Below are 137,294 nucleotides of genomic sequence, written 5' to 3'. Positions count from 1 at the left end.
ACACTAGACGCATGGTGCCTCAGAGCAGCTGTGTCTGAGCTGATCCCTATAGGGAGGAAATGACCAGAGATCTATATAAGCACCACACAGCTGTTCCTGCTCTCCAGACCAAGAGACAGACCTTTAACCTTTCAGAAGGCCTAGAGAAATCAGATCTCTTTCAGCATCTTTGTCTGAATTGATATTATTTGGAGCCTTACATTTTTTATACATTTTGAATACATTATGTAAGCAATGAGGTACAAGAGGATAATCACGGCTGAAGGGCATTGTTAGCTAACCTGGCTCCGCCCTCCAATGTACTTCCGCTCAATTTTCATTTTCCTTCAGTAGGGCCCTGTCCAAAATGGCACCCTAAACACTCGTGGTCTTCCTCTGAGTCCGCACTTTCGTGTCGTAACATCGCTTTGACTGTCGGGAAAAAGTCTGCTGCGGAGCTGGCATCAGTGCGGGCTCGGCAAAAGTGTGCATCGAGGGGGCAAATCGACCGCTCGCGAGCACCCTTCTGAGACCTAAAATGACAAATGGGACACCCTACGGTGATGCGCACGCGGTAGCCATTGTAAGTCCACAAGACCGAAAGTGCATATGAAGTGTGCCTTTTGGGACAGGACCTACGTCGTCTGGGTTTGCGGTATATTTGCAGGTTTTCTCCGGACAATTTTTAACCGGTCCAATCAGCGAACAGAGGGAGTGGCTGAGAACGATGACTTACGTTCTTCACGACCAAACGTTAGCGATTGGTTATAGCAGATCCAGAGTGGCTCTGGGCAGCTCCAGTAGTTTTAAACTTCAACAGAGTATCCGCCTTCAAGGAAGTTAATGCTTGTCAATACTCACAACCGGCGCAACGTCATAGAATGTCTCTGAACAGATTCACGCCCACTTTTAGGAGAAAAGAAACCGCCATACAGTATCAGATCGAGGAAGTGGACTAACCTTACAACAACATGCCAAAAAGTTGTTGTGTGGTTGGGTGCACCAATAATGTTTGTAAAAACCCAAATTTGAAATTCATTCCTTTGCCGTGTAAAAAGAAATATCCGAACAGAAAGCAATTATGGCTGCAGGCGATCCATCGAGAAGACAGCAACAGGAGGCTGTGGGATCCTGTATCTCCACACACATATATTTGCGGACAACATTTCATATAAAAAATTTGCACGATTCTAATGATTTGTAGTTTTTCATTTTACTTGCCGTGAAACTTCCTATAAATGAAACAACACCATCATTAAAATAAAGTATGATCTACTTTTCACAGCACAGACAGGCTAAACATTTTTGAACAATCTTATCTAAGAAATAATGTATTGCATGACATCTCAAGCTTGATTAGAAAGCAGGACACTAGCAACCTTAAACACAGTTTAAGTTATGTAAGCTTCCCACAACTCCAATATTCTACAACCTATCATGATCATCGCGTTATTTTAGATAGATAACAGCGGACTGTCTTAGTGTATGTCCGTTATCAACTAGCCCAGGCTACCTGCCATCAATTACAGATGATGCTATTTGAAAGCTAAGTCAGTCTAGTTATATGGCTGGACAGAAAAGTGCACTCAGTACTCTAAATATAAAGACAATCTATACATTTAAAGATGTTTACTTTCAAAAACAAAGTAAAATCATTCACTGGCTTACCTGGTGACTCGATGAGGTACGAGTACATGTCCGGGTAAGACACCTCTGGCCACTGGGTGGGGTTGTTACACCAATTTGACGCTGGGAGAATGAAGGGACATGTTTTTAAATTGACCAATTAAGTTTGTGGATGTATCTTTCATGCTCTATGGCAGGCAGGGTGGACATATAATTACTTGACATGGTTAAAAAAAGGGGTGGGGACGAAATTGACAGTTAAGTTCCCGGATGTGCCAGTAGTATGTATGGGGAGTGGCCAGACTCTCTGTACAAATGAAATGTACGAGAGTCTGGTAGGACCAGGCTAGCTGTTAGCCATGACGCGAAGAGGAGTGCCTGCAACCCCTTCAGCCGTGACTTATTCACGTTAAGCACTAGCCTCGAGTACCTTATTGCTTTCATAAAACAGTTACTATACAATAAAAAAAATGTAATCCAAAAATATGTATCAATGCAACTTTTATAAAGTAAATTTAAACCACTAAAAGCCTTCCTTCCGCTGGAAAAAATAGTCCCTAGCTGTAAACAGCAACAGAAGTTACATTATTATGAGTATACATGGGGGATGATTAGGAGGCCATGATGGATAGAGGCCATTGGGCTAATTTGGCCAGGATGCTGGGGTTACACCCCTACTCTTTCGAAAGACATCCTGGAATTTTTAATGACCACAGAGAGTCAGCAGGACCTCAGTTTAACGTCTCATCTGAAGGACGGTGCTTGTTAGAGTATAGTGTCCCCATGCGTTAGAACCCACAAAGACCACAGGGATAACACCCCCTGCTGGCCTCACTAACACCTCTTCCAGCAGCAACCTGGTTTTCCAACCAGTCTTGGGCTACAGGGTGATATGGCAGCTGACACTGAGAGAGAGAGACACACACATGTATTTTTCCATTCTCACCACCAGATGGATCCAGAGAAACAGAAATGTAAGGTTCTCTGTGCTCACCTACGCATAATCACCACAGCACATTTTCCTGAAATAATGCATTAGAACATGTGGGAAGGATTTAAGATAAAGTGTTTTTCATTGAAAGTTGAATCTTCGTAAATATCATTGCCCTTTACGATTCATAGCTCACACACTCTTTCAACGTCTGATATTAAAAGACTCAATCTGAGAAAACTGTAGTTGAGCTATTGTGTGTGTGTGTGTGTGTGTGTGTGTTGGGCAGTATCATTTGTTTGTTGTTACACAGCATGTGCATCATCTATACTGAGATTCGCTTCACTATCCCAATATCATGGGTATAATTTACAGTTTATGAAATAGAACCAATTAGTTCAACATGCCTTTGGTTGAAATGACAGGTGTGGGTGAAGCCCTTGGGAAAACAGCCAGCCAGTAGAGGGAGATGAGGTGGCCAAATCATTAAGGTGATGGTCTTAATCTATTGTGCACTGCATATAATTGTTTGGCATTGCTCACTGCTCTTAAACTTGCACATTCAAAATGACCCAAATCACTCCAAGTTTATAATCCTGGAACAACGGAACATGCTTTTCATGTTCAAGCAAAAATCCTCACAATATAATCTGCTTTGTGGACAGCTGGTCCAATGGCAAATTACTGAATATAGCGACCCGACTGACTTTTAGTCACAATTAAAGAGTTGAATGGAGAGAGAGTTTATTCATAACCTTTGAATAACCCCATAAAAGCCCTGGGGCTGCATTAAGAGATTTGTCCTCACATTTGCAGAAAAATCGGCCCCTTTCCTCCTTGCTGCCGCTCGACGTGCCGCAGCTGTGCTCAACAGAGCATTGCAATGTTCACCCTTTTTAAAGTCCACTTCCCACATGAACCCTGCCTCCACCCCTGCACCTCTTCATCCATACAACATCAACCATCGTCATTGAGAGTGTCGTCCGTAGTGCATCTTAAAAAGTGATTTATAAACTCCAAGAGCAACAACTTGATACGTCCATGAATCATCTTTTTTAAAACTGTCAATGGCAGACTATAAAAGGAGGGATGTGAAAAAATGCTTAATAAAACTAACACAGAAACCACCTGCACACACTAAATGCAGATAGAAGCACCAGACCTGAAATCAGATGTTTTATCCATTGGTTGATCCATTCATCCATTGGTTTGTAAATGAGATTACATTTTCAAGGCCCAATTCAGTAGCCTATAGATGGAAACAAAAATGCAAGATCTTAAGTGCATTATGGGAGTCTAAAGTGCTGGTCTTCATCACAGAGTAATAAAAGGAGCCATAGGAATGTATAAAAAATTAAAGTTGGGATGAACAAGCCGGCCTTATGCAGCTGGCATCAATAAAGAGTGCTGGATAGAAACAAACGTTCACAAACAAAGCAGTGAAGCAAATCACCTATTAACCGCCAGCTCTCTGCCACAAATATTTCAATTGCTTATTTCAGCTAAACCTATTAAAAAAACATGAATAGGTTTCAACGCTGGAAGGATTGTGTTCTGGCACAATTACTCTGAAACAATTTAATCTCAGTGAGCTTTTCATGGACATCAAAATAACCCTGTTTATTTGTGCAACTGTTGCGTTAGAGAATATAGAAGTTAAAGTTCACCAAAAAAATTTAATCTGTCATCAGTTACTCTCCCTCATGTCGTTTCAAACCTGTATGACTTTCTTTCTTCTGTGGAAGCTAAAAGATTAGCCTATCTTAAAAAATGTTGGAACCATTTTGGTTACCATTGACTTTGGACATTTAACGTTTAACATTTAACATTTAACGTCCATTTGGTTACCATATGGACATTTCTCAAAATATCTTCTTTTGTGTTCTGCAGAAGAAAGTCAGAAATACAGGATTGTGGCACTTGTGACAAAATGTTGATTACCACAAAAATGTATTTCAACTTGACCCTCAAAAAGCAAAAATCTGGGTTACAGAGGCAGGCCTACTTACAATGGAAACGATTGGGGCCAATCTGTAAATGGTTAAATATTCACTGTTTCAAAAGTATTGCTACAAGAAGTAAACAATATGCATGTTGCATGATTTTAGTGTGTAAAGTTAAACTTCTTTTCATTGCCAACATAATGTGTAAAAAACAGAAACAACTAAAAACTTTTTAAAAAGAAAACGAAGACCAAGTCAGAAGTATTTTTGTGGTAATCAACATATACCACAAACGCCTTAACTAGTACCTAATCTGTTCCATGAACTCCTGTTAATTTGTACCTCAGTTAGCATTAAAAACTCTCCTGACCTTGTACTACTGAAATGGCTCAAACAGATTTAAAACAGCTAACAGGTGTGAATCACAAAGCGTTCTGCTGCTTAAACTAATCTAGGGCAGCACTGACGTGCGAGTCAGTCTGCGCCAAAAAGCTTCGTTTAAATCTCAAAAGAGCCAATAGAACATCCATCCTTGGAAACTGTGGAGAGCTTTCATAAGAGCCAGTTGTCATGGCAACTGTGTACTAATGGAACTCATGACAAAGGGATTGCACACGCCGTCCAGGTCTGACGGAGTCACATGCAAGCGGCTGTGAAGGACAAAAGCAGAGTGGAAATGGTGAAGAGGCTGGTTTTGTGCAAGAATGTGTCAAAGGCTGGACGTGTTTGTAACAGTATTGAATGGTCAGCTGTGTTCAGAAGGATTTTTTTTGTGGCTGAAAGGAGACAAGCAGTCTGAGCGCATGAGAGATCAGAGTCTGAGTCTGAAGGTGCGTTCTCTCGCGCACTGTTACGTAAACAAGCTGTGGATGTGAAGGAGGTTTACATAAGTGCTGTAGTGCAAGGCTCCGTTACAATGCTGCATTGTGCCTGACAAATCACACCATGTTCCCCCTGCTTATGAGACGCATCCTGTCTTTCTTCATCTCCTGTCGATTGGAGTAACGGGGGTGATTTGCCTGCAGTAACTCCTGCAGTTCCCAACTATGCCTGAAGAGTAAGGCACTTGTTGGGAAACGACTCGTGACTGGCTCACGGGAGAGAAGCAGTCACCTGCAAATTTCTCCAGGGGTTCAATATGGCATCCCGGTCACCAGACCTTTCTTTCTCCCTTAAGACAACGTTTTCAATCAGAACATGGGTTTATAGACACATACCTTGGCTAAATAAAAGTTAAAATCTCTAGCTGGTAAAATCCTACTCTGAAATATGAATCTAAATATGAAACACAAGAAAGCATGTTAACACTTTATTTTACAGTGTCCTTGTTACATAGGTTACATGTACTTACCATAGTAATAAGAGTAAATTACACATAATTACATGCTATTAACCCTCAACCAAATCCTAATCCTACCCTAACCCTATAGTAAGTACATGTTGTTAATTATTATTACTCAGTACCTAAATATATAATTACACTGTAACAATGACACCTTAAAATAAAGTGTAACTGAAAGTGCTTTACGATCTCCATGTAGTGCAGTGGTGTAAAGCAGGGATTTACAGAGAGTTCCTCAGGGGCAGGGGCTCAAATGAAAAAAAGAGGCATATATATATATATATATATATATATATATATATATATATATATATATATATATATATATATATATATATGCTTTGCATAAAATATATAAATGATATTAAAAAGTATATTAAAATAGAAAAACAATAATTGTTTAAAAACAATAATAAATGCATGCTTGATGCGCATAAGGGACTTCTTTAAAAAAAAAAAAAAAAAAAAATGAATGTGTGGGCAAATTTTTGACCAGTAGTACTGTACTATTATACTATTGCTGCAAAATTATCAAAAATGTTAAAATAATAAAATCCCCATTTCGCGTGTTGTTGTCAGCCTACACTTCACATAATAGGCCTGTAGGCCCAGGGCTTCATTTAACAAACTATGATAGTTTCATCAACTGGTAAACGATGTATCAATATAGATTAAATAAGTGACTATAGGCTACTTACTGCTACTTTTGGTGCTGGTTTTGTGCAGTGCTTTGTAGTCAATTAACATCCATTAGTAGGCTACAACGACGCAGATTCATATCGCTTCATAAATGTAAATTCGTCTGTCCATGTAATTTTCAAATGATCAAATGATAAATGACCGGAAAATTACCGCTCCACTTCACATTGTCCAATGAAATTTGAACTTGTTGTGCCAGATGACGATTAGTCGGTGTATTATACATGACAAACAGGCTTCAATGAATTATGTAATATTTTAAAACATGTGATATGTGGATTTTTAATTGAATCGACACAAAACCTTTTATTATATATAAAAAATAAAAAAAAAGTTTAAAAATTGTTTGGTTTATTTATTTTTCCTGCCGTCGAGCCATATACTCACTGAAAGAACCATATTTGGCTCGAGTGCATCGGTTCCCGAGCAGACTGTGGGATACTTACGTTTACACTAGTGCATTTTCATTTTAAAACGAAATGGCTTTTGACATGACTTTTGATTAATTTTAAAATAGGGCAGGGGCTCGAGCACCCATATGTAACTCATATATTGCCTTTATGTGAAACAGGCTATGGAATACAGGTGTGTATGTATTCATATACCTTTTGTGTACATATGATTCATCAATGTGATGTCAGGTAATGTGCAGATTATTTTATTTTTGTATGTAACTCAAGAAATGCTTACAGTTACTTAAAAGTTTTATGATCTCAGAAGTAAACTGACGTGCCAAGGGAATGACACTGATTTTGTCTGTCTCTTTTATTGTTTCAGTGTTTTCATAGGTACACAGTGCTTCACTGCCTGTGTGTCCTTTGCTGCCAGCCCAGATATCCCCTAGGTATGAGGCCGGTAACATTTACTCCAATACATTTGTGATGAGTAATGCAATTACTTGTAACATATTGCATGGCACCTGACCTAACTTTTTCTGCTGCAGTTTATTTCTGCTACAAAAGAAGTGATATTGCCATCTACAGGACACTGAAGGTACTCCTTTGTGTTTTGCTCAAACTCGACGGCTACTTTAATGTATTTAAGTTTTTTTTTTTTTTACTTCAATGCAAGGGCATTAGCAGGCTGTTGTGTCGACCTTGATTTATTGCAATATTGAGGTGTTTCATTTTATTTTGATTTTAGAAAAAAACATTTGCTCTCCGCACAAGTCAACTGTTTCTTGTTTTTACTGTCTCTTAGGTGTTGAGCCGTATACATTCAGTACTAGTCAAATATTTAAATACTGTTAAAATCAGATACTTTAACCTCCGGTTTCACAGACAAGGCTTAAGCCTAGTCCCAGACTAAAATGCATGTTTGAGCTGTTTTAACTGAAAGTAACTTGCACTGGCATATCTTAAAGGTCCCATGACATGGATTATTTAATTATTTTATAATGTTTCCTGGGGTAACTTTATAATGTTAGTATGTTTTTAAGATCAATTTTTTTAGTATTTTAGAAATAAAAGGCATTTTCCTAGCCTGATTTTAGCCTCTGATTTGAACACTCTGTTTGAAGGGGCGTGTCTGCTGTGAGACTTCAGTGTAAACGCCCACTGCTGTGATTGGCTGACATGCTTGCATATTAAATAGCTAGCATTACATGTGGAACTCTCTCGAATACTTTTACTATTACAGCTATTATACGTTTTTACTATTACAGCTATTAACGAATTACAGATTAACGAATCGTGAGAAGTTTTTTAAGTATTTAGATCTATTCCCATCACATAAAAGGTTGCAGTGATGAGCACTGAGCAGATGACAGTCTGTTGATCGCGTGAATGAAGATCTTATCATTGCAATGCAGTTTCTGCACTCTCACTAATGATTTCACCAATGCAAACATGAGGTAAGTACAGTAAGAGCTTTGTTGTGCAGCGTAACGGCGTCATTGATTTCATAACAAGTTTTGGCAAGTGTCCAGATAAACTCGCGCTGTGTGATTGACAGCTTGGGCGATTGGAAAGGGATTGTTCTTTGATTGCTTTCTGTATATATTTTAATCACAGTTTAAATAAGATTATTTTTATCCTACCAAGAGAAACGATGTGAAGTTGATATTTTAGTCACTGGCTTGATTTACTGATGCATAAACAGTATTGAACGATTTTGAGAGAAAGATTATCTGTCTGAACTTGAACAATTACACATCAGAAATCCACATAACCCACTGGTTCTTCAGAGGCTCGGATGAAGGAACTAAAAAAAATACTTTTGTGTTCATTTGTACATCCAAACACTGAGCAACTGCCATGCTTCGCTCGTTTGCAAGCCATGATGTCTCTCGAGGAAAAAACAATATCACGCTCACGTAGCTCATTTTCTCATGGGCGGGCCAAATTCTCTTTGTTTGCGGGGAAAGAAGAGAAAGGGGAGGTAACCTTTCCCCTTATGACGACATAAGGGGGAGATTCCAGATTCGCCCATCTGAGCTTTCATTTTCTCAAAAATACCCAGGGCTTGGTTTACACCTATCAAAATGTCTAGCCACTGGGGGACCATAGGCAGGCTAGGGGAACTCATATTAATGTTAATAAACCTCATAAAGTTTCATGTCATGGGACCTTTAAAATATGTCACTGCCATTGTTTTGTCTCAAGATGCACACCAGGGCACATTTATAAAATCTAAGGCCTGGTTTCACAGATTAGGCCCTATAGTTCAATTAGGACATTTAAGTAGCTTTTATGAATGTGCCTTAGAAAAAAACATTACTGTAATTGGTAAAGTCATTACATGATTGCAGCTGCCATTAGAAGCTCTCGGACTTGTAACCTGAAGGTCGCGAGTTCTATTCTCAATACCGGCAGGAAACGAATGAGGTGCCCTTGGGCAAGGCACCTAACCCCCAATCATTCCACCAGGCGCTGCTGCAAATGGCTGCCCACTGCTGGGTAGTTTGTACTTGCTGTTTAATAATCATTTTGAAACTTAGCAAACTGGAAGCCCCAGTAGTAATGAAAAGATTGATCTTGAGCTCTGTCATAAAAACTTGCATGTATAAACCTTAATTCAACAATTTCATGAGTTCACACTTACAAATAATTAGATAGAGTAAAAGAGTATGTGTATGGCGTGCTGTTCTGGGGGAGGGCTCCAAACTTGGAATGTGGCCAGAACCCAGAGTACTCCCCCATATCCCTGGCTGGGATAGTAACTAGCTGATAGTGAGTCGTCAGGGTGGCGGAGTGATGTAGAAAAGACTGTCGAGGAACGAAGGTGAGTCGGCTATACATACAGTATAAGCCTACAATCGTATTGATTGAGTAGATCATTTGAACGTGGTCCTCCTGAACTTTGTTAATAAAACATCCTTTAATAATCAATTAAAAAGGAATTTATATCTGTATGATATTATGTATCCACATTGGACCAGCGGTTTGGAAAATGGATGGATGGAAGATTCAGCTGCTGTCGCCATCTTCTGGTCAGATGCGGGAATTCATTCGGTGTGACCGTTACAGTGTATTATGGCTGTTCTCTAGCTGTTGAATATACATCGGTTGTACACTCGTTATTGCAGTGCATCATGGAATTGAATGAGTGCACTCGTTAACGTACACTATGGTATCGGACACCACTACAAATGGCTGTCCCCTCAAATAGTGCCCAATTTAAAGGTAATGATTTCGGACACAGTCTCAGTGTTGCATAGGACTCCACATGTACATTGGCTGGTTCAGCCTGAAAAATTCTGTTTTGAGTGTTTAGAAACAAAGTTTATTGGACAGTTGTTGTCAGATTTCACTGGTGAGTATATGAAATTTAATCACAAGCTTGGAGAACAGCTTTGGATAATTTGATGTTTTCCCATTTAAAGAGATATAGCGACACTTGCATGTCTGAAATAGCGCCCTGGGAGGTGTTTCAAAGATGGCCGCTGAGTGAAATGACTTGCCTGAAAGGAACTTTGTTTACGGTCAGCTTTAAGGTCCTTTGGTTGCTCAAACTGCCTTTAGCTGATGCACTAACACAGAAACATCTGTTCTTAGAAAATACCCACAGGGATGGTGTGTGGCAACATCAGAAACACAAGGTCCCAGGAGTTTTACCTTTGTTTCCCCAGGAGAGCCTTATGGTCTGTTGGCAAATATGTTCAGGGACTGAGAAAAAGAGAAGGAGAGACACCATGATATCCTATTCAAATCTCCCTGGAGTTTACATTATTTCACATTTTCCACAGAATAATAACACAAACATTGCCATTATATAAATCCTAGTAGGGTTTGATTAGATTGGCTTAGATGAACTTGCATGAATGTTCTAATGAGGGCATAAATTAGTGTCACACGGGGATCTTTTGTTTCAGGAAGCTGCCTTCTGTGCCTTTCAATCCTATTCATAAGCACTGACTTGAAAGATGGCAGGAAAAGGCCACCCTTCTTAAAGAACGATAAAACAAAAGCATTCAAAAGCACAAATGTGTGACTCAAAATTAAGACGCCCACTTCGTAAAGAATCTATGGCTGTTATTATCAAATCAAAATGACTCAGCGTCACAGCTCACTAGGAGGCCCTACAGGGACAGTGATGAAGAAACATAACAGCCCATTGCTCAATACCTTTCAGCTGCATTTTTGTGCAATATGCATAACCACTGGTTATAACATCAGGTTCCGTCGAGAGAAGACAAAGGGAAAGAGCGGAAAGTGTGACTGCTAAAACAGATTTTTAACCCCCCGCTCAAAAATCTATCATCCCCAAGTGTCAGAGAACTTCCTGCCACCTACTGCACCACATTTTTCATCTGACTTCCACAATGAACTATAATATCACAAAGAAGGCAATTCTTTTGAAAAATGACAGGAAGAAGTGTGGGTGTGTGAAATATAGACCTCATATTATATTGTGAAACATGTTGACAGGTGTATGATAAAGCAGCTGTACATCAGTCAACTCAGAGGCTGCGTGTGGTTGCAGGTGCCTTTTCACAGGCATATATGCATCCAAATATGCATACTTCCCTGCTATAGCCTATAAATAGTAGTATGTTTGAATTTACAGCATTCATAAAACAATAGGCAAAAAGTAACAGGATAACCTACTACTTCAGGTGAGATACTAAATTGTGCATCCAATGACACTGTACTATCCCATAAGGCCACGGGTGAGGATAACATGATAATGTCACATAATAATGACAAATGTACAAGTATGTCTGGATTACAGACCTTAGTCAGGTTAGACACCAAATTGAATTTAACGTAGATGAGAACAAGACTGTGCAGGATAGACAGTCTTTACAGTGGCATGCACTCTAAGGTAGATCACGTAATTTTTGTAGTTTTTGTCTATTGAACGTTTTTTTAGAAGTTTTTTTTTTGGCAGTATGTTGACAAAATGAATGGTGCAAAAGTCAAAAGCAATTCAGATGGAGCACAACTAAAAAATGCGTTGTGAGTAAACCAACTCTTTGACACTTATTTCTGCTGTCAGCGATTAAACTAGAAATGAGAAATAAATGGTCACAAAATTGGTAGGTCTTCTATTTCAAACCTATGTTTTTTATCTTGCATAATCTAATTTCAATCCAGGTAAATTGCGTTTGAATGCTGAGGTTTTCTGGTACTGTCCTGGTAGACCAACATGAATATAAGCGGATGAATTGGGGTTCTGAATTGCTTAGACTCACTCTGCCCTAAATCGCATGTACCCAATTACCACAGCCACCGGAGCCTGACCTCCAGATTACGAGCAATTGGAAGGACATTTGTTGTAATTTGGAGGCCACTTTAGTGATATTTTTCAGAAATCCATCAGGCTCACTGGTGCCACGGTCCGTCTCCCTCTTCGATGCTGACCATATATGGTTTGCTTTTCTTTAATATAGATGCAACTGTTTGTGTTACACATGTTTACATGCAATGGGGTCCAAAAAAAGACCAGTAGTCAAAATGCTTCTATTTAGCATTTTTTCTCCTTTAATACAAAAGTGTATTAGCCTACAAATTATATTATCAACTTAAAAGTGCATGAATTTTAGAATGTCTATTTGTATTTTGTTTTAATGACAGGAGCATTTAAACTGTATAAACTGTATGATCTCCAACATTATAAACATTTGACTTCCTTTAGACGTATGAAAAGGTAATGCTAGACAAAAACTACTAGTGTTTTGACTTCAAGTCACTTATGCATAACGCCATTGATATATTCCCTTTAAGAAAATGACTGCCGGAGAACTTACATACGATTTGTTCTTTTGGTTTTGGACTGTGAAACTGACTTGATGGAGAAACGTTGACTAGTCTGCCAGGGGGAGGTGCTCAGTAATCCTGATGTGGTGAGTGACAGGGGAATTAACTTGGTACCAAACTGTCTGGAACATAGTAATATATGGAGTTCACATAATCTGTTTATATAGTGACTAAATTACAGGGGTTTATTAAGTTTTATGTTAAAGAAATTACTCTCTTCCTTCTACCTCTCTCTCTCTCTCTCTCTCTCTCTCTCTCTCTCTCTCTCTCTCTCTCTCTCTCTCTCTCTCTCTCTCTCTCTCTCTCTCTCTCTCTCTCTCTCTCTCTCTCTCTCTCTCTCTCTCTCTCTCTCTCTCTCTCTCTATATATATATATATATATATATATATAATTTTGTACAGCGTTTATGTGCAACTTTCTGATGAAGCCAGTCCTTGCTGAGCATTTGTTGGGGTACGTTTGGTAGCCAATTTTTTATTTTATTTTTTGCCCTGCAGCTATGGTTACAGATAGAGCACACACTGAATAAAGATGTTCCCTCATGCCTGCAGATGGGCTAAGATGCACTTCTGAGGAGAGCATATGCTTTGCCTTTGCAGAAGTCTGTAGCTCCAGGACTGCAGCAACTGAAATGTAGTAATATTTTCTTAAAGGGAATATGTCAATGCTATAGGCTATGCATAAATTGTTATTAGTAGTTTTTTTTTCTAAACAGTAATAATGTCTTTCACATGTTTTGTACAGTTCCCTTTTTGTCAGTCACGTTCAACGTTATTTCGACTGACAAATGAGGTCTCACTTGTGAGCCCACTCCTGAGTTTTAGAAAAATGGCCAATGAAATTGTCAAGTGGAATTTGCATGCCAAGCCACTCCCCCGTACATATGAGTATATAAGATGGCGGAACGCATCCACTTTCTTGCTGGAAGATCTCTCTTGCGTGTCATTCAGGACTCCGGCCGGGGACCAGATGTCGATAGCTACATCAGAGAGTGGGCTATTGCCCTCTGGGGATGAAGATGAGGCTGAGCTTCCCTGCTCTGGGGTGGTCGCTCACGCTGAGTCAGATTCAGAGTTGACGACTACGCTTTCCCGTAGTGCACCTGTGTCACAACCTTCCGTGGCTCCCGTCCAAGGCCTGTAAGCTGACGTCAGCCCTGGCTGCTAAGGCTTACAGTGCCGGTGGAGAAGCCACCTCCGCCCTGCATGCGATGGCCATCCTGCAAGTACATCAGGCCAAAGCACATTTAAAGAAATGCACGAGGGTAGTTCTGAGCCGGGGTTGGTCCATGAATGCCATCTCTGGCTGAACCTTGCAGAGAAGTGGGATGCCAAGGTTCAGCCCCTTCTCACTTTCTCAATGCCCTTTTTGACGTCGAGGACTTTTCACAGCAGTTCTTGGCAGTCCAAAAGCAGACGGAGACCATCATTTTATTTTATTTGGTGCTTTTTGTGCATTCACGTGTTTGACGCAAATTCGCGTCTGAGTTGAAAAATCGGAACTTCGGCGTCTGTTCGCACCGCGTTAACCAATCAGGAGCCTGCTTGCTACTGTCACGTGGTGAAGTGACGGGATAAACTCCCGCCTGGAGTCACTCATGCAAAATTGAGTATAGCAAGCAATATAGCAGAATATAATATTCAATATAGCAGTTAACTGAGTATCACTAGAAAGTGAGTATATACTAGTGAGTATCACTAGAAAGAGCACCAACAGTGGTATCCGTACCACAGTTTGAAAAACATGGATAGTTTTTCAACATTTAATATACTGTATTTAAAATTTCATATACATTTTCTAAGCGAAGACAGATGGACAGGCTCTCTGCAGCTGGGATAGAGCGCCTGTAGTTGGTGTCCTGAAGGGTGATCCTCGCTCCGATGCAGTAACTCTCTCTATGAATGCTCGATCAACATCAGCCATCTTGCAAACAGACAAGCGAATTTCGCTTTGGACGCACGAATGTTCAAGCGTCCAACTAGACGCGGTAGATGCGAATTTGACGTGCTATTTGCGTTTGGTGTGAACGCACAGTCAGACACATCTGTGTCATCTGTGTTCGCCAAGGGTGGCCCCCAATCTGCTCGAGGGCATCCCCCTGTGGCCCTGAGACGACCCAGAGATGGAGGAGCTGGTCTGAACCAGGAGGTGTTGATCGCACCACTCCTTCCCCCAGAGGTTTATTTCTATTCCGCCCATGGCCCAAATTTTCAATAAAAGAGCAGCTTCCCCAGTTTTTGGGTCATACTGGGTGTGGTCTAGCAGTGAGCGATGCTACGCTTCCTCACTCCCAGCCTCGACACCCCTTTCACCACAAGCCAAGAAATCAGGTTTCATCTCTAGCCACCTCCTGGCGGGATCCTTGGAGCCAGGTAAGTGTCACACCATACTCACTGCCTCTACTTCGGGACATTACACTTCCCGGGTTGGGCCCCAGTGCTCCTCCCCTCTGCCCCCTCCTGTGTTGGTTGTCTCTCTGGTGCCGCTCGCGCTGAGTCTTGAAGCCTGGCTAGCGCTTCCCAGCTCATCTCGCTGGCTCATTCGGAAAATTTGACTCAGCTATGCGATTCAGTTCACAAGGTGCCCCCTGCATCAGCAGCATCCTATTTACCTCGGTGGCAGGCAAAGACACCTCTGTCCTGCAAGAAGAGAATTTTTTTTGTTTAGTTCCGGTTTCAATGAAGCCCCTCCTTTCGAAATACGAAATGTGCTGTGATTGGTTAGCTGGCCCAGTGTGTTGTGATTGGCACCTCTTAATACATGTTCGGGAAATGTCAAGCCCCTTACCAGTGAGCTCTACTCAGATGTAAATATTAACGAGGGCATCAATTTCAAATCAATTAAAGCCTGATTCAAACTTCAGACAGAATGTTAACAAAAAAGAGGATCGTCCAGGGGTGCATTTCCCGAAAGCACCGTTAGTTGCAAGTTCCGTCATTATCAGCATAGTTCAACAAGTCTGTGGCTGCGTCCGAAACCGCATACTTCCCTACTATATAGTAGGGAAAAAGCAGTAGGCGAGCGAATAAGTATGTCCGAATCCTTAGTATCCATAAAAGAGTAGGCGAGAATTACCTGGGTGACGTACTAATTCTCGCGAGATTTGGATGTGCGAATATGTGGTTGAACGACCACTATACGACAGTTTGGTTTCGGGAAAGAGTCGTCACTAGCTACTTGATTCATTTTCCTAAGGGGCTTACCAAAGCTACAGTAAACACTATATCAAAACAAATGTTGGCTATAGCAGGCAAGTGGAGGCAAAGCTTTGCCCTTTGTTTACATCGTAGCAACAACATAAAAACTTATAACTGTTAATAGAAAACTGTCAGGAACCACTGGAAAAAACAGGACCCAAGCGCAGAGATGAGCGGCGGATGGTGATTTATTAACAATAGGATGTAACAGTTGCAGTCCAGAGACTGTCCACAGAGGTCTAGACAGGAGACTCAGGCACAGGATTGAGCAGCCCAGTAACCAGCAGTCAGTCCAGGACTCAAACACACACAGACGCACAACACAACAGGGGAGAAACAAGACAAGAACAAAACCACTAAAACATTAGATAAGTACAAGGAAGGGCAAACACTGTAGTTAAGTAACTGAAAAACTAAACCTTTACATATAAGAGAAGAAAACTAACAAAACACTAAAGTAAATAACTAAAGTAAAACAAGTCCACAAAAGGAGAAAGCTAGGTATGGGCGTGGTAAGGGGAAACTAGGAGGCAAGACAAGGGGAGAACATGGCCAACATAAACAAAGACAAAGCCATGTGCTCAAGCACAAAACAAACATGGAAAAATTAAACAAAGATACAAGAGACAATGCTGCCAGGGCAGAACCCTGACAGAAAACGCAACTACAAATAATGAGACATACTTACAAGTTGTGATCCACAAACAACAGATTGTCCCGACATTGGGAACTGCTCCATTTCAGGAGAAGCTTTTGTGCGTAGCCTGCGTTGTACTCTCTTAGGTTCTAGAAGCTGTTCTCTATTCTCAAAATGTGCTGCACACAGATAAACAGGAACAGTTTAGGAACAGTGTTTAAAATAAATTTTAATCAAAGTTTGTCAGCCTTTGGAAGGTCAAACAAATGAGTTTTGGTAAAGGGGTGGAAAAAACAGCATCTCTGACTTAGCAGCTGCTCATCCAGGCCTCGCCCCTTTTTTGCTTATTTCGTGGGCGGGGATTATTTAAATTAGTGACATTGTGACTTCACAAAGCCCGGAAAAAACACGTTGTTGTACAAACTAGTGGTTTGTTGTAGTTCTTGGAAAGTGAATTCTGTTAAATAAAATATCTCCGTTTGGAGTGAACTTTGAGCTTTGTAACCTTGCAGATCTTTTTTATGCTCAAACAGCAACATTACACACTAACTAAAGTTGAAAAAGTGATAAAGCATAAAAGACCCCTTAAATCTCTTGATCAAGAACAAAAAACAAAGGTTTGGTTTTACTTTTATGTATATGATATTAAGCTAAAATTTAAACTTTTATTTGAGAATAGTTACATACATGACGTAACACACAAGGATGAATGACATAACCTAAGGTTTCCTGCCAATAAATCATTATTGTATATTACCGAATTGAGAAGGAACACATTTTAATTTACTTGTTCAATAATAGAATAATTCAATAATTTTTGTGTTCATTTTTACCCAAACAAAAATCCACAGTTCACTTTTAAGATCCATTCTCTTTACTCTAAATAAGGTGTCCCTTTATTTTGGAACACCCTTAATTCAGTTCATTTTCATCTGGGGATTAGACCATATCCTCCAGTAATAACATTTTCATGATTATTTTAGGCACTAGCCTGTCTCCTTTTTAGCCTATAAGCTCGGTACTGTTATTAATATACGAACAGGAAACCATTTGAAAAGAGTGATGCCTCTCCACAGTTCTGTCAACAAAGAAACAAAATGTTTGTTTAGCCCCTGCCTCCTTGTACACCTATTTCAAATCATTTCCCATTCTGTGCTGTTAATCTGGTTGTGCCTTGTGCAATGCTCTGTATTTGCATGTAAGACCATATATATTATTTTCTGCTGAGATGAATGTGGGCCATTTGGCACTCTATTGATTCGGTGATTAAGGTAATGAAAATAAATGGCTCTGTTGGTGCACAGAAGACTATTTCTCACAGATTTACTGAGAGTCTGCGAAGAAGAAGCCATTTTGTTTAGACAATATTTGATGAGTCATTAAAGTTGAAGGCACCAATTTCAGTACAGAGTACATGCTGCTATTCCTCTTTTTTATTGAATTTTCGTGGCTGGGTTAACTATAATAATCTGAAATCATAAGGTTTACAAAGGGGAGTCTAGACATTTTTCATCAACATTCTCACAGATCAATGATGAGGGGGTTAGCAGCAATTACATATTGTACTCCGAAAAGACAGACGTTGAATTTGCCAATAACTCTGCATGTGAGCAGTTTCAGTGGGATGAAAATGCTATGTTGCTTTCTTTACTTAGCTTGAACAACAACCAAAAATGGTACATAAAGTCCTTTTTGGTCTTGATGCAGAGCTACACACGTGCGAGCACCTTACAGGCAGTATTCCTGCCACAAATCTGCACGCTGACTTTTTCTTTCCAACCGTGCTTTGAGAGGATCAACTTTGATGGTATAAATGGACTGCGGTGAAATAACTGAGTCATGCTGAAAGCTTCGGCAAAGGTTTCTCGGAAATATTTTCAGAGGCATAGATTAAGTGGAGCCATTTTGATCTCGCTTCCCGAACAGTATGCTTCCAGTGAGATATGAATAAAGGAGGAGGAACAATCAGAGTGTTGCATTTAATTTGTCATCTGCATGCTTGTGGGTGAGACTGAACTCATAAAATGATGCACAAGTAGGTCTATATCGGAGCTCTCTAATTTCTTTTCAAAAATATTTATTCATGCTTCTGGTGTATAGATTATTTCCTGTTTTGTTTGCGTTTGATAAGGATGAAATATCATCCAGCTGACTGGAGATAACCAGATGGCTTGAGAACTTTTGAATGGATAATATTTCAAGAAATCATAAAAATGTTTGGATTGGTTTGCAAAAAAAAAAACACCATCATGCTATTGTCAATACTATGGGGATTAGTGCTCCTTTTGGCATTAAACTTTATACTACAAATACACAGTAATTGAAGTATATATAAGGTAAATATTTAGGCCTACTGTGACGTAATTGAGTCATACAGTAGTCATTTTTAATTGTAATAAACTGACAACTTTTAGCCACAAATACATAAATCCGCACCCACAGTGATCTTCTTCAGAGCCATATATATATACTCGATACATACACTAAAAAAACATTCAGAGTATTAGGGAGAATATGAAAACAACAATCTTTAGCCTACGGGATATGCCATCTTATATTTATAAATGGAGGGCAATATTGAGTCTGAAAGAATAAGACTGACTGCAACAAAAAAGAGTAAATCTAAACCAAAACAAGGCTAGCATAAAACTTTATATTAAAACTATTTTGCCAAAGTGATGAGATTTGCGTGCTTGAACATCTTGCTTCATCTAGCTAGCCACTTGCTGGCTAATGATGTATAAATATGTCACTTAATGCAATATCAGCAAAATTAGTGAAATTGTTGCCTAAAATGTTCCTAGACTCTCAAGTTGTAGAAATTCTGCTCTCACTATTTCTCATTATACATTCAGTATATTAAGCAACTCTGAAGTTTTCATACTCTGTTCTTTTTACACCCAATGACAGCTGCAAAAGTGTGAAATGTCACACGGTCAGGTTTGTGTTGTGCCTAAGAGGCTGTTCATTTCACTTTCTGTTATCTCTCTCAAGGGAAAGATGCTCGAAACATTGCCGTACTGCTTAAATCATCAAAACATTCACCACAGCTCCCCGTCACCATTTCTGCTTTGGTTGCATGGCGCTTGCAAACACAACAAAATAGTGGCGAGTTCAGAATTTGAAATTTGACAACAGACACAAAACCTGAATAGTAATTGCAAAATCTCCCAAAACGTTTCACTCTAGATGAATACCTGCCTTGTCATAAAAGTTGTCAGATAATCTGAAGTGTGAGAAACCGCCATTGAAGCTTTAAGAGGCCCTGTCTCGCCTTTCCATCAGGTTCTTCCTGTCAGAAGAGGAACTGTATTGACTGAGTTCCTCATAATTTGCAACTTTCACACATTTTTTGTTGTGGTCTCCAGAATCTATTTAGTCATTATCTGTTTAGGTATAATATGAATTGAATATATAACATTTATATGGATTTGCTCTTAAAAATAATTGATTCTTCATTCAGCATTAATCTCATATTTGATAGAAGCTTGTGGGAAAGATGCTGGGTTATGAACTCAAAAAGAAAAGCCATGTGAAACAGAACAAAACTGTTTGATAACTGTTTCTGCATATTTTGCACAGGAAAGTAGATGTGGCATGCTGATACTCTTGAAAATAAATGGTCTTTATTAGCATCTGTGGTTCCATTATGAAATCTTTCCATTCTACAAAATATAGTTTTACATTTTTTTAAAAAGGTTTTCTTTTTTTTTTTTTTTTTTTTTTTTTTTTAACTGATCACTGAAAGCTCCTTTGGGGAACCAAAAATTTTTCTTCTATGGCATCACTGCGAAAACCCCCTTGTGTAGATAAGCAAGGCCGTAACCAGGGTTTGAAAATTAGTGAGGTCCGGGGTGAGGTGCAGGGCCGGATTAAGAATTCAGAGGCCCCTGGCCACAATCAATGTCTTATGCCCCCCCTTAGGTAGGCCAAATGTATAGTTTGTCCAAGGACATTTTAATTTTGCATTAAGAGTTTTAGTTTACTGACTTAAAAGGAACTTTGTTGTACTATGCTGGAGTAAAGTTCATAATTGATCGATCTTTCCCATAGGATTTTGTAAAACTATGTTGGGTAAACCTCTGTCCCTCTAGGGGGGTTCGGGGGCATGCTCCCCCGTAAGAAAATTTTGAACATTTTAAGGTTAAATGCATCAATCTGGTGGTCTTTGAGAGCTCAAAATTAAGAGCTTCAACGGGCTTCAACCCATGAACTGTGCACAAAGAAAAAACATTGACTTGTACCTGGACATTAAAGGGGGCTCAAACATATTTTTTAGTTATGATATGGAGTTTCAGTCTACATTACATTATAACTGGTGTTTTAGTATGCCAAACAATTAGTATAATAATAATATAATAATGATTTAGATAATTATTCCTATTAAAATCCATATAGCCTATAATGAAAATGAATATTTCAAAAGTATACTTTACATTACACTATAGGAAAATTACAATACTTTTGTCCTAATGTCTTCACTTGCAAGAAATAAACTCTTTGATCGCGTGAGCAAAGTGCGCACTTTTCTTTAAATCACGCAGCACAAACATAATGCCCATATAGGATACTTAAATTCTTGTGCTGTTTTATAAAAGCACAAAACCATATCACGGTTTCGATATTAGTTCGTTGGCAAAATATAACGCTAGAGACCTTTATGTTAGGCTATACGTTTTACATCTCATGTGTATTGGGAAAAGGGAGAAGAGCGAGTTCGGCAAAAGGCGGATTCGACCTCGAGTCGAACGCTTCAAAAGCTACTGAGTTTCAAGCACCTCACGCACGCCCAACGACCCATGCCACTGTAGCTATTTAGTAGAAGGTGTCTTTTTTTTGCTAAAAAGACAGGCACTTAGTGCAAATTACGCTCCATTATCGGAAATGTAAAAGAAAAAAAAAGTTCATTGGCACTTTTTGGTCATTTCATGAATTACAAATTGACATCAAATGTTGTTGCATCATGCTTGTAGTTTCTTTTGCGCTTTATTTACAAATTATAATAAAGTGACATAAAGCGCTCTGCCGCATTTTTTATAGTCTATGCTTACAACACGCTCTCAAGCCCCGTTCACTGATCTACCTTCTCGCAGCGACATAAATTGCAAACACACATGACGCGGTTTAAACGGCTAATTAATCATTCAGAGAGCTTGACATTTTATTTTTGAATATAAAAAAATGACCGAGGTCCAGACCTCGGTGACCTCATAGCTGGCTACGGCCATGTAGATAAGCGTTATGATTGTACAAATATAAAGGTTTTTAAAATGTCAACTGACAATGTACACTGTAAAAAGTAAAGGTGCCTGGAGGAACCTTTTGGGGTTCTTCACTTTGCCACACCGGCGGAACCGTCTGTAGATCCTCTAGGCACCCTTTAAAAAGGGGTGGTTCTCTGAGGAACCACACAGGCTTCCTGAGGAACTCTTATATGAAGCACTGTGTGGAACCACTGTGGGTGCCTCCAGGAACCAAATTTCTATTATTTTTTTATTTATTAGTATTAAATTAATTTCATGTTGTTACTACAGTTACCATAAACTTCTATTATAATAAACAAACTGAACCAAATACAAAATAAGAATTGTTTATTACATATTTTAGATCCATTTTAATACATACACTTCAATGCACTTGGGGAAAAAGCTAGTAATAGATTCATATCAATGAATACACACAAAAAAAATTGTATAATACATAAGTAACATGAATAATCAACCACGTGTATACAATAGGCTACACAAGAAAAGACATCTCAACAAAATGCATAGAAAACACATGTTCCATGTAATAAATCAATGTAAAAAATTAAAATGGACTAATTAAAAATGTCCATCTTCACTTAATTTTAAAACGTGTTTCAGTTCGCTTAAGTCTGACGCTACTGTTTCCAAGTCCAAAAGCTCTCTCAGATGCCAAAAACAAATAACAGTGCTAATATGCACTCATTGTTCTGTAATATTCCTGAAAATTATGATCCTAACCTTTATCTCTATTCCGAAATCTCAGATGGTTTAGTTGTTCAGCTATTTTGAATTATAAAATGTTGACGTCTGGGATGCCGTGAGACTGGAGACTGTAATGTACACTATGGCTTTTGAAAAGCTTAAATGTGTGACTTGAATCAACAGTTCCCATAAATGGTTGTTGAGTATTCTCAATATCTAGAAACAAGATAAAGGAAGTAGAAGTAGAGGCTTCGACCCGGAAACAGTATTCCTTATGTCACAACAAGCAGAAAACATTTTCCATTTGAACAGAGTTAAGGTGCAGTAAAATTATCTGTTGTTCTGTGAATGTTCACTGGTGAATTCAGTCATTTCAATAAGAATCCACACGATCAGCAATTTTGTGTGGTGCTTCATACATTACATTGCTACACTGCTGACAATGGTCAATGGACCTTTTTGCCTGTGTAATTTCATGAAATTCACAAATGTGACGCACCTTTACTCACTGCAACCTAAAATGCAATCAATTATAAAATCTTCACAAGGGACATGTGAGGTGCTTAACGAGTTAGAAAAGTGAAAAGGTGCATCAGCTTCATTTTCTGTTTGTTTTTCCTCTTTTCTGGTGGATGGTCCAGGCACTTCAATGATTTTCAGGTCTACAGGAGGATTTTTATTCTTGTTCAAACTTCAAACTTGTATTTCAGTTTACCGAGATCCCTGCAAAGTACAACATTTACTGTTAGGTTAAAGTGATAGTTGTGAAATTTAAATAATTTCCTCAGCGTTCCAAACCTGTTTGACTTTCTGTCTGTGGAACCCAAAAGCAGATCTCAGGTATAATGCAAACCCCGTCACCATTCAATTTCACTGCATGAAACACAAGCAGAAAACAAATGTGTAAATCATTCATGAAACCATTCTTATGTACACTTGTCTAGTTCAATTCAATGCAACAATTTATGTAAAAATGGTTAAGGTCCAAAAATGTCCCAGAAAAGATCCTAAAAATAATCAATGAATTCACAACTCATGTGTTATGGTTTGTGTTGTAAGTCTTATGAAGCCATTTAATAGCTTTTTCCTTTTTTGTCGAAAAAGATCAAACTTGAAGTTATAATTCAGGGTTCAAATGTCTTATATTCAAATGCATATGATTAAGGTATAGCCTATAAAAAATGCATAGCATTATTGGCTCCAAAGATATTACATGAATGTAACATGAATGAGATTTGAGAGCATGAGGGAAGAAGATTTTCAGAGAATAACTGATTTAAAAACAAGTACACAGTCAAACAATACAATTGCACACAGAGTTCATAGTAATAATGTACTTGCATGTGGTGCAGGTACTTACTGTAATTCAATGTTGCCACTGAAACTTTGTACTGGTTGTTCTGGGGAAACAAAATAACAAAGCTGATTATTCACAACATAATATTTATTGACCAGTAAATGGCTTTAAAATGGTATTTGAGAGAATGAGGGCAACTGTAGTAAGTAAAGTTAGGCTAAACAAAAACAGACCAAATATTAACCTGCTTTTGTTATTCATAACAAACGCCAATGACGACAGCAGGAATCAGCTAAATTAGTTAGGCTGTATATCAGCAATTTGAAGACACAGTTTACAGAATATGTTGAATTGAATGACTAACTTTAAATCAATCTAAGACAATAAGTCAATAATTTCCATTTGTTCATTAGATCAACGTAGTTAGCATCGCGGCTAAAACCTTCCTACCAGATACTGTACAATAAACGAGTGGTAAACACTGTAAAAACGTAGTAATGCATAATAAATTTAGTTTATATATATATGTGTGTTTGAATATAGTGAGTATTTATATTTCTTTGGCGAGTTTACAAACCTTGTAACGGAGAGCAGAACAAACGGCGGAAGATGCGGCAGGCTTTGATGAGGAGGAGTATGGAGCCGTTACTTTCAAACTCGATGACGTCAATCAGCTGAGCTTTGTTGCGCGCGAGCAGCGCGAGCATCAGTGAAGCGACGACAGCAGAGGAATAGCAGCAGTTTCGGGACAGAATAAAACCTTTATCCTCCTGGTTCTTCTTCTTCAAATAATAATTTATGAAGATGTAAAAAATATTATTTTTTACTATTATTTATTCAATAATAATTAATGATTTTTTATTATTAATATTATTATTATTTAGTGTTGTTGTTTAAGGTTTAAATTAATCAATAAAATAGGCCTATACTACATAAATGTAAGCTACCCAGGTGAAAAAGACGTACTGTTAAATGTATTAATATGCATTAAAGTAGGTTATATTTGTATTGAAGGCCTACTAAAAACACACTCAAGTACATTTTTAATAGTAGCCTACGTATTTTTCATCTGGGTATGTATACTGAATCAAACTTAAGTAATAATAGGATAATAATAATATCATTCTGGCCTTACTGAACCATTGGGTTCCTCCAGATGCTGGCTTTAACATAAGAGATCCTCCAGGAACCACTTAAATGTTAAAAGATCTTCCAATAACCCTTTTATCACATTCAAGTTCCTCTATTTTCCCCCAAAGCACTTCAAGGTCTCATAGTAATGAAAAGGTGACTCCAGAACCTCTGAACTAAATACAAAGTGCTTAAAGGATCCCATAAGTTCCAGCAAGAACCTCAAATATTGTCAATGCTCCTCCAGTAACCCTACTATAGGAGAAAGAGCTTTGAGGCACTTAAATTACATTTTTAAGTTCCTTGAGTATCCGACAGGATATTTGAGGCTCCTTTAGTTTTTACAGTGTAGATTAAACACTTGTACATGTCATGCTTTTGGGACATGCTTTTGACATGTTTGATATGACATGCTTTTCTTCAACAGGGCGTTTTGTGGCTGCATTTCTGTTATAACAGCACTGTGATGTAGAGCGTTTCAGCATATAGCTAATGTTTGCATTAAACCATTGTTGTCTTTTTTATTCCTCCATTGTTCTAAGGTCACATGTAGGGCATCATCCCCTGTAGAGTAGCAATAATCCATGACGGCGAATGTCCTTATGTCCTTCATCTTCGTTCAGCCGCGCGTATCTTGCGTGTGCAGTAACCGCATGCCGCCTTCATAAGCACAATTCAAGACCGAGAAATAGATCCCAGTGGGACTTTCTAATCATAGATGTGGACTGTGGTCCCATCATGCCTGTCTATTTTATGCTCTGTTGTATCAACTAGATATAGGCTAATTTCTCTATGGTGTCATTGACATTGTATTACTTGGTTTTATTACAGAGTGGGCTTTTAGAGCTGATGGTATAGGAAAGATGATAAAGACTGGCAGTGAGGGCTGTGTATCCCAGCAATGAGAGGTTGGTGTTTGTTTCTTTTTCATTATAGTGATGCAGTGTTTGCTGGTGTATGAATAGATCAAATCATATTAATATATTTGTATATGAATAAATGTAAATACAATAATTTACCTATGGTGAAAAATCATGTTTTTTAATGTTGTTTTTTTAATGTTGGGGTGGTGATGGCGCAGTGGATAAGACACAAGCCTTTGGTGTGAGAGACCCGGGTTCGAATCCACTGTGAGACACCAATGTGTCCCTGAGCAAGACACTTAACCCCTAGTTGCTCCAGAGGCGTGCGACCTCTGACATGTATAGCAATTGTAAGTCGCTTTGGATAAAAGCGTCAGCTAAATGAATAAATGTAAATGTTTATATGTCTATGTTGTGTTTTTAAAATGCTTAGACAAACCATGTGCAAAATCATAAGTCAACACCATTGCTGAATATTTACTCTTTAAAACTGCAGTGAACCAAAGACAGACTACCTTCTAACCAATCACATCAACGTGTGGTCGGGCTTTAGCATATCATTAAATTGTAAATTGCAGGTTGCATTTTTTACGAAGATAATGCAATGTGCTTATTAAACATAAAGATAAGAACCGCCCACCATTGTTTTGTATGTTTTTTATACCAAAATGCTGAATATAATATGAAAAGTTGGTACTTTTTACAGTGGTTTTAAGCACTCCGCCTGCCTTCCACTAGGCTGGGTGTGACGTCATAAGAGGGACTCCAAGTTACCGAATACATAAAAATTCACCTCTACGGCGTTCAGAGTTCGGTTGCTCGGCACTCGGTGGTTTTTGTTCATCTTTCGCTAACTGGACCCAGCCGCAGGAACACACTTGCCCTCCCGCGGGCTGCGCTCATCCGCCTTGAGCTCGGTCCGTCCAAAACGGCTTTTCTCGGCTTAATCCAGTTAAAGGCGTGTATCTCGCGACAGCTCCGTGTCGTTGCGGAGTTGCGTTTTAGCACTGACAATATCGAGTTCTGTCAGCAGATGCCGGCAAAGCGCCATTGTGCCTGTGCAGTGTGTGCATCTCTACAGCTCTGATTAGGACTACTGACACCATGTAAGTAAATAATGTCTTCAGTCGTTGTCCCTCCTTGCTATTCTACATGACGGCAAGATTTTGAAAAGACTTTGGCTTGTTCCCTAATGTTATCAGTCTCCCAGTCGTTCTCCATAGTCAAGCCACAAACAGTAGGAATCTAGCAGAGTATGGTTGCTAGTGCGACTCCCTCTTATGATGTCATCACCCAGTTACTGTAAAAACATGCTACCTTTGAAGAAACCCCAATAAATGTTATTTTAACACATTTTAAGACAGAAGTTTTTAAATATATACATATTGAGCACTTTAATTTAGACATTAATTGGTCGTGGTGGTTAACCTGCAATTTACACTTTAACTACATCATTCTGATACATTGACTTTGTTGAGCCATAGACGAGCCTGTATAATTCACTCTTCCACTTCCTCTGAATCAGTTTAGTTCAAACATATATGGCTGAATTAAACCAGTATTTCCATTTACAGCAAAGTTAACTGAGTGGATCTCTGAGCTTGTGTGAGTGGAGGAGGGGCTAATTTGCATAATTATGGAGCAACATAGGAGCCAAGACGGAGACCTGGAAACGAATTTCTGTGCTTTCATTTTGGACAGGAATTTTTTGCTGCAGGTTTCATCTGTGCTATTTTTCCTTATGCACCCCAGAGAAGTTGTTTTAAATGTTCTGACACCTGAGTTCTCCAGTGCTGAAGCTGTTACAGATGTTGCGGGGCTCAAGTCCTCTGAGAAAGCAGCCTAGGCTACTATCACATTCCAGGCAGGCGGCTGGTGAACAGAAGCTCTGTGAGGGCAGCATGTGGCCCTGAGGTAGAGCAGAGGATCACAGAGCTACCGCTGTTCATACTGCTCAGTAAATAGAGCATGACTGGCTTTCTGGACAGAAGTCAACGTAGAAACACAATAAGTGGCTTATAAACATAAAAAATTTAAATGTCTGCAGCTGGGAAAGTCAGAGAGGGATGTCATGAGATTAAGTTAGTCTCGTGTTTACTGCCTCGCTATAAACAGCCCGTATCATCCTCATGACTGAGCAGAATGCGCTATTTCCTTTGTTGTGCTGATCAAAGAAGTGCCAACTTACCCATTCTATACATTGCTTCTGGTTTCCAGTGACTTCTGCGGCTATAATATCTCTGCAGAGCAGGACTTTGTGCAAATCAACACATTAGAATTGTAAATTGAACTCTTGCCAACATATTAATGACAGCACCTAGTGTGGATTAACTTTCACATTTCTCTTTCTCCACGTAAAATGACAAGTGCAGCAAAATGCAGGGAAAGAGAGAGAGATAAACAGAGACAGGCCTGAATGCTCCTCTTGAAATATATATGCGAGTCACGTCCCTGTGCATAAATATTAAGCACCATGTATCATAACGTGTGTCCCACTTGTACATCACTGTTTTTCACATGTCCTCCAGCAGAATAGCACCATAAGTATTAAATAAATGAAGTTTTAAATATATTAAGTAGGCTATGGTTTATTTTTTAAACTATTATATTTGGTCCACATCAGCCTTGAATACTTGGATATTTTGCATTCCAACTTCAGTAGAATATTATTATGCCATTGGAATAGATTTCATTTTCTGTGAAGAACTTGAAATGTCTCAGAGACCAATGAAATGCACTGTGCCTCTATTTGTATTCATAGTCTCACAGCTAGACAAAGATTTCATTTTTTGGAGGGAAATCAGCCATGTTCAAATCTTCGGGCCTCTGTTGTCTTTGATTGATCTTTGCAATCCCTGAATGAACCTGCTGTCTGTTTCCTCATTCCTTTTGTTCCTTCACAAACTATTTACTTAGCAGCAGTTCTCTGACTCATCTGAAACCCCATCTTATAGCTTATTCTCGTCTTCTTAACGTATTGTCCAATAGTAATACAGATCACTCCATTCTCAGTGTTGGGAGATGAGAATTATTCAGATGAGACGACTGATTCTTTTTACTCACAATTAGTTTAATTGTTTATTTTTATTATACTCATATTAGATAATGCAGTAACTAACAATGAGCAATGCATTTGTTACAGTATTTATTCATCTTTATTAATATTACTCATTAAATTAAAACTGCTTATTGTTAGTTTATGTTTGCTCAGAACCATTACATATTTTTATTTTAGTTGTAAATGCTGAGATTAACACCATATTAATAAATGCTTTAAAAGTATTTTTCATTGTTAGTTCAAAGTTAACAAATGTATTGCAGATAAAGGGTAATAAATGATAATTATTATTTTTATTAATACATATTCATTTATTTATAGAGATATATTATTTAGATCAAATGGTATTGTTCTAGATAACATCAAAAATAAAGTGTTTTGATGTCTATTTAAAAAAGAATCTACATAAATAATTTGGTGTGATTAATCAAAAGTAATGATTTAATTATATGTTTTATACTTTTACTTTGGACTAAATTCTGACAAATCTGTTGTGTGGAATTTCTTTTAATTCTGCTTCCTATCATTCCAATTCAAGTTCTAATTCAATGTCCTGTGGAATTGGAAATTTCAACATGAATGAATGGGAGCTGCTTCCTCAAATTCTCAATTTTGCTCAATCCTACACTCTCAGAAAAAAAGGTACGAAAGCTGTCACTGGGGCTGTACCTTTTTAAAAGGTACATTTTTGTACCTAAAGGGTGCATATGGGTACCTTAATGGTACATATTAGTACCTAAAAGGGACAAATTAGTGTACAATAGTGTACATTTTGAAAAGGTACAGTCCCAGTGACAGCTTTCGTACCTTTTTTTCTGAGAGTGTATTGCTGAAATTAAAGATGGAGAAGCTAGAGGAAATATGAAAGCAGTTAAACAACTTTGAATACATTTACAGAATCCTCCCAAACTTTCCAAGTAAAACTATTTTAGAAAAACCTATGCAAACGTTGATCTGTGTGATAATGAATAAAGTAAGTAAGAAAAATGAAATAACCAGGACCTTATAATGCAGTTCTTCTCGTTGAAGGTCATGTTCTCTGAAGTAGGCGTGGAGAGCTGCACCAGTCACTGCACTTTCCATATAGAAATGAGTGACATATCTCTACATCTGATTGTATGCTGCACCTGGGAATGAGCGCTTCAAATTACCACCTGCACTTCTGTCACCCAGCGAAATAATTGAACGAAACTGCCCCTTCCACCCACTGTTTGGCTGTTTTAGCTGCATAACAAAAGCCGAGACCATTGATCTGAGTTTTAATGCATGGTTTCATAGACATTGAGTGAGTAAAATCAGCCACCGCTGCCCTCCCATGTCCTGAGACCACAGCTGTAATGCAATTTATGTCGGTACTTACAGCCTGAATCCAAAACTTTGCAAGTGCACCCTGCAGTTAAACTCATGTTGACCATAATTAGCCCCTTGTGTGTTGTCATGGTGACGGTCAGCTGTGATTAGCATGAACAGATTTAATTACAGGAGGGCTTGAAAAGATGACGGTGGAGTGTGAGATTGTCTCATGTCATGTTTCTCTGAGCCAGAGGGCTGGGGTTTTACCTAATGAGCCAATGAGTTAAGGACACATTGAGCCTCTGGGGAGACAACGCTCGGATTGCTGTGGCCTGTGACAAATGCCTCGGCTTGGAAATGGAGTTAAAAGTCACAGAAAAGATGAGAAAGTGATAAAAAAAAGTCCAGTTCATTTGTATGTAAAGCCACTGTATATATGCCAGGGGTATAAACAGTGCAGCAGAATCGACCGCTTATACGTTTCTGCTGTTTCACTACATTAAAAAAGTCCCGTGAAACATGGTAGATTTCAAGCAATTCATAATCTAATGTAGTTAAAGTGCACTTTTTAAGTAGTTAGCTACTGAAGGCCACTGACAAAATCAACTAAACCCATTGAATCTAATTAAAGGTATAGCGGAGGATTTTTTACTTCCGGGTGGATCACCTATACTATTGGTCCTCCTAATTGTCAATCATTCTGGTGAATCAATCAAACTTTTCAAAAAGTGGAGAGGGCGGGTCTTATCTAAAATTCGGAAAGATCCTCCGCTATACCTTTAAGGGAGCAATATCTTTTTAGATACCCTTTAGTAATTAAAAAAGTGTTATTTTAGTATTATTTATATACTATTATATTATATGCTTTTATTTTATATATTCAGTTTTCAGTTTAGTTTTAGTACTTCATAATAAACTTATTTATTTCAGTTAGTTCCCATGGCAACATTTATGTTTTTTTTTTTTTTTTAGTTTAACATTTTTCATTTAATATTTATTCAGCTTTATTTCAGTTACCAAAAAAAGCAGGATTTTTTATAGTTTTAGTTAACAACAATGCTGATCCAAGTAGTATTTAATATGAATACTCCTCGAAAACAATGAGAATCTTATTTATGACAACATTCAACTTTTTTAACACTAAATAAAACACATAAAACTATTTAAAAAAAAAAAAAAAGACAGGACTCTAAACTGATTTTTTTTGCCGGGACATGCAATGAATCCGTAAGTCTATTTTTGACATTTATTTGAATTATCTGAACAAATCAATTGACAAAAACGAATAATAATAATAAATAATAACAATACTAATGAACAAAAACAATACATTTAAGTTAAATATTAATATTTGAATATAAATTAACATTAATAATGAATCTTGCCAAAAGTATCCTGTTACTGGAAAATCTGTAATATTTTTAAAGCAGTAGAGGTACTGTTGCGCTACTGAAAAACAAAGTCAAGTTTGTAGTGTTCACTGCTTCAGATGCAGCTCCTGTGTTGCAATTTCAGTGTAAACTGTTCAGTTTAGAGGAAAAAAAAGCTGTGTTTATACAGTAATATCTACTTCAGTCATGAATCTCTAGAGGGCACAGTCTGGACCTTTGCATGCAATCTGCAAGGCATCACAGCATTACCATATGGCTCAAGCTTATTGGCCTCTGCTGATCCTGCAGCCAATGAGATTGCTTGCCCAACATTAGCCGCGTTTCCACTCTCGGGCCAGGGCTTTAAACGGGCCGTGCCGGGCTAATAGCCTCGGGCCAATAGCACCGGGCATGCGTTTCAACTGTCGGGCCAGAAGCTCCACAGCGCTTCACTAAAACACGCCCGTAACACGCCTCTCTGGGACAACGTCACACTAAACCATCATTTCACCAACAAATGGAAGTTTTATCAGAAAACTAATCAGAAATCACTGGAAACAGCGTTGAAAACAAACACGATAAAAGCGGCCGTTTGCTAGCTTTTTGTTTGTTTGTTTGTTTAGCAGCTACTTGAATATTTAAAACCCAAGCATCGATGTTTTACCACAGGTTTACAATAAAAAGTGATACATTGATCATAATGAATTAATTTATGTAAAAATTGCACATTAGTCACTCAGAAATAAATTACCGTTAGGTCTAGGCTATTTCACAAAAGAAAGAGGACAGGACTTACTTTTTCAGTCGCGTCTGTTTCTTTATCTGGTAACTTAGTTACAGGACATATTTACATAACATTTAGAAAAAATATATAATTTCTACAAATATATGCCATACGACCTGAGGAGCTTTAGCACTCTCTCGACTCCCATACAGATATTTTCAGTCAGAGAAACAGAGGAAGCTCCCGAAAAAAAAAGTTACTTTATTTTTTGATAGTCCGGTTTAAAGAGACGAGACGTAGGCTACTGACAGATAAAATAAAAACATGACTGTGATAGCCTTTAAGATTGGTCTGATTTCTTCAAGCGTTCGCTATGTTGTTGTTTTTTTTACTATGCGTATCTTCAAGCGTTTACTATGTTTACTATGGTAACGGCTAGCGCGCATAGTCTTTTGCATCACAAACAGAAGGCATTCAAACATGAACGCGATTTAAATTATTTTATTTTTAAGTCTTAAATGCTGACAGAATCATCCGGCGCTGCCGTCTCCCAATGGTAAACAGCTCCTCTGTTGGTAACCACTCCTCTAGCCCGAGCTGGCCCGCTTTGGCCTAAGGTATTCGACGGGCCAGAAATCCTGGCCGTTGGCCCCGAGTAAGCCCCGATCAAGCCCCGGAAGTGACAGTGGAAACGCGACTGGCCCTGGCACGCACTAGCACGGCCCGGCCCTGGCCCGACAGTGGAAACGCGGCTATTGAAATAGTCTGTTTCATAGTGATTTAATGTAAGCTATAGTTCAGGGTTCCTCTGAAACCCTCCACCTCCCCCATCTCCACCTGCATAGATCTGCTACGGGATTTATGTATGTCTACTCATGAAGCAGCAGCATATTTTGCATGCTCACAGCAGTGTGTATCTGTGTATCTATTAGCAGTAGCAAGTCCATTGCTCTTTAGCAGCAGCAGCAATAATCAACAGCAGTAGCAGATCTAGACCAATACCATGCTAAAACTATTCCAAGAGTTGTCATGATTGAAATTCTGTTAAATTAAGAGAATTGATTTGCAGTCCGAATGGAACCAATCCCAAGTTTGGATCTGGATTGGTGACCTCTGATATTGTAGTTCAGGCCCACAGGACAGCAGAACACACTGTACTGCGCAGTTGGATTCCCAGTGGCTCACAGCTGTCATTCTGTTTAAATTGCCCTCATAGATTCTGCATAGTTTGTATTAATACTTAATGAATGTCACCTAACATATGAAGCATTCTCATTCCTCACCGTTCTAAGCACTGCCTTCATGACTTGACAGACATGATTAATGCCTGCTACAGTCAGACTGAAACGGCACAGATAAAGCAGCCGTCAGTTTTCCTCCCCGTCTGAGCTTCGAAAAGCATCTCTGAATTAGAACCGCGCTTTGAATTTCAGCGAGGGGAAAGGAAATCGTTTGTGCCCTCAATTAAGCCCTAAATGAGTTCTTAAGGAGCCATTTGCAAAATCTCTATGAAGTTTTTAATAGATGCTTTAAAGAAAAAGATGTGTCTTTGCTGCCCTCAATTATGAATAGGTGACAAACATTGAAACTGAATGTGACTATGACTACATTAGCTTTGATGTCCTCTGTGAATGACCTATGATCTACTGTCACTGATCCTCACAAATGTCAGCTTACGTAAATGCCTGCCAGAGAGGGTTTATTTATATCCAGATCAATACTGTGTTATAGACGACCTCAAGTGGGATTGAGACTTGTGAAGCAAAGGTCTTTCAAATGTGACTTGTGTGTCTTGTTGACTATGACCGGAGGACTGCAAACCGAAATCTCATACCATTCAGACTTTGACGACATTCAGAACTGAATTGAGAATGCCTTTTAAATTCCAGTTCAATTCCTGAATTTGAATTGATAAGCTGGATGCAGATTTGCAATTCAAATTATAACATTCTAATGTAAAATAAATTCATACTGCTTTAATGAAAAATTCATCATGACAAACTGTTTAAAATTTGTTAAAAAAAGTATAAAGGAAACCTTTCCCTAAGCTCCAAATCCTTAATTTCACTGAATAGCATCATTAAAAAGCCATGTCAGCTCACCGCTAATAAGTAGCTATATATTTTTTTATGTAGACAAATGTAAAGACAGTATCTAATATTTGTTTGTAAGCAATATCACACTCTCAAGACTGCTGTCAATGTCCCTAAGCTCTGTTCAATTCACATATTTGTATTTTTGAAACTGGGCAGATATTTTACGCAAGCTAAAGTAAGCGATTTCTGAGAAACGCTGTTGAAAGTGGATCGGGCCGAGCCAACCCAGGACTGCAAACACAGGGAGACTAAATAGGGAAGCAAACAAAAGAGGGTAACGAGGGAAGGCAGTTGGGGCAAATGAATCAATCAGGTAACAAGATGGGAGGGGCTAGACAATCACAGGAGAGCATGCACAAGGAAACACAAGACAAGCCATGTGCTCACAACAAACAGGACTATGGCTGCGTTCGAAACCGCATACTTCCCTACTATTTAGTATGGGAAAAAGAGTAGGCGAGCGAAAAAGTATGTACGAATCCAAAAGAGTAGGCGAGAATTACCTGGGTGACGTACTAATTATCGCGAGATTCGGACTTAAGTGCGTTCGAATATGCCTACTTTCCTACTATATAGTAGGCGAAAACAGTACGTGAAGGAAGCAGTACGTTCGAACAGCAGGCTGGTGTGAGCACTGAGGATGAGGAGCACAGAGCTGAATCCTGGAGATGGTGCCATGGACGAGTCCCTCCATCACTCCACCTGCCCTCATGAGACCCACCATCACTCCACCTGTCCTTATTGCCTCAGATTGTGAAGCACAACACATCACGCAACAACCTCCGGCACGAAGGCACGGCTCACCTCTGGCGGTCAGCTGATTCATCAGAATAAAGCTGCAGAATGGGAACCGCTGTGCTGAAACGGCAGAAGGATGTGGGGTTCAGCGTCTGTAGCCTACATACATGATTGTAGTTTGAATAAAGCTTTGTTTCATGTGTTGACTTGTATATGCATTTGTTTATTGTGTGATGGTGACTTTGATTCATTCTTTTACTAATTTATTAATATTTCTCATTGTTGTCAGTAAATAAAATACAATTAATTAATGCTTTATTTATTGTTTGAATGAAAATGTAGATGTTTACTATATACACATCTAGAGTGTATTCATGCATAGCTATTTCAAATGACATACATTACATTTTGTTTGTTTAATTGAATTATATAATTTACAGTAAAAAGTAATATAATTAATTGATCAGCATTTATCGTTGTTATTATTGTATGTTTTGGGCTGGGATAGCAATGCAATTCATTCTGGGGTAATATTAATTTTTAATAATGATACTTAAATTTTTCGAGTATAAAATCAACAGTTTTCTCCAAAGGTGAATCTCCCTTTGTGCAGACATTACAAACGCTGAGGAAAACCGTTCTAGGTAGGGCTGTCGAGTAAATGTGAGGTAAATGTATGTATGTATTTATATATATATATATATATATATATATATATATATATATATATCATGGGTTTGCAAACATATTATGAGATTTTATACACAGGAAAAAACCTATAAGGTTGAATATCAATATATATTTTCTTAAATAATTAATTATATAATACATTTAAAAAAAAATGCATTTTCTGTTATTTATAGGCCTGAGGGATGAAACGAGAGTTAAATTTAACAAGAAAAAGGAAAACAAAGCAGTAAGCCACTTTTGCTTATGGATGAAAATGTTTGGATATAAAATAAAGAAATTAACAACATATTCAAGAGATGACAATTTTGGGATTTCGTAATAAAAATAAATATCGTTCAGGATAAAACGGTGGGTCACATTAGTAGGGTTAAATATAAGAACTTAAATCAACCCTAAATGTACTCACACAATAAATGGGCAGCAGTTTCTTCAAAAAGACCACAAAATGAGCAAGTTTAATCAATATCATGATATTTACAGACAGATGAATTAAACGTGTCGTTCAAATCTTTTAAGTTGTTGCGCTTGTGATAACGCGTCGTAGGTCACATGATAACGTCAACATGGCAGATGTCCGGTTCTCATTCATACTCAACGAGATCTGGCTATAAAGTACCTACTCTTTTAGCGCTCGTTAAGTAAGTACTCATTGAAATTAAGTACCTACTCATTGAGTATGCGGTTTCGAACGCAGCCATTAACACAAACACACGACAAACTGGGAGTGTCAGAGGTCTGTCACCAAACCAAGATATAAACTAGACAGAAGTGACAGAATCCTGACAGGGGGAGAAGAGAGAGTGAGCAAGATGGAGATTTGAAGAAAGACTGTAGAAAGAGAGACGGCTGAGAGACATTACAAAAGAGAAAAGGGTTATGATCAGGCAAGAGCTTTAGGACCCGCGTTAATATTAGAAAAGCTTTCCAGCACTGGAGATACCCAAGCGGGAAGGCCTGAAAACAGAAGCAGAGGGCAAATTTCTACTCTTGTCATTCCAATTCAAATTCCAGTTCAACTTCTTGTGGGATGAAAAGAAGCTGAATCTTCACTTCTCAATTCTATACAATCTTGTTATTCCGTTCTATTCTCTGCCTTGTATCAACTCCAACTCCCAGAAGAACAGTGTGGTGGTATAAGGAGCGTCTTATCTGCTTCCTGACACAAAGAGCCTTTTTTTATGTGGGGAACAACTGCAGTGTGCAGCTCCGCTAGTCATGTTATGGACTGCTAAATCTCTTTTGAACACACTATTACCACCTGCTGCCAAGTCTGTGTACTCAGTTCCACAGTTTGACCGCTGTAGGAATAAACTGCATCTGCGTCTATCCATTAAAACATCTTCAAATAGGCCTGAATGTGAACGACTTCTCAACTCCACTCAATTATTGGGTTGCAGCTGGTGCTGTTGGTGATGGCTGTTTAAATCAATGACCACTGAAGCGCTATCCACACTCTCCGCTCAGACACTTATTATTCACTCGTTTAGATGCAGCACTGTTTTTTCCTGTTGGCACAATTCAGTAAGCTTTCTGAATGTCTTCATTTCCATTTGTGTGACAGAACATCTTTGACAGTGATGTCTTATCTGGCAGTGGCAGAGCTGCTGCATTTCAGACCTAAGCACTGATGTTTATTTAATCTCGGACTGGAATATAATGGTCTTTCCTTGCATTTCCCGCAGTTCTTTTCTTCATTATAGTAGCAGTCTGCACAGACATACTACAAAGGATTATGGGAAGAGGCTACAGGAAGCAAAAGACTAAAAACATGATCCAAGCAATAACAAAGAAAAGGAAAAGCGGGGATTTTTGTATCAGTAGGACATTTCTTTGTGCTTGTGTGTTAATGGAGTGAGTGGGCGGCCAAATGAGTTTTCACTCACTATTTAAGTAGCAAGTTTCAGAAGCATGAGAACATTAGACAAAAGAAGACATTATTAAACTTGGTCTATTAATTTGTGATAATGATTGACTGGCTATTAAAGAGATAGTTCAACCAAAAATGAAAATTTTGTCATTGTTTACCTCATCTAATTCCAAACCTGTACGACTACTTTCTTCTGTGAAACATAAGAGAAAACACAAAAGATAGATATTTTGAAGGATGTTTCAACTGTTTTTGGTCGTAAAATGGAAGACATTCTTCAAATATTGTTATTGACTTTCATTGTATGGAAAAATAAAGATAGTCTCCAAAATAGCTTTGTGTGTGTGTTCACTGTAAAAAAGTATTGTTGGTTTAACTTAAAAAATTAAGTTGCCTGGTTACCTTAAAATTTTGAGTTCAGAAAAAATCAACCTAGGGCCCTTATCACCATGACCTCGAGCCAAACCATCCCCCCCCCCCCCAGAAGCTTTTTTTCCTTTGGTCGAACATTATTAAAGTTAGAGCTTATTTAGAGATATCAGCTGTATGGCTTAGTGCAGGCGCTAATGGATCCTAGGCTGTATCTCGTAAATTACCCCACTAATAATGCCCAGAATGGTACCAAACTTCTACAGTAGTACAAATAGTTTCTGTACTCATAAAACGAGGCATTGGAAAGTTTGTTAGTACATCAGGAGTTTATTTAAATAACACTTGGCTGACGGCTCATGCTACTGCTAACCCGGTTGTCGAGGTCACTTCCGTGATTTGGGAAAAGCACATAATAGTCCTGGCAGAAAGCGATGCATAAGGATGTAGTGTAACGACGAATAATTATTTTTTTCCGAAGTGTTGACAACTTAGTGTTAACTAATAATTGGGGGGTGTTTGGCTCGGGTTATGGTGCAAAGGAGCCTAGGTTGATTTTACTTCAAACCATCCCCTTAACACAATGAAGGAGATTGGTTTAATAAATAGAAACTCTGATTTTATATGAACCACATTAATTATCAAGGTTGATTTGACGAAAGAAAAAGCTGCAATAAATCATGAAAATAATTATTTTTTACAGTGTGTGTTCTACAGAAGAAAGTCACAAAACAGTTTGGAATTACATGAGGGTTTAAATGATGAAAGAATTTTCATTTTTGGGTGAACTCAAATTTCTTTCATCCTTAGACAGTGGGGGAAATAATTATTTGATCCCCTGCTGATTTTGTAAGTCCGCCCACTTACAAAGAAATGAAGGGTCTATAATTTTGATGGTAGGTTTATTTTAACAGATAGAGACAGAATATCAACCAAAAAATCCAGAAAAACACATTATATAAGGTTATAAATAGATTTTCATTTCAGTGAGTGAAATAAGTATTTGATCCCCAAGCAAAACATGCCTTAGTACTTGTGGAGAAACCTTTGTTGGCAAGCACAGAGGTAAGACATTTCTTGTAGTTGGTCACCAGGTTTGGACACATCTCAGGAGGGATTTTGCTCCCCTCCTCTATACAGATACTCTCTAAATCCTTAAGGTTTATTGGTTGTCGCTTGGCAACTCAAAGTTTCGGCTCCCTCCACAGATTTTCTATAGGATTAAGGCCTGGAGACTGGCTAGGCCACTCCATGACCTTAATGTGCTTTTTCTTGAGCCAATGAAGCTAGCGCAAGTTCTGCCAGGAAGACTCAATCGTTCGCGTCATTAATTACCTCCTCATCTATCCAATCATATAATTTACTGTAGCTTAAAAGGGCAATGCTTACACACGTCTGAGTTCGCAGATGCTGTCGCTCCAGTACCTCCATCCTCCCCGCCTCCACCAAGATGGGATATTTCCTCCAACTCCTCTACTCAACCAAGCTGGGTCCTCCTCTATCAACCTCAACAACATCAGTCAGGCTATCCCTTCCATCCTGAAGACTTCAGATGTCTTTTCCTCCATCCACCCCACCACCACCAGATGGCCCCTTTCCTTACTCCGCCGGGGGGTGAGCGGCGCCCCCGCCTTCGTCTTCAGGCGGGACTCGCAGATTCAGTACCCTCTGAATGCGAGTTACGAACAGGGCCTACGCCAAAGAACCTGATTGCTTGCTGAGCTCCTAAATAAATGTTATTGTTACAGTATTAATTCTCCCGAGTCTTTCTGGTAGAACTCCTTTGTTGCCTTGGAGGTGTGTTTTGGGTCACTGTCATGCTGGAAGACCCATCCACGACCCGTCTTCAGTGTTCTGGCTGAAGGAAAGGAGGTTCTCATCCAAGATTTGAGGGTGCATGGCCCCGTCCATCGGCCCCTCAATACGGTGAAGTCGTCCTGTACCCTTAGCAGAGAAACAGCCCAAAAGCATGATGTTTCCACCTCCGTGCTTGACTGTAGGGATGGTGTTCCTGGGGTCATAGTCAGCATTTCTATTCTTCCAAACATGGTGAGTTGAGGTGATGCCAAAGAGCTCAGTTTTGGTCTCATCTGACACAGCACTTTCTCCCAAGCCTTCTCTGAATTATTAGATGTTTATTGGCAAACTTCAGACTGGCTTCTACATGTGTCTTCTTGAGCAGGGGGACCTTGCGGGCGCTGCAGAATTTCAATCCATTGTGGCATATTGTGTTACCAATGGTTTGCTTGGTGACTGTGGTCCCAACTGCCTTGAGATCATTAACAAGCTCCTCCCGTGTAGTTCTGGGCTGATCCCTCACCTTTTTCATGATCATCCTTACCCCATGAGGTGAGATCTTGCATGGAGCTCCAGACCGAGGGCGATTGATTTTTCATTTTGTATTTCTTCCATTTCCGAATAATCACACCAACAAGTCTTCTTCTCTCCAAGCTTCTGGCTGATGATCTTGTTGCCCATTTCAGCCTTGTGCAGGTCTACAATCTTGTCCCTGACGTTTGACAGCTCTTTGGTATTGCCCATGGCGGTGGAGAGGTTGGAATGGAAGATACAGATTCTGTGGACATGTGTCCACTGTCATTAGGACATTAGGAGTACTTTCTTAAAGTGACATGACTAATCTGTGTTCCACATGGGCACATAACCAATCTGTGGGAGGCAGAATTCTTGCTGGTTGATTGGGAATCAAATACTTATTTCACTCGATCAAATGCTAATCAATTTACAACCTTTATAAAATGTTTTTTGGTTGATATTCTGTCTCTATCCGTTAAAATAAACCTACCATCAAAATTATAGACCCTTCATTTCTTTGTGAGTGGGCAAACTTACAAAATCAGCAAGGGATCAAATAATTATTTCCCCCACTGTATAATATAAGCAAATGAATATCATAAAAATGCTTTGCATGCTGATGCTTTACACCTTACCTGCATTGTATTTCAGTAGAGCAGATATAACAGAAAAGTTTAGGCTCCAAGTCCATCATATTATCCGCTCAACTGTTATTCATGATTATATTAAAAAGTTAACAATTTTAAGCCTTAAGCTGCCAGGCTAATGGGTAAAAATGCATTATTCCTTTGTGTTTAGCCACATTGTAAGGTAAAACTCCCATCTACTGTACATGTAGCCAGTTCATCAAATTCCCAAGAGGCTTTTGTGATAAATCAATGAGGTCAAAAGGATAAAACTCCTTAAATAGAAGTAGACCTGTTCTGTAAGTCTGTGATTGATCTGTTCTTGTGTTGTTGTGGCCTTTGACCATTTTTAATATGAAACTCAAATAAGTGAGTTGTAATAGTTTGTCACAATGACAGTATTGATCAAATGCATACATTTTAAAATACAAAGAAAGAATATACTTTTCAATTTATACCATCATCCTCAATATCAAATCTTGCTAAATTTGTGAGAATGAATGCTAAACTTTTATTTTTCTGGGCCGTGAATTGCTTTAATCATCAATTGTGATTAATGTGCACTATTTATTTACTTCACTCAGACATGCTTGTAGTTGGTGTTGGTCAGATTTTTGTGGGATAGAGTGCTTTTCTCTGATGATACACATTAAGACAACTTAGATTTTCAGCTGGGACTCGTCTTTGGATGCTTGTTGCTATGGTTACCACTCTTCATGAGACACTCATCATGAGTCTTTTTGCTTCTGCATTGACCCACCAAATTTCATAATTTTGCCAACACTCACAGCTTGGCAATTTTGTTGACCCGTATGACCTGCGACAAGTAATTTTAGTCAATAAATAAAGTCAATAAATTGACTTTTAAACCCTGTTCCAAACACATAAGCATTTTCCCCATAAAGTGCTAGCCTATAATGTTTTTGAGATGCACAGATAAAAATTTAATATTCCACTGAGAAAAGAGTGAATTAGCTCAAATAATTCAAATATAAATGTGGTTTAACCTTAGAAAGGAGTGATTGTTTATAAAAACTGTGTGAGCTTGACATGGTTTAATTAAGGGTTTGTCATATTTAATAAATCAGCAATGTTTGTCCTGATCACCTGATGTGTGTATTATGTAATCCCATAAATGTATAAATGAGTTTGTGCATGTGTGTGACTTTGTTAAGAGAGTTATATGCGCTGCATTCCTCACCGAAGATCAAGACCCATAATTACTGGTTCCTTCAACTGAATAAGAGCTACGTCAAATTCATAATATTCGGGTATTCCCTTGTGCTCTTTTGCTTTGAGGTTATAGAGAGGATGAGGTATGTACTGCTTCACTTTTATTCCTATAAGAGTAAAGGAAACACAACTGATGAGATTTACACCATTATACATGTTCTAAATGATATGGTTGAAGACATAACATTACCTCGGATATCTGAACCAATATCAACAGTTATCTTATCCTGTGTGTCACCAAAATTGAAGCAGTGAGCTGCTGTCAAGATAAAGGTTGATGTGACTAGTGACCCCATGCAGTTCAAGGTTTTTCCATTGCTGCGCTGCAAAATCATCAGAGAATGAACGTTATAATTCAACAAAAACTTAGCATATGTTCATAAAACTAGTGTGGTGGATTGGCCACTCCATGACCAATTCATACAGTTCAATACAGTTCATTTGTTTTACAGTAAACTTAAACTTCTATAACTTTTTTACACTTTCATTCTGCTGATTGTCTTTTAAAAGATACCAACCTAAGGTCTGTATTCAAAAGCATTCATGAATTACAACTATTTATGTCTGGATAGTGCATTTTCACGTCTATGCGCAAAAAGGGCACAGTTAGGGTGACATTGGTTGAAATTAAATAAAGTAAAGAAATGGAATGGGGAAATGTAGAACAATGAAAGGATAAAAAAGAAATGGGATTTGGATTTGAGATCAAATTGGACTTATTAAATAGTGAACCAACATTACATCTGTCATGGATGGTTGCAGGAAGGGAGAGTAGAAGCAGGATTTATTTACAGTCACTTTATTAACAAAAAAACAAAACACTGGAGACCAAGAAAGAGCAGGAAATGCAGATGAGAAAGGAGGACAAAAACCAACTGAAAATGAGGGCTATTTATACTAATTAAGGAGGAAACAAGAGCTAACAAAGGTAAAAGGAGATACAAACTGATGTAGCTGATAGCACATAGATGACTGTCAAAACGGGACTTGTTTACCTGGAACTATGCGACTAAAAACACTGTATTATTAATGCCAGGCCAGTAGTCGGCGATGTCACTTTGTGTATAAAAAAACACAACTCCAAACTAAACACGTAATACGCATAACATCACCATTTTCACAATTTGAACATTACGTTTTTGTAGTTTACATGGAGATGATAATGGTAGGCCTATATATATATTTTTTAAACTTTACACTTTGAAACACGTTTTCAAAAGTTTGCGTTTTCAGGCGGCCCCCAAAACGCCGTTGTTGAGTAAACCGTTTATTTTTTGTTTGTTTTTTTGGTTGAAAATGGTGTCATGTAACACCTCCTAAAACAGAAACCTCATGTCACAGCATCATCTTCTATAGAGATAATGTTCTGTAATGCAATATTTCTGAGGTAGCCTAGATATTGTTATTCTTGTCTTCATGGTAATATTGACAATATAGAACATTTAAATCCACACTATGTGTAAACATGTTACTGTAGTAAAGGATATTGTGTGTTTCCTTCCACATTAGTTTATTTGAGCAAAACCAGGATCTCCACTGTTACGATAGGCCTTATTGTATCACATAAAAAGTCAACATTTTATATGAGAAAGGATTTGACTTATTTAAAACAAATAACCTTTAAACAAAGCAAAATATTAACATGCAAAGTGCTGTTAATGTTGTCTTTTTGGTATAGTGTTTTTTATATGTCTACATTTATTTTTTGTAATTGTTGCATTGTGAAATTGATTTTGCACCACCCAAATAACTATGATGAAACCTTGAAAAAAAACCTTTGTTGCAATCATAAACAATTTCCTGAAAATGTTAGCACTCACCAAAAATTTGACTGTTTCTGTGAATTAAGAGTCTAAATTTGTGACATTTTGTAAATTTGTGACATTTGTGACATTTTGGTTTAGTACAAAAAAAAAAGAAAGAAAAAGAACAAATGGGAACAGGGAACAAGTCTTGTTTTATTTTTATTCTTATCACACAAACCTCCATTTTATGGTCTATGCTTTTTTAAAAATTTTCATGCATATACTTTTTGTCCAGTTTTATTTTGCATGATTTATAATTTTCAATAAGTTACACAAGTTTCACATGATCAAATCCCAGTCTAATTGGCACTGCTAATCTAGTGTCTGTGAGACGAGACTGTCAAATTCATACTTTATACTTCCAAAAATGTGTCCTATTAATTTACAAAATAAGCATATTTATGCTGTTATAACAATTTAATATATTAAACTTAATGTGGAGGATGGGATGCCGAGTCGTGGTTTCTCGCTAAGTTTGCTCCTCATCTTCCATAATTATACTTCCCATAATATTTTACTGTAATAATAGCCCTGCTTAGAAACAGTTAGAAACTTACTTTATGGGAGCTGCGGGCAAAGAAAGAACAATTTTAATGAAAGCTTAATCAGACAATGTATGAGTCACATGTTTGTTTTCATTAGTCACATGTTTTCCTTTGTCCAGGGGTCTGTGTCTGACCCATAGTTGTCATTTTTCATATAGGACGTAATCTACCTTCATATACTTCAGCCATAAATGAACTGACTGAGAACTGCAGTGATGAACTGTAAGGCTTTTATTGCAGTTTGTTATCATTCTCAAAACAGATGGAAACAAATTGTGAATTGTAATACTGCAAGTCAGAATGTAGCACTGATGAAGTCAGTATAAATCAAGATTATTTTAGTTGTCATTTTGAAATATATGTGCAAATCATCAGAGCGTAGAACAAACAATATTATATTTAGGCATGTTCTCTTAAAAAGCCTTAAAAAAGTTTGTTTTTTAAAAATTATGTGATTAAAGGTTGTGTGCGTGTGTGTGTGCACAGAGACTAAGCAATTTGTAGGTTTATTTCACCAAAATGCCCGAAAGCACTGTGTTTTTAAAACATACTCCTGTGTCAGTGGTCATTATTTTGTAATTACATTTGCAGCGCACTGGCATCACCAAACAAAATTGCAAAAAATAAAAAATAAAAAAAAAAACTGACACTCCCCTGCTTGCCATTGGTTGGACATCCAGATAGTCTTGCACAAACATAGACATAACATAGACATAAAATTAAAATAATAACACATGAAAGACTGTTGATAATAAACTGGATTAATTTTTTAACAAAGACCAGCAATTTTACTTAAAATTGTTTTAATGTATCAATGAAAATGAATCAAAGTGTTTTCTCAGATTGCACTCACAGTTTCAGTCTGCTAAAACATTCAGAAGAACGTTAGAGGGTTGCCTATTACGTCATTTCCTAGGTGTTCTTTAAGGAATGATTGTATATCAGCACTGAAAAGATTTGTATGGTAATCTCTGGTGTCTGCTTGGGAAACGGGGTTCGGGTTTCTTCTTGTGCAGATGTCCTTCACTCCCCAGCTTAATACACCAACCTATCACAATTTTACAGATATTAAAAAAGGTTCATATTTCTCAGCTTCTCTCAAATTAATCTTTAAATTCACCCTGTAACACACAAATTCCAATTGGAAGTGAACATCCCTATGGCTTTATATATGTGTGTATGTGTGAGAGTTTCCTCTCTGCTCTTCAAAACTTGCTGTCTTTTCTTTGGACCCTGCAGCTAATCAAATAACATAACCGTTCTACCATTTAAACATATTTCTTACCTATACATAACTTATTTAAACTTCATATGAAATAATGCATGATGAAAATGTGTGCAATATGTCACAACAAAACAAATACCATACCATCCAATCACGAGGACTCACCACCCTGAGTCATATGATCATAAATGGTAAAATTACTGCCTTTGAAGTGAGCATGGCATGTACCCTTCACTGACGGACTTGTGAAAGGGCCCTTCATGAAGGTGTTCACTTTCGTTTGGTACGTCCCTATTTAATGGCGTCCCCTCCCTGAGGAGCCATTTTATACGAGACTTCACAGCCACATCACCAATACTGTTTTCAACAGGAAATGGAAATCTCACCTGAATCATTCGACCTTTTTTATTTATGTAAGTGGCCCCACCGGTTTCACCTATAACAAAATGACATGCAGACACAAGGAACTGTATAAGAATTATATCAATTCATTTCAGATATCTGATTAGAATGTTTTTAACCAATGTTATGACCTAAGTGGTAGATTAGAGCTAAATAAGCTGCTGTCACAATGGCAAAAATCAAACATACCTTTGCAGGAAACATCATCTGTTTGTGGTTCAGTACCACCACTGCACAGAAAATTGTCTGTAACTACATCTCTTGCGTTTGTCACGTTGATTCCTACTGCTTTTTTTGCATCTTCAACACAAGCATCCCGCTAAAGAATAAGTACACCAAGAAGTGTTCTTAGATTGTTGTGGATCAAATGTTATATATATATATATATATATATATATATATATATATATATATATATATATATATATATATATATATATTCAAATAATACGTTTTCTGTCGTATATTGCACATAATTAATGTTAAATGGCTAAATGAAATTCAAGTCCTAGCAAATGATTGTGCTGTATTTGAACTTTGTGACATTTAGGCCCCATAAAATCAAAGTTAAAGTTTTGTTGCTTTCTTATACTCATAATGCACTGGATTTTTTTTTAACTTTCTAAATGAATACACATCAGATTAGAAATAAAAATAAAATCATTACATATTTCCCACGCTTGATCTTGATGTTTCTTATTTTTCGTGGTACAGGATCAGTTTCGGTCTTCATTTTGGACGTAAAAGAAGCTTCCACAAGTTCGTTGCTCATTAGTAATTCCTCTGTAACAAATGCAAAATGTATGACATTTTATGTTTGGTATGTTTCATTGTATAAGCAGTGGCAGATGTTTAATATATCTACATTTAATTAATCTTTCACACTTTTTGATAGGATTCTAATATGCAGCATGTCTGACAGATGTCTTATCTGGTACCTTACCATGTCTTTTGCACGTCCCTTCACTGTCTGAAAGTCTCAGAGCTCCATTGGTTTCTTTGGTGCAGGGGATGCACATAGGTCTGTACAGAGATACACATGATGTTCTTTAATTAATTCAGCCTTTTTTTATTATTCTTAATAAAGTTGCATCAAGTTACATATTCCTCACCGTAGATTAGCACTCATCTGAACACTTTTTTTCAGCTGTATAAGAGCTACATCAAATTCATAATATTCCTTTATTTTCAAATGCTGTTTTGCTGTGATGTTATATTCAGGATGACATATGAACTTTTCCACTTCTACAAATGCAAAAGGACAAGTAAACGTCATTGATAAGATTTATGCTGTAACTATTTTTTCTTCATTAATCATCTGACAGTATGGGTGTATCAGTTAAGGACATAACATTACCTTCTCTCAGGCCTTTTTCCAGATAAACTGTTATCTTATCAGCTGTGTCTCCTTTTTTAAAGCAATGAGCTGCTGTCAAGATGTAACTTGAGGTAACTAATGACCCCATGCAGGTTGAACTGTATGAAGAACGCTACATGAAGAGCAGAGAAGATAGATGTTGTCATGCTTCATCTCTATTGCCATATAACTTGCATGTCTATTTTGCCTCTTCTTGTGTTTTTTATTTTTTATTTTTTATTTAAATGAGCGAAGTATTATACACATGAATCTATCTATAATTATATATAGACATACATATGATAAAAAGGTTATGCTTACAGCAACATTAATCTGTGCCAACCAGGGAAATGCACTCCGTTTCGTCTTGTCATAGTTTTGATGAATCCCACACAATTCAACACTGGTGCCCTCATCTGTGTAAGGAAGCAGGTACATAGGAACAATCATTCATTACATGATAAGAACTAGAGGTTCCTTAAGTCAATGCTTAAAGCATTAGTTCTCTATTCTGTCAACATTCATTAACCTGCATGTAGTTCCAAACCTGTATGACCAAGTAGAAATTTTGAAGAATATCCCATTGTCCATTTCACATATTCAAACTAATGCATTCTCTCACATACAAATACACGAGAATTAATGACAATTTCCGTCAATGGTGTCAAACCTGCTATGACACATCTAAAGGCACCATGTTTGAATGAACAGAAGCAGGTGTAATATAAATGAAATTTATATCTATAAATCTCTAAATATAATATCTAATAATGTATATTAAACATAAATTATAGTACCAATCATGTTGTCAAACGTCTCCTGCACCTTGTCCAAGTCTGGAAGAATAAAGAAATGTTGTTCTTGGTCCCTCTGTGACACCAAGCCATTCACGTCTTCTTTATTCACATCCTCTCCAACTCCAAATACATAAAGATCTGGAAAGAGAGGACACATTCGTATCAATAAGAAATCAATAATAAAGTCTTCTAAATCAATATGTGCAGTTTTTGCTGTCCCTGATGATAATGCTTGTAAATGAAAGACATATTTGAAAAATACTACAAGTCCTAAATATTTGATTTCATAATAATGATTGATAAAATGCATTGCTTACCAAGTTTCTTCTCTCGTTTTGGATCATTTTTGGTGATGAGACGTTTGATCTTGTTCACTTTAGGTATAGGATTCCCCCCCATGTTTGCTTGACCTTTGAAGTAGGAGATTAATTGAGATAAATTACAGTGAATATTTGCTTCAAAGTTGATCTCTAATTTATGGCAAAATGCCTGTTGGGTCTTCAAGTTTTATGGGGACTTTCCATAGACATAATGATTTTTATACTGTACAAACTCCATCCCTTAACCCTAACCCTACCCCTAAACAACCCTGACAGGAAACTTTATGCATTTTTAGTTTTCAAAAAACACAATTTAGTGTGATTTATAGGTTGTTTTTTCCCTCATGGGGACCAAAATAAATGACATTATGTAGGCTATGCAAATTACTGTAAGACTTAAGAAATTACAAAATGCCGGACAGTCTGTTTCGGGGGCGACCAGACCCTGAGAGGACAAAAGGACCTCTCTGGAGATTACCATTTGAACTGGCCCTCGTGCACCATCGAGACGAAAGTCTCACCTCCGAGTCATCTTAATCTACATTTCCTTCCCTCTCCCCTCACCCCCTCTCTCTCCCCTCACCTCCTCTCTCTCATACTCAGATGATCACCTGAATTCACCCAAGAAAATGTATAGTTTAATGTGAATGATTATCACAGAGTATGTGTGGTATCATTTAAAATGTCACAGTGCGACTGGTGCAAATGTCTTATTTCCAAATAAGTAAAACAAAAGGTAATAAGGTTTTTGAGAGTTTATGGATAACTAGCACACAAGGATGGGTTGACCTCTAGACAAATGGTCTCCTTACAGCCAAAGGTGTAACCTCTGAATGCAAATTCCCATTGTTAAAAGATATATCCAAGTGAAAGAGGTCCTGGCTATTTAATGAAATGCAGCAGGGAGATCGAGGCCTTTTCTGTAACTCAGATTGGCTGTGAGGCTGAGAGAGAGATCTCTCAGCCTCATGTATTTCTTAATGTTGAGTATGCATCTCTTTTCTTTTTTCCAGAGAATGTGATGTTTTGTATTGATTATCTTTGAATTGAATATGAAATTGGCATGATACATTTACCTGACATAATAAATTGCTACATTTGATTATTCTAACTGACTTTGACATTATTTTCATTGAAGAGTTAAACGGAATAGTCAAACATTCGCTCATAATTAATGATCCACAGATATCATTAAAACCTTTTAATTTATGGAGTCAGATGAAATAACGAGAGAATACATATTCAAATGTATTTCATTTAATAAAAAAATACTTTAACTTGAGAAAGGACAATAAGACGTTAAAGGAGAACTCCGGTCAATTTTAACATTGAGCTAATTTTTTTGTACATTTGGAGTGCTGTCAATACAGAGAACAACGACAAAAATCGGTGTTGCCTACACCGAGTTATTCTATTTTTAAAATTTGCACCCTGTTGACTTCAATGGGGCAAGTTTTAAACCTGCTTTTAGCCTCTTAACATCCTTCATGTGTCATTACAAGTGCACAGAAAATGTGAGTGATTCCTTCTGAGTGAACACGAGTGAATCTGACTGCAGTAGATGTGAAAGATAATGCCAAAGTAATCAATTGCCGAGTTCACACGCGTGATCATAGGTAACTAAACCTATGCGCGTGAACTCGGCAATCGACTACTTTAGACTTCAACCGAAAACAGGATGTAAACACAGGTATTTGCGCTGGCTTAAATAACATCATTTTTATACATATCTTTCACATCTACTGCAGTCAGATTCACTCGTGTTCACTCAGAAGGAATCACTCACATTTTCTGTGCACTTGTAATGACACATGAAGGATGTTAAGAGGCTAAAAGCAGGTTTAAAACTTGCCCCATTGAAGTCAACAGGGTGCAAATTTTAAAAATAGAATAACTCGGTGTAGGCAACACCGATTTTTGTCGTTGTTCTCTGTATTGACAGCACTCCAAATGTACAAAAAAAATTAGCTCAATGTTAAAATTGACCGGAGTTCTCCTTTAAGACCTTCCGCACTGGTCGGATGCCGGACTTTGGGCCGATTTAGCACGAGTTTACATTATGAATGGAATAGATGTAATTACCATCAGTGAACATAATGATGACGTGTTGGGTCTCAAGGAAGGTCGCTGTATCGCTGAGCTCCTCTATTATCAAGCTCTCATAAATATTTGCATAGACGTTGGCGATATTGGTACCTGAGCGTTCACCTTTATCTGTCACAAAAACATCAAAAACAAACATTACAACCAGCAAAGTTAATGAGAAACTTTTTTCTAAAGAATATATGATTTGTTTAATTTCTGCTCTACATATTATATATATATATATTATATATATGTATATATATATATATATATATATATATATATATATATATATATATATATATATATATATATATATATATATATATATATATATATATATATATATATATATATATATATAGTTCCAAAATTTATTCAGACAACTTGCTTTCCTCACTTACATAAATGGACTGTAACAAGTTGCTGTACCCCTAAATGTACTATTTTGGCATGGCACATTTTTCTGTAATTATCATCTCTAAATATGACTGTTTCAATGTATACAATAAGAGGCGTACTTACCTTCAAAATTAAAATTGTCCAGATCTTCCTCAATCTTCGTTAGCCTATCATCTTCTTTAGTTCTTTTAAAGTTCCTCATAGAGATTATCCGGTAAACGTCCGTAGCAAATATCAGGATCTCATAGTTTGGGGAGACCTGGTAATAACTAATCTTTTGGGAAAGAGCAATAAGTATTCAGAGTTGGAAGCACCATCTGTCGGTTATCCAATCAAAATGCTGGATTGAAATGTGGTTATGTTAGCATTAATGATAGCATGAACAACAAAATATCAAGATGTTAAAGGAGCTCTATTATGGATTTTTGAAAATGACATTTCATGTAGTGTGTAACATAGCTCTAAATGAATGAAAAACATCCTGCAAAGTTTTAAATCTGAAAGTGCACTGTATATAAAGTTATTGTCTTTCAAAAGTAAGAGTCAACTCTGAGTCAATGAAATGAATCGTTCTTTAAACCAGTCATAAGCGGTTTCGTTGTGACGTCAAGACGAAACATTATCATATTGTCCGCCCACTTATTGCGTGCGCAGACACCAGGGAAAACTTGAACCTCAAACCAACAGCTGATTCCTGTGGATACTGGACAGCATCATTTTTTTTCACTGCCCAAGGACGAGCATGTGAAGAATCAGTGGTTAAAATTAATCTTTACCATGATATCACTGCAGCATAATCCTAAACTTTTGCTGTGTTCTCTTTATTTTACTGACGACTGCTTCTCAAATCTCGGTGTTCAAAATACTTAGTTTTGAGTTTTATATTGTGTAGGTCTCCTGCTAACTGGCTAACTCACATTATCTCTCTCTCACTTAAATACTTCTGCTAATCAGTTTGTGGGCCACTATTACCTATAACTGTGTCTATTAATGCAGATTGTCTGTCATTCTCACTACTTTGAGGAAAGATTAAGCATGGATCAAGATTTGTTTTACCAACGTTTATGTTACACCAGTCATTCACATCAGTCAGTCACGCTGTACACGATAAACCAATCACAACATACTGAGCTGTCTGGCCAATCAGAGCAGTAGCTTGTGGAAAGGCAGGATTTAGAGAGATTGATTCATTTGACGAGTCGTTTGAGATTCATTGAAAATGTGTTGATGTGCAAGTGTTTATTATGAGGAAATTAAACCGTTTTTTGACCTTTGTAGGAGACTCCAAAACAACATTAGGAAACTTTAAAATAGCATAATAGTGGCACTTTAACGATTGCATGAACACATAAAGAGTTCAAGTCCACATGAAACGACATATGCATTTTGCTTCCATTATGTGAAACAGGATTTTCATTAAGATCGAATTCAGTGTTCAACTTGATTTCATCCTCCGGTAATTGCTTGAATGCAAGAATGCAAGTATACTATGGATTGTAGGGGACTACTCCCCTCTTGAAACGCATCAAAGGCCAAAGTATAGGCCTACTTACTTAAGTATAGGCAACCAGTGTTGCCATGTTGTGGAACAACTGATTTGTGCAAAACAAATACAATGCGCATGTGCAACCTACGCATACAAAGTCAATAAAAATCAGGTGGTGACAAAATTTGCATCATGTGCACGGTACGTGGACCCTCGCAAATGCTTAAAAACTTATGCTAAGTAAACTTAAGGCTTAAAGTGATATTTCATTTGGATGAAATCTGAGAGTTTTCTGTCCCTCCATAGACAGGCAACGCAACTACCAGTTTGATGCTTCAAAAGAGATCGTAAAACTAATCCATATGAATTGAGCGGTTTAGTCCAAAATTTCTAAAGAGACAAGATCACTTTATATGATAAACAGATTGAATTTAGGCTTTTATTAACTGTACATATAAACATTGATCAATGAACATAAACAGAAGCTCAACCGTACTTTATTGACACATGAGAATGAACCTCATTGGTTCTCGTGTGTGAACATGCGTATGAACAAGTGAACATGCTTGAGTTTCCGTTTACCACACGTGTGAATTGATGAATGTTTATATGAGAATAAAAGCCTAAATTCAGTCTATTCATCATATAAAGCGATGAAGTGTCATATAAAGTGTGCTGGTGTATTTTGGCCCAAACTCAGAGTACTCCCCCAAAAGGTGGCAAACCAACGCGGGACAGCTGCTAGGAACATTACTGTCAGCACCCAAAAACATCACTGCTGCGACAGTGGAGAAAACTAGCCAGAGAAACAGAGTTCCTGCAGGAGCAAAAGAGACATCACTGCTGAGGCAGTGGAGAAAATTAGCCAAACTAGCGGAGGAGATAACATTGCTGCGGCAGTGAAAGCAAGTTGGCCAGAGAAATAGAGCTCCTGTTGGAGCAGGTGGGAAGACACTGCTCCGGCAGTGAAGTAGAAATATTTTCACTATTTTAGTGGCTTGGTGGTGTTAATTGAGGCGTATATGGTGATCCTATAGGTTTGAGTGTGAATAAGCAGGAGCTGAAGAATTTAGCTGATAAGGGTTCATTGAGCTTCTTTGATGTGGAAGCGATTGGATTGAATATAGCTCTTAAAAGCCTCTGACGTCCAGCGACTGAGTGTTTGAATCTGAAGCTGCTGGTAGAAGCCTTTTTGAGCAGCTGTGGTTGCTGCACCAATGCCAAAAGAACGACTGGAAAAGAGTTCGGCTGGGATACCAGATTGAATCAAATGGATTTGAGGTGTTTTTGGAACCAGAAACGTGTGACGGAGCAATTGGAGTCAGATGGGAATTTAGCCTGTGAGCTTATAAAATGTAAGTAGGCTAAAAGGGATTGATACGGCTGAATTGGTGACGATGAGTGGTGTTGTGGTGAAAAGTGAATATTGGGATGTAGACTGAAAGAGAGATGTAGAGGAGAGGAGCCGAGGCTGTGATTGCCAGCGGAGGCAGCCTCATGCTTGGGTCGGCCTCTGGGGCTTGGGGAGGGACATGGAAAGAGGCACAAGTGGGAAATGGTGGATGAAAATGAGACGAGTGAGCCTGTGTCGCAAGTTGAGGCAGCCTCGCACTAGCGTCTGCAACAGGAGCTGGAGGCAACGGAAAGGAGAGAGTTGGTGGTGGCAGGAGGGAAAAGTAAAGATTGTGAGGCTGGGGGTGAAGCCAACGGGCATACCGAAGAACAGCGCAATGACTGGAGGAGCTGCGGTAATGCTGAGTGGAGGAAGTGACCAGAATTATCCTATCTATTTTTCTTTTGGCAGTGAGGCCTGGATATTAACTGTATCTAATGGCCAGAAATTCAATTGATGTGACTCTCGACCCTTGATTTATCCTGGGTTAAAGGTACACTGTGTAGGAATTTCGCCCATCGAGCAGGGAAATTGTATTTTTCATTCAAACGAATAGTGCTCTCTAGCGCCTCGCTTTTTCAAATGCGTGTTGCAACTACGGTAGCCGGTATGTACCAAGAAGCTATGACAACATGTCTTCCAATAGCACTTCATCGAGGTTAACTATACATGTTCTATACATGTTCTAAACACACTGTTTGTATGATACATTTATTTCTCTTTTCCCATACTTATCCAGACCTGAAAATAACTCAAATTAAATTCCACTTTACAAACTGCGTAGGTACAGTAGGAACCCTAAACATAACATTTTATTATCAGGGTATGCATTTATTTGTCATAAGTTGTAAAGAGTGAACTTGAAAGATGTCTTATCCTGAAACCCCCTTGCGGACAGCATTATGTCCTTCAGAAAAAATACAGTAGTCAGAACAGCCAAGTTTGATGCTTGTAGCGTTAAAGCTCTAGAAGTAGCAGTCAAAAATGAATAAATAAAAGTATAAATAGTATAATAATATGTTGGCTTCTCGAGCTAATTATTGTTTAATTTGCACCGTCTATGGTGGAACGCTGAAACAAACTATTTTGGTGTGGCGACTGAAAACTAGAAGGATTTGAGCTATGATCTTACGAGGTTGAGCAGACGGGGTTGAAAGTGCGAATTGGCTGGGACTGAATCTGCGGTGTGGCCCTGGCTTGCTGAGGGCCTGCTGTGGCGGCCCTGACGTTGGAGGAAGGCCTGTTCCCACACGGGAAGAGGGCAGCATTGCCTGAGACGCGAGCTTGGTGCTCGACAGGCCTTATTATCCATTTCTGAGACCAATACAGAAAACTATAAGTATAGGTCTCTCCAGGACAGTAATAGGAGTTACCAGATCAGTGGGCAAGGCCATCAACAGAGGGGCGTTTTCGACCGCGTTACCTGATTTGTCCACGTCACAGTGTGGGTAGGGTTTAGGGGTGGGGTCGGGTGAAGGGCATAATTTTCATTGATTTATATACACCCACCAGTTTGAAAACACCCACAAATTTAGAATCGCCCACTTTTGTTCCGCAGAGACCACATACTCGAAAACTGTCAAGGTACATAGGTGTGTGTGTGGGCTAAGTAGGCTATAGGTCTCCTCTCATGCTGATTTGTGTTCCGAAGATGAACCAAAGTCTTACGGGTTTGGACCAGAATTTTTATTTTTGGGTGAACTAACCGTTTAAAGGGGGGGTGAAATGCTCATTTTCACTCAATCTCCTGTTAATCTTGAGTACCTATAGAGTAGTATTGCATCCTTCATATCTCCAAAAAGTCTTTAGTTTTATTATTTTTATCAAATAAAGATAGGGTGTACCGAGTCTTTCCGGAAAAAACGAGCGTCTGGAGGCGGGCTGTGTGGGCGAAGCTAAAGCTGTGCTAACGCGCCGAGCTAACAACACACAGAGACAATAGAAGCAGTTTTACTCACCGAACCTTTATCATTGTGACTGCTCGATCCTTAAGCATTAGACGATCTGCAAATCCGTCGATCTGGGCTTTGTTTATAAAACAATCATCGTCGAAATGCAGGGAACAAACAGTCTACACAACTCCGTTTATGCTCAGGAAAAACAAACTCCATCCACTGGTGCCTTAACGCCGGGTTCTTTGGGAATCTGTGCAGGGTTGTCTTGCCCTGGCAACCAAAAACACACTTCTTTGGTGATATTGGCTTCCCAAAAGCCGGGCAGGGCGCTTTGATGGCGAACTGCTTTCGCTCTCTTGCTCTGGTCTGCGAGTGCGCGCGCGCCCGCGATCTTAGAAGTGCCCTTAGGACCCATATAAGGAAATTCCGTTACATCTGACGTCACACATACCCATACTCGAAAAAAACTTTCCGAAACTTGTGACAAACTGGAAGGACAATTTTTGGCACAGAAATACTCCTTCAAACGTACAATTTAATTTTTGAAACTTTGTCCATGTTTAGCATGGGAATCCAACTCTTTAACAGTGTAAAAAACTCAGTATGCATGAAATAGCATTTCACCCCCCCTTTAAGGCTCATATTGGAGGCTTACGATAAGAATGTGAGGTTAAATGTTCACTACTGACAGCATCACAATTGTAATGCTTCCTTTTCAAATATTGGTATTTTTATTTTTACAGAACCTTTAACATCAAAAATAACAGCAATTAAATGACTGCTTTTAGAATGATTTAAGAAAACTTCATTATCGACATCAGTAGCCTAAAAAATAAGTGGTTTCAACTTTATTACATCAACCTCTGGGGGACATACCTTCTCTATAAGCAGTTTAACGGTATCTTTTGCCTTGTCAAAATCTTCCTTGTCGATGCTGTCAGATACATCCAAAGCAATGTAGATATCAAGTTTTCCACCCTTATCCAAAGTTATTTTCTTCCCCTGCTGATCTAAAGACAGAAGGAACAAGGCATTCACATTATGGATACACATTATTTTCTTTTTCTGAGCACGCCAATTATTAATGGCGATGAAAAAAACATGTGCGTTTGTGTATAAATATGATTAAGGCTTTAAACCACACAAATGTACCTTCTCCTTCATACTGTTGAGAAACTGCTAGATTTGACTTTAGAGAACTGCTGAATGCTTCTGACGCTTCCTCTGGGGTGTCGTATGTGAAATGTGCTGCACAATATTTACACAACAACATTATAGGTGCATTATCCAGAAAAGCCACATTTCAAAAGCAAAATCTCTTATTTTTGAGAACACAAGTCCATACAAGGCACATTATTTTGGAGCTTCAATGTACCGATCAGAAGACTCACCGTAGCATTGCGGCTCTGTCCCTGACCACTGGCCACCATCCAGACAGACTCGCTCTTTGGAACCAATCAAGGTCAATTTACTGTCACAGCGGTACGTAACTTTCTTGCCAACGTTAAACACGTGGCCTGTTCGACTGCTACCAGGGGGAACGCCAGGATCAGGACAGTGATCAGCTGTAACAAAAAGACAAATTGAAGTCAAGTCAAGTCATCTTCATTTATATAGCGCTTTTAACAATGTAGATTGTTTCAAAGCAGCTTTACAGAGATAAACGTAAAATTTATGGTAACAGAGATTGTTTTGGCTTTATAGCGGTTCATTAGTAAAGTTATTTTCCAGCTAAGGATAGTTATGATTGATTCGCTTCCGTCGCAACAATCATTTGTTATTAAATTAGGGGACGCTAAGACGACACAATTCTCTCTACAAAGACTTTAAACGCGAACCTGTGAGAAACGCTGATGGCGTTCACATGCGCATTAAGAATTGGTTCTATAGTTATGTGCGTTTGAATATATGTACGCAGGTTTGTAATTCCCTACAAACCAAGCTTAAACAAAGTACTGGTGTTTCCTTATAATTTTTGATACAGAATTTTATTTTATTTTATTAATTCTGGGTAGATACACGAATTGAGTTTCCCGACAACGCTTTATCTGTAGAGTGGTAAAGGGATCCTCCATAGGGAGAGACTAGTTGGCACTTCAGCACTGCATTGTCATCGGGTCTAGGCGAAGGTCCTTCATCAGATCTGGATACGGCCTGGATCTGGCAGGCTGCAGGAAAACCTTGCGATAAACAAAGACACTAAAATTAGCGTAGATGCCATTCTTCTTGTGATGTAACAAGTACATCAGGATTTATGGGAAGTGTTCCTGGTTCCAGCTGACCTAATCTATACAGCCTAACATTGAATTATAGAAGTCTATAATGTATTATGTGAAAGCTAGGTCAAAGAGATGTGTTTTTAGGCTAGCTTTGAACTGACAGAGTGTGTCTGCTTCCCGGACAATGGTAGGAAGGCTGTTCCAAAGTTTTGGTGCTAAATAGGAGAAGGATCTACCGCCAGCAGTCGATTTTGATATTCTAGGTATTATCAACTGGTCGCAATAGACGTGAAGGACTATAATGCGTTAAGAGCTCGCTCAAGTACTGCGGAGCTAAACCATTTAGTGCTTTGTACGTGATCAGCAATATTTTGAAATTGATGCGATGTTAAATAGGGAGCCAGTGCCTTTGACAGAACCAGGCTAATATGGTCATACTTCCTGGTTCTGGTAAGAACTCGAGCTGCTGCGTTTTGAACTAGCTGTAGTTTGTTTATTAAGTGTGCAGGGCAACCACCCAGTAGAGCATTACGATAATCTAGCCTTGAGGTCATGAACGCATAAACTAATTGTTCCGCATTTGTCAATGAGAGCATATGACGTAATTTAGATATATTTTTAAGATGGAAAAATGCAGTTTTACAGATACTGGACACGTGACTTTCAAATGAAATATTGGTATCAAAGAGCACACCCAGGTTCCTAACCAACGACCAAGACTTAACAGAGCAGCCATCAAGTGTTAGACAGTTTTCTAGGTTATTACGTGAGGAAGTTTTTTGTCCAATAATTAGAAACTCTGTTTTTTCAGAATTTAGAAGTAGGAAATTACGAGTCATCCAATTTTTTATATCCGCTATGCATTCCGTTAATTTTGTGAATTGGTAAGTTTCGTTAGGTTTTGAAGAAATATAGAGCTGAGTATCGTCGGCATTACAGTGAAAGCTAATGCCATGTTTCCTAATGATATCTCCTAATGGTAGCATGTACAGAGTGAACAGCAACGGTCCTAGTACTGAGCCTTGTGGTACGCCATACTGAACTTGTGATCGATGAGACATCTCTTCATTTACTGCTACAAACTGATAACGGTCAGATAAGTATGATTTAAACCATGCTAGTGAAATTCCAATAATGCCAACATAATTTTTGAGTCTATTTAAAAGAATGTTGTGGTCGATAGTATCAAATGCAGCACTAAGATCGAGTAACACTAATAGAGAGACACAACCACGATCGGATGATAAGAGCAAATCATTTGTGACTCTAACGAGAGCCGTCTCAGTACTATGGTGCGGTCTAAATCCTGACTGAAAATCCTCGCAGATATCATTTCTTTCAAGAAAGGAACACAGTTGTGAAGATACTGCTTTTTCTAATATCTTTGACAGAAAAGGTAGATTCGAGATCGGCCTGTAATTGACTAATTCTGTAGGATCAAGTTGCGTTTTTTTAACAAGCGGTTTAATCATAGCCAGCTTAAAGGTTTTTGGTACGTATCCTAGAAACAAAGATGAATTAATGATATTAAGAAGAGGTTCTATGACCTCTGGAAGTATTTCTTTCAGTAGCTTAGTCGGTATAGGGTCTAACATACCATTCCTCCAGGAAACTACAATGCACTGCCTGATGCGATACTGTAGTAGACGGTTGCATAGTTATAATTTTCTCCCTGATATTATCAATCTTATAAGTGAAGAAGTTCATAAAGTCATTACTGCTGTGTTGCTTGGAAACTTCTGTGCTTGAAGCTTTCTTTTTCGTTAGTTTAGCCACCGTTTCAAATAAATACCTAGGATTATGTTTATTTTCTTCTAATAGGTTTGAAAAATAAGCAGATCTAGCAGCTTTTTAAGGCCTCTCTGTAAGCAATCGAGCTCTCTTTCCATGAAATGCGAAATACCTCTAGTTTTGTTTTCTTACAGTTGCGCTCCATTTTTCTGGCTGCTCTCTTAAGGGCCCGAGTGTGCTCGTTGTACCACGGCGTTGGACTATTTTCTTCAATCTTCTTTAAGCGCAACGGAGCAACTGTGTCTAAAGTGCTGGAAAAGAGAGAGTTAAAAGTTTCTGTTGCAATATCGAGTTCTTCTAAGCTATCTGGGATGCAGAGATGGTGAAACTGATTAGGAAGATTATTAATAAAGCAATCTTTAGTGGCAGAAGTGATAGGTCTAACATATTTGAAACACGGAGTCGGCTTTGCAGCCTTGGCTAAATGAAGTTTACATGAGACTAGATAATGATCTGAGATGTCATCGCTCTGCTGCAGAATTTCAACTGCATCAACATCTATTCCATGTGATAATATTAGATCTAGAGTATGATTACGACGATGAGTAGGTCCTGACACGTGTTGTCTAACTCCAATTGAGTTTACAATGTCTTTAAATGCCAATCCCAATGCATCTTTTTCATTATCGATGTGTATATTAAAATCACCAACAATTAGTACTTTATCTGCAGTCAATATTAATTCTGATAGAAAGTCCGCAAATTCTTTGATAAAATCGTTATGGTGCCCTGGTGGCCTGTATACAGTAGCCAGCACAAATCTCAAACGTGATTTATCATTTATACTATATATTTTTACATTAAGTACTAACACTTCAAAATAATTATTTTGTGGATCTCCATTTGACCTTGGCAGATTCATGGAGAGGAATTCCTGCTGAAATTTGAAATGATTGTGATGAAATTTCTGCTGAAACTGTGTTGAACTCACATGACATCAGATAAAAACGCAACAGAATACACATGACACATCAGTACAACATTTTTTTAAGCTAAACTCAAGGACTCTGATATATGGAGAGATATTAGACCAGGAACTAAATTAGCATTTTTATATCTGATTAGTTAATGGAAACTGCTGAAAATAATGGCAATTACTCACAGTCACGTCCACAGATTGGTGTGGTTCCATTCCACTTCCCATTAGGCTTGCAAACACGGACCGCCGAGCCACGGAACTTATAATTGAAATGACATGAGTAGGTGGTTGTGTCATTTACATAGTACCTGTCTTTAAATGGGGACACCTCTCCATTCTCCAAAACACGAGGATTGGGACATGTGATTTCTAGAATAAAAGCATGAATAAACACATACTGTAGAAGAGATCTTTTGAAATAGCTTCAGATAAAAAAATATATATATATATATTTTGTTATGAGTAAGAAAATGTAAATAAGCATTAAGTTTAAAGTTACAGAAGATAAGCATGCTTTACTTTTAGTCAGTATTACAGAATTCTTATGCATTTCTTATGCGTTTCTATTTAGGTCATGTTCACTTTAAGATCACATGGTTCTAAATGTCCTATTACGTGATCCGTAGTTGGGAAGTAAACACTCACGCACTTCATGCCCTTTTCAGCGGTCTGTTTGTCTGTTATATTCTATGGTTATATTCATGGCATTTCAATCGTATCTGTCGACTTCTCGTGTCTGACGTAGCATCGTCGGTATGTATACTTTGTTTTGTGAGATTGTCTGGAGTTATTCTTCCTCATTTTTGAGAATAATTTTAAGTTTGTAGAGTGTAATCTATCTGGGGATGGTCTGAACTTCGGCAATGCCAATGCTAGCTCTCACGTGTGTCGTTTGTTAACGAGCTGCACGGTTAAGGTGATATAATGACCAGAATGCTGTTCACATGTATTTCTTCTCATATATAAGTGTTAAAATGAGTACAAACGAAATTGCAATGTTCAGTAATAGTGCAAATTAGCATTTATTCATGTGTAATTTGTCCTTGCTCTTTGTCTGTTGCAGTTTCACCTTTTCTCTGTAACTCCAATAAACTGTGGAACTAAGAATTAATCTGCAGGGTCTTGGTGTGTGGAAAAAGTTTAGCTGGCTGTCAGGATATTAAGTAGGACATATCGAGGACGGCACAACAACTCTGCTTCAAAATAGTCCAGCATTTATTCATGATATAATGACTCAAAATCACGGTGACCATATGGGTGAACGTGATTTCACCATGTACAACATGTTCCTGGATTGACATGTTTTGGTGATCCTGGAACAATATTACTGTCCAAAACTGTAGTCTTACTTTTAATCCTATCCCTACCCCTAAAAAATACCCTATCCATAACTTATCCCTAATCAGAGGGAAATGAATGTAGAAGCACCTTAACTGGTTTGCAAGCCTAAACTTGACATAAACTCTAAACGTATCCGTCCAATTTGACTGGAATGTTGTTCAAGGATCAACAAAGCTGTTGATCAAGGCACATATTTTACTTGGTGAAATCACGTTCACCCACATGATAATGTCTTGTTTCTTACTTTTGCACTCTGGGGGTTTTCTGGCACTAGGCTTTGGGGTCCAAAGTCCATTTTGAAAAAGACGTGACTGAACAGATGGGTAATATCCATCCGGACACATGTATCTTAGAAAACTTCCTGAAAGAACATAGCTCCCTCCAACAATGTTTAGATTCTCCTCTGGACATGATCTGTGTCTTTTGGACATGGAGGATGGAGCACCTAGAAACAATCAGATCAATGGAGGAGGTCACAAGAAAAATAACTTTTGTTGCGGTTTCATTTCCAGAGAAAATGCATATCTATATATAAGCCAATATATAGATTTAGATGAGAATTATTTGTGAGCTGTCTATCACAAAGTCTTTAAAAGTACCTTCATTTTAATATATTCCTTTCATGCTAAAAGACGTTTTGTCTCTAAATTTCAGAATGTATTTATCCTGATTAAGCAAAAAGGCTTACCTGCAATAAGAGGACATATCATTGCAAGAATTAACCAATTCAACCGCTGCTCACGATCCATGCTGTTTTTTCCCAGTTCTTCAGCTTAGATTAAAAAAGCAAATGGACCAGGGGACGTCTTTTTATAGTGGGGTCAGCAAGAGGATTTTATTTATATTCAGTGGTCAATGTTTAACCTTAAGTCAAATAAAGCAAATCAATTTCCTGGCACGCAAAACAAAATAATAACCGTCATTAGTACATCATTATATTATATATATATATATATATATATATATATATATATATATATATATATATATATATATATATAAAAATAATTTTCATATAGCACATTTGTTTGGGGAATACTGAATATTTTTAGAGTTAAACAGCACAATCATTTGTATTTCTTGGGTCCAGAGAGCAGCTCAAACTCAAGGGGTCATTTGAGAACACTACTTTTTTAAACTGCTTGCCTCATACATTAACACCAGCTTAATACATGAATATTAATTAGATAAATTCATAGTATATTATCAAATAACTAAAAGTAGCCTATGACGGGACATTGTTTGGTAGATGGAGGGAAAATACTTTAGTACTGTTGTCAGGCCTATGACAAACTTATGCAAAACACTTATTTTCATTTTAAACTAACAATTAACTCATTTTGTAAAAGCTATAGCTATGGGCAATAGATTCATCTTTGGAACTAAATAGCCTACATTTGTTATTGACTTTGCTGGTAATAATAAACGTGGCCTATTTTCATGGAACGTGTTTTAACTCTTGATTTCAAGAGAAAAAGAAAGATTAACAAAGGAGAAAGAAAGGAATAGCATAAGTCTGTGTTTCTGTAGAATTTCGATACGGTTTTACATTTTTTTTTACTTTTCTATTTCCTTATTTGCATTTGTTACCATACACTGTGTTATGTCCTATGAGTGTCTAGGGTTGTTTTAACAGAACGTAACATTTTACAATTTTAAAGAGCATTTGTCTGGGCCCTGCCACAGCACCACAACAACAAGATTCTTGTTAACTCTTTTTTATTCAAAAGGCTCTTAACATAGCTTAGGGAAGAACAATGGCTTCTGAAGGGGGCAATGCCAAAATAACAAACAAAAAGCCAGATCTACCTGTTTTTTTATATTCTTAATAAGCCTTACAAAGAAAGTACAAATAAATAACAGAAGTCTAAACTCACTCCCTACCTAGCCACAAAACAGGAGAAAAAGTGGGTTACAAAAATAAAATGGCGCCCGCCTCCCTACAGTTCCCAAGTCACAAACAAAAGAAGATAACAATAAACAATCAGGAGAATAACAGCTTAGGGAGGAACATAAATCAAAGGTGGCTTTACAACTTAAGAGGTTTTAAGAGTGAGGCGTCTCACACAATCAAGCAGACCCTTCAGCAACAGCATTTACACAGTAAGCAGGCTACAGCACAGATCCACAACAAGGGCACACTAGCTCCAAACAACAGGACCGGGCAGGACACAGACCATGCTCTGGAGAAGAGTTCTCCACGATTCAGAGTTCTGCTGGATTTTATGCTGCTTCCCTCCTGGATGGTAAGCAGGTGCAGCTGGAGACGCAATCAGCTACCTGCCAGAGGAAAGAGTGGGAGGAGCCAAAGGAGAGCAAGAGACAACAAAAACAACAGAAAGAAAAACATACCACAGTACAATAACAACTCACAAAAATATACGTCTTTAGACGTAACAACTGTAAAAAAAAGTTGCTGCTTTAAATTTTAAAGTACACTCAACTTGGAGTTAAAGTCATGTAAACTTAAAGGGATACTCCACCGTTTTTTCATACTAAACTATGTTATTCCCTTAACTAAGATGAGTTGATGCATACCTCTCTCGTCTCAGTGCGTGCACTAAATCACTCTGTCTTGCGGCGAAACTTTGTTAGCACTTAGCTTAGCCCAGTTCATTCAATATGAGCCAAGCAGAGAAGCTACCAAACACCTCCACGTTTTCCCTATTTAAATACAGTTACTCGCGTAGTGTAACTCGACCTAGGATGGTGACACAAAACGAAACGTTGCGCTTTTCTAAGCGTGTAAAATGGATAACTATATTGTATGGCGGAATACCATAGCAAGTGCTTGGAGGCACTTCGACTTCGGCGCAGTAATATCTTCACTCGTGAAAAATCCTCTCACCGGCCCCCGCTCCCTCTAATGAAGATATTACTGCGCCGAAGTCGAAATGAGTTTCTGTTGAGATTGTCCTTCTGGTTCTTCTGAGCGGGAGCTCGTGAGGCTCCGCCCCCTGGGCTGTGCAGCAGCAGTTAATTTGCATTTAAAGGGATACACACTAAAACAGCACGTTTTTCTGAGCCCCCCAAAAATGACAATTAAACATGCTGAAAAAAAAAGATCTTAGTGGCCTACACTGTAAAATAATATTTGCTGCATTAAATTAAGGCTGTATAGTCATTTCAACGGTTAAATCTTGAGTAATGATGAATTGCTTTGACTTGTGAAAGTGAAAACTGAAACTTATATTAATGTAAAAATATTTTGCCATGAGTTATTGATCACATTTTTCCCGAGTGTAGTTCATTGTAATGACATTCTGTTTTCCTCTTTTGTGCACTTTTACATAATACACCAACACTTGTATCTGTTCCCAAGAAAGTGGTGGCTGAAATATGTGCAGTAGTGGACATTTTCTAACTTTCCAAAGGAAAGAAAGTATTAGACTTTGTAATGTCCATTTGTTTCCATTGCACTGGACAGTGAATAAACCCTCTCAGATAACTGTCATATGGAGGAACTATAGCCTACCTGCAAGTGCATAAATAACTTTACTTAATTTATACTTGTATGCTTTATGGCTGCAATATAAGTCGCAGGATTTCACATCTACAGAAAGGCCGACAGAAGAGTCTGCACAGACAGAGGAGACATAGGCCTACAGGTGGGCAGCGTATAGCCAACTTTTCCTTTTTATTTGTTGCATGAGGCATGTGTCTAATATCTCGTTACAGGCACTTGACCACTGGCTTTTCTTTACAAGAACAATTGAAATAAAACTCAAGGAACAAAGCATATTTGTCTTTTATTAAACATTTAATGAAAAGTGTTTTTTTTTTGGCAATGTTGTGTAATATGGCACAGGCAACAATGTCACAGGCCCTGTCAGGTGTGCAACCCTCAGACTTTTCAGACACTGATATTTTCCCTTTAGTTAGCCAAAGTTCATTTCATTGTGTGCCCTTGTCCTGGCTAGAGCTGCATTGTAACTGGTTTGGGTCAGGGAATGGGGTCATAAAACACCTGTCTGCAGGCAGGAACATGTCGTAATCACCTATGAAAAAAATGCTGTTCTGTTAGGATCAGCATAAGTGTATGTAGTGAGCTTGATATTTAATTGTGGAACTTTCCTTACCACTTTCAAATAATGTGCATAAATGTGAATCTCTGAAAATTCTTAAGTCATGCACAGATACTGGCCATTTTGCTTTCACATTTGTGATATGGAAGATTTTAGTCAACTGCCTTTTTTTTTATTTGATATTACTAATCTGGAATATTAAGAATCACAATAGTACTGAGTGACATCGGCATGGTCATGATTGCATGAAGCGCCAGGTAAACTCCGAATGACACGACAGACAGCACTTTCCATCATGTTCTCCGCATCTCCAATATAGTGTAAAGGAAAGAGCAACTCGCAAATAATCTTAGGGCAATGCAAACAGTTTGTGCAGTTAAAGCCCGACTCCGACAAGTCGAAAATAAATGTGCGTTTCCAACAAATTAATAATGTAAACGACAATCTCACGAGAAAAAATATATATCTCAGAAAGTGCGCTGGACTTCCCGTATCAGCTCCGCTTATGAAGCCGCAGTCTAATCCTGTTTACATGAAATAAGCCTGCTCTCGAGCAGGTTTGAGCTTGCGCATCTGTTGCTATGACAGCAAGTCCAGGATGAGCGTCGAAGAACCAAACAATCCAAGATCATGCCAAATCGCCAACAATCAAATCCAGCTAACTGAGTTAAGCGACGTATACGTAACATTTAAATCCACACTATGTGTAAACATGTCACTGTAGTAAAGGATATTGAGTGTTTCCTTCCACATTAGTTTATTTGAGCAAAACCAGGATCTCCACTGTTACGATAGGCCTTATTGTATCACATAAAAAGTCAACATTTTATATGAAAAAGTATTTGACTTATCTAAAACAAATAACCTTTAAACAAAGCAAAATATTAACATGCAATGTGCTGTTAATGTTGTCTTTTTGGTATACTGTTTTTTATATGCCTACATTTATTTTTTGTAATTGTTGCATTGCGAAATCGATTTTGCACCACCCAAATAACTATGATGAAATCTTGAAAAAAAACTTTGTTGCAATCATAAACAATTTCCTGAAAATGTTAGCACTCACCAAAAATGTGACTGTTTCTGTGAATAAAGAGTCTAAATTTGTGACATTTTTGTGACATTTTGTAAATTTGTGACATTTTGGGAGAGGGGGTAAAATCTCTGCGTGGCAGGGGGAGCTGCCCATAGACAGTAAAAGAAATGGACACAGCGACCCCATTGGATCTCAATTGAGACAAGTGAAGCCCATTTCTAGCGATTTCTTAGCACTTCCTTTCCTGACGCGCAGACTCAAACCGAGCAAAGCGTTACACGGACCACGTGAGCAACCCGTCTGTCTTCTAGTAGCTGTGCCAAGAGAAATCTGAATCATTCCCTTTCGAATCTCGCAGAGACGGAGAGTGTGAGTAGGAATTGTCCATGAGCTTGGAGCAGGAGCAACTTTTGCTAGGTATTCTGATTAATTATATTGTCATTTTGCCTCTACGTCCCCCCGATTGCCCGCGAGCTTCTCCTCCCGCCCATACGGTAATCTCTCTACTGTGCGACAGAGAGTCGCGTGTTTATGACGCAATCGTTAGCTTACTTTTACAAAAACTGCTTCTACGGGGCCATAACATAAGCTACAAGGTAATGGAGCATTTTATACATTGTCGTGTTTCTTTAGAAATAAATAATGGATAAATGGAGTCTTCAAACGCCTCAGATGTAAAGTTATTCGCTGTCAAAGTGACGCCAAAATGAATGGGAGTCAATGGGATGCTAACTGCAGGTGAAGTTCTGCTACAAGATGGTGGCACCATAGACGGTAAAAGAAATGGACACAGCGACCCCATTGGATTCAACAGAGACAAAGTGAAGCCAATTAGAAACTCTTACTTCCTGGGGGTCCAGCGTACTGCGCAGACTCAAACTGAGCTCGACGACGTAGATGTGACGTGATCAAACCGTCTGTCTTCTAGTAGCTGTGCCGAGATCAATCTGAATCATTACCTTCCGAAACTCGCAGAGACGGAGAGCGTGAGTAGGAGCTGTCCATGATCTTGGAGCAGGAGAAACTTTTTGTAGGTGTTCTGATTAATTATTTTGTCATTTTGCCTCGACGTCCTCCCGATTGCCCGCGAGCTTCTCCTTCTGTCCATACGGTAATTTCCTACTGTGCGACAGAGAGTCGCGTGGCTATGACGCAATCGTTAGCCTACTTTTACAAAAACTGCTTCTACAGGGCCATAACGTAAGTTACAAGGTAATGAAGCCTTTTATACATTTTCGTGTTTCTTTAGAAATAAATAATGGACAAATGGAGTCTTTAAACACCTCAGATGTGAAGTTATTCGCTGTCAAAGTGACGCCAAAATGAACGGGAGTCAGGTGGGGGTCCGCTAGCCAATGGCGGCGCCCGGGGGTACCTTCAAAATAATACAAATCCCTGCCCCCCTGGGTGGCACCCGGCCGGCTTCAACTTCCGGTCGACTTCTTTCCCGCCTGGAGCTGCCACTCGACCTGTCACTCAACCCGTCACCGCTAGAGGCAGCTGCCACTCGACCCGTCACCGTTAAATGCGCCTGCCACTCGACCAGTCACCGTTATATGTGCCTGCCACTCGGCCAGTCACGGATATAACCAGTCTCGGCACCTAACCCCTCATTTACACCGCACACGTCTGCGGCGCATTACGGCTGCGACACGGCTACCGCGCCCATTCTAGTCAATGCTTGTGTTTACACCGGCCGCGACGCGGCGCGTTTCAGAAGCTTCCCAGAAGCGGCTCTCCGCGCCGCTTCACTAAATATAGGCGCCTAGTCTATTTTTGACGGACGCGCGTCCAAGTCGCACCGGAAATACAAAATAAAAGGAAACATGGTCAAATTCAAAATAAACACCCTGTGCAAACTCCCAAACGTATTAAACACCAATATCCTTGGTAGAAACCATAGACTGTATGGTAGTAACCCAAAAATCAAGAAAAAACACGTCGGATAGGCAACGTGGTCTCGAAAAAAAATAGAAATGAGTGCATGGGGTTTTACCAATCGGTGACTCTACCAGTGGCCGTTAAAAAATCAACACCTGTACGGCAAATCCAACACAAATGGACTCTGAATTTAGATTGTGAAATTGACAGCATTTTAATGATTAATCTAAAATATTAAAATAAAAGAGAGGACACGGCAATATTTTGGACTTACAATTGTTATTTTGACAGTTTTTCACACAAACATCTAATGCGAAAGATGGGAGATAGGACATTACTTGGTTGACGCAATCGTAATTTCTCGATCACAAGTAGCCTATAATTATTAACTACGGTTTAATTATAATTTAAATTAATTTAATTTAATTTAACCCTTTATCAGTCACACTAAGAAATTTTTGATAAAATGGTGTTCCTTAGTCCACATTTAGCAACTTTTCAGTGTTTTTTTTTTTTAATGACCCAATCAGAAAGCAGATACACACGTCAACCAGCCGGTTGACTTGCCCATTTAGGGTAACTCTCGGCATGAAGTAACTAGTATTAGGCATTCCTGGATTTTTTTCTTGTCTGCATCTGAAGTTTAATTTTTTTTCATATAAAAACATTACAGACAGTAGAATATGTTAACAATATCATCAATTTATTTTAAAAACATGTTCTTATTATAACACATAAAATAAAAACATTGTAAAGTGCAACAGTGCTAGAGGTAGATCTGGGGTTCCATAAAATGTACGGCAGTCCATTATGTCTGAAAGAGATGGAACATAATAAACATTACTGTACAGTGTAGGGTCGCAAACTGTGTCTTGAGTAATCAGTTCATCAGGTACATCTATCCATAATAAATGCACAATTGTCATATTGATAAACTGTTCTCCCAACATACAGGCACATTGTGATTTATTTTAATTTGTTAAGAAAAAATTGCATATGCTAATAAATACTCTGTGTTCTATGTATGACAAATCGGATAACACACAACCATAAAATTACATAACGTCTGAGTGCTGCCCTCTTCAGGTTGAACGGTGGCTACTGCAGTCGAATTTTCCTATTGGATGTTGCGGTACTGCGTGACGTAAGCGGTACTGCGTGACGTAGGCAGGTTCCAGCTCACCACGCCCTCCCTTGGTACGAGCTACCACGCCCTTGGATGAGCTAGCGTAGATTTATCTGTATTTAGTACAGTGGTAGGTGTAGTACAGTACAGTCTATGGTGTAGTGTTGCTGGGTGCAACAGCACTGCTGGACTGCATAGCTTTCCAGCAAACTTGGAAATTATGCGCCAGTGTTTGCATGCACTTGGCCTGGAAGACCGTGAGTGTAAAACCTGCATTTTACGCGGAATTGCTTTTCCAACGCAACAGAGGTGGAAATGGGCTTCTCCACACAGCTCGCGCTGAAAAGCGACGCAGTGCCAAACGCTGCTCCTCGATCCTGCATGGACTCCACCACCGCAGCGGCGTCTTGATGTGAGTGATCATATATATTTTAATCACAATTTATGGTTAGGCTAAAGTAAATCCTCTGGGGTCGACAAACGCGTCGGCGCATTTTGCTGGATTTTTTCACATAGCAGCGGCAAAATATGAATATGCATATAGAAAGCGCGCGCTATTGACATCAACTCGATAATACTCATCAGATGCATATTTACGTCGTCTTGCGACCCTGTGAGCAAACTCTCCATTTTAGACAGTCTGACAGCAGGTCTCAGGTGCACGCCCCCCCCGCTCACGGTTCGTCCCCTGTATCTCCGCTGGGGTCTGCCCACTTTTCTAGCATTTTTCAAATATTGCCAGTGGGTGGAGTCAGGCTCTGACCAGGGGTTTAGTTACCCTTTAAAAGACTTTTTAAAGCAAATAAGTGACTCAAAAAAATCTAACACCCAGCAATGTGTAATTTATTTGCATCTCCTTTCGAATACAACATTCAAATTACTAGACAAAAAATTATATCCTGAGAAAAGTGGATTTTTATTGGTATAGCGCCATAGACCTCCATTCATTCTGCACTCGTCCTGTGAGCGCCCTCATATGGAATCAGAGTGGAACTGCAACCAGTTCAGAAGCCGGAAGTGTACTGAGAGTGAAACTTCTCGCCATATTAGACATTCTCTGATTATACTGAGTCACGATCGCGTTGCTGTGCTAATTTAGCTAGCGTCCAGTTCAGTTTACCCTAAATGGGCAACTCAACCGAGCGGTCACACAACTTTTCTGAGGTAACAGAGAGATACATCTTATCATCACGTTTCTTCCATTCAACAAAAATATAATCATTAGGAAGTCTAGAACATGAAATCCTACCAAAAAATATCTTACCTTAAATTTTAGCATCACTGGCAGCCGAAGAGAGGTCACGACAATACACTTCCGGTTCAGATTCAGCTCGTCTCAGCAACAAATATTTTATTACAACATTGCCACCCAGTGGATATAATTGCCATTACACATTCTATTCAGTGAGAGGAAGAAGAACAAGCAGCTAAAAATGGGGTTTGGCGAGTTTTAATTACAGGAATTTGACCGCGAAAAAAGGTCAACCGCACGGTTACAATGCATGTTAAAGTGTTAATTAACTACTAATCCGAAGGGAGCGAACATGTTCAGTTCGAAGGGCACTGCGTCACTTTGACAGCGAATAACTTTACATCTGAGGCGTTTGAAGACTCCATTTGTCCATATTTATTTCTAAAGAAACACGACAATGTATAAAATGCTCCATTACCTTGTAGCTTATGTTATGGCCCCGTAGAAGCAGTTTTTGTAAAAGTAAGCTAACGATTGCGTCTTAACCACGCGACTCTCTGTCGCACAGTAGAGAGATTACCGTATGGACGGGAGGAGAAGCTCGCGGGCAATCGGGGAGACGTGGAGGCAAAATGACAAAATAATTAATCAGAATACTTAGCAAAAGTTTCTCCTGCTCCAAGCTCATGGACAGCTCCTACTCACACTCTCCGTCTCTGCAAGTTTCGGAAGGGAATGATTCAGATTTCTCTTGGCACAGCTACTAGAAGACAGACGGGTTGCTCACGTCACATCTACGTCGTCAAGCTCCTGGGGTGCGTTTCCCGAAAGCATCGTTGGCCAACTATGGTCGCAAGTTCCGTCGTTACCAATAGAGTTCAATGGACATTGCGATGAACTTGCGACCATAGTTGGCCAACGATGCTTTCGGGAAATGCACCCCCGTTTGAGTCGGTTTGAGTCTGCTCGTTAGGAACGGAAGTCCTAAACAATCGCTAAAAATGGGCTTCCTTGTCTTAATTAAGTTCCAGTGAGATGGCTCTGTGCATTTCTTATACTGTCTATGCTTTCCACAAGCGCTTGTTCTCCTGTGGCGTCTGTCGTTGCTATGCAACCATGAACTGTCTCCATGATGACAAGAGCTGTGTCTGAAATCGCTCCCTATCCACTATATAGTGCACTATTTAGGGTGTCGGCCATTTTGTAGTGGTTTCCGAATTCTGAGTGAACGACATCATTCCCTACATTCTTCACTACTTTTACCCACAATCCTCTCTGAATTCGAGTGTACATATGATGTACACTTGCTGAGACACTATTTCCCACAATCCAACACGATAAGGCGATAGAGCACGAAGGAAAAATAAACAAAAATGTCAGCATGGCAACGGTGCAAGCGAGTTAGAAAACAATAATTTATAAGACCAGACGTTTGGTTATTTATTTATATATACCGTTATTTCTATATTTGAATAAACAAATGTGTTGTGTTGTGTAGTGTTTTGTTCTCTTTTATTTTCACATATAAATGTAAAAAGTAAATAAATATGACAAGCAAGTGTTTTTATTATCTTTTTTTTAAATCAAATAACGCAATAATCGTGAAAAATACATACATAAAATTGTTACATACAATTCATACAGCCAAAAAAAGGGAATATTAAAGATGGGTAGGTAATGTTTATGACAAATTGTCCGAGCTCTCTGGCGTGTGATAATTATGTCAGCGTCCGAATTCTTTGCTGATGTAGTGCACTCAACTGCCATTCACTATGTAGGGATTAGTGAATGAGTGAACGAGTGAGCGGTTTCAGACACAGCTAAGGAAGTATCAGCAAAAGATTAATAGATTTCTAGCCCTTGCATTAGCTTTACTACTAGATATATTTATGGAGATGAAAAATAATAAGGCGCCCTGTACAGCTATGATCAGCTGTTCGGCCGAGCATTCAATGTTGTTACGCTGCAAGCTGATGGTTCGTTGCTGCCGCGCTCTATCACTCGCACACCATAAAGAGCAAATTGTTTTTTAATGTTTCAATTTCGTGATTAAAATGACATAATTTGGAAGAGGATAATTTCTTCACAAACAGCTCATTATGACTCAATGTTAGAATGCTGCACCTACACTCGATAGTGTGAATAAGATCAGCGCAACGCAGACCACTGCATTGACAGGGTAAAACATGATCTGTCTATGGCCAGGGCTCAGCGGAAGACAGAAAATGCCAGTCCAGCACTGATTGAGGAATTAAATTCGAAAATAAAAGACAGTTTGACATCTTTTTTCTCTCATTCTCGCATTTTTTCTCACATCTCGCATCTCGCATCTATCCACTACCTGCTAACGTTAGTGCACTGCACCCGAGCAAGCACACTTTGCAGTTCCTCTGGAAATGCATTTTTCTAGTTACAGTTTGTAATCATTCTCAAAACAGATGGAAACAAATTGTGAATTGTAATACTGCAAGTCAGAATGTAGCACTGATTAAGTCAGTATAAATCAAAATTATTTTAGTTGTCATTTTGAAATAGATGTGCAAATCATCAGAGCGTAGAACAAACAATATTATATTAAGGCATGTTCTCCTAAAAAGCCTTAAAAAAAGTTTGTTTTTTAAAAATTATGTGATTAAAGGTTGTGTGCGTGTGCACAGAGACTAAGCAATTTGTAGGTTTATTTCACCAAAATGTCCGAAAGCACTGTGTTTCAAAATATACTCCTGTGTCAGTGGTCATTATTTTGTAATTACACTTGCAGCGCACTGGCATCACCAAACAAAATTGCAAAAAAAACAAAAAAAACACTGACACTCCCCTGCTTGCCATTGGTTGGACATCCAGATAGTCTTGCACAAACATAGACATAACATAGATATTAAAGAATAACACATGAAAGACTGTTGATAATAAACTGGATTAATTTTTTAACAAAGACCAGCTATTTGACTTAAAATTGTTTTAATGTATCAATGAAAATGAATCAAAGTGTTTTCTCAGATTGCACTTACACAGTTTCAGTCTGCTAAAACATTCAGAAGAACGTTAGAGGGTTGCCTATTACGTCATTTCCTAGGTGTTCTTTAAGGAATGATTGTATATCAGCACTGAAAAGATTTGTATGGTAATCTCTGGTGTCTGCTTGGGAAACGGGGTCCGGGTTTCTTGTTGTGCAGATGTCCTTCACTCCCCAGCTTAATACACCAACCTATCACAATTTTACAGATATTAAAAAAGTCTCATATTTCTCAGCTTCTCTCACATTAATCTTTAAATTCACCCTGTAACACACAAATTCCAATTGGAAGTGAACATCCCTATGGCTTTATGTGTGCATGTGTGAGAGTTTCCTCTCTGCTCTTCAAAACTTGCTGTCTTTTCTTTGGACCCAGCAGCTAATCAAATAACATAACCGTTCTACCATTTAAACGTATTTCTTACCTATACATAACTTATTTAAACTTCATATGAAATAATGCATGATGAAAATGTATGCAATATGTCACAACAAAACAAATACCATACCATCCAATCACGAGGATTCACCACCCTGAGTCATATGACCATAAATGGTAAAATTACTGCCTTTGAAGTGAGCATGGCATGTACCCTTCACTGACGGACTTGTGGAAGGGCCCTTCATGAAGGTGTTCACTTTCGTTTGGTACGTCCCTATTTAATGGCGTCCCCTCCCTGAGGAGCCATTTTATACGAGACTTCACAGCCACATCACCAATACTGTTTTCAACAGGAAATGGAAATCTCACCTGAATCATTCGATCTTTTTTATTTATGTAAGTGGCCCCACCGCCTTCACCTAATGACATGCAGACACAAGGAACTGTATAAGAATTATATCAATTCATTTCAGATATCTGATTAGAATGTTTTCAACCAATGTTATGACCTAAGTGGTAGATTAGAGCTAAATAAGCTGCTGTCACAATGGCAAAAATCAAACATACCTTTGCAGGAAACATCATCTGTTTGTGGTTCAGTACCACCACTGCACAGAAAATTGTCTGTAACTACATCTCTTGCGTTTGTCACGTTGAGTCCTACGGCTTTTTTTGCATCTTCAACACAAGCATCCCGCTAAAGAATAAGTACACCAAGAAGTGTTCTTAGATTGTTGTGGATCAAATGTTTAGGCCTATATATATATATATATATATATATATATATTCAAATAATACGTTTTCTGTCGCATATTGCATATAATTAATGTTAAATGGCTAAATGAAATTCAAGTCCTAGCAAATGATTGTGCTGTATTTGAACTTTGTGACATTTAGACCCCATAAAATCAAAGTTAAAGTTTTGTTGCTTTCTTATACTCATAATCCACTGGATTTTTTTTTTTTTTTTTTTTTTTTTTTTACTTTTTAAATTACTATCAGATTAGAAATAAAAATAAAATCATTACATATTTCCCACGCTTGATCTTGATGTTTCTTATTTTTCGTGGTACATCAGTTTTGGTCTCCATTTTGGACGTAAAAGAAGCTTCCACAAGTTCGTTGCTCATTAGTAATTCCTCTGTAACAAATGCAAAATGTATGACATTTTATGTTTGGTATGTTTCATTGTATAAGCAGTGGCACATGTTTAATATATCTACATTTAATTAATCTTTCACACTTTTTGATAGGATTCTAATATGCAGCATGTCTGACAGATGTCTTATCTGGTACCTTACCATGTCTTTTGCACGTCCCTTCACTGTCTGAAAGTCTCAGAGCTCCATTGGTTTCTTTGGTGCAGGGGATGCACATAGGTCTGTACAGAGATACACATGATGTTCTTTAATTAATTCAGCCTTTTTTTATTATTCTTAATAAAGTTACATCAAGTTACATACTCCTCACCGTAGATTGGCACTCATCTTAACACTTTTTTTCAGCTGTATAAGAGCTACATCAAATTCATAATATTCCTTTATTTTCAAATGCCGTTTTGCTGTGATGTTATATTTAGGATGACATATGAATTTTTCCACTTCTACAAATGCAAAAGGACAAGTAAACGTCATTGATAAGATTTATGCTGTAACTCATTTTTCTTCATTAATCATCTGACAATATGGGGGTGTATAAGTTAAGGACATAACATTACCTACTTTCAGGTCTTTTTCCAGATAAACTGATATCTTATCAGCTGTGTCTCCTTTTTTAAAGCAATGAGCTGCTGTCAAGATGTAACTTGAGGTAACTAATGACCCCATGCAGTTTGAACCTTGTGGACGCTACATGAAGAGCAGAGAAGATAGATGTTGTCATGCTTCATCTCTATTGCCATATAACGTACTCGGTTACTAACGTAACCTCGGCTCTCTCTAGAAGAGGGAACGAGTACTGCGTAAGGTATCTTACGCTAGGGGAAAATCCTTTTTCCGCGAGATATTGGAGCCAAAAATTATCCTTAATTTTGAAATAATGCAAAACGCGTTGCAGCAGCATGCAGACATAGGCGAGACAGCTCGTGCGCCTATTGGCTGGTCTGCGGCAACTGCAGCAGCCTATCGAGCGAGGCCTGGCGTGACGCCAGACCCAATGAGGGTGCTTCGCGCCCGCTGCGTCATGTCCCGCCGAAACGGGCGTGGTCTAGGCCTATAAATATCGCTCGCAGGCAGCTATTATCTGGTTTTTCATCATAGAAGCAACCAGAGCGTGTGCATGCACGGCAAGATACGCAGTACTCGTTCCCTCTTCTAGAGAGAACCGAGATTACGTTAGTAACCGAGTACGTTCTCTTACGAGAGGTCTCTCGTACTGCGTAAGGTATCTTACGCTAGGGGACCCAATGCAAAACGCCGTGCGTGCAGGGATCTGACACCATAGATCCAAGGGCGAAAGCCCGGGATTCATAAAGTGCACAATCACCCATGGAGCTCACAGGGAGTCCGGGAAGAGAGAGGGGTTAAAACCGTACTCTTCCACACATAGCAGCGTCGTTTAGACTCTAATACATCACACAGACATGGCGGGGTACGGCCTGAACTGGTGGTAAAATGGGTCTTACACATTCTGCCCGCACACATTTAGTGCTACCACTTTACGCTGTCGATCAATGAGCTGCACTCAGCAGACACAGCATTCTGGGCTGATAGTATCAGGACAGACAATACTGGTAACTAGACCGACAGCAGCCTGGCCTGCAGGGCGGGAACCTCTAGGTTATAGAACCTTATAAATGTAGACGGGGAGGCCCAGCCCGCCGCCGTACAAATATCTTGCAAGGCAATCCCACTCGACCAAGCCCACGAGGAGGCCATGCCTCTCGTGGAGTGCGCTCTGACACCCAAAGGGCACTGCTCGCCCTTGGAAGTGTATGCTAGCGCAATAGCATCAACTATCCATCTGGATAGGCTCTGTTTCGACGTGTCTAGTCCCTTAGAACGCCCGCTGAACGAAACAAAGAGCTGCTCTGTCTGTCTAAAAACAGACGAGCGAGACACATAAGCTCGCAGCGCCCTGACTGGGCAAAGGAGGTTCGCGTCTCTTTTCCTCATCAGGGACCGGTAGGGCAGACAGGGAAATAACCTGCGCCCTAAACGGTGTGTTGAGAGATTTTGGAACATAACCGTGCTTAGGTTTGAGTATAACCCTCGAGTCATTTGGCCCAAACTCCATGCACGTCGTGCTCACTGAGAGCGCGTGTAAGTCCCCTATGCGCTTCACCGAAGCGAGAGCCAGCAGAAACACGGTCTTAAAAGACAGGTGTTTCAGATCAATCGTCTGCAATGGCTCGAACGGGCCACCTTTCATGGCTTCCAGAACCGTAGAAAGGTCCCATACAGGGACTGAGGGAGGTCTGGGAGGATTCAGTCTCTTAGCTCCTCTGAGGAAGCGAATAACTAAATCGTTCCTTCCTATTGACTGACCAAGCGTTGTTCTAGAGAACGCTGCTATAGCCGCCACGTAGACTTTGATCGTGGAAGGGGTTCTACCTTTTTCCAACAGCTCTTGTAGGAAGGAAAGCACCTCCGTCACTCCACAAGCTGTGGGTGACACGTCACGGGCTGTGCACCAGCCCGCAAACACTGACCATTTCGATGCGTAGAGGCGTCTAGTAGACGGAGCTCTAGCCTGTGTGATCGTGTTCATCACTCCCTTAGGGAGCTCTGCATGTACCCGTTGATGGCCCAGACATGAAGGGACCACAGTTCCGGGTGAGGATGCCATATCGAGCCGTAAGCCTGGGAGAGGAGGTCTCTCCTCACTGGCACTGGCCACGGGACAGTGCTCACTAGCTGCATCACAGCTGGGAACCAAGGTTGGTTTTTCCAGAGCGGCGCTACGAGCAGTACTGGACATCCTTCTTCCCTTCTCCGCTCTATCACCTGAGGCAGGAGAGAGACGGGGGGAAAAGCATAGAGCGGGCGGTGGGGCCACACATGTGCCAGCGCGTCCCTGCTCTTGGAGAAAAACTCCGGGCAGCGAGCGTTTTCTTGAGACGCAAACAGGTCTATTTCCGCTCTGCCAAATTTCCTCCACAGCAGCTGGACTGTCTGTGGATGTAGAGACCATTCGCCTGCCGGAACTTTGTTCCTGGACAGTCTGTCTGGTCCTACGTTCAGGAGCCCCGGCACTTGCGCTGCTTTCAGCGAGCGCAGATTGTACTGAGCCCACACCAGGAGGCGTTTCACTAGCCTGTACAGGTTTCGGGACCTGAGGACGCCCTGGCGATTTATGTAGGACACCACTGACATGTTGTCCGACCGGACTAGAACATGGTGTCCCTTTATTTGGGGACGAAAACGCGTCAACGCGTTGTCCACTGCCAACATTTCGAGGCATTTTATGTGCAGGAGCTTCTCGCGTTCTGACCATTGGCCAAAGAACGGTCTACCCTCGAGCAGCGCTCCCCATCCCGAGGTGGATGCGTCCGTAGACACCACCCTCACCCTCGAGGAAGTCCCCAGGCTTACACCTGACCGGTACCATCCGTCCACTTTCCAAGGTTTCAGAGCCGCAACGCACCTCTGATTGACCTTGAGATGAAGCGAACCGGACTTCCACGCTCGGTGTGGGACTCGCGCTTTCAGCCAGAACTGCAGTGGGCGCATGCGGAGCAAGCCCAGCTGGAGCACTGAGGATGCTGAGGCCATGAGACCCAGCATTTTCTGAAATTTCTTGAGCGGGACAGCGGCGCCGCAGCGGAAAGAGCTCGCTGCGCGCTGAACGTCCACCGCGCGCTGTGGTGATAGACGCGCTATCATAGACAGCGAGTTCAGCTCTGTGCCCAGGAAAGAAATCTTCTGACTGGGAGACAGGGAGCTCTTCGCCCAATTGACTTTGAGACCTAATTTCTCGAGGTGATCGAGTAACATGGTCGTGTGCTCCACGAGCACTGAGCGAGATTGCGCTAGGATCAGCCAATCGTCCAAATAGTTCAGCACTCGCAAGCCCCTCATTCTGAGGGGCGCGAGCGCCGCGTCCATGCACTTCGTAAATGTACGGGGTGCCAGGGACAAACCGAACGGCAGGACAGTGTACTGATATGCCTGGCCCTCGAAGGCGAATCTCAAAAATCGCCTGTGACGTGACGCTATTTGTATCTGGAAATACGCGTCCTTCAGATCTATTGACACGAACCAGTCTCCTCGGCGAATGTGCGCGAGGATTTTCCTGGTCGTGAGCATCCTGAACTGTCGCTTCACAAGCACTTTGTTCAGTTGCCTTAGATCTAGTATGGGTCTGAGACCCCCGTCTTTTTTGGGTACCAGGAAGTATCTGCTGTATAGCCCTCCTTCGCTCTGAACTTGAGAGAGAGGCCCTATAGCCTCTTTGCTCAATAGTTTCGTCACTTCGGCTCGAAGTAAATGTGCTACTTCTGTTTTTACCGTGGTCTCGACGCGCACCGTATAACGGCGAGGGCGTCGGCGAAACTGCAGCGAATAACCTCTTTCTATAATGTCTAGCACCCACTTCGAAACCCCGGGCAGCTTTGCCCATGCATCCGCATGAATAGCTAGGGGTTGAAGACGAGGCTCGCTCCGTTCGCTCTGCGATAGAGATGCTTCGGTGCATTGCAACGTAGTCGTCGCGCTCGTGACATTTGAGGGAGGGGGCGCGCTGATAACAGCGCGCTCGACTCCCTTACGGTGGTCAACCGAGATGGGGAGGGCTGGGCGAGTCCCATAGGAACTGTCATGTCTGTGTGTAGATCTGGGCGCGGGACAGCGGGCACATTCATTACACTGAAAGCATTTTTCGCTTGAGTAAAGCGAATGCCTGTTGGTTTCGTTTTTACAGAAACCGTGAGACATGCACAACGTGGTATATGTGGGCACTGGGTAGTGGGCACATTCACAACATTTGAGGCGCAATCGATCTGAGTCGATTTTATGTGCGCGAGACCTGTGTGACAGGCTGTGCTTGTGTGTAGTGATGGGCACTGGACAGTGGGCATGTTTTCTACACATAAAACACCATCGGCCGTGGCCGGGACACCAGAAAATACCCGCGCATAGTGGGGCGGCGGCCGGATGAGCGGGAGCGCGGTCTCGCGCTTCGGGCCTGGCGGCGCTTCGGAGCAGCGGCAGTGGGCGGCAGCTGGGGCTGAGAGCTCTGTGCAGACGGTTTCGCACGGCCTGCAGCAGAACTGGAGCGCTTCGGCAGGAAGTGCTTCATAGCCTGAGATGCTTTCTGTACCTCAGCGAATCTCTCAGCGAAGTCCTTCACGGAGGATCCGAAGAGACCGGCGGGAGAAAGCGGGGCGTCGAGGAAGGCGGCGCGCTCTGAATCGGCCATGTCCGAGAGCGTCAGCCAGAGGTGTCTCTCAGTAACAGTGAGAGAAGCCATCGTACGACCAATAGCCTGAGCCGCGGACTTAGTGGCACGGAGAGCGAGGTTAAGTCCGGCACACAGATCGCTTCAGGTCCCCCCTCGTCCAGCCTTCGGAGGAGATTGGCCTTGAAGATCTGAAGTGTGGCCATGGTGTGCAGCGCAGACGCAGCTTGCCCGGCGGCAGAGAAAGCGCGGCGGAGCAGACTTGACGTTGTGCGGCAAGCTTTAGAGGGTAGGGCCAGATTAGCGCGCCGTCCAGCGGAGGGCGGGCATAAGTGGGCCGCAATCGCCTCTTCGACCGGCGGCAGCGAATGATATCCTCTGTTTTTGGCATCTTCAACTGCAGAGAATGCCAGAGAAACAGAAGGACGCTCTCTAGCTGAATGGGGAGTGTTCCAGGACTTAGCGACTTCTTCGTGTAACTCAGGAAGAAAGGGCGCTGGTCTGGACGCAGGCGAAGCGCGATCCCCAGGCAGGAAACAGCCATCCAGCCGGTTGCGAGCGGGTTGGTCAGGCGAAGACCACTCGAGGCCGTGGCCTGTGCGAGTATTCGCATGAGTTCCATTTCAATGGACGCTCTCTTGCCTGACGAAGTACGGGCAGGGGGCGCGAGGTCCTCAGAGCTCGCCCAATCCTCACTGCCTGACGCCAGGATAGAACAGGAATCCTCCTCTCTCAGCAGGGCTTCCTCCTCAGCGGTGTCAACGGAAGCGGCGGCGGACGGCGGCCGCTGTTCGTCGGGAAGAGAGGCTGAAGAAGCCGGCGAAGCAGGCGGGCGAACCGGCGAGCTTTGGCGGCTGGGGGAGGGTTCCGGGACCCGCTGGGCACGGCACTTTTTACGGCGCGATGCCGCGGTGAGCGGGGGAGCAGTCTCGGCGAAAGAGGCCAGGCGAGTCCGCAGAGTCGCCATGGGCAGTAGCTCGCAGTGAGAGCTGCATGTTCCTCACCCAGGCAGGAAACGCAGATGACATGGCGGTCCCCGTCACTGAGTGTGGCTCTGCACGAGCCGCAGGAGGGCATCTTAAAAAAGACGCTAGCTCTTTTAGAATGTGTGTCGCGTTGGCAACACACACACACAAATAACAGAGAATGAAAGGATATAGGCGCCGGAAAGCGCAGCAGGAAGGCAAGGAAGGCGGCGCGGCCAGCGACTTCAGTGACTCGTCCCGTGAGGATGCTCTCTCTCGACGGCGCGGCTTCTCTCCAGCTCCAGCGATGCGTGTGCTTCGCTTGAAGGATGAAAAATCAGATAATAGCTGCCTGCAAGCGATATTTATAGGCCTAGACCACGCCCGTTTCGGCGGGACGTGACGCAGCGGGCGCGAAGCACCCTCATTGGGTCTGGCGTCACGCCAGGCCTCGCTCGATAGGCTGCTGCAGTTGCCGCAAACCAGCCAATAGGCGCGCGAGCTGTCTCGCCTATGTCTGCATGCTGCTGCAACGCGTTTTGCATTATTTCAAAATTAAGGATAATTTTTGGCTTCAATATCTCCCGGAAAAAGGATTTTCCCCTAGCTTAAGATACCTTACGCAGTACGAGAGACCTCTCGTAAGAGAACTTGCATGTCTATTTTGCCTCTTCTTGTGTTTTTTTATTTTTATTTATATGAGCAAAGTATTATACACATGAATCTATCTATAATTATATATAGACATACATATGATAAAAAGGTTATGCTTACAGCAACATGAATCTGTGCCAACCAGGGAAATGCACTCCGTTTCGTTTGGTTATAGTGATGAATCCCACACAATTCAACACTGGTGCCCTCATCTGTGTAAGGAAGCAGGTACATAGGAACAATCATTCATTACATGATAAGAACTAGAGGTTCCTTAAGTCAATGCTTAAAGCATTAGTTCTCTATTCTGTCAACATTCATTAACCTGCATGTAGTTCCAAACCTGTATGACTAAGAAGAAATTTTGAAGAATATCCCATTGTCCATTCCACATATTCAAACTAATGCATTCTCTCACATTCAAATACACGAGAATTAATGACGATTTCCGTCAATGGTGTCAAACCTGCTATGACACATCTAAAGGCACCATGTTTGAATTGAACAGAAGCAGGAACTAATAAATTATAGCTACAGTACCAATCATGTTGTCAAACATCTCCTGCAACTCGCCCAAGTCTTGAAGAATAAAGAAATGTTTTTCTTGGTCCCTCTGTGACACCAAGCCATTCACGTCTTCTTTATACACATCAGTTCCAACTCCAAATACATAAAGATCTGGAAAGAGAGGACACATTCGTATTAATAAGAAATCAATAATAAAGTCTTCTAAATCAATATGTGCAGTTTTTGCTGTCCCTGATGATAATGCTTGTAAATGAAAGACAAATTTGAAAAATACTACAAGTCCTAAATATTTTATTTCATAATAATGATTGATAAAATTCATTGCTTACCAAGTTTCTTCTCTCGTTTTGGATCATTTTTGGTGATGAGATGTTTGATCTTGTTCACTTTAGGTATAGGATTCCCCCCCATGTTTGCTTGACCTATGAAGTAGGAGATCAATTGAGATAAATTACAGTGAATATTTGCTTTAAAGTTGATCTCTAATTTATGGCAAAATGCCTGTTGGGTCTTCAAGTTTTATGGGGACTTTCCATACACATAATGATTTTTATACTGTACAAACTGTATATTCCATCCCTTAACCCTAACCTTACCCCTTAACAACCCTAACAGGAAACTTTATGCATTTGTACATTTTCAAAAAACACAATTTAGTGTGATTTATATGTTGTTTTTTTCCCTCATGGGGACCAAAAAAAAGACATTATGTAGGCTACGCAAATTATGAATGGAATAGATGTAAATACCATCAGTGAACACAATGATGACGTGTTGGGTCTCAAGGAAGGTCGTTTTATTGTTGAGCTCCTCTATTATCAAGCTCTCATAAATCTCTGAATAGAGTTTGGCGATATTGGTACCTGTGCGATCACCTTTATCTGTCACAAAAACACCAAAAACAAATATTACAATCGGCAAGTTAATGAGAAACAAGTTTCTCATTAACTAAATAATTCTAAAAGCAAGTGACTACATTAAATCAAAAGATTTAAAGATTTAAAAATTCTAATTGATGTAAATTAGAACATGAATTGGGATTTTGTTTAAAAAGAATATATGATTTGTTTAATTGTTACTCTACATACTGTATATATATATATATATATATATATATATATATATATATATATATATATATATATATATTACCGGCAAAGTGTGAAATCCCGGTATTGTATAGATTGCCTAGGCAATGTATAGAATGCCTGATGGTTTTTGGCAAAAATACATTACCTAATTCTATACATTACCTATAGGCATTCTATAGAATGCCGGAATACACACTTTGCCGGTAACACATATATATATTGAAGGGGGTGGATTGGAATCCACTGCTGCTTCAAAGTATATGTGATGAGTGATTATCATCAAGGTATTAATCAATACTTTTCCTTCTAAATATCAAATTAGTTGAATGACTTCTCTGGAGATTTTACTTTGTTATAGATGTTACCAGTGTGATTGCGGAAATGTTCTTTTCATGTATTCTTTAATGTCTGTATTTGATATTTGAATGCAGTAACAGTGCTTGCCTATTTATCCCAGCTTCCAGAAATGAAATAGGGACTGGTTTTGTGTTTGAGAAAGGTCTTCAACATGTTAAAACACATAGGGGTCATTAAAGTCTATAGTTTAAGGGACCATTTGTCATTTAAAGCCTATACTTTCCATTTAGAATAAATTGTCCTGTCCTGAGAGAAAGAACTTGTTATCTTGATGTTTTGAGACGAGACCCTGTTTATAGTTAGAGCCTGGCCATATTCAACCTTGGAAAAGATGTGTGTTGGGTGTGTGTGTTAGTCTTCTTGCTTACAGGTTAAGGAACCACTGGCATTATTGGAGATTGACTGAGTTGTTGTTCGAGACATGCTGGCACCCAGTAACCCAAATACCCGACCTGAAAGGTCACGACGTGCCTAACTTCAGGGTCTGAGTGTCAGCAGCATAATCTATGGAGATATGCTTCTGTCTATCTGTATATGTGTGGAAAATTACTATGTTTATCAATTTCTTAGCCAATGAGAATCATTCAACCTGTAAGCAATGACGTAGCTTAGACCTTGGAAATGGTATAACTGCTGTGATCTTTGTAACTGTAAGCGGGGCGGCCTACGAACTCCTGTGTGAGTCTTGAAGCTGAACTTCTGCTGATGAAACTGCAAACTATCTTCAGTAAAACTTTTCTTCTATTTTTTTATAATTCTCACTCTGGGTCTTCTTTCTAACATCTGGTCCTTGGGTCCTAAACTGTTAACCCCCTAACAGTAAATATATATATATATATATATATATATATATATATATATATGCAAGTCTTCCAAAATTTATTCAGACACCTTGCTTTCCTCACTTACATAAATGGAGTTGCTGTACCCCTAAATGTACTATTTTGGCATGGCAAATTTTTCTGTAATTATCATCTCTAAATGACATTTCAATGTATACAATAAGAGGCGTACTTACCTTCATAATTAAAATTGTCTAGCTCTTCCACAACCTTCGTTAGCATATTTTCATCTTTATTTCTTTTAAAGTTCCTCATAGAGATTATCCGGTAAACGTCCGTAGCAAATATCAGGATCTCATAGTTTGGGGGGACCTGGTAATAACTAATCTTTTGGGAAAGAGCAATAAGTATTCAGAGTTGGAAGCACCATCTGTCGGTTATCCAATCAAAATGCTGGATTGAAATGTGGTTATGTTAGCATTAATGATAGCATGAACAACAAAATATCAAGATGTTAAAGGACACCTATTATGGATTTTTGAAAATGACATTTCATGTAGTGTGTAACATAGCTCTAAGTAAATGAAAAAAATCCTGCAAAGTTTTAAATCTGAAAGTGCAGTTTATAAAGTTTTTGGGCCCTATCTTGCAACCAGCGCAATTGACTTTGTACACCGACGCATGTATCACCCCAGCAATCCATCACGTCTGCCGGGCCTGTGTCTTCGGACAAGATGGCCGCCACAGAGACTGTTCACGTCACGTCTGCCGATCCTGTGTCTTCAGACAAGATGGCCGACGCCGAACCTGTTCACGTCACGTCTGCCGAGCCTGTTTCTTCGGACAAGATGGCCGACGCCGAGACTGTTCACGTCACGTTTGCCGAGCCTGTGTCTTCGGATAAGATGGCCGCCACAGAGACTGTTTAAGTCACGTCTGCCGAGCCTGTGTCTTCGGACAAGATGGCCGCCGCCGTGCCTGTGTCTGTTCCTGAGCCTGAGCCAGTGGTGTCTGTTCCAGTTCCTGAGCCGGTGGTGTCTGTTCCAGAGCCGGTTCCTGTTCCAGTTCCTGAACCGGTAGTGTCTGTTCCAGTTCCTGGGCCGTTTGTGTCTGTTCCTGAGCCGGTGGTGTCTGTTCCTGTTCCTGAGCCAGTGGTGTCTGTTCCTGTTCCTGAGCCGGTGGTGTCTGTTCCAGTTCCTGAGCCGGTGGTGTCTGTTCCAGAGCCGATTCCAGTTCCTGAGCCGGTGGTGTCTGTTCCAGTTCCTGAGCCGGTGGTGTCTGTTCCAGAGCCGATTCCTGTTCCAGTTCCTGAGCCGGTGGTGTCTGTTCCAGAGCCGGTTCCTGTTCCAGTTCCTGAGCCGGTGGTGTCTGTTCCAGTTCCTGAGCCGGTGGTGTCTGTTCCAGTTCCTGAGCCGGTGGTGTCTGTTCCAGAGCCGGTTCCAGTTCCTGAGCTGGTGGTGTCTGTTCCAGAGCCGGTTCCTGTTCCTGTTCCTGTTCCTGAGCCGTGGCCGCCCGAGGGGTCGTCTCCGCCGTGGCCGCCCGAGGGGTCGTCTCCGCCGTGGCCGCCCGAGGGGTCGTCTCCGCCCTGGCCACCCGATGGACTGTCCGTTCCGCCCTGGCCGCCCGAGGGAAAGTCTCCACCCTGGCTGTTATATGGACTGACATTCCCGCCCTGGTCTGTCCCTCCCGTCCCTCCCTGGTCTGTCCCTCCCGTCCCGCCCTGGTCTTATGGAGCGTCTGGTAGCCGCTCCGTTGGGAGGGGGTAATTTCACGGTGTGGGTTTGTGTCTGGTTCCTTGTTCTTGTCTGTCATGTAATTCCCTGCTTGTCATGTGATCCTGCCATGTGTGTTTTGTCCCATGTTCAGCTGTTCCCCGTTATGTTGATTAGTCTTCCCAGGTGTTTCAGTTTAACCACGCCCCCTTGTTATCTTGTTAGCTTGTGTTCCCTTGTATTTTAGCCCTGTGTTTTAGTTCAGTCCTTGTGAGTTCTTCATGTTGTAATGGTTGCTGTTGTCTCTTTGCTCCCGTCCTGAGTTCCCGATTCCTGTTCTGAGTGTTCTGTTGTGTACCCTGGATTACCTGTTTGTTTGTTTATTAAAGTGCTTGCAATTGGATTCACTCTCTGCTTCATTCCTGCCAGCGCCGTTACAGTCTATTAATGCAGATTGTCTGTCATTCTCACTCATTTGAGTAAAGATTAAGCATGGATCAAGATTTGTTTTACCAACGTTTATGTTACACCAGTCATTCACACCAGTCATTCACGCTGTACACGATAAACCAATCACAACAGACTGAGCTGTCTGGCCAATCAGAGCAGAGTAGCTTGTGGAAAGGTAGGATTTAGAGAGATTGATTCATTTGACGAGTCGTTTGACATTCATTGAAAATGATGTGCAAGTGTTTATTATAAGGAAATTAAACCGTTTTTTTTTTTTTACCTTTGTAGGAGACTCCAAAACAACATTAGGAAACTTTAAAATAGCATAATAGGGGCACTTAAATGATTGCATGAACACATAAAGAGTTCAAGTCCATATGAAACGACATATGCACTTTGCTCCCATTATGTGAAACAGGATTTTCATTAAGATCGAATTCAGTGTTCGACTTGATTTCATCCTCCGGTAATTGCTTGGATTGTGAACCGTGGCCGTTCCAGAGCAGAATGCAAGTATACTGTGAATTGTAGGGGACTACTCCCCTCTTGAAACACATCAAAGGCCAAAGTTGTTACGTAAAGTATACGAGGATGCAAGTTGCAAGTAAAAAATCTCTTTATTGGGAATGACAACAATAAGTCCAACGTGGGGGAACCGGGGCCGGTGGATTAATGTGTGAATGAATCACGGGTTTAATTTTGGATACATGAAAGGCGGGATAAATTCTCCTGTACGCCGGAGGAAGTTTGAGTCGGACTGCCACCGGACCTATGGTCTTAGTGACAGGGAACGGGCCAATAAATTTGGGAGCTAAATCAGCCCGTGGATGACACTGGTAACGAGTTATGAGCGTACTCAACCATAGAGAGTTGCGGACTCCAGGAAGAAGGATTCTTGGATACCAAACATCGCAACACTCTCTCCAAATCTAGGTTGGCTCTCTCGGTTTGGCCATTGCTTTGGGGATGGAACCCTGAAGATAGACTGACAGTCGCACCCAGTAACTTACAAAATTAATGAAATCTAGCGCTATGTGGGACCAGGGTCTCGAAGGGACAGACAGCGGTTGGAGTAGCCCATCTGGGGGTCGATTGGAAGTCTTAACAGTGGCACAAACCGAACAAGCAAAAACAAAATTGCAAATGTCGTGAGCCATCAATGGCCACCAGAATCATTGCTTGACCAAAAATCTGGTGCGATTAACTCCTGGATGACACGCAACGTTGGAACAATGCCCCCACCGAATGACGTCGGACCGTAACCCCTCCGGCACAAATAATCGATTCGGTGGGCCACCGGGCGGAGGCGTTACCCCTTCTAAGGCCGTTCTGACCCTCGATTCGACCTCCCATGTAAGAGTAGAGGCCACTAATGTCTCAGGAAAAATACACTCAGGAGTAGATGGGCATTCGGAAGGATCAAAAATATGCGACAAAGAATCGGGTTTGACATTTTTGGAACCCGGGCGGTACGAAAGAGAAAAATCAAATCGTCCGAAAAAAAGTGCCCACCGAGCCTGCCTGGAGTTAAGTCTTTTAGCCATAGTTAAGTCAGCCTGCCTTAGTTAAGTCATTGACCAAGGTCAGATAAGTCCCATCACATAGAGCCTCTTTCACCTAGCTATCATCATATAGAGACTGTGTCTGTTCCCCGAATTAGGACATACAAAAAACTCCTAAACCCATTCAAGGGTAAAATTGAATTGATGTTCAACAAATAAAAAACAGATATAATACGGATGAACAAATGATAAAGCTTGGGTTGCTGAATATACGATCCCTTACTTCAAAAGCACTCATTGTTAATGAAATGATTACAGACTATAATCTAGATGTGCTGTGTTTGACAGAAACCTGGCTAAAACCAGACAATTATATAACTTTAAATGAGTCCACCTCGCAAGATTACTGTTATAAACATGAACCTCGTCTGAAAGGCAAAGGGGGAGGTGTTGCTGTAATTTATAGTAATATCTTCAGAATTACTGAGAAGTCTTGTTTTAAATATAATTCTTTTGAAGTGTTGTTGCTAAATGTAGCAATATATAGTGTAAATGATAAATCACATTTAACATTTGTGCTGGCTACTGTATACAGGCCACCAGGGCACCATAAAGACTTTATCAAAGAAATTGCTGATTTTCTATCAGAGTTAGTATTGGCTGCAGATAATGTACTAATTGTTGGTGATTTTAATATACATGTAGATAACGAAAAAGATGCATTGGCATGTAAAGACATTCTGAACTCTATTGGAGTTAGACAACACGTGTCAGGACCTACTCATTCTCGTAATCATACTCTAGATCTAATATTATCACACGGCATAGATGTTGATGCCATTGAAATTTTGCAGCAGAGCGATGACATCTCAGATCATTATTTAGTCTTGTGTAAACTTCATTTAGCCAAGGCTGCAAAGTCAATTCCGTGTTACAAATATGTTAGACCTATCACTTCTGCCACTAAAGATTGCTTTATCAATAATCTTCCTAATCAGTTTCATCATCTCAGCATCCCAGATAGCTTAGAAGAACTAAATATTGCGACAGAAACTTTTAACTCTCTCTTTTCCAGCACTTTAGACACAGTTGCTCATTTGCACTTAAAGAAGATTAAAGAAAATAGTCTAACGCCATGGTACAACGAGCACACTCTGGAAAAATGGAGCGCAACTGTAGGAAAACAAAACTAGAGGTATTTTGCATTGCATGGAAAGAGAGTTCGCTTGCATACAGAGAGGCCTTAAAAGCTGCTAGATCTGCTTATTTTTCAAACCTATTAGAAGAAAATAAACAAAACCCTAGGTGTTTATTTGAAATAGTGGCTAAACTAATGAAAAATAAATTTTCAACCCTAGACGTTTCCAAGCAGCACAGCAGTAATGGCTTTATGAACTTCTTTACTAACAAGATTGATAATATTAGAGAGAAAATTATAACTATGCAACCGTCTACTACAGTATCGCATCAGGCAGTGCATAGTCTCCTTGAAGAAAATTTTTATTCATTCGTTGCTATAGGAGAGGAAGAATTTACTAAACTCGTTAATTCATCTAAATCGACAACATGTATGTTAGACCCTATACCGACTAAGCTACTGAAAGAGATGCTTCCAGAGGTAACAGATCCTCTTCTTAATATCATTAATTCATCTTTGTCACTAGGATATGTACCGAAAACTTTTAAGCTGGCTATGATTAAACCGCTTGTTAAAAAAACACAACTTGATCCTACAGAATTAGTCAATTACAGGCCGATCTCGAATCTACTTTTTCTGTCAAAGATACTAGAAAAGGCAGTATCCTCACAACTATGTTCCTTTTTAGAAAGAAATTATATCTGCGAGGATTTCCAGTCAGGATTTAGACCATACCATAGTACTGAGACTGCTCTCATTAGAATCACAAATGATTTGCTCTTATCATCCGATCGTGGTTGTATCTCGCTATTAGTGTTACTCGATCTTAGTGCTGCATTTGACACTATCAACCACAACATTCTTTTAAATAGACTCGAAAATTATGTTGGCATTAGTGGAATTGCATTAGCATGGTTTAAATCATACTTATCTGACCGTTTTTAGTTTGTAGTAGTAAAGGAAGAGATGTCTTATCGATCACAAGTTCAATAGGGCGTACCACAAGGCTCAGTACTAGGACCGTTGCTGTTCACTCTGTACATGCTACCCTTAGGAGATATCATTAGGAAACATGGCATTAGTTTTCACTGTTATGCTGATGATACTCAGCTCTATATTTCTTCACGCCCAGACGAAACTTACCAATTCACCAAATTAACGGAATGCATAGCTGATATAAAAAATTGGATGACTAGAAATTTCCTACTACTTAATTCTGAAAAAACAGAGATTCTAATTATTGGACAAAAAACTTCACACGTAATAACCTAGAATACTGTCTAACACTTGATGGCTGCTCTGTTAAGTCTTCGTCGTCGGTTAGGAACCTGGGTGTGCTCTTTGATACCAATCTTTCATTTGAAAGTCACATGTCTAATATCTGTAAAACCGCATTTTTCCATCTTAAAAATATATCTAAATTACGTCATATGCTCTCATTGACAAATGCGGAACAATTACTTCATGCGTTCATGACATCAAGGCTAGATTATTGTAATGCTCTAATGGGTGGTTGCCCTGCACGCTTAATAACTACAGCTGGTCCAAAACGCAGCAGCTCGAGTTCTTACCAGAACCAGGAAGTATGACCATATTAGCCCAGTTCTGTCAAAACTGCATTGGCTCCCTATTAAACATCGTATAAATTTTAAAATATTGCTGATTACTTACAAAGCATTAAATGGTTTAGCTCCGCAGTACTTGAGCGAGCTCTTAACGCATTATAGTCCTTCACGTCTATTGCAATCTCAAAATTCCGGCCAGTTGATAATACCTAGAATATCAAATCGACTGCTGGCGGTAGATCTTTTTCCTATTTAGCACCAAAACTTTGGAACAGTCTTCCTAACATTGTCCGGGAAGCAGACACACTCTGTCAGTTCAAAGCTAGACTAAAAACACATCTCTTTGACCTAGCATACACATAACACATTATAGACTTCTATAATTCCAAATTAGGCTGCATAGATTAGGCCAGTCCGGAACCGGGAACACTTCCCATAAATCCTGATGTACTCGTTACATCATAAGAAGAATGGCGTCTACGCTAATATTAATCTCTCTGTTTATACCAAGGTTTACCGCAGTCCGTCGGATCCAGGCCGTATCCAGATCTGATGAAGGACCAGCGCCTGGACGGGACGACAACGCAGTCCTGAAGTGTCAACTAGTCTCTCCTCTTCCGCCAGATCCAGGCTGTATCCAGATCCAATGAAGGACCTGCGCCTGGAAGCCACGACAACACAGTACTGAAGTGTCAACCAGCCTCTCCGTTTCCTGAAGTGAGGTGGAACCCGGCCGTATCCAGATCAGATGGTGGATCTGCACCTGGACCTAACCATGACGCATCCCTGAAGTGCCAGCCTCATCAGCCCTGTGAAGGCCTTATCGACATGACCAATCTGACCTCTGACCATACACGGTTCGCTCGTTGGCCAGAGGAGAACTGGCCCCCGACTGAGCCTGGGTTCTCCCAAGGTTTTTTCTCCATTCTGTCACTGAGGGAGTTTTGGTTCCTTGCCACTGTTGCCTTGGCTTTTGGCTTGCTTAGTTGGGCATTTAATATTCAACAATATTATTGATCTGCCTTATTAAGGATGGACGATGATACAATTTTCTTCTAGAAACAAACTTTGTTGTATTATTTTCATGTTATCAATGTGAAGTTGCTTTGATACAATCTGTATTGTAAAAAGTGCTATATAAATAAAGGTGACTTGACTTGACTTAGCAGACCTGATATATTCCAGGTTCTTATGATCAGTCCAAACGATAAAAGGTACCCCCGACCCTTCTAACCACTGACGCCATTCTTCCAACGTTAACTTGACTGCCAACAATTCTCTGTTACCAATGTCATAATTATGTTCGGCGGGTGATAAACGATGGGACAAAAACGCGCAGGGGTGCATCTTGTCGTCTGTGGAAGAACGTTGAGACAGAACTGCACCTACCCCCACCCCTGACGCATCAACCTCCACCACGAACTGACGTGAGGGATCAGGGGCTATAAGAATGGGGGCCGAAACGAAGCGGCTTTTAAGTTTGGCAAATACAGCCTCAGCTGTATCGGACCACCTGAACGTCGTTCTGGGGGAGGTCAAGGTGGTCAGAGGCGTGGCTAGTTGGCTGAAGTTGCAAATGAAACGGCGGTAAAAATTGGCAAACCCCAGAAACCTCTGTAGGGCCTTACGGGAATCTGGACTTGGCCAATCTACCACAGCCTTAACCTTGTCAGGGTCCATACGTACTCCCTCAGATGAGACGATGTACCCTAGAAAAGAAACAGACTGTGCATGAAAATCGCATTTCTCCGCCTTGACAAAAAGCCCATTCTCTAGCAGCCTCTGAAGCACTCGTCTGACGTGCTGAACTTGTTCCTGGAGAGAAGATGAAAAAATCAATATGTCATCCAGGTAGACATATATGAACTGATCTACCATATTTCTCAGCACGTCATTAACGAGTGCCTGGAAAACCGCCGGGGAGTTGGACAGTCCGAAAGGCATGACCAAGTATTCGATGTGTCCCCTGGGGGTATTAAAGGCGTTTTTCCATTCATCCCCCTTCCGAATGCGAACCAAATGATAGGCGTTACGTAAATCCAATTTTGTGAAAACGGATGCTCCCTGCAACCTCTCGAAAGCTGAAGACATCAACGGCAAAGGATAGGTATTCTTTACCGTGATGTTGTTCAGCCCTCGGTAATCAATACAAGGTCGCAGGGAACCATCCTTCTTCCCCACAAAAAAGAACCCCGCCCCCGCTGGAGAAGAGGAAGGCCGGATGGACCCCGCTGCCAGAGAATCAGAAATACATTTCTCCATGGCCTCCCTCTCAGGAACAGAAAGAGAGTAAAGTTTGCCTTTAGGTGGAGACTTACCTGGCAGTAAATCTATAGCACAATCATAGGGACGATGCGGAGGAAGAGAAGCAGCACGGGACTTACTGAACACCTCCTTCAGATCAAGGTACTCCACGGGCACGTTTGATAAATCCGTTGCCTTCTCCTGAGACACAGAACCAGACACAGACGGACAAGCAGACACAAGACAAGACTCGTAACACTGAGTGCTCAATTCTGAGTGCACCCTGGGGTTGTGTTGATTGAGCCAAGGGTGACCAAGAACTATGGGTGCCAGAGGGGAGTCCATGAGGAAAAACGTGATGATCTCTGTGTGATTGCCTGATGTGATAAGGGTTATGGGACTGGTATTAAGGGAAATACTGGGGAGTTCCTGTCCATTGAGAGCATTAACGGAGATCTGACTGGTGAGTGGTGTGATGGGGAGATGAAACTTGTGAGCGAAGTGAATGTCCATGAAATTACCTTCGGCTCCGGAGTCCATTAAGGCTTGGTAGGTGTGTGTGTGGTTGGCCCATCTCAGTCCTACCGGAAGGAGAGTGGATGGTGAGGACTTCTCGTCGGAGTTCCCTCCCGATAGTAGCCTATTCATGACTACCGGGCTTGTTCTTTTACCGGACAAGAATGTATGAAATGGCAAGTTCCTCCGCAGTAAAGGCATAGTCCTCGGGTTCTCCGCCTCTCTCTCTCCTCCTGGGAAATTCGAGCTCTCCCTACCTGCATGGGCTCGTGATCGACGACGGGACCGACCGTGTCTCCCTCGCTGGTCAATCGGCCTTCAGCGCCTCCGAGTCTGCGGATAGGATTGTGTACCGCTCCATGCGGTTGAGGCGAGCATCTACTCGCAGCGCCAGGTTGATTAGTCTGTTAAGACTCTGGGGAAGGTTCAAGATGTATATCTCTTTTTGGACACGGTCGGCCAGCCCATGCAGGAACATGTCCCACTGCGCCACCTCGTTCCATTTGCACTCTGCTGCCAATATACGGAACTCGATGGAATAGTCGGCGACCGGACAATCACTTTGTTTGAGATCCGCGAGGAGTCTGGCAGTGTCCTTGGCCACCAACGCATGGTTGAAGACCCTCCTCATCTCAGTTGGCGAGTGCCTGGAACGAGGCGCAGCATTGGTCTTGGTTCTCCCACACCGCCATTCCCCATAGTGCCGCTCAACTCGTGAGAAGGGTGAGCACAAACGCCACCTTGGACTCCTCTCTTTCAAAGGTCCTGGGCTGTAGGGAGAACTGCATGGAACACCTGGTAAGAAAGGCTCAGCAAAAATTGGGCTCACCAGCATAGCTCTCAGGAATGGGTAGGCGTGGCTCAGGTCGATTACTTGGCTCCAGTGGTGTGGGCGGCGCAGTGGGATTTCTCAGGAGTTGGAACTGTTGGGAGAGCTCGGACACCTGCGTCACGAGCACTTGCACAGCGCGCCCCGTGCTGGTGATACTCTCCTGCTGCTGATCCATCCGAGAGATACTGTGGTTGATGAACTTAGATCGTTCTGTTACGTAAAGTATACGAGGATGCAAGTTTCAAGTAAAAGATCTCTTTATTGGGAATGACAACAATAAGTTCAACACGCTGCACACAGCAGGAGAGTGGTTACGCAGGGACTTCGATGGGCAACCTGGAATGATGAGTGATGATCAGAGTGAAGAATTCCCCGGAGTGATGAGTGATGATCAGAGTGTAGAATTCCCCAGAGTGATGAGTGATGATCAAAGCGTAGAGTCCACAACGAGACTGGAAACAGGAATCAGCACAACACAATGAACTCAAAATGGGAAAAGAGAACACACGAGGAGAACAGGAACAGGAAACGACACGGGGAAGCTCCAACAACGATCTGACAAACACAAGACGAAAGACAAGGCATTAAATAGGCTGGCTGATGGAATGCAGCTGGCGCTGATGAGAGAATCAGATAATCATCAAAAGAGATCGTAAAATGAATCCATATGAATTGAGCGGTTGAGTCCAAAATTTCTAAAAAGACAAGATCACTTTATATGATAAACAGATTGAATTTAGGCTTTTATTTACATATAAACATTGATCAGTGAACATAAACAGAAGCTCAACCGTACTTTATTGACACATGAGAAGGAACCTCATTGGTTCTCGTGTGTTAAGTGAACCACAACTGATGTGTAAATTGATGAATGTTTATATGAGAATAAAAGCCTAAATTCAATCTGTTCATCATATAAAGCAATGAAGTGTCATTTTGGCCCAAACTCAGAGTACTCCCCCAAAAATGTGAAAACCAACGTGGGACAGCAGCTAGGAACATTACTGTCAACACCCAAAAATTGCGGAGCACAGGGCTGATAGTGTGTCGTTCGGAGGGGTTGACCAGGGGGGTTCTCGCATCATTGGACAAAAACATCACTGCTGCGGCAGTGGAGAAAACTTGCCAGAGAAACTGAGTTCCTGCAGGAGCAGAGGAGACATCACTGCTGAGGCAGTGGAAACAATTTACTATAGAAACTGAGCTCCTGCAGGAGCGGAGGAGATAACATTGCTGCGGCAGTGAAAGCAAGTTGGCCAGAGAAATAGAGCTCCTGTTGGAGCGAGTGGGAAGACATTGCTCCGGCAGTGAAGTAGAAATATTTTCACTATTTTAGTGGATTGGTGGTGTTAATTGAGGCGTATATGGTGATCCTATAGGTTCGAGTGTGTGAGAATAAGCAGGAGCTGAAGAATTTAGCTGATAAGGGTTCATTTAGCTTCTTTGACGTGAAAGCGATTGGATTGAATATAGCTCTTAAAAGCCTCTGGCATCCAGCGACTGAGTGTTTGAATCTGATGCTGCTGGTAGAAGCCTTTTCGAGCAGCTGTGGTTGCTGCACCTATGCCAAACGAACGACTGGAAAAGTGTTCGGCTGGGATGCCGGATTGAATCAAATGGATTTGAGGTGTTTTTGGAACCAGAAACGTGTGACGGAGCAATTGGAGTCAGATGGGAATTTAGCCTGTGAGCTTATAAAATGTAAGTAGGCTAAAAGGGATTGATACGGCTGAATTGGTGACGATGAGTGGTGTTGTGGTGAAAAGTGAATATTGGGATGTAGACTGAAAGAGAGATGTAGAGGAGAGGAGCCGAGGCTGCGATTGCCAGCGGAGGCAGCCTCACGCTTGGGTCGGCCTCTGGGGATTTGGGAGGGACATGGAAAGAGGCACAAGTGGGAAATGGTGGATGAAAATGAGACGAGTGAGCCTGTGTCGCAAGCGAAGGCAGCCTCACGCTAGCGTCTGCAACAGGAGCTGGAAGCAACGGAAAGGAGAGAGTTGGTGGTGGCAGGAGGGAAAAGTAAAGATTGGGAGGCTGGGGGTGAAGCCAACGGGCATACCGAAGAACAGCGCAATGACTGGAGGAGATGCGGTAATGCTGAGTGGAGGACGTGACCAGAATTATCCTATCAATTTTCCTTGGGCAGTGAGACCTGGAAATTAACTGTATCTAATGGCCAGAAATTCAATTGATGTGACTTGACCCTTGATTTATCCTGGGTTAAAGGTACACTGTGTAGGAATTTCAACCATTGAGCGGTGAAATTGTATTTTGCGTTCAAACGAATAGTGCTCTCTTGCGCCTCGCTTTTTCAAATGCGTGTTGCAACTACGGTAGCCGTTATGTACCAAGAAGCTATGACAACATGTCTTCCAATAGCACTTCATCGAGGTTAACTATACATGTTCTATACATGTTCTAAACACACTGTTTGTATGATACATTTATTTTTAGAAATTCTTAATTTTAAGTTTTCTTTTCCCATACTTATTCAGAAAATAACTCAAATTAAATTCCACTTTCCAAACTGCATAGGTAGGAACCCTAAACATAACAGTTTATTATCAGAGTGTGCATTTATTTGTCAAAGTTGTGAAGAGTGAACTTGAAAGATGTCTTATCCTTGTGGACAGCATTATGTCCTTCAGAAAAAATACAGTAGTCAGAACAGCCGAGTTTGATGCTTGTAGCGTTAAAGCTCTAGAAGTAGCAGTCAAAAATGAATAAATAAAAGTATAAATAGTATAATAATATGTTGACTTCTCGAGCTAATTATCGTTTAATTTGCGCCGTCTATGGGACTGACGGTGTGGCCCTGGCTTGCTGAGGGCCTGCTGTGGCGGCCTGACGCTGGAGGAAGGCCTGTTCCTACACGGGAAGAGGGCAGCATTGCCTGAGACGCGAGCTTGGTGCTCGACAGGCCTTATTATCCATTTCAGAGCCAAATGCAGAAAACTACAAGTATAGGTCTCTCCAGGACAGTAGAAGTTACCAGATCAGTGGGCAAGGCCATAAACAGAGGGGCATTTTTGACCGCGTTACCTGATTTGTCCACGTCACAGTGTGGGTAAACACCCACAAATTTAGAAACGCACACTTTTGTTCCACAGAGACCCCATACTCAAAAACTGTCAAGGAACATAGGTGTGTGTGTGGGCTAAGTATATATAGGTCTCCTCTTATGCTGATTTGTGTTCCGAAGATAAACTAAAGTCTTACGGGTTTGGACCAGAATTTTCATTTTTGGGTGAACTAACCCTTTAAGGCTCATATTAGAGGCTTACTATAAAAACGTGAGGTTAAAAGTTTACTTTTGACAGCATCACAATTGTAATGCTTCCTTTTCAAATATTTGTATTTTTACAGATGAATTTTTACAGAACCTTTACCATCAAAATTAACAGCAATTAAATGGCTGCTTTTAGAATGATTTAAGAAAACTTCATTATTGACATCATGTAGCCTAAAAAATAATTGGTTTCAACTTTATTACATCAACCTCTGGGGACATACCTTCTCTATAAGCAGTTTAACGGTATCTTTTGCCTTGTCAAAATCTTCATTTTCGATGCTGTCAGATGCATCCAAAGCAATGTAGATATCAAGTTTTCCACTCTGATCCAAAGTTATTTTCGTCCCCTGCTGATCTAAAGACAGAAGGAACAAGGCATTCACATTATGGATTCATATTATTTTCTTTTTCTGAGCACGCCAATTATTAATAATGAAAAAAACATGTGCGTTTGTGTATAAATATGATTAAGGTTTTAAACCACACAAATGTACCTTCTCCTTCATGCTGTTGAGAAACTGCTAGATTTGACTTTAGAGAACTGCTGAATGCTTCTGACACTTCCACTGGGGTGTTGTATGTGAAATGTGCTGCACAATATTTACACAAAAACATTATAGGTGCATTATCCAGAAAAGCCACATTTCTAAAGCAAAATCTCTTATTTTTGAGAAAACAAGTCCATACAAGGCACATTATTTTGGAGCTTCAATGTACCGATCAGAAGACTCACCGTAGCATTGCGGCTCTGTCCCTGACCACTGGCCACCATCCAGACAGACTCGCTCTTTGGAACCAATCAAGGTCAATTTACTGTCACAGCGGTACGTGACTTTGTCGTCAATGTTAAACACGTGGCCTGTTCGACTGCTACCAGGGGGAACGCCAGGATCAGGACAGTGATCAGCTGTGAGGAAGTAACAAAAATACAAATTGAAGTGAAGATCTGTGGATCTCCATTTGTCTAGGCAGATTCATGGAGAGGAATTTCTGCTGAAATTTGAAATTATTGTGATGAAATTTCTGCTGAAACTGTGTTGAACTCATATGATATCAGATAAAAACGCAACAGAATACACATCACACATCAGTACAACATTTTTTTAAGCTAAACTCAAGGACTCTGATATATGGAGAGATATTAGACCAGGAACTAAATTTGCATTTTTATATCCAAGATAATGGATAGTTATTGGATAATAGTTCATGGAAACTGCTGAAAATAATGGCAATTACTCACAGTCACGTCCACAGATTGGTGTGGTTCCATTCCACTTCCCATTAGGCTTGCAAACACGGACCGCCGAACCACGGAAATTATAATCGGAATAACATGAGTAGGTGGTTGTGTCATTTACATAGTACCTGTCTTTAAATGGGGACACCTCTCCATTCTCCAAAACACGAGGATTGGGACATGTGATCTCTAGAATAAAAGCATAAATAAACAAATACTGTAGAAGAGATCTTTTGAAATAGCTTCAGATATAATATATATATATATATATATATATATATATATATACTGTATATAACTCTGCTTCAAAATAGTCCAGCATTTATTAATGATATAATGACTCAAAATCACGGTGACCATATGGGTGAACGTGATTTCACCATGTACAACATGTTCCTGGATTGACATGTTTTGGTGATCCTGTAACATTCCTGTCCAAAACTGTAGTCTTACTTTTAACCCTATCCCTACCCCTAAAAAATACCCTATCCATAACTTATCCCTAATCAGAGGGAAATGATAGGTGAATAACACAGATGTAGAAGCACCTAAACTGGTTTGTAAGCCCAAAACTTGACATAAACTCTAAACGTATCCCTCCAATTTGATTGGTTGATTGGAATGTTGTTCAAGGATCAACAAAGCTGTTGATCAAGGCACATATTTTACTTGGTGAAATCACGTTCACCCACATGATAATGTCTTGTTTCTTACTTTTGCACTCTGGGGGTTTTCTGGCACTAGGCTTTGGGGTCCAAAGTCCATATTGACAAAGACGTGACTGAACAGATGGGTAATATCCATCCGGACAGATGTATCTTAGAAAACTTCCTGAAAGAACATAGCTCCCTCCAACAATGTTTAGATTCTCCTCTGGACATGATCTGTGTCTTTTGGACATGGAGGATGGAGCACCTAGAAACAATCAGATCAATGGAGGAGGTCACAAGAAAAATAACTTTTGTTACGGTTTCATTTCCAGAGAAAATGCATATCTATATATAAGCCAAAATACAGATTTAGATGAGAATTATTTGTGAGCTGCACAAAGTCTTTAAAATTACCTTCATTTTAATATATTCCTTTCATGCTAAAAGACGTTTTGTCTCTAAATTTCAGAATGTATTTATCCTGATTAAGCAAAAAGGCTTACCTGCAATAAGAGGACATATCATTGCAAGAATTAACCAATTCAACCGCTGCTCACGATCCATGCTGTTTTTTTCCAGTTCTTCAGCTTAGATTAAAAAAGCAAATGGACCAGGGGACGTCTTTTTATAGTGGGGTCAGCAAGAGGATTTTATTTACATTCAGTGGTCAATGTTTAACCTTAAAGGGGGGGTGAAATGCTATTTCATGCATACTGAGTTTTTTACACTGTTAAAGAGTTGGATTCCCATGCTAAACATGGACAAAGTTTCAAAAATTAAATTGTACGTTTGAAGGAGTATTTCTGTGCCAAAAATTGTCCTTCCGGTTTGTCACAAGTTTCAGAAAGTTTTTTTCGAGTATGGGTATGTGTGACGTCAGATGTAACGGAATTTCCTTATATGGGTCCTAAGGCCACTTTCTCCGGTAAGATCGCGGGGAGCGCGCGCACTCTTAGACTAGAGCAGTGGTTCTCAATCCTGGTCCTGGGGACCCACAGCTCTGCACAGTTTGTATATCTCCCTCATTTAACACACCTGATTCAGATCATCATCTCGTTAGGAAAGAGCTCTGAACTGAACTGGGTGTGTCAGATAAAGGAGACATATAAAATGTGCAGAGTTGTGGGTCCCCAGGACCAGGATTGAGAACCACTGGACTAGAGCAAGAGAGTGAAAGCAGTTCGCCATCAAATTTTTTCCGGAAAGACTCGGTACAGCCTATCTTTCAATATAATAAAACAAAAGACTTTTTGGAGATATGAAGGATGCAATATTACTCTATAGGTACTCAAGATTAACAGGAGATTGAGTGAAAATGAGCATTTCACCCCCCCTTTAAGTCAAATAAAGCAAATCAATTTCCTGGCACGCAAAACAAAATAATAACCGTCATTAGTACATCATTATATATATAAAAAAAAAAAAAATAAAAAAAAAATGATGTACATCTCCAACTATCATGGATTGTATTTGAAATTTTTCATCAAATATACAGAAAACAGCACATTTGTTTGGGGAATGCTGAATATTTTTAGAGTTAAACAGCACAATCATTTGTATTTCTTGGGTCCAGAGAGCAGCTCAAACTCAAAAGGGGTCATTTGAGAACACTACTTTTTTAAACTGCTTGCCTCATACATTAACACCAGCTTAATACATGAATATTAATTAGATAAATTCATAGTATATTATCAAATAACTAAAGGTATGACGGGACATTGTTTAGTAGATGGAGGGAAAATACTTTAGTACTGTTGTCAGGCCTATGACAAACTTATGCAAAACACTTATTTTCATTTTAAACTAACAATTAACTCATTTTGTAAAAGCTATAGCTATGGGCAATAGATTCATCTTTGGAACTAAACAGCCTACATTTGTTATTGACTTTGCTGGTAATAATAAACGTGGCCTATTTTCATGGAACGTGTTTTAACTCTTGATTTCAAGAGAAAAAGAAAGACTAACAAAGGAGAAAGAAAGGAATATCATGATAAGTCTGTTTCTGTAGAATTTTGATACGGTTTTACATTTTTTTTACTTTTACCATACACTGTAAAAAAAAAAAAGTTGCTGCCTTAAATTTTAAAGTACACTCAACTTGGAGTTAAAGTCATTTAAACTTAAATTACATTAAACTGGCTTAAAATAATGAGTGGAATCTTGTATAACTAGTAAAAAAAAAAAGTTGAAAATTGAGTTAAAGAAATGTAAAAACTTATGTTGTCATAACGTATTGATCATGTAATTTTTTTTACAGTGTGTCCTCCTGGTCTTCATTTCCTGTCAGCTTACTGTCTGAACTCTGAACAGTCATGCCTGTCCTTGGCAAGTTTTCACCAATCAATAACAAATCCATCCTTTCTCTTTCCAGTCTAGCGTCGGGGAGATGTTAAAAAGGTTGCAGTCTGAGCTCCTTCTCCCATTCCAGCACTTCAAGTTCACGGTGAGGTTTTGCAAAGCCAAACTAACCATTTAATGAAAATTCCAAAACAATTTTTGTATGGGGGAAATATTTTTTTTTTATACCTGATTAAGAGAAAAACACAAATAAATGGAAACTATGGTTGCAGCTATACCTTTCTGGCAAACAACAGGTGAAAACAATGTTGCTAAAAAAGAAAATTTGCACCCAGCCCCCAAATAGCACTCCTTACGGCCACCTTTTACTTCTGTTTACAACAATCTCAACGAAGGAAAATCAATTGAGAATTATAATGGAGTCTACCATACTTAAGGCTCTTTGCCATTCAAACAAAACATAAACACAACAATAGCTATAACAGCAGACTGAATCAGGAGAAGGGAGGTTTAGTTGTAATGCCGGTTTAGTGTTTGCTGGGTGTCATTTTCCCTGACCAGTCACACCAGGGGTGTCATCATCACTGATGTTAATAAGTGTTATTTAACAGAATCTGCAAGAGGAAAATGGAAAGTGGAACAAGAACCAGAAAAGAGAACAAGCAGGTAAACATAACAACTATAACACTATAAACACACACTGAACAACATCACCCTATCACTATACTGATACCCACACACGCAATATAATAAAGTAACATCTACATCCAGCATTTTAAGACCATTTACAAATTCTGCTAAAATGCGTTGCAATGGTGCAACAAGAAAGTTTTGGATTTACAGGCCTTTGAGAAGATTTCAGAGTATTCTGAAATGAATTCCAGAGTCAGTTCTCAAAAAGTGTGAGAGTGGTCAGAAAGTTTCCATAACAACAACTGAACTAAATATTTTTAAAAGAACAAAAGTCATACAGTAGCATCCAGGAAGTCCCAAACAAACACAGGATAATGTGTGAGTGTCTGCAGACTCTCCTGATGAGACTGACAGCAGAAATGCCTGAGGCATCACAAAAGACCTCAGCAGAACTGATGTTCAGGGTAGGACGATACGGAAGAACTCTCTGCTTCCAGAGAGAGACAGGGCAAGCTCCTGTCAAAGGCTGGTCAAAGTGCACTGACAGAACTACTGTGTGTCTCCCTCCTGCTGGCTACAAAAGATGGGCAAAGAAGACTAGCAGTCAACATCGCAAAGGTTTGCAGGTTTAGTTCAAAGTAGAGGTGATCCAGGAACTGCTCAAATGAGAGAACTTGTTCCATACAGAAAATGCATTATTAATTTACATATATAATATTAGTTTTTTGTTGCACTCATTTTTTTGGGTGTAAAATAAGTTGAATTAAAATGAATGTTGTATGCCTGTACGCCTAACTTGTATGCCTGTACGCGTTTTGTTTGACGTACTTAACAAGTGTTTTTCCGGTTCAATGAGACATTCTGCCTGATTTATAATGTAGTATTTAGGTTATCCTACAATAAAAATGCCTGTTCACACTGTTCATGGGCCTGCCTACTTTAATGTGGGTTAGTCTTTGTTTTGTTTCAAGATTTCATACCTTTTGAGTTAAAGCTCTTATTTACATATTAATAAGATCAGTAACGTTGATTGAATAAAATCAATTCACGACGTGCGTTCAAGTTGTTGGAAATATTGCCATGCAAATCCTCTCTAGATGTGTTAAGTGTTCGGAAACATACTACAAAATAGTGTCGCATCATAACCCCAGTTTGTTGCGTTTGAAGTCGCTGTTCTTCAAACGGATCCCCTCAAAACACTGTGGTAGAGTTTCTGCTCTCCTATACAAAGACCATGAATATTTAATGAGGTAAGTACTGAGGCACTCACGATTGGTTGTCTGTCTTTCCCGAATGGTAAGCCAGGTAAGCAATATTTCCTTGGGGAAAAGCGGCGTTCTCTCTAATCACTACCACCCGAATATCAAATTCAATGCAATTTATCAATGTAATAAAACCAAGCGACAAACAGAATGGTTTATTAATATTTTTTGATGAGTTGAAAACAAGAAATGCATCTGTTTGTTCCTACACAAGTTATAATATTAGATTTAGAATCACTGCATATTACACCATCTTTATATCCCAAATGTCCCATTAACTGGATAACTAACCTTGAGCAATAATTAAGCATGTCTGAAATGGCCTACTCTCCATATTTCTCGGTTCTTGATTACAGTCATTAGAGAACAGGGATGAAATTGCGTTCCCTCTGTCAATAGTGCATAAATTTCCCTCCCTTACATCGTCCTCCCACTCATGTGACTAAAGTTGTTTAATGAGTGGGGTATATGATCTTTTTTTTATTCTTTTTTTTTTACTTTAGTTCATCTATGGATCATATGTTATTATATTTCAAAGTAAAAAAAGTTCACATAGGTGTTGTATGCAAAGATAATCAGTTCTCTACCCCACATTCTAGATAATTATGTAAAAAAATAAAAAATAAAATAATTATAGACATTTAGAAATAAAGGAGCAAACCAATTCATGATTTCATAGTCCATAAAGGGAGTACTGCATCCTTGCGAATAGCAGAATAGGGGTTATGTGCCACATACTTCCATATTCTGTAAAACAGGTTGCATAATTTCTGGTTCAGGTCTTTTGTATGTGCTTCGTTAAATAGCCGTTTTCAAGATGCCTTCAAATGAGCAAGCAAAGATGACCATAAACTATTTTTTATTACTAACATTTAGACATATAAAATGAATAAATCGGCAAAAATTAAAAGAACTAGCTAGGTTAGATGATTAGGAAAGTCCATGGATAGCTCCGACAGTTTGTACTGTTAACACTTTCACCTAGCAGATAAAATGAGACCGGTTTTCCAGTTTGTTCATGTGACGTTTGGCATAAAGCCCATAATAAGTAGAACATAGATGAAGTTATGTAATTCTGCTTCATCTTTACCTTCTCTGTTTATGTTTTCTGTTTTCAGAAAGTCAAAGCTTGACAAATGAGTGTCTAGAAGGATATTTATGAAGAAGATTCAGACACTTGAATAATCTCTTAAACCTGGTTTGTGACACCGCAGCATACGATAATTCAGTCTTCAAAGTTAGTTTTGCTTCATGGCTTCAGGATGTTTGTTGATTGGTTTAGCCGGTAACTAATTCGTGCTGCAAACTTCATCCACACGTTTGACTCCATGTGGCGTGTGTAGCGTAAGCTAAAATTCCAAATGATTCAGATGCCAATTTTTCACGCTCTTTCCTTAGCTATTTTTCAATGATTTTTGGGGTGATTTTTATAGACCATGCAAAAATATAGGGCTGCACAACATGTTGGCATCATCATATAGGTTATCGGCCAATATTTTAGATTTTTATTGGATATTTAATTTTGTCATGAAATGCTCAGTTACATTGTGAATACTTGTGAATATCCATTTTTTTTATACTTTACATTATAATGTTACAATGCCTAAATTCTCTTGTATCATTCAAAATGACTGATTTTAGTTTTTAGCGTTTTAGTTTTAAGTTTTCTACCTGAACATGAAAATAATAATGGGCTGATTGATATCACCCATGGCATCAATGCACAATGCATGTGTTTAGTGTCAAATTTACTTTTTAAATGAATGATTTGAGTTTTTAGCCTTTTATTTTTAATTCATTTTGACAAAATAGTATAGAATTTTAATATTGGCTACTTAAAGGTGCTCTAAGCGATGTTGGGTGAAGTCACTTCTTGTTGACATTCAAAGTATTGTCAAACAAAACGGAGGCTAGCTCGACCCTCCCTCCTCCTCATCCCGTCCTGTCCCGTCCCCTCCCCTCCCCCCACCCCCACTCCCCACACCCCCCTTCATGTGTACGCGCACTAACCCCCCAACCCCCACCCCCCAAATCATTCTTGTCGGTTATTGGCTGGAACACTGTTATGTTTCATGGTCCAGGCTGGGCCAGTTTGTTTTTCTTGCCGTTTGTGGAGCCTGGGCTGTCTACAGAGATCGCTTTTTTTTACAGGTCGTTCAGGGAACAGGCAGCTAGCGGATAGTGAGGAGATGTTTGCTGTATGTGACAAATGTTTTGGCCTAAAAAACGCGTGACATCGCTTAGAGCACCTTTAACCGTTATCACCACCAACAAGAAAATTATTATTGACTTGAATTTTAAAATCAGTGCATCTCTAAACATATAGCTGGTGTATAAAACAGCCTTTTTCTTAAGTCACATGCATTTAGCAGTCTGTTTGCAGGTGGTGATGTCCCTGTGGGTTTAAATTAGCATTAACTGTGATAGTTACTAACAGCACTATGGCAAATAGTCTGCAAATGTAAGGCTAAATATGGATTAAGGGAATGGGCAGCTCAGGAACCTATTACTCATTCAGTCATGTCAGGAAATGTTGCTGAGCGGCACCACGTCTCCTGACACACAAAAAAACAAAACACAGGGAGCCCCTCTCCATCTGTGAGCAGTGCTGTAACACTTCTAAAATAAAATGTGGGAAAGCCATTAGAACAACATCTCTAGGGTTATTTATCTTTTTTTTTTTTTTCTGTCAAATATAGCGTTTGGATGGTTTTTGGCAGCTCTTGGACTTCATCTTTCCATTTCTTTTCCGTGATCTTTTTGGCTGTCGAGAGCATCGCTGCACTCTTTTTAGTTCTCACTTCTCCACGGACAGATTTTCTGAGGGTTGGTGATGAAGATGTGTCATGCTGTCAGCAGATGTTCCATTTCCTGTTATGATTCCACTATTTCTGACTTTCTATCATTGGCTTGACGTGAGGGACAGAGAGCTGACTCGGCTCCAGGAACTGTCTGCCAGAGGACCCGCTGAACTTCTTAAGCAGAAATTTCAGTCCGGTTTCAGGTGGCTTGTGCTTTGAGAATGCTAATCGCATAAGATTAGAATGTGCTGAAGGCCAAACTGTTTCATGTATTTCTAATACTTGGCCTATGCTGGAGCTAATGGACTTTTACTTTCTTTAAAATAGTTGACAAATTTGATAATTTCCCTTATTTACATTTTTCAGATGCTTTTGGTTGCTTGTGGCTATAGCTACTAGTTGATACAGGAATTTGGATGTAGCTAGTGATGACAGTCAGAGATCATCTCAATCACTTCCAAATAGCACAATCATTTTCCTGTGTTCTGGATTCATTTTTTTTTTTTTTTTATATAGGCCTACTGAATGCAATGTGGTATATTCTGTAGCTGATATTGTTATAACCTATGGTGTTTCCAACATTTTTGAGGGCTCTGTACATAAACACTCACATACATATAAAATGAGATGCAAGAAAATAGTAAAATATTAAGAGAGCAAAAAACAAAAACAAAAAGAACCTAAGTTGAGAAGAGAACTGAATTGCCTGAGGAAAAGGCCTAGTAAACAATTATTTATTCACTGTCTGGTGCATTTTGAAAAATTCTCTATCTTAAAGTCTCCCTGTAGTCAATAATTCTATCTCTTAAAACTCATTTTTGATCTTCCTGTGAAAAAAAAATCTAAATGCCTTAAAATAGCTTGAATGTAACTCTGCACCCTTGCTTCATTTAGTGTATGCAAATTAGTAATGCAAATTAGCCCCGCCTCCATTCACTCATACCAGCTCAGAGATTTACTCTTGTCAAAATACTGAGGTAAACGCTGCACAATGGTATCGCTCTTTACAATGTCGGACACATAATGGTAATTAATACGATTAGCCTTTTGCATGACTACGTTATCTAACAACTTATAATGTGCTGCTAATGTTAACCATGTTCCCGTTCACCATCTCAGCATTAGACAACTGCCTTTTAACAATCAGTATCCTTAAAAACGCTTTGAACTTCATAGAACCTTAGTGGAGAAAGGCATATAGTTCATCATCGTAACATCATATACATAATTCACCCGCTATATTGCTAAATTAACCCGATTTTTCAGATCAACAGAAAAATATACCGGGATAACCTGACTTCTCTTGAGATTCCACTGCTTCAGAGAATAGTTAATGATATGCTAAAGCCCGCCCCCTCATGATGTGATTGGTTACAAGGTAGTTTGTGATGTCAGAAACACCAGCGATTTCAAAACGCGTTTTTGAAACTGTCTTTAGATCACAGTAGTTTTAAAGAGAAAATACTCAGGAATGGTGTTAACTTATGAATTTGCACATGTTTTGTCTTAAAGCACATTAAAAACACCACATAGACATATAAACAACATTAAAAAACGTGGTTTTCACCACAGGGGGACTTTAAGCAAAGAGAAGTGCCTCTATTTTCTGTGGCATCTTGGCGTTCTACTGCTCTTACCTAAGGCTGTTTTTTTTTAAACTTTAGTCAAGGCTGGACGAAACACAATGCAAGGCTAGCAGGACTCCTTCATGTCCACTTTTTTTTTTCTTGTTTGAGTGTTTAGAGCTCCACTGGGGTCTCAGTGGGTTTATAAGTGAGTGGTGTTCTGCATGTGTGGCACTTTCTTGCTGTAGAAATGCTTTCTCAGACACTTTCTCGATTACGATTCCTTACATTTCACCAGAAGGAGAAATGCACACACATCAGCTTTGGACAGGCTCTGAAATCCTGTTAGTCAACTGAGCATTTATGCTCTGTAGAGAATATAGAGCACATAGTAGGTGTACAAACAGTAAAAGTGGAGGGGCCAATAGGTTAAAAACTACTGGTGACTCAGGAAGCTCCATCCGTCCCTATTTCCGTCTCTCTGTCATGTAAACAGAAATGCTGAAAAGGAACACCAAGAATAATTTTTAGTTTTAACATGAAGCATTTAAAATGCTCTTTACCATGAGTTGCTAGTACTGTAAATAAAATGTATAAATAAAGGTTCTTACTGCTGTAAATACTTGGGATGCACAATATAGCGCTACCAAATTGGTTATCAGAGATTTTCTTTCTGGTATTCGAGAGGGTATATATGTTTTAGACCACAATCATTTATTAGTATGGTGTAGGGCCTCCTTTTACAGCCAATACAGCATCACTTTGTCTTGGAAATGACAGACACAAATCCTTCTCAGTGACATTTTCAACGTTCTCTTGACTGGCTCCTCTAAAACACCCAAACGTGTCTCAATAATATTTAGATCTGGTGATTGAGCAGGCCATGGGAGATGTTCAACTTCACTATCATGTTCATCAAACCATTCTGTCAAAATAGTATTTCTATTTAGCTTAAATAGGCCAATTTTAATTTCAGTTTTCAACTTATTTTTTTTAATAAGTTTATTAGTTGTTGGCAATTGCATAAAAAGAATTATGGGCTGATCAGTATAGACCAGCATTTTAATATTAATGCATTCCAAGTAAAGACAAGACTAATTTGAAAGTTGTCTTTCGTGTTGTGAATGAAGTAAACATCCATAACATCCATAATCTTGCATGAGCCAATATGGCGGGTTTGGCGACATTCAGCAGTTCAGATTCACAGTAGCCAGAGATTTGTATTTTCTAGATGTGGATGATGCCACAAGTTCTCATTTTAAAATGTAATCTGCTTTATGGCTTCTGTTTGAGATGAAAGTGTGCCTGCTGTTTGGCCCTGCACTAAAGGGATATATTGGTTAAAATCAAGCAAAACATGATAATGACCTTCACATCATTCTTGCTTCATTTTTTACCTTTGAATATTTTGTAATGGGAGCTTCCTTTGTAGTTGTACTTGCTGTTTAAACACGACTGTGATGTTGGTCACATTAGGGAATATAAATGGCTGCATTTGCAAGTCAGATCTGTACATTTGAATTTTGCATGTTAATGAAGTGACAAGGTGTTTAAGAGTTCTCAACAGTCATTTTTGGAGGAGAAACAGCCATCATAAACAAAAAGATGACAGAGAATAGGTTGGCAGGAGAATTATGCTTCAAAAGTCCTTGACTGGGAACTGTTTTGCCAAAGAAGTGCATTAGAGTGCTTTAATTGATTTTTTCTCTCTTCTGTTTGTTACCCTTCAAGTAGCTCAATGATTGTAAGTTTTATCTATTCTTAAAAGCTGTGCTGAGTTAAAATGTCCCACATATCGTTCCACAGAGGTTGTAATGGGCTCTGACGAATAAATACTGTACAACATCAAGAGAGGATGGCAAGACTCATTCCTTCCATCTGGTAGCATGAGGATCTATTTCTTATTGCTTGACTGCTTCAACATAGGCTTTTCTGCAATATAGTGAAGTCAAAGACACTTTGCACATTCTGTTTTTTGCAGTTCTAAATCCATTGCGGTTCAAATATTTTGTTAAATTTTAATTATTTTGAGTCTTTTGTCCAGAGCGGTCCCTCAGTTTGGAAGACTCCATAACATCATAGGAAATGCATGCTGGGAAAGGCTGAGCTTTGAAGTTGTTTACCTTTGTACTCTGCTGAACGTTTCCTCACTTAATGTGAATAATACATTGGGTGAATAATGCATTTGCTTGTGATTGCATAAAGTACACAGTGCCACAACAATGGTACTTACATCTGGAAAACATTCTCATTCCGTCGTACAAAAATGGTAAAAGATATTGATCTTTGCTTTAATTTGAAATGACCCTTAAAACTGAGTATAATCTTTGTTTGATGTAAAAATTATGTTTTTTTTGTTTGTTTTCATGTCCTCATTAAACATTTTTTTTCTGAAAGTTTTTAATTACGGATCAGAGATACTCCTCGTTTCTCCAAAAAGGGACTCCTGGCTCTCTCGTGGGTCAGGATTGATGAAGATGAAAAGACTCTTGGTGTGATATTCATAATGAAGGATGGTAAACAGCTCAGCTGGGTGATTATTATTACAGAAACTCTCATTACACGTGGTCACAGGAAAACATTTGCAGTATATTAGTGACTGGAGAGCTATATAAGCAACTCATTATGATTTTCTGGACAAGAAGAGCTGATGCATCACTATGGTGACTTTGTCCATCCTTTCTGAATAAAAGTTTACCACAAACTTTTGAACGTGTGTGTGTGTGTGTGTGTGTGTGTGTGTGGGTGTGGATGTGGATGTGGGTGTGTGTGTGTGTGTGTGTGTGGGTGGGGTTCAGATATACCCTACGACTTACGTCTATGGAATGTCCCCATAAAACATGCAAACACATATGTTGGGTTTTCATGTGTTTCGTCGATTTAAAGGGATAGTTCACTTTGAAATTAATTTTTGATATGTTTTAGCTTACCTCAAGGCCATCCAAGATGTAGGTGTCTTTGTTTCCGCAGTAGTTTCAATTTTGATATTTTTAGGTCAAACCGTTCTTGTCTGTCAGTCATATAATGCAGGTCGATGGTCACTGTTTCAAAACACAAGCACAGAGTCCAAATTAAAACAATTCCCCATCGTCCAAATGAAACAATTCCCCATCATAAGTACACATTGATGGCCTAAGACACAAAACGAGCGGTTTGTGTGAGAAAATGAACAGTATTGATATCGTTGTTATCTCTTGAAAACAACACACGTCCAAATGATCTGACGGCGTGGGCGGGTATAGATATATTCATATATTCAGCGTCCTGGACCAACCCTTGCTGACCACCACCCAACTCTATGCCATCATATATATACAGAATATATATAAACAGAAAAAACAAACAAAAAATATACTACCATATATACAGTATATATATATGGTAGTATATATATATTTTTTTTTTCTGTTAATATAGCATTTGATATACATCTTTAGCATATAATTGATGCTGATATGTAATATATATAATATATTTTATATCAAATCTACTTGTAAACAGTGTGGGCTCAGACTACTCCGGAAGTATTGTACAAATATGAAGGATTTCCTATTTTGTGACAGTTACATGATCAGCTTTAAGCCAATAATCTGGACAAAAATGTTCTGAGCATCAGAACACTTCCTTCTTTCATTTTGCCAACTTTAGAAATAGCTATGTTTCATTGGCATGCTTCTACCTGCAGATGGTAAAAGACAGAAGCAGAAACGAAACATGTCTCAGCCAAAATTGAACCGCTATCCAAGTTATGAATGGTGCTATTAGTGATAATGACATAATTATTGGCTCTAGTTGGTAAAACAGATACCTTTGTGAACACACACTGCGAACAAATTATCACCCTTCCTACACATCTTTAAAAATGTATAAGAGTCTCAGGCTGCAGGGCCAACGACTTGATAAATTCAGCTTCTTTTAACACATTTTAGAGTATGTGACGAAAGAACTGATACTGAAAGAAAATACTTGCATGTGTTTTTCCACACTGGATGTCTCAATATCTTTCACATTTGTCTATATGCATTAACATTTAGTTAAATACATTCTCCCACAATCAAAACAAATGTAAATCAACTCTAGTTGATTTACTGTCTGACTCCTAATTACATGTGTGATGAAACAGAACTCATATGGCAATTAATCACACCATTAAAAAAAAAAGACTGACTGGCAGTTCTTGCATGCCAGAAGCGTTTCTTTTCTTTTTTTATCTGCTCTGTTAGGTGTGTGCGTCCCTGCATATGGCCATCTGAGATCATTTCTCAGCAGCCTGTCCTGGATAGCTAATTCTACGAAGGCCCACATAAGGAACTGATGGACCATTACATGACAACAGCCTCTGACTGTCAGTGCTCGCAATAAAACATTTTCGCTCCAACCAAGTTCCTAAACATGATATTAGTCCCATGTGCCAAGTTTATATCATGACTGATTGGTGTCCAAAATTGTTACTTTCTTTTTGTACTAGAGAAAGATTACAATTGATGAGAAATATAAGGATATTTGTGTATTTTCTACATAATTTATTAATGTTTTTATTTATTGGGAACTAATGAGTAATTATAAACTGTTGTAAGAACCTGATTGTTCTTAATAATGTTGTATTACGATGGCTATTTCTAATAATATATGTATAATATGCTTATTTTTAAGAGTCATTGTATTGTAGTAGGATGATCAAGTGTCCATTTATCAGGCCCATATTACATCAGCACAGAACTCAAGAGGGTTTATCCATCATAATTATTAAAAATTATCCGTTTCTTAGAACCTCATAATTTATCATTAGTTCCCATTATATTCATAATCTGGACTTTCCCTTTTGAGGGAACTCAACGCTGTGTCAGAATGTTGATGCTACACTGTAAAAACTAAAGGAGCCTCAAGTATCCTGTCGGATACTCAAGGAACTTCAAAATGTAATTTTGGTGCCTCAAAGCTCTTTTTCCTATAGTAGGGTTACTGGAGGACCATTGACAATCTTTGAGGTTCTTGCTGGAACTTATGGGATCCTTTAAGCACTTTGTATTTACTTCAGAGGTTCTGGAGTCACCTTTTCATTACCATGAGACCTCGAAGTGCTTTGGGGGAAAATAGAGGAACCTGAATGCGATAAAAGGGTTATTGGAAGATCTTTTAACATTCAAGTGGTTCCTGGAAGATCTCTTATGTTAAAGCCAGCATCTGGAGGAACCCAATGGTTCAGTGAGGCCCGAATTAGATTATTATTCTATTATTATTATTAATATTATTATAGGCTACTTAAGTTTGATTCAGAATACATACCCAGGTGAAAAAGACGTACTATTAAATGTATTAAAAATGTACTTGAGTGTGTTTTTAGTAGACCTACAATACAAATATAGCCTACTTTAATGCATTTTTATTATTATTATTATTATTATAGGCAAGTTTGATTCAGTATACATACCCAGGTGGAAAAGATGTACTATTAAATGTATTAAAAATGTACTTGAGTGTGTTTTTAGTAGACCTACAATACAAATATACTTTAATGCATTTTTAATACATTTAACAGTAACTATAGTCTTTTTCACTTGGGTAGCTTACATACAGTAGCGTAGCCAGGAATCACAATGTGGGTGGGCCCAGAGAAAATCAGGTGGGCACAGCCTAAAATGCATCTGTTATCAAAATAGGCCAACACAACTACACCTGCTTGAATACACCACAGTTTAATCAGAGCACAAGCATGTAAGTCATCATAAGCAGTGTTAATAAAGAACAGAACGATAAGAACAGCATTTCCACTGCGCGCGGCCAGGCCACACCACACACACACGCGCATCTGACAGATGCGAAACAACATCATCAAATCAGCAGCAGGACAGTAGTGGACAGTGTGTAAAAACCAAAAACAATGCTTGGTCATAGTCTGGCTCAGCGGCCACATAAACCACGTTATATAAACAACATTGACTAGGCAACTACATAAACGTAGATTGGCTTACTTTTGATGACTAGCTTATAACAGGAGACGACGGGGCTGGGGGTCGCACACAGTTTTAAATTCGAACACATTATTCTCTGAGTGTAGTGTACACTACACACACCGGCGGTGTCTGTCCGCTGCGCCCAGCAACGGCTCAGGACCTTGTTCAAAATCTTGCCGCGTCACAGAGCGCTATTTACATAGTTTTATATTAAATTTACATTTATTTGTCTCAAATCGTAGTTAATGAATCTGACTTCACCCTGGGCTGCAATATACGTTTAGTTTTATATTCATGTACAGAAATCAGCTGCTTGAATTAAATTTGCTGACATTATCGGATTTTCAGGTGAGAGTTGTCCTAGACGCGGCGCTGCGCGTCCAGTGTGCGACCCCCTTAAGAGTTGAACACTGCAATGATTTCGTTATAGTCCAACGATTCAGTCAATTCTCCTGAACATCTGCATTATCTTCCTCCTGTGGTGGCTGGTGGCCGTGGTCTTTTTGACACAAACTTGTTGCTCTGTTTCATTTTAGTTTAACATAACGTTCCTTAGCTAAACTTCAGTGTCCCTCTGTGAAATGTGCTCGTCGTTGTGAAGGGGGGATGGGCTGTTCGCAATCATCCGAGTCTGCGCGCTACGCGGGCATTTCGTCATCACCATGACAACCAAACAAGAATCAAGAAACATTAAGATTTATTTTTATAGGTCAAAATTGTTATAATCGCAACATAATTTCCTAGGCTACCTTGTGAGGCCACTGAGTGACTAGATGGGCCTGACTGACAGGTGGGTGGGCCTGGCCCACCCGTAGCTACGCGAGTGCTTACATATATTTAGTATAGGCCTATTTTATTAAGTCATTTAAACCTTAAACAACAACACTAAATAATAATAATATTATATGAAGAAGAAGAAGCAGGAGGAGAAAAGTATTATTCTGTCACGAAACTGCTGCTATTCCTCTGCTGTCGTCGCTTCAGTGATCCTCGCGCTGCTCGCGCGCAACAGAGCTCAGCTGATCGTCATCAGAAAGTAACGGCTCCTCTCATCAAAGCTTCCGCCGTTTGTTCGGCTCTCCATTACAAGGTTTGTAAACTCGCCAAATAAATATAAATACAGAGTCTACTCACTATTCAAACACACACATATATCTAAACTAAATTTATTATACATTACTACGTTTTTACAGTGTTTACCACTCGTTTATTGCACAGTATCTGGTATGAAGGTTTTAGCCGCGATGCTAACTACGTTGATCTAATGAACAAATGGAAATTATTGACTTATTGTCTTACATTGATTTAGTCATTCAATTCAACATATTTTGTACAACTGTGTCTTCAAATTGCTGATATAGCCTAACTAATTTAGAAAATTCTCTGATTCTTGGCGTTTGTTATGAATAACAAATACAGGTTATAGTTTGGTCTGTTTTTGTTTAGCCTAACTTTACTACAGGTGCCCTCATTCTCTCAAATACCATTTTAAAGCCATTTACTGGTCAATAAATATTATGTTGTGAATAATCAGCTTTGTTCTTTTGTTTCCCCAGAACAACCATTCCATTTCTAAAATAATCTGAACATTTCAGTGGCAACATTGAATTACAGTAAGTTACCTGCACCACATGCAAGTACTTTATTACTATGAACTTTCTCTGTGTGAAATTGTATTGTTTGACTGTGTACTTGTGTTTTTTAATCAGTTACTCTCTGAAAATCTTTTCTCATGATCTCAAATCTCATTCATGTTACTCAGAAAAATAATATCACAGGTTTGATTCACAAAAAATGCTATAGACATTTTAACTCTGAATTATAACTTCAAGTTTAGTCTTTTTCGACAAAAAAATAAATAAATAGGAAAAAGCTATTAGGCTTCAGAAGACTTGCAACACAACCCATAACACATGAGTTGTGAACTCATTGATTATTTTTAGGATCTTTTCTGGGACATTTTTGGAGCTTAACCATTTTTACATAAATTGTTGCATTGAATTGAACTAGACAAGTGTGCATAAGAATGGTTTCATGAATGATTTACACAATTGTTTTCTGCTTGTGTTTCATGCAGTGTCAGCGATCGGTGACTGGGGTTGCATTATGCCTGAGATCTGCTTTTGGGTTCCACAGACAGAAAGTCAAACAGGTCTGGAACGTCACAAGGCTGAGGAAATTATTTAAATTTCACAACTATCAGTTTAATAACCTTACTAACAGTACATTTTGTACTTTGCAGGGATCTCGGTAAGCTGAAATACAAGTTTGATCAAGAATAAAAATCCTCCTGTAGACCTGAAAATCATCGAAGTGCCTGGACCATCCACCAGAAAAGAGGAAAAACAAACGGAAAACGAATCTGCTGTACCTTTTCACTTTTCTAACTCGTTAAGTACCTCACACCAACTTGGTCCCATAGTGACATTTTTGACCACAAACGAAATTGCTGATCGTGTGAATTCATATTGAAATGACTGAATTCACCAGTGAACATTCACAGAACAACAGATCATTTTACTGCACCTTAACTCTGTTTCCGGGTCGAAGCCTCTACTTCCTCTATCTTGTTTCATGAGAATACTCAACAACCATTTATGAACACTGTTGATTCAAGTCACACATTTAAGCTTTTCAAAAGCCATAGTGTATTACAGTCTCCAGTCTAACGGCATCCCAGACTTAAACATTTTATGATTCAAAATAGCTGAATAACTAACCATCAGAGATTTCAGTATAGAGATAAAGGTTACAGCACAATGAGTGTATATTAGCACTGTTGTTTGTTTTTGGCATCTGATAGAGCTTTTGGACTTGGAAACAGTGATGTCAGACTAACCATCGGACTGAAACACAAATGTTTTAAAGTTAAGTAAAGATGGACATTTTTAATTAGTTCAAATGTAATTTTTTTACATTGATTTATTTAGTGGAACATATGTGTTTCCATGCATTTTGTTGAGATGTCTTTTCTTGTTTATCTATTGTATATACATGGTTGATTATTCATGTTGCTTATGTATTATACTATTTTTTTGTGTAGTCATTGATATTAATCTGTAGTTAGCTTTTTTCCCCATGTGCATGGAAGTGTATGTATAAAAATGAATATCAAATATGTAATAAACAATTCTTATTTTGTATTTGGTTCAATTTGTTTATTATAATAGAAGTCAAAGGTAACCATAGTAATAACATGAAATTAAATATTTAAAAAAAAAATGAAATTTGGTTCCTGGAGGCACCCACAGTGGTTCCACACAGTGCCTAATATAAGAGTTCCTCAGGAAACCTTTGTGGTTCCTCAGAGAACCGGCCCTTTTTAAAGGGTGCCTAGAGGATCTACAGACGGTTCCGCCGGTGTGGCAAAGTGAAGAACCCCAAAAGGTTCCTCGAGGGCACCTTTTATTTTTACAGTGTATGGGAACATTAATACCCACTTCCTCATGCTACACAAGTGCCTGCCTCACTAAGCTGTGAAGATATGCACAATCATAGTGAGCTAGCACCATCAGCCAAAAATGCTTGGAGAGGACCAAGCTCTAATCCTTAGCCTCATCAGTTGCCTATTCCCATAGCTCCAGCGAAGAGGACAGAGAGGCCGCCACAGTGCAATGCAACTTTTATACTCTGTCTTCATACTCCTCACAGACCTTAGGAAATGTGTTACCTATAGATCCACTATGTCCAATATATCTGCAATAGATCTGTTCTTAAACTTCTCCATAGGAAAAACCCTGTGGGTCCATGAAAGCCAACCCCAACATTGGCATAGGCTGGAGGCCTATAAAGCGTGAGAGAAATGTTTCCTCCACCTCATATTAATCCTTCAACCATCACGGACCACTGAGAGGGAAATATTTCCTTAAAAGTTGCTAGCTGAGTCCACACCTCCGTGAACTTTACTACGACTATATCACAGGCAGTCTGAAGAAGCCAAAAACATTGACCTACGCTGCTCTCAGCTGTTCAAAACTGCCACGTTGCACAAGCAAGCACGGAGCACGAGTTGCGAGATGCAGACGAGTCGATTCTAATCTCTCAAGAAAAGAATCGAGCAAGAGCTGAGCTCTCTCACCGTAATCCGTCATAGTGAATGCATTCAGCTCCCTCAAGTGCCGAGTAACTAGTATTAGCAAGGATTGTATTGACAAAGAGAATACAACGCGGGGAGTGGAGGTCTGCACAGGCTTTAAATCAGGGTTTCTCAAACTCGGTCCTGGAGGGCCACTGTCCTGCACAGTTTAGCTCCAACCCTGATCAAACACACCTAGCTGTGAGTTTCTATTGATCCTGAAGACATTGATTAGCTTGCTCAGGTGTGTTTGATCAGGGTTGGAGCTAAACTGTGCAGGACAGTGGCCCTCCAGGACCGAATTTGAGAAACCCTGCTTCAAAGGACAATTACAATTTATAAAGACAGTACATTACATATATACAGACAGGACCCATCTTGGAAAACAGTCTCGACTTATCGAGTCACGAACGCCGTGCTAAGTGAGCTGGTCAATAGGAATTACGTTTGTGAAATCTAACGTAGCACGGCGTTCGTGGCTCGACTCGTCGAGACTGTTTTCAAAGTTGTCAATGCTTCGGTTTGCATGTAGAGACCCTCATTATGCTACCGTGTTAGTGTGAGGCTATTTTGAGCCTTGTTAGTGGTATTAACTAGCGATTTACTTTTACTTACGCTGTGCCCCATATACTAGTGTTATGAGCTAATCTGTTTTTAGAGATAAAACTCTTTATATTCGATTATCATGAAAACGCATCCCAGAGAACGATTGACTTGGTAACCATGTGTTAATTACCCCTAGGTTCATTTTTCACCGGAATTGTCCTTTAAACTGAAGCCTGAACCCGGCCTGTACCCGAAATCATTTAACCCGACCCGACCTGACCCGACCATTACAGTTATATTTTAAACCCGAACCCAACCCGAATCCGAGGTCCGTTTCTTACAGTAAATACCTTTTTTTTGTTGCAATATGCTGTATTTTATGATTGCTTGCAACGATAATGAAACAAATATACATGTACAAACACCATTTCACCAAAGCACAGCGGCCCCTACAGCAGTCAACACACAAGAAAAAAAAAGAGAAAAAGCACGGACTTACCAATTACGAAACTTTGCTGTGGTTGAACAGGTGAAACAGTCACAAATTCCTCTGGAGCTAAAACATTAAACTTCAAAACAAAGTTCATGCAGTGTTTCACAACTATTTACACAAATATATCCTTCTCTGTACGAGTTATGAAGGAAGAGAACAGGATCGACAGCTGATGGTTTCAGCGCCGCCATCCTCTGATTGCTGTGTTGTGACTGAAATAGTGCACGCGTGAGCATATGCGCAAAACAGTTTAGTAAAATGATATGGGCGTTCCCATAGCGTCAACGTTACGACGCAGCGTCGAGTTCCCTGAAAAGGGAACCTATAATTTTACATATGAAATCCTACTTTACCCGTTTAAGCTTGGGAAACCGAGTATGACCCAAAGCTATCAGAAGCATCTACATTTGTTCTTTGCATGCACATAATGTATTTGCCAGGTTGCTTGTGAACTCATGTGCAGAGGAAGTCATTTGGAGAACATCCTCTCTGGAATTGTTTGTTCTGTAGACAATTTCACACAGGCTTGATTCTACTCCAGCAAATCTATAATCTTATTGCGATCATGCTATGCTGTCTGTTTCTCTGTGTGACTTGCCTGAGTGAGAGAACTAGAGAGACAGAGATGGGGAGAATCTGCTGACAGAAGGAAATGGGGGATCAAAGCAGGATTCCGTCCTAAAAAAAATTCCAGTGGGAAATGCACACACTTTTGATCTTAACAACAGACGTGTAATGCTGACATGACTGAGTGTTTGAGTGTAAAATGAGAAATGTGTTCTGGTGAAAATGGAGTCAGTCGTGATACAATTACCTTGATGTGAACAGACACTTAAATGGGTCCATGAGGAGCATATGCTTAACTTTGGAGGAGCTTTTGAAACTGAGTAAATATACTTACAGCCAAGCCTTAACTCATAATTAAGTTTAATTATTAGTATACTTGCAATTTTGGCTCTCTGGACTCTTAAATCATACTTTTCACACTCTCAACTTTCAGTACTGGATAATAGGAGTAAATACATAATAGGAGAATTAAAAAAAATTGAATTTCCCACCACAGTGTCATTTCCACCACATCTTCAAAAATCAGTTTGAAATTACATTTTTGAACACTTTTGTCTTGCTAAGGCTAATTTCATAACTAGCATTTTATGTATCTTAAAGAAGCATATAATAAAAAAATACATTTGCACACTTTAAATTTACAGCATGGCTGGAAATACAACAAAAAATTATTCTGCTCACATGTGATATTTACTAAGGGTGTAACAATACACTTGTGTCAGGATTCATTTCGATGCAAAAGACTGATCACACATTACTTTTAAAGCCAAAATATAGTTACATTTTTTAAATTATTACCTCTAAGACATGAGAAACAGTTAACTGTTTATTAAAAATGCTAAATTTGGTATTACATCAGGAATGGACTTGAATAGGCTTGGACTTTTTTCCTTCTACTCCATGCACAAGGAAATGATGACACCAGAATAGAAATATTCATGATTTTGCTTAGCTGAAAATAAAACTGAATTATGTCACTCATTCAGTTTTGGGTAATGTGTTTTTACTGCATGTTTGATGAAATAAATGCAGCCATGATGAACATAAGAGACCATTTTTACCGACCCCAAACTTTGAAAGGTAGTGTGTGTGTGTGTGTGTGTGTGTGTGTGTGTGTGTGTGTGTGTGTGTGTGTGTGTGTGTGTGTGTGTGTGTGTGTTTGGGGTCCCAGAAGTCCCAATAATTACAGTATGAAAATAATAATTTATTACATACACGTTTCATAAATGTGACTGTTAATCCATACTAAGTTCCATGTGGTGGCACGTAAATGACACATTTCAGCTTTAAACAAAGACTTTATGAAAGTTTTCTTCAGTCGAAATATTACCAAAGAGACCCTTTAAAAACCTCATAAGCTGGTCTGCCACTAGAATATAAAAGCTCAAATTCGACATCTGTATATCTGCCAACCCACAGACAGGGCCAGCTGTTGTCACAAAGTCTTTTTTCCACCCTGTGTTCCGGCAGTGGGTTGCGTGATGAGAATAGGACCCCCTATGGAAGATACTCCATTTTGGAATTTCTTTCATAAGAATGTCACACTTGCTCCTGATTTGGCAGCCCATTGTAACGTCTTACTGTCTTACTGTGACTGTCCCTGTCCGTGGTCCTGAATACAGCACTGTGGAGAAGAGATAGCACCGTGCTTGGCGGAGCTGCAAGGGTGAATCACTGTGACAATTCACCGTGACTGAAAGCCCACTCAGCTCCGTCCCACATGCTTGTGCAGGCAAGACTGTCTCTCCCTGGGTCTCTGCCCAGAGAACTGACTCAAATCAGACACAATCCAGGAAAGCTTTCACAAGGCGGACAGCTGCTTGTTCTTGTGGTAGGCTCTCTTTTGTGGGATATAGGAAGAGTGAGTTGATAGATGAGGTATAAATAGAGTAAATATCTACTTTTCAGCACTATAATAAATTGTGTGTATATCCTTTTAAATGCATAAGCAGTTGTTCTTGTAATGTCCTTTTTAGCTCCCTTGAGGTTGACTTTAAACCTTCGTTTGATGTGCTGGTTATGAGAGACAGAGTGAGGACTATGAATACTAAAATCAGATTCATGAATGTGTTCATGCATTGTATGACGAGAGGTGTCTCTATTTAGCCAATCTGCCTTGTCAGAGGTAAAAATGATTAACTCACTTGTATGCAGATGGCTTGAAAGGAAATTACATCTGACAGAGGCTGATGAGCCAAATAAAGTGCAAAGGATATGTTCCTTAATTGGAATCATCTTTATATGCCACATGATTCATATGATTTTCCAGTCTTGGTTCCTCTTTAAATGAAGCATGGCAGGCATTCTTGCATGGTCCTAACAATTATCTGTTCAACCTAGAGTATGCAGACATGTGCCTTTTTTTATTTTTTTTATTTTTTTGCAGCACATCAAAAGTGACTATAAACACATTTATAAATTATTTTCAAAAAATCTTTTTTTTTTATCACGGTTTCCACAAAAATATTAAAGGATTAGTTCACTTCAGATTTAAAATTTCCTGATAATTTACTCCCATGTCATCCAAGATTTCTTCAGTTGAAAAGAAATTAAGGTTTCTGAGGAAAACATTCCAGGATTTTTCTCCATATAGTGGACTTCAACAGGTTGAAGGTCTAAATTGCAGTTTCAATGCAGCTTCAAAGGGCTGTACACGATCCCAGCCGAGGAATTAGGATCTTATCTAGTGAAACGATCTGTCATTTAAAAAAAAAATAATAATAATAATTTTAAACACAAATGCTCATCTTGCACTATCTCTGCGATGTGCCACGCATTACATAATCACGTTAGAATGAGGTTATTATATTTTATACAAAAATAAGTTTCATTCAAATTCCACTCAGCTCGAAACACAACACAAAAATAAGTAACGTACTGACCTTTGACTAAATGGCATCAAGAAATAGCAATTTCAGACTTCCAAGAACAGACTTTGAGTGAAAATACACCCTTAACCCAATTTAACCAATCTGTCCCTGTACAGCTGGGTAGAGCAAATGCAAAAACAGCGGAAGGCATTTCCCTCTTAACTTCATTTTCATCATTTGGTCTGACAGACTTTCTCTCAAATCATCCATCTGTTTTCTATGAAGCGAAAGATGACGAACAGCTCGGTACCTGTCTGCGATGTGCAGCTTTGCGCTCTCTACAAAATCTGACAACACTAAATATATTCAAAGGGCACAGGACAGATTGAAGGTGATCTTATAAATAAAACCAATCAAATTACATACACAAAGACCTAGTTTGTAAACAATTAGCAAGGTATTTGCAGGGAACATGATATTAATAATAATTATAAAGTATAAATATTGGCATTATTTTTTTTAGCAAGTGTAACTGTCGTAGACCAGTAAGAATTGTGTGTGTAAACCTCACTCCCCTGGCCTCAAGAGGCGCGCTAGCGAATTATGCTATATCGGCTGCGGTATTTAGAGACCCGGTTTGAATAGGACCTGTTACACAAGGATCAGAGATATACAATAGGGTCCAACAATCTGAGATGCCATTGATCCTTTGTACAGATGGTAAGATGATCCTGCTTCGATTAAAGCAGAAGGTGCTCTTTGAATCATTCTCAAATCATTCTGGAGAACATGATGATTAGTCCAATTCATGTTAGATTAAGTGTGGCTGTTATAAGCAAATATTCTTCAATTGATATTCAATTCTTAATTAAACTTTCACTCAAGTTATGCTAATAATAAAAAATGTAATTAAAAAAGTTATTTCATTAAATTAGAAAGCTGCAGAATTTAAGACTTTTCCCTAGTGGTTTCAGACTTTTGGGACCCACTGCCCCAGCCCACCCCCAAGACATACTATAGATTATAAAGAAGAAAAAGAAGAGAGTGAAAGAGAAGAGGGAGGACGGTTAAGAGGAGCTCAATGCGGCTTCTGCAGCCCAGCCTACGGGCTCACAGCTGGGAGGCGCTTCTGTTCTGCCCTGGGCCTTTCGTCAGTTGTGACACACACACACTGCACTAAAAGACAGGAAGAGTTTAGCAGAAAAGCGTTTTGAGCTTTAATGCACAGTGCCAGTAGCACTGTTCAGCAAGAGCTAATTAGACCTCCGAGTTTGAACAGAATTCACTAAAGCCTCAAGTTCAAGTTTCCCTGTGGTCACCACTTTTAAAATCTCAGTTCACAGCTGACCGTTCAAAAGGTTAATGAGTAGCTCCACTTTAAACCATGGGGAAATTTCATTTTGTTTTCTTACAGTAATCAAAAACGAGGTGAAAACAGAACGTGTTTTTGTTTCAGTCTATTGTTCCTACAGGAACAGTCCAAGTCACTATGAGTGAAGCTCAACTGACAGCATTTGTGGCATAATGTTGATTATAACAAAACATTTTTCCACTTTGTCCCTCCTATTCCTATTCTTTATAATAATAAAAAAAAATATGGGTTACAGTTGGACTTACACTGTAAAAAAAAGTCAGTAAAAAATCAGGTGTGTTGCAGAATTTTACCGTAAAAAAAATGCGGTAGCAACATTTAAGGTTTTTCTGATTGAAAAAAGTTGATATAATGTTAATATACCAGTCTACTGAAGTACCATCTGTTTTAATCTGTTTTGTATCTTTATAATATACTGAAAACCACCATAAAATGAAGAAACATAATTATTTAATTATTTATACTGATATATATTGCGGTGATCGCTATTATGCTGTCGATAAGCTTAACTTGTGCTGAACTAGGAATATTTCTGTGAATGGGAACAGGCATGACGCTATATTGGAGGTTGTGTACAGTAATGGGTCTCTGGAAGTGTAATTAACTTCAAAGCATGCTTGCTAATGCTGGTTAATTAGAAGCTCTCTGGAATGCAGAACTATCAGGAATAAAACTGCTGTGGATGAAGAGATTAGAAAGAAGATCACAATTGGAGAAGGAGAAGCACATGACAGATGATCTATAGTTTTAATGACCTGATTATACAACACATGCTCCAATTAAACTGATTAGGCTGCAGAAGGCTTGTTTAATCACTTATTTTTTCTAAAATATTGAGGAATTTGCAGGAGGAAAGTGTGTGGTCCTTCTCTAACACCAAGCTTCAGAAGTGTCATGCCCCCTCAAACATCACTCTAAGATTTATTTATTTTTTTGCGGCAAATTGATTTTTGTATCTTTTGATTTTATTGTACAGTATGTGAAAACAGAGTTTAATTAAAATGCTGTTGCTGACATAACACTTTCACACACAGATAGTTTTTAAACTTAAAACCAAAGTCATATGCCTTTTTCACTGGGAACAAAATGTCAGATCTGCCCCGTTTCATACAATGAAAATGCAAGTTGATCACTGGATGTCAAGTTGCAGTTTTGCTGTTCATAAAAAAAAATAAAAAAAAGTTAGTTCCCATTCAAAGATGAGCAAAAACCATGAAACCATGAGAGCAGATTGTTTGTTATAGTATAATTAGGTGAGAGAAAACACACTTTTGTAGCTTTGCAAAATAAGATAAAAAAAAAAATAAAGAAACAAAAGGGTGCAAAAAATGACATTCTTATTTTCTTGAGCAACAAAAGCATATTGCAATGCACAAATGTCTTGAACCGTGGCTGGAGTTGTGAGAGATGTCTGAACTGTGTTTTTGTCAACGGCTGAGAAAAAACAAGGTTTAAATAAATGACTGAACCAGAGCTTATGTTGCATTGCTCTTGTTTCTACTCTGTTTGCATTCTGCACTGTTGAGCATGCAAATTGGATTAGATTAAACACAAATCATTAGGACACACACTCTCTTTAATGGAATAAAGGTCTGTTTCAACAGTATAGGCCTAGTTAAGTGATAAAAATGGCTAAGATCAAAAGTATTTTTTTCTATTAATAAGCTTTTATGAAGGATGTAATATGATAGCTGAAATGTGGTCTATGTCTGAATCTGCTGTGCATATACTGTACAACTACCATTCATTGTATGTGTACTCTAATGCATAATGCATTCAGACACATTATCTGTTCCACCGCCACAGAAGTTTTTGTGACACCGCCGATGCGTGAAGAAAGCTCTTGAAGACACACTTCACCCATTGTGTGTGTGTGTACTACCTTCCCAACAGACTAGATGGCAACTTTGCTCTGCATTTTTTCATTTTTATGGAAGTTTCTCATTGGTCTCTCCCCTTTTTGGTTGCACAACTCTGCATTTTGTTGCTTCATGAATAAAATAACATTAAAAATAACATCACCTCAACATGGGCTTCATCCTCTGGTTTCAGCCGAGAAACACATTACTAATTGTCAGATTACAAATTATTCATCACATTATTTAATGCATTATGCATTAGATATGCAAGCGTAGCAGAAGTTGCGGAGAGGAACCGAGGGGAGGATCTGGAACTTTGACTGTAGGTGTGCTCGAGCCCATCTCTCGCACAGACAGGGCTGACAGCTTCGCTGGAGGCGGCTGGAGAACTAAGCATAAAAACACTCCCAGTAGTGCCATTGCTAGCTTTCTAATTGGCCTTACTGACAGATCCTTAAAGTTGTAGCCATCCCATGAGCATATCGGCCTGCTTGCAATGGCCTCCAATTGAATAAAACCAGAACTAGCCATCACCTTTTCTAAATGTCCTTCCATCTAAACTGTAACAATTCATTCATTTAATCTAAAATATACATGACACTATGCACAAAAACTCTCCAATTACATGTTTTAAAAAGCATGTTGCAGAATGTCTTCATATAACTGGCTGTCACGTGTACTTTTGATCTCTTAACTGTTGACACGGGTAAAGCCTATAACATTCTGTATTTTATAATGCTTTTTAAAGTGTCATGCTTTGTGGTAATGGTCCAGAAATGTTATGCTGACCTACTGTATAAAACCATGCAAAACTGGATGTCTAAGTATGTACAAAGCCCATTTTACAGTATAGGTTACAGTTTTTTCCAATTGCTTAAACACAAGTTTGCAAACTAGGCTGGTTTTATCAAAATACTTAACACAATTCACAAAACCACACACCCAAACTGCAAAATACAATATATCCTACAAAATGAAGCACTGCAACCAAAACATATAGCATTATCAAAATCAAACTTTTGCATGACTTTTGCATGAATTGTATTGTTACGAAATGGCACACACTTCATTCATATTACCAGATTTTTGTCTAACCAAGTACACTGAGCATAATGAAAAGCATTCTCATCTTTAGTATGCTTTGCCATAATACTAAAATAGTTCAAATTGTAGAAAATTCTTCAGATTGATCACATGCACAGAAATATTAGCAGATACACATGAAAAACTTTTCCTTTTTTTTTTTCACCAAAAAAGTTTGTGCAACATATGCACAGCAGATATATTTACATTGGACTGAACACAAATATGCTCACAAAAAACAGTAAACTGAAAAATACTGAAGTGTTAACAATTAACCATTGAGGTGTTTGGCCAGGTGGCACATGTAATGGCCAATTACCTCATGTAGTGTCATTTTTGAATGGCAGTGTTTTGAAATGGCAAACATGTGACTTTATGTCAGATTGTTATGCAGAGAGCCGTGTTCAGTGCATTTAAAAAGTGCCATTTTGAATTGCAAAATGTGTGTAAAGCAGAAAATTTGTTTAGACTTTTGGAGACTTGAGAAGAGGTTTTGCTCTCTGTGTGTCAGTTTAAATAATTGTGCTGTGCATGTCATTTTAGTGCATTAGCAATAGGAAAAAACTGTAATAGAGCTTAAAAACCAATTTTGGAAAATATCATAAATCTTTAGTAATATAAAATAATAAAAAATAAAATATTAATGCATTTGATTATATATATATATATATATATACATACATTTTTTTTCTTCTGATATTCACCCTTTTCAGCACTTGTTCCTGCCAGTAAACCGCACCTGTTTTATGTCATGCCAATATGTTCTTCAAATAAGCAGTGGGTGAGTTAGTTATTGCAATTAGTGAAAGTCCAAAGCTGCAGCAGTTTTGGCTAATCATTTTTTTTTAATATGAATCATAATTCATTGAATTAACCAAGCTGGTATCTTAACGGCAAGAAAATGCTGACTCTTCCGTGCAGTATTAATTGGACTCCAGTGAAATACGATGAGCATTTGGGCTTTTCGGCTCCAACCAGCAGTTTTGTATCATCACTTTGTAATATTGGTTTCAAGCTGCATATTCTTCAGAGACACAGTGGGGGTGAAAGTCATCACAGCTTTTCTTTTTTTCTTATGTTGCTGATACAGTGCATCCGGAAAGTATTCACAGAGCTTCACTTTTTCCACATTTTGTTATGTTACAGCCTTATTCCAAAATTGATTAAATTGATTATTTTCCTCAAATCTACAAACAAAACCCCATAATGAAGAAGTTTGTTAAAAATCTTTGCAAATTTATATAAACAACAACAACAACAAAACACATGTACAGTACATAAGTATCCACAGCCTTTGCTCAATACTTTGTTGAAGTACCTTTGGCACCAATTACAGCCTCAAGGCTTTTTGAGTATATGCTACAAGCTTGGCACACCTATTTTTGGGCAGTTTCTCCCATTCTTCTTTTAGAACCTATCAATCTCCATCAGGTTGGATGGGGAGCATCGGTGCACAGGCATTTTCAGATCTCTCCAGAGATGTTCAATCGGGTTCAAGTCTGGGCTCTGGCTGGGCCACTCAAGGACATTCACTGAGTTGTCCCGTAGCCACTCCTTTGTTATCTTGGTCGTGTGCTTAGAGTCATTGTCCTGTTGGAAGATGTCTGGTCCAGAGCGCTCTGAAGCAGGTTTTCATCAAGGATGTCTCTGTACATTGCAGCATTCATCTTTCCCTCAATCCTGACTAGTCTCCCAGTTCCTGCCGCTGCCACCACTACTGTAGGGATGGTGCTGGCCAGGTGATGAGCGGTGTCTGGTTTCCTCCAGACATGACACTTGCCATTCAGGCCAAAGAGTTCATTCTTTGTTTCATCAGACCAGTAATTTTGTTTCTCATGGTCTGAGAGTCCTTAAGGTGCCTTTTGGCAAGCTCCAGGCGGGCTGTCATGTGCCTTTTGCTGTGGAGTGGCTTCCGTCTGGTCATACAGGGCTGATTGGTGGAGTGCTATAGAGATGGTTGTTTTTCTGGAAGGTTCTCCTCTCTCCACAGAGAAATGCTGGAGCTCTGTCAGAGTGACCATCGGGTTCTTGGTCACCTCCCTAAGGTCCTTCTCCCCTGATCAATCAGTTTGGCCAGGCGGCCAGCTCTAGGAAGAGTCCTGGTGGTTCCAAACTTCTTCGATTTACAGATGATGGAGGCCACTGTATTCATTGGGACCTTCAATGCTGCAGAAAGTTGCCTCAGACCTGTGCCTCCATAAAATGCTGTCTCAGAGGTCTATAGACCAAATAGACTAGGGGATTGTTAACTGTGGGACCTTATATAGACAGGCATGTGCCTTTCCAAATCATGTCCAATCAACTGAATTTACCAGAGGTGGACTCCAATCAAGTTGTAGAAACATCTCAAGGATGATCAGTGGAAACAGGATGCTCTTGAGCTCAATTTTGAGTGTTATGGCAAAGGCTGTGAATACTTATATGTACATGTGATTTTTTATTTTTAATAAATTTGCAAAGATTTCAAACAACCTTCTTTCACATTGTCATTATGGGGTTGTAGAATTTTGAGGAAAATAATGAATTGAATCCATTTTGGAATAAGGCTGTAACATAACAAAAAGTGAAGCCCCGTGAATACTTTCCGGATGCACTGTACCTTTCTTTACCTACCACATTAACAAATGATGGTCCAGTCTCCAAATAAAATAACAGAGGTTTGTAAAGGGAGTCTCTCAAAACCAAGACCAGCCTGTCTTCACATTCCTCCACACGCAGCAGTTCTTCTGCACATTAGTCTCTCAGCCCTTGATGTGTTGTGCTTGTGTTCCTGCACTTCACAGTATGTTTGTCGACCCATAAAGCTGAGAGTCATTACAACCCCACTGAACCCACAAAAGAGCTGCTCAGTTGCTATGACAACTGAAATAAAAGCAATTAAGGATGATTTAAGTAGGAAAGGCAGATCCAAGTTTGCACATAGCCCTCTCAATTCTGCAATGCATTGAAGTGATCCTTTACACGCTTATCTCTTTGTGCGTCATCCCGTGTAACAAGACTAAAGTGCTGACAAATGAACAAGGCTACTGTTTTAGGGTGCCTTGAGCTAGTACAAAAGGAGAGCGAATAGACTTAATGAAGAATTAAATGATACATATGAAAATAATGCTGACTGCCTGATTTTTCTTTTCTGCTAATCCTGACTTGGTAATCTTTATCGTGATTTCAGCATCTCTGTTGTACTTTTGCCAAACTATGGACAAATATCTGCTAAAATATAAAAAAATGCTTGATCTAAAGATGACCAGTTATGCTTTTTTTTTTTTTTACGTTCAACTTTCTTTAGTGTGCAATGTTGCTGTTTGAGCATGAAAAATGTCTGCAAAGCTACAAAGCTGAACTCCCTGAAACACCTTGAATGTAGTCTTGAGTAACCATCACAGTATTCCTCATTTAAATAATTCCCGCCCAAAGCAGATGCTAAAAAAGGGGTGAGGCCAGGCTGAGTTGCTTTGGTAAGCTGCACTCCACTCCAAATTTTTATGCCCTTCACTCGCTAACCTCCCTCTGTCTCGTGGACTCGGATGTGCGTCATTGCTTATGTTGCACGAGTGCCCACTACTGGCGGAACATGGGCATAAGGTTTAAATAGCTCTAAGCTGATGGAAATGATTTATTATTTAAACCCCTTTTTTACTTATGGATTTTTCATGTTTTATGCGCCATTCTATATGCATATAAGTTGTTGAAGAAAAATAAAATTACACCAAATAAGATGTAAATATAGTATAAACCTTGACTGTGAACATAAGGTAGCAACAAGTATTACGCGATTAAATCTCAACATAATTAATATACTGTATTATACACTATTATGCAATTAATTTTCATAATTCTCATTATCATACAATACAGTTAAGCGTGATCTGTGATGTCACAATTGGGTTAAATTGTGCGATATAGAGCTGCTTGAAGAGTACATCGGAGTAGACTCCGTCAAAATCGAGGGGACGAGGGCCTATCCACATAAACTCCCCTCGCCCCGTATAGTGTGCTGAAAGAAGCCAAGTGTGGCGCACTAGTCCTGAAAAGTGAAGCCAAAATGTTTAGATCGCCCCCAGGTGGCTGGATGCAGTATAGGTCATTAACCTCACCCTCTCCATGTAATCTAATGGGACATGAGACAAACAAACAATCAAATTACACTTCAGATACATTTTTTCCAAAGAAAGTTTCTGTTATTTTAGGAAATTTTTATCACGCTGACGTAAATTCAAGTGTTAGTTTTTTTTTTTAGTTAGGTATTTGATGCTAAAAACGGGACTGTAATTGACAGCTTCCTTGAGCGAAGTAGTTACTGAGGCACCAACTGACTTTTTTTTGGGATCTTCAGAAGGAGATTGGAGCTTTAACTTTAATTTCTACATTTCCATAACTGTTTATTTCACACCGACATAATGAGCTTACAATTGATTCTGCGGGAGTGTGCGCAGGGCCTTGATACTGCGGCTCCACTTCATGCTCACCTCTGCGTATACTCGGGCTCAGAGTCTATGTAATCAGCGCCATATTGGGACATTGGCGGCTTCACTTTTCTACAATGGAAGAGAGTGAAGGTGCGTCGTCCATCTTTTTTAACAGTCTAAGGTTGAAACGCGCCGTTATGGTAAGAAGCGTGACATTTCCAAAACACACTCGAACGGGTGACCAATCACAACACACTGGTCCAACCGACCAATCAGAGAACATTGTGCTTTGCGAAGGAGGGGCTTCATAGAGACTGGAACTAAACAGAGAGTTACTCATAGTGGTGCAACAATGAAAAATATGTAAACATTTTTTTTTTACATCCAAGCATATAAAACTATTCAAAAAAAGGTAAACTTTGTAAAAAGGAATAATGTGGCCTCTTTAATCCATTAATCAGAAGAAAATCTGTGCTTCTCTGCTTTTTATATATTCAGGTTTGCTGTTATCGGATTGGGTAACATTTGGGGATAATTGAAGAGATGGAGGGTGGTCAAATACAGTGGCTAAGTCTGGTGGAAGTTAGAAAAATGACAGAAATGGCTTCTGGCACCTTTAAGCCTGTGCAGTCGCCCAGATTCATGCCTCATGTTCCATAGAATGACACCTGCTGGAGTAATGCTGACAAAGCTGCATCCGTCTCATTCCATCAGCCACATAATTTGATGTTCCTAGTGCCCTGTTAAGTACACTGTCATCCCTGCTCGCTTGTAAAGATTAACAGAACATTTCGGAGGATGTGCAGTATGACAGGAAAATCAAACATGAAACGAGAGCATTCAACTCCTAGTTTGGTCAGGAAGATTTAACACGTTAAATACTGTACTTCCACACATGCTAGCATGACGAAACTTGGTGTATTTACTAGTAGCCATATCAACACTATATAGAGAAAAAATTGCGCCAAAATTAAAACATTTTTTGGAAGATATCCATAGACATTTATTAATTAAGTTAATTTTTCATTTCTATTTTTTGTGTTTATTTAAAATTAGACAAATCTGATATTATTTGAATCTCCAATGTTATTTAACAGTTGAGATAGTTCTTTAATGCTTCGCTAACTAGCAGAAGACACTAGCCGGGTTTAAATCCCAGTTGCGCAGTCGGGGCATGTTGTCACACTGCGTTACAATGTGCCCCTATTAGAAATATGCTATTATATTCTATACTTTTATTAATTCTACTGAGAAAACATGAGAAAAAGGTGACTAAAGACTGAGAGTCAATGTTCAGAAATGACTAATTATTTATTTGTTTTGAACTATGTTGTAAAGCTGTGTTTTCCTATGTTCGTAGTCAAAACTTAAAAATGAGTTTATATTTAATTATTAAAAAATGCCATTATTTTATATGAAAAAGTGAGTAATTGTATTTTATTTAGAAAATATTTTAGTTTGTCTTGTATATTTTTTTATTAGATCAGATAACATTTTAAGCTGTCATATGGTCATGTTACAATGTGCCCCTCACATGTTACAATGTACCCCACCTATGGGGCATGTTGTCACATTTCACTTACATTCTTTCGGGGTATATCAAGAAAAAAGTATATACTGTATCAATAAAACAAAACCACATAATTGTACTAGACATGTGGGAAATTAATGTGTGAACCATAAGTAGATTTACACAAACTGAGAAAGTCAAAAAGCGTTACTTTGTGCCCCGCTCTCCCCTACTTGTGGTAAATGTGCAAAGATGCCCACAGAATGCGAGAACATATGCTGAAATTAACACCCATGGTAAACTTGTAAAACGATGAACTAGGGACTGCATCTTTGAGGAGTAGCTTCTTTGAAAAGCCGGCATTGAACTGTGCCTGATTGACGAAGCAGTCACTTGTGAAATATGCAGAACAGATGGTGGTCGAACTATATTGCTGTGGCGTTTCTGAATAAATAAACATCAGCCACAGTTCTCTATTATTAATGTTGTATGGAAGCCTGTGCAGTGATGTAGTTTCCTGACGGTGGTCAATGCTCAGGAACTGAAGGCGGTGACTGAGTAGTTCTTCTGACATCACATTTATACGGAAGTCACAACGGCTTGTTAAAAGGCACTGCTACTTTATGCAGGCTGTGTGCATTTGTCTGTGGATTGACTGTTTTGAAACTTATATGGTAGTTTCAAAGCCCCTAGACCTCTGTTATCATGAAAATTTCAGTTTTGACAATATGGAACCTTTAAAATAATGTAGGCCACTTTTTACTGGTAATTAAAAAAGACATTTGGCATTTTCAGGACCCACAAATATTTCCCCATTGCATTATTATACATTATATTCAACATTATGTATAGTTTAATGTAGTGCTGACACTAAAACTCTGTAAACTAATTTTTTTTATTATTTTGGGCGAACTATTCACAATACAGATTGTCACTATACATGATACATATTGTTGCATTTTTGTATTGCGATATTTTGTGACACAATATATTGTTACTGTACACCCCTAATAGCTAACTGCAAGAAATCCAGTTGGGTTACTTTGACGTCTAATTTTATTGTTTTAATTCATTTAGTTGCTGCTACACCAGGCATCTGAATAGAGTTCACAGTTTAATTTAATGTTAAGAAATCTCATTTCCAGGGTGCAGCCAACTAAATTAACTTCAGCCACAGAATTATGTTTGAGTGTACAGAACACAAAATCAAAATCTTTCATAGTCCTTATTCAAAAAAAATAACTCACTCTCTCATCTTTTTGGGTCAAACACTTGCCTCTTCCCTTAACTTTCATGAAAACTGTGCATGACGGTTAAGACACTGGCCAAATTAAAATGAAATAATGACGTCTTTTCCCCCCCTTTCCACAGAGCTTTGTTCTATAATGATGGTAATGGCTTCAGTGCTTCCTGTTGAAAGACCTCTCGCTTCACTGTCTGACTTCCAAAGGTGAAAAGCTTTTAAGGTATAATGGAGACGCAAATGTTACTTCCAGTGCTGCTGAATTAGCTATGCCTCATCACCTTTAACAACTAATGGGGAGAGAAACGTTCTGGACTGAGGGCTGTACCTGGGCTCAAATGGGTCTTTCTTTGAGAGCACTCCCCCTTTAAGAACACAAGTGCACAATCAAGGCTTCTGTAATAGTAAGTGTCAACTAACCTCAGGTTGTGCTGCCTTATTCACTCACTAAATATTTAATTCACTTGTACCTTTATGTCAAAGAATTGCTGTTAACTTCAGGACAAATTGCATACATAGCACTTTTAATGTGGGATACCTTTGGCTATTTATTCTCACTTAAAATCCAATATAGCTTTGGCAACGTTTATTCATTAGCATTAAGATCTTCAAGATCAATTGATTTGATTACTAACAATGCTTTGTCAGGTTAATTTGACTTCTCAGAAGACTTTCGAGTGCCTAAAGATCGGATAAACCAAAAAATGCTCTTCAGAGATGGGATGCTGTTGGGAAAAAGCTGAATGTGCATTTCTCCTCTCTAAATCTGGTTCACAGGTATTTGAATGAAGATTAGGACAATCATAAAGCATGGTGGATTTAAGCTCACTGACAGTACATATTCTTAGCTGATTTTCTAAGGAGTTACATCAAAGAGCAGCATTAATATTTGTTCCAGCGCTTACAAGAATATCTAGAGGATGGATCCTCTTGTAACCAGGATGTAAATGTGCTGCTCTGATTCCGTTGTGTTTCGATCCACCAGGCCCAGTTTCGTGTGGCCCTCATACATGCATATATAGCATCACACTGTAGTGTACATCATAAGAATCCTATCCTATCTGTTATATTTACATTTAACAAAAAAAGAAAAGAAATTTCAATGCATGTGTTTTAAAAATTACACTGACATTGTCACAAAGCTAATTAAATTCTGAAGCCCCCCCCCCCAGTTTACAAACATAACATAACACAGCAAACCTCACTTATTTTATTTACAACATTAATGTTTTATTTATGGGTGTTCAATAATTCATTTTTTGTTTTTTTGTTTCAACTAACTTGAAGAAACTCTTGTTCCCGATTCCCGTTAGGCATTTTCTCAGCACTCGCCAGTGCAACACAAAAAACCATGGGAATAGTAGGAGTTCCTCCTTCTGTTGGTGTGCCAAGGGGACTGGAGCTCCACCACACTATAATTGGTCTGTGTCATGGATGTTAATGTCATTACATCCTGAAGTTGATGAAGCCGTCTTAATTATATAGGGCTATGTCACTGTTAATATATCTAATCTCAGTGGACAGCCCTCATTCTTCAGCATACTTGGATGACTGAATATGAATTATATAAAAAGGAGTAGAAACTAGGTGTAAAAACATGGAATCTGAATATATAAGGGCCATGTTTTTGCTCATACATTTCATTGGAACAGTGTAAAAAACCCTAAGTACAGACAGTGCTGACAGATTCAGTCGGAATGCATTACATGTAATATAGATGTGAATACAATATGCATTATATTATTTATTAATTCATGGAATTTATTAATTCATGGAATGGTAAAGGTGCAATCTGTTCCAAAGGTGCAATCTGTTCCAAAGGTGCAATCTGTTCCATTCTCTGCTGTATTTGTGTGCAATTATACGAACCTCAGATTCATTAGAGGGGTTTCATAGCATCATTTCATTTTAGTGGAGTGTTTTGTGGGCTTAGCCAGGTGATTTAATTCCAAAATAAACTGTGTTTTGTGAAAAGAGATGTTGGGTCAGGGTGATTATTCAATGCACTGGCTCAGAGTGATGAACCTGCATAGACCTACCTGATGAGATGTCTTGATTTGTGTTTTTAGTTAAAAGAAAGTTAAAAGAACCAATTGCCTGTTTGTTTACTCTAGATGTAAATGTCAAATTTACGGTATTTTGAGTTT

At 39.3% G+C, this 137,294-nt stretch overlaps 2 protein-coding genes across 2 annotated transcripts; both read right to left on the bottom strand.

Annotated features, from left to right (window-relative positions):
• Positions 1–44,111: 44,111 nt before the first annotated feature.
• Positions 44,112–62,935, bottom strand: LOC308705660 (complement factor B-like). Its single transcript, XM_081390777.1, has 18 exons — positions 62,844–62,935; positions 62,400–62,600; positions 60,998–61,183; positions 57,277–57,450; positions 57,038–57,133; positions 56,762–56,895; positions 51,235–51,385; positions 50,707–50,838; positions 48,622–48,714; positions 48,305–48,442; positions 47,829–47,923; positions 47,508–47,640; positions 47,263–47,395; positions 47,094–47,173; positions 46,818–46,933; positions 46,340–46,469; positions 46,135–46,184; positions 44,112–45,571 (listed from the first exon to the last, which is right to left on the bottom strand). Exons 1-18 carry the CDS (start codon positions 62,902–62,904, stop codon positions 45,398–45,400), a joined length of 2,277 nt encoding a protein of 758 aa, XP_081246903.1. The 5' UTR covers positions 62,905–62,935; the 3' UTR covers positions 44,112–45,397.
• Positions 62,936–72,963: 10,028 nt separating this feature from the next.
• Positions 72,964–101,262, bottom strand: LOC308705661 (complement factor B-like). Its single transcript, XM_081390778.1, has 18 exons — positions 101,171–101,262; positions 100,732–100,932; positions 100,021–100,206; positions 99,514–99,687; positions 99,275–99,370; positions 99,002–99,135; positions 85,763–85,913; positions 84,046–84,177; positions 83,626–83,718; positions 83,309–83,446; positions 82,889–82,980; positions 76,531–76,660; positions 76,284–76,416; positions 76,115–76,194; positions 75,842–75,954; positions 75,381–75,510; positions 75,183–75,232; positions 72,964–74,623 (listed from the first exon to the last, which is right to left on the bottom strand). Exons 1-18 carry the CDS (start codon positions 101,229–101,231, stop codon positions 74,450–74,452), a joined length of 2,268 nt encoding a protein of 755 aa, XP_081246904.1. The 5' UTR covers positions 101,232–101,262; the 3' UTR covers positions 72,964–74,449.
• Between the last annotated feature and the right edge of the window lie 36,032 nt (positions 101,263–137,294).

The sequence above is a fragment of the Scardinius erythrophthalmus genome (assembly GCF_964197995.2).
Source record: "Scardinius erythrophthalmus genome assembly, chromosome: 17".
Lineage (NCBI taxonomy): Eukaryota > Metazoa > Chordata > Actinopteri > Cypriniformes > Leuciscidae > Scardinius > Scardinius erythrophthalmus.
This window is presented reverse-complemented; position numbering and strand designations above follow the sequence as displayed.

Bases quoted from the DNA above. Each gene is read 5' to 3' on its own strand.
- LOC308705660 (XM_081390777.1), bottom strand. From the start codon at position 62,904: ATGGATCGTGAGCAGCGGTTGAATTGGTTAATTCTTGCAATGATATGT. The intron at 51,386-56,761 runs GTATGTCCCCCA...CTTTCCCAAAAG, and splicing joins TTAAACTGCTTATAGAGAAG to ATTAGTTATTACCAGGTCTC. The intron at 50,839-51,234 runs GTAAGTACGCCT...TTTTTGTGACAG, and splicing joins GGACAATTTTAATTTTGAAG to ATAAAGGTGAACGCTCAGGT.
- LOC308705661 (XM_081390778.1), bottom strand. From the start codon at position 101,231: ATGGATCGTGAGCAGCGGTTGAATTGGTTAATTCTTGCAATGATATGT. The intron at 99,371-99,513 runs GTGAGTCTTCTG...AATATTGTGCAG, and splicing joins GACAGAGCCGCAATGCTACG to CACATTTCACATACAACACC. The intron at 83,447-83,625 runs GTAAGCAATGAA...CTCTCTTTCCAG, and splicing joins AAAACGAGAGAAGAAACTTG to ATCTTTATGTATTTGGAGTT.